At 37.1% G+C, this 144,179-nt stretch overlaps 2 protein-coding genes and 1 long non-coding RNA gene across 7 annotated transcripts; 2 read left to right on the top strand and 1 right to left on the bottom strand.

Annotated features, from left to right (window-relative positions):
* Nucleotides 1-514: 514 nt before the first annotated feature.
* Nucleotides 515-23,482, bottom strand: GEMIN2 (gem nuclear organelle associated protein 2). Of its 5 annotated transcripts, none has more exons than XM_067737201.1 (10): nucleotides 23,305-23,482; nucleotides 22,807-22,891; nucleotides 21,335-21,424; nucleotides 21,006-21,065; nucleotides 18,256-18,369; nucleotides 16,531-16,575; nucleotides 15,307-15,375; nucleotides 12,134-12,244; nucleotides 10,352-10,410; nucleotides 515-4,408 (listed from the first exon to the last, which is right to left on the bottom strand). In XM_067737201.1, exons 1-10 carry the CDS (start codon nucleotides 23,463-23,465, stop codon nucleotides 4,369-4,371), a joined length of 834 nt encoding a protein of 277 aa, XP_067593302.1. In that variant the 5' UTR covers nucleotides 23,466-23,482; the 3' UTR covers nucleotides 515-4,368. The 5 variants fall into 5 exon arrangements, with proteins under 5 accessions (XP_067593302.1, XP_067593297.1, XP_067593310.1 ...); XM_067737196.1 differs by having other exon boundaries at nucleotides 903-4,408; nucleotides 23,296-23,479; XM_067737213.1 differs by lacking the exon at nucleotides 515-4,408 and adding an exon at nucleotides 7,008-7,173 and having other exon boundaries at nucleotides 23,296-23,481.
* Nucleotides 23,483-23,546: 64 nt separating this feature from the next.
* LOC137224445 (uncharacterized) lies at nucleotides 23,547-33,182 on the top strand. Its single transcript, XR_010943342.1, has 2 exons — nucleotides 23,547-23,654; nucleotides 33,054-33,182. It is a non-coding gene; the product is annotated as an uncharacterized lncRNA (long non-coding RNA).
* A 525-nt stretch (nucleotides 33,183-33,707) lies between these two features.
* Nucleotides 33,708-99,099, top strand: SEC23A (SEC23 homolog A, COPII coat complex component). Its single transcript, XM_067737242.1, has 20 exons — nucleotides 33,708-33,888; nucleotides 38,760-39,001; nucleotides 40,644-40,701; nucleotides 40,905-40,991; nucleotides 42,222-42,458; nucleotides 46,037-46,116; nucleotides 46,892-47,036; nucleotides 51,246-51,404; nucleotides 52,505-52,620; nucleotides 56,323-56,446; nucleotides 61,030-61,110; nucleotides 62,129-62,218; nucleotides 63,873-63,979; nucleotides 73,755-73,908; nucleotides 80,426-80,503; nucleotides 82,946-83,107; nucleotides 85,513-85,599; nucleotides 86,758-86,913; nucleotides 88,594-88,659; nucleotides 97,684-99,099. Exons 2-20 carry the CDS (start codon nucleotides 38,781-38,783, stop codon nucleotides 97,771-97,773), a joined length of 2,298 nt encoding a protein of 765 aa, XP_067593343.1. The 5' UTR covers nucleotides 33,708-33,888; nucleotides 38,760-38,780; the 3' UTR covers nucleotides 97,774-99,099.
* The last annotated feature ends 45,080 nt before the right edge of the window (nucleotides 99,100-144,179 follow it).

Here is a 144,179-nt window from a genome sequence, read left to right on the forward strand (position 1 = left end):
GTTCTGGAGGCTGGGAAGTCCAAGATCAAGGCGCCTGTAGATTTGTTGTCTGGTGAGGGCCTGCTTCTTGGTTCACAGCCAGATGTCTTTTGACTGTGTCCTCACTTCGCAGAACTGAACTAGCTAACTCTCTGAGGTCTCTTTACAAAGGCAGGAGGGCTCTGCCCTCATGACCGAATAATCACTTCCCAAAGGCTCTGCCTCCTAATACTATCACCTCGAGGGTTAGGATATGAACATATGCATTTTGGGGGGACACAAATATTTAGTCCACAGCAGAACCCAACATACAGTGACTAAAGGGAAACAAAATCCTAGAGCCAAGGTTACATGGTGAATTGTTTTCCGAGTCCTACTAGAATATAGCTGTAGGATGGGAGTTCAACTCAGGCCTGGGTAAGCACCAAACTGATTACAGAAACTGGGATTGGCACAAATTTTGGGGTCAGCAAAGTTAAGAAAGAAACTGGATAGAACCTACTAAAGTTTTTCAAAGTGCTCTTTGAAAAATGAGTACTGTGATCAGATACATTTCATTCATCCTCTTTTGTCAACTTTATTTAATGCACATGAATGGCATGTTACAAGTTCTGAAAAATCAATCAGCTTAATTTTGTTTAGTATTTGATTAAAGCACCATTGGTTTCAAGAAACACTAAAGTTCACATAAATAAATATTCTAAGGCATATTATTTAGGAAACATTATTTTTAAAAATCTGGTGGGAATTTGGTAATATGTATAAGAAAATATCATCTTAAAATGGACACAGGTCAACTTGATCTTTCTCAATAATTTCTAACATGTTTTTATATCTTTGTCCCCAGGTGGCAAAACTGATAACCTGAACCACTTTTCATCTAATTTGGCCTCTAACTGGCTTATTCTGCTAAGAGACACAGATGAAATAATCTTATTTTAAAAAGGAGAAATGAATACAACTTTAATAAAAGTATTACTGCAAGTTAATATATGCGTAATGTCCTCTTGCCAAAAAGGAGTAATGAATCTTTTACATGAAAACAAATACAGGTGCAATCTAATTTACTTGGTCCACGCTCGCACAGACCTGATTAAACTACCATTTGGTAGCTATTACTTTCAAAATAACTACCTCTAAATTCTGTATTTAAAATGTGTAATTTCTCAATGAACTTAAAGTTTTCTACCTGTGATAAGAGCTGGAAAGATTTTCCTCTTCAATTTCTCATTAAAATCAGAAGATACTTTTAATTGTGAAAGGCTCGATAAACCCTAAAGCTACAGATAGCTACTGATATATTGGTAGTCTGCATATTTACGATTACATTAGTGGTTTCTAATATCTTTTATTTGTTTCTACATTCCTGAAAAATATCCTTATGCCAAGTTGAGTTACTAGAAAAATAAGTTATCAGTTAAATATTAGATTCTACAGCTTGCTGGAAAATAGAGATGTTTCTGCATTCAAATAATTTCTTATACCACTGGTCTTCTGTACATGCAAAATTGCCTTCTTTTTTATGTTTCTAGTCCTCAGGAATGTTAATTCTTCTGTGTGAGTAGTGAACATGCTCAGCCACTAGCTATGGAAGAGTTATACATAAGTTAAAACAAATTGACACTTAACCTTTATTAAATCAGTCCCTAGCCCCACCCCCTAAAGATCAAATCAGCAAAGAATATGAGGCTATAACAAGGCTACTTGTGGTATTGGTTGGAGATCTAAACTCTTTATGGTAGACACTGCTGGCTGCCTACCCAATAGCCCCTCTCCCCTGTTTTCTAACAGAACCATCTTTGGTAGGAGTGCTCACCTAAAAAATTACATTTTCCAGCTTTCTTTATAAGTAGAAAATGTCATAACTCTGGTAAATGAAATATAAGTTGAGGGTTTCTTGTAACACTTTTCTCCCCTGTTAGGACAACAAGAAGTGGTGGTACCTTTTTATCCTCCCTGGAACGTAGATTCGAAGTAAGAGATAAAGCAACCAGATCATGACTAAAAAGATGAAAGCTATACACTAACATTGATGAAGGAGAAATCTGGATGCAGCCTAGGATATTTAAGATATTGGACACCTGCTGCACGAGCCCTGAATTTCTCAAACCAGAATCAGTTTATGAGAAACAAAAATAAATCCCTAATTTTTAAAACCTCACTTCAGTCAAGTTTCAAATGCAATATTAACTGATAGACTCATGACTTGCAACCCAACTCCTGGGAACTTACGGTCAAAGTAAGGAAAGAGTTATGTACGTACAGGTATTCACGGTAGTGTTTTCTATATTGAATTAACACTGAAAACAGATTAGATATCCAACAATGAGAGAATGTTTAAATTATGGTAAAATACAGCTTAGACTACTAGGCTACCATTTAAAAATCAGCTTTTTGAAGACATAATAGTAGAAAAGATTCAAATATAAAATTACATCTGTTCCTTTCATAAATAGCAGAAAAACTATTGGTTGCCTGATCAAGTTATTCCCAACCCCCTTTTCCTTTTCCATCTCCCATTAGAAAGACTGGAAAAGCTTACAATTTCATTTCCCCACTTTTCTTGGGGCTAGAGGTAATAATTTTATACACTCATGGCCAACAGGTGAACACAGATCGACTGTGGATATCTGGAGAAGGTTTTGCTTTTATGAGAAAAGGAAAAGATGTGGAAGGCTCTGCCTCCTTCCCCCCTTTTCCTGTCTTGAATACAGACACATTGCTCTGCACTGCAGTGGCCATCTTACCATGAGGGAAAAGCTAAAAGACCTTCAGAGACCATGGTATCGTGGAGTCACTGAACCAACGCCAGCTCCTCTAGACTTCTTGTTATGAGAGAAAAATAAATCCCTATTTGAAAAATCATTGCTACTTGGATCTTCTGTTGCTTAAAGTAGGAAACATTCCTACCTGATATAGAAATAGGTAAATTGGGACCTCCCTGGTGGCGCAGTGGTTAGGAATCCACTTGTCAATGTAGGAGACACGGGCTTGATCCCTGAACCGGAAAGATCCCACATGCCACGGAGCAACTAAGCCCATGTGCCACAACTACTAAGCCTGTGCTCTAGAGCCTGCGGTCCACAACTACTGAAGCATGCTCACCCACAGCCCGTGCGCTGCAACTACTGAGCCCACATGCCGCAACTACTAAAGCCTGCGCACTCTAGGGCCCACATGCCTCAACTACTGAGCCTGTGTGCTGCAACTACTGAAGCCGTGCATCTAGAGCCCGTGCTCCGCAACAAGAGAAGCCATTGCAATGAGAAGCCTGGGCACCACAGCGAAGAGTAGCCCCTGCTCGCCGCAACTAGAGAAAGCCTGCACGCAACAATGAAAACCCAACGCAGCCAAAAAAAAAAAAAAAAAGAAAGGAATAGATAAATTGTAAGTGATATGAATAAAAGATGTGACAGGAAAATTAAAACAGTCAACCTTTTAGGGTACTACTGAAAATTACTTGTAAAGAAAAAGTTTTGTTTATACAAGAAAACATTTAGGGGCTTCCCTGGTGGTGCAGTGGTTAAGAATCCGCCTGCCTATGCAGGGGACACGGGTTCAAGCCCTGGTCCGGGAAGATCCCACATACAGTGGAGCAACTAAGCCCATGCGCCACAACTACTTAGCCCATGCTCTAGAGCCCGCGAGCCACAACTACTGAAGCCTGCGCGCCTAGAGCCTGTGCTCCACAACAGAAGAAGCCACTGCAATGAGAAGCCTGCGCACCACAATGAAGAGCAGCTCCCACTCGCCGCAACTAGAGAAAGCCCACGCGCAGCAATGAAGACCCAACGCAGCCAAAAATAAACAAAAAATTTATAAAAAAAAAAAAGAAAGCATTTAAAGATAAAAGTATAGAGCTTAAAGGGAAAATGTTAGACTAATTTTGTTGCTGACTATGAATACACGTGCCATATAATCTAGATTATCTTCATTCTAATACTAAGGACATTTATCCATTGTCTTTTGTTTTATTAAATAGTCAAACAAAATTTAGTAACCAAAACACATTTTCAATAAAATTTTATATGTGTATATGTGAATAAACAATGAAACAGCACCAACGACCTCTGTACAATTTCGTCATACAGTTTCTGTGCAGGATGCTTCACCAATAAATCATTCGATTTGTTTTAAAAGCATGTGATTACAGAAAACTATTTAAACTGTTCAGCAAAAACTGGGTAACATCTTTCAAAGATACCTCAGATATTCATACCAACACAATCTATCTTCTGAATATCAACTTGAGTTGCACAGGTTAAGATGAAGACACTTCACATAGTGCTGAAGATGTGATGCAATCTGTACTTGAACTGGCATTGCACTTCCTCAGACTTGGGCTGCCTTCATTACAAATATCTTCTATCCCTGAGAGATCAGCTATTATCAGGATGGCTCATCAGCTAAGTCACGTTGGTCAAAGTACCTGGTGAAAAAAAGAATTTACACAGCAAAGGAAACGATAAGCAAAACAAAAAACCTATGGACTGGGAGAAAATATTTGCAAATGATACGACCAACAAGAGTTTAATTTCCAAAACATATGAACAGCTCATACAAGTCAATAACAAAAAAACAAACAACCCAATCAAAAAATGAGCAGAAAACCTATATAGACATTTCTCCAAAGAATACATACTGATGGCCAAGACACATGAAGAGATGCTCAACATTGTTAATTATTAGAGAAATGCAAATCACAACTACAATGTGGTATCACCTCACACCGATCAGAATAACCATCATCAAAAAAGTCTACAAATAACAAATGCTGGAGAGGGTGTGGAGAAAAGGGAACCCTCCTTCAGTGTTGGTGGGAATGTAAATTGGAGCAGCCACTACGGAAAACAGTATGGAGGTTTCTTAAAAAACTAAAAATAGAATTACCATATGATCTAGCAATCCTGCTCCTGGGCACATATCCAGAGAAAACTCTAATTTGAAAAGATACACATACCCCAGTGTTCATAGCAGCACTATTTACAATAACCAACACATGGAAGCAAGCTAAATGTCCATCAACAGATGAATGGATAAAGAAGATGTCGTGTACACACACACACACACACACACACACACAAATGGAATATTAGCCATAAAAAAGAATGAAATATTGCCATTCGCAGCAACATGGATGTACCTAGAGATCATCATACTAGGTGAAGTCAGACAGAGAAAGACAAATACCATATTATATCACTTATATGTGGAATCTAAAAAATGATACAGGGCTTCCCTGGTGGCGCAGTGGTTAAGAATCCATCTGCCAATGCAGGGGACACGGGTTTGAGCCCTGGTCCGGGAAGATCCCACATGACGCAGAGCAACTAAGCCCATGCGCCACAGCTACTGAGCCTGTGCTCTAGAGCCCATGAGCCACAACTACTGAAGCCCATGCACCTACAGCCCGTGCTCTGCAACAAGAGAAGCCACTGCAATGAGAAGCCTGCGCACCGCAACGAAGAGTAGTCCCCGCTCGCCGCAACTAGAGAAAAGCCCGTGCACAGCAATGAAGACCCAACGCAGCCAAAAATAATTAATTAATTAATTAATTAATTATAAAAATAAAAAAATGATACAAATGAACTTATTTACGAAACAGAAACAGACTCACAAATATAGAAAACAAACATAGCTACCAAAGAGGAAAGGCGGGGGAGAATAAACTAGGAGTTTGGGATTAGCAGATACCAACTACTATATACAAAATAAACAAAGTCCTACTGTATAGCACTGTGAACTATATTCAATATCCTGTAATAAACTATAGGGGAAAAAATCTGAAGAAGAATATATATATGGATAACTGAATCATGCTGTTGTACACCAGAAACTAACACAACATTGTAAATCAACTATAGTCCAATTAAAAAAAATTTAATGTATACTTAAAAATATTAACTGCAGCACTACTTGTAATAGCAAAAGATCACAAACAACCCAAATATTCATCAATAAATGGACTGACTGAATGAACTACGATACATCTACACAGTGGAAGACTATGAGGCTTTTATAAAAAAAAAAAAATGAGGGAAATATCTGCACTGCTACCATGTGATTTCCAGGATCTATTAAGTGAAGAAACAAGGTACAGAATGGAATGCTTAGTATGTTATGTTTTGTAAGCATGTGCAGAAATGCAGATATATTTATATATATTTGCTTATATTTTTTCAAAGAACAGTGAATGGAAGGATAAATCAAAAATTAACAATAAAATGGATAACTACAAAAGGGAGAAAAGACGCTACAGAGGATAAAGGTGGATTCTAAAATGCTCCAAAATGTACCTTGAATTATAATTTTAACTTTGGAACAATGTAAATATTTTATGAAATTATAAAAGATTAAATAAAAACAGAAAATGACCAAATGAACCTTCTCCTATACTAGGTTGGTGGCATAACCACACAGAGGAGAATAATTTCAAGTGATCTTAAACATGATGTTCTGATATCCCTAGTGAGACATACCAGTGACAAAGAGAACTGCAAAGAATTTTTTAAATGTACAGAGTGAAGTCAGAAAAACAAATATCATATATTGATGCATATATGTGGAATCTGAAAAAATTGGTATAGATGATCTTATTTACAAAGCAGAAATAGAGACACAGACGTAGAGAACAAACGTATGGATACCAAGGGGGAAAGTGGGGTGGGATGAACTGGGAGATTGGGATTCATATATATACACTATTGATACTATGTATAAAATAGATAACTAATGAGAACCTACTGTATAGCACAGGGGACTCTACTCAGTGCTCTGTGGTGACCTAAATGGAAAGGAAATCCAAAAAAAGAGGGGAGATATATATATATATATATATATATATATATATATATATATATATATATATATATATATATAATATATATATATACATACATACATATAGCCGATTCACTTTGCTGTACAATAGAAACTAACACAACATTGTAAAGCAACCAAGAAAAAAAGAATTCTTAAACTGATTTCAATAGTTTTATTATCAGTAATATTGTTAGTATTATTCTGAAACTATTATGTGAATATTACAGGATAAAGCCAAAAATTATGTTAATATTATTAGAAACCAGAATTTTGAGCACAGAAGAACAGAAATAAAACATTAAATAAAAATCAAGTAGTCGGGCTTCCCTGGTGGTGCAGTGGTTCAGAGTCCGCCTGCCAACACTGAGAGGCCTGCGTACCGCAAAAAAAAAAAATCAAGTAGTCTTAACTTAGAACTGAAATATTAATTTGAACTCATGATTTTATTTTTCTCTTTCTAAAAACTACATAACTTCCTAGCTCTGTTCAGTGAAAAGGTCTAAATGCAATGACCAAACGAATAACAACTAGCTTCCCTAATGTCCAAATTGTGGACTCTAGACACCATTTTCTACTTTAAAACAGGAAACAGCACTCCCAGGAGAAAAGAAAAGACTGATTCCAGATCTGGAGCCAAGTGTCCAAGATACATCTGAGTCATTTTGGCATACTAGAAAGGAAGAAAGCCGTAAAATAAAAAAGACCACTAAGGTTATATAACAAAAAGCATAGGAATTGATCTGAGGGGCTCCCACTGTCCAAAGATGGAAAAATTTGAGCATCAAAAAGAATATTGACTGCAATATCCCTTTACCTGAATGCGATGGTCAACTTTATCACCACTAAAAGTGGGACAACTAGACATTATATGCTTCCTGATGTGACATGATAGCACACATACAGTCTTGTCAAACAAACAAACATACACATTACATATAATCAAGCCTCTAGACCTACCTACCAGTATGGAGGATAGATGAACCATTAAATACCATCATGAAGTTAGCTGTCAAAACGAAAATGTGGGAAATTTTACAAGTCAAAGGACCTGGTTTCTTCAACAAGAAAATGGCAAGAAAAACCCAAGAGGTTGATGGGGATACTTAAGAGACATATTAGACAAATGTAATGAGTGCATCGCACTTGGGTCCTGATTTGAACAATTCGAATGTAAAAAGACATTCCTGGGACAATTAGGGAACATGAAACATGAACTGGACATCAGACGATACTATGGAGTTATTCTGAAATTTATTAGTTATTCAATAAATTTGTGATACAAATACTACAGTCATGTGTTTTAAAAGCCCTTATCAGTTAGATACACTAAAACAGGAGAAATGACATGTCCGAGATTTGTTTAAAATACAATCACAAAACAGTTGAAGCTGGGTTATGGATTTATCTTGGGGGTTTATTCTACAACATTTTTATGGTTTAAACAACTCCATAATAAGAAGCTTTAAAAAATAATTACCATTGGTAAAACAATTAAGGCAGCTAACAGTTACTGGATCCTTTTTGAATGGGATCCCACTCATGTAACGAGGTATTTCTATGAATTAGCAGTTCTTGCCTTAAAGATACCCAAACAAACAAAACCAACAATAAAAAACCCTCTTGGGTTTTCTGTCATAACAATGACAGATACTTACATTGAAGCTGTTACTGCAAAGAGTCGAGGCCTATGTTATCTTTTTTCCAAGCTTGCTATAACCTTCTATAAGTTTTCCTAAGTGAAGTCTATAGAACTGTCCTAGAACTTTGTCCTAGAACTTTCCTGTCCTAGAACTTTTTTCCATTTTTACCTAACTTTCTGAGGGAAAAAAAAAAAAAATCATGACCCAATACACTTGGACATTTCTTCTCTCATAATTGCATATTATAAAATATCAGTCAGATGATATATTTAAGTTTCTGGTTCCATTAAGTACTAGCTTACTGAACCATCAATTATCAATACTTAATCTTTATGAACTGGTGTCCTCATCTGTAAAGGAAAAAAAACCCTGAGTTGTTTTAAGAATTAGAGATACAGTATATTTGCGCCTAGGGCAACACTGTATCCTCTCATTTAATCCTTACTAAATGAGAGTAAGTATTTACTAAGTATAATAAGTAAATTATACCTACCTCAGGTGAAGTAGGTATTAATTTTGTTTGTGATCAGCATAGTTAAGGGCTTAGTTCTGGAGTTTGGATCTTAGCTCTGCCATTTACTAGTTCTGTGATGGTAAGAAAGTAATTTAACCTCCCTCTGTCATGGTTTCCTCATCTGTAAACTGATAATAGTACCTACCTTCTAAGGATTAAATGAGTTCCTATTTTGAAGCACTAAGAAAAATGCCTGGCACAAATTGCCAAGTAAGTGTTATTTATCATCATTAGCATAATTACTGTAGATAAAGAAATTACATGCTGAATGTGTGTACACTCTAAAAAAAGTATCTTGTCTGGGGCAGGGAAAAATGAACACAGGATTACTTACCCTCCCAATATTAAAAATACTATAAAGCTTTGTAAAGTTATTGGCATTGGAATAAAAACACTGACCAATGAAGAAAAATATAAAGTCCAGAAAGAGACCTAAAATAAATATGTGTGTGTATATATACACACACACACACAAGAATTTAGAATATGAAGACATTTTCAAATAAATTCCAGGTGAAATTTTAATGTAAGCAATAAAATCAAATGTATACTAAATAAAAACATGCCCTGACTGAAAATGAACAAAGGACAGTAGCAATTAAAAAAACTGCAATCAAACATATTCTACCCTTACTGATAATCATACAAAAGCAAATAAAAATAATTTGTATCTTTTTATTATCAGAATGGAAATATTTATATCAACTGAAAACGCCCAGTGCTGAATAGGAAACGGGCACTCTCATTGACACCTAGTGGGAACAGAGTGGTATGATCTTTCTGGAAGGCAAACTGGCAATAAATATATCAGTTTTAGAAGTACATGCAAGCCCCTGGGACTTCCCTGGTGGCACAGTGGTTAAAAATCTGCCTGCCAATGCAGGGCACACGGGTTCGAGCTCTGGTCTTGGAGGATCCCACATGCGGTGGAGCAACTAGGCCCATGTGCCACAACTACTGAGCCTGCGCTCTAGAGCCCGCAAGCGACAACAACTGAGCCCGTGTGCCACAACTACTGAAGCCCGTGCGCCTAGAGCCCACGCTCCACAACAAAGAGTAGCCCCCCCTTGCCGCAACTAGAGAAAGCCCTTGTGCAGCAATGACGACCCAACACAGCCAAAAATAAATAAATAAATAAAAATTAAAAAAAAAAAAAAAGAAGTACATGCAAGCCCTTTAACTTATTTCTAGGAATTTATCCTTTGGAAAATATAGAGCTGTATGTACAAGGATCTTCAATGCAGCATTATTTATAGAAAAAAACTAGAAATAAAGGGAATTGTGATAACACAATACTGTTTCCTTATACCTCAACTTCCTCATTGTAAAATGGAAACAATACTCTCTACCACCATTAATAATGCTATCATAAAGCAAGAAGCCAAGGATTACTTACCTGCTAACCAAGCAGATTAACAAATTCAAAGCAGGAACCCTCTCATCATCTTTGCTGTCCTAAAAAAAAGAAAGAGAAAAAGTTTAAAATGTAGTCTGTTATCCCTTAATATTTTTGAAACAAGTTTCAAGATGGAAAACATGAGCATTTTATTACAGGATAGAAATAATCACAGGGAAATAGAAAATGTCAAAGAAAAAGGAGAAACTATAGAGTTAATGATTCCTTGGGAAACATCTAAGATCATCCTTTAAAGAAAGGTCCTGAATAGGTCCCGAAAAGAAATAAGAGTTGAGGTCTCTAAGGAGGATAACTTGGGAGAGATCTTCTTCCTGGTTCCAAGTAAAGGAGCAAAAAAACCCTGTGTCCTAACTGGGCACGAAGGGAAAAAAATTATATAAAAATACTTCAAAGAAAATATTCCAGATCAGAGTTCTCAATTACCATGGAAGTAGTTCGTGAACTATACATTTTATAAAGTTCACTTTAAATATCTGTTAAAATGACAGACCTAAGACACATGGAAGGTAGTCTTACAGAGTATGAAATTTATTTTTATACATTTCAAGGAATAGTCACAATAACTCACTGAGTAATGTTATAACAGAAATGTCATACATTATTCAAACTTGGGACACACTTCAATGATGTCAGCATATTCAATTCCTTTATGTGCCAAGAACTTAACAATATGAATAAGACATACTTCCTGCTGATAGCACAGAAGAGGAAATATCCATATCAGCTTTAATTAAAGGAAAAATGTGTTAAGTGTCATAAAAAAGATACAAAGCATACTGGAAAAACAGATCACTGAAGAGATTATTTTTAATTGTGAGGATTAGGGAAAGTATCACAGAAAGTGACAGGATATGAGCCAGACTGTGAAAAGTAAATGGTATATAGATGCAGATTAGAAGAGAGTGAAAAGGCACTTCTGGAGAGGGAATAAAGTCTAGGAACACAGCTTATGGAATATTTAATGAGTGACAAGTACATTTTGCTCAGAGTACAGGCTATATAAGTTAGTTTGTGCCATATCATGGATATTTAATGAAAATATTTTGGAGTAGTCAATGAAGAACAAGTATACATTTTGTGGAGGAGTAAAGAGGAATAAAAAAAATCAAAAGTGAACTTAGTCTGGCATCAAATTAGTTTATATTGTAATGCTGCAGGTATGAGTTAGAGGAAGGGTCTGATTGGAGAAATTCAAAACAATTATTATGCCAGACTGTTAGTTGACCACTCTGGCTTCTTGACTCCCCTTATTATTTAGCAAATGAATCTCATTTTTAGCTGGGCACACTGTCACCCAACTAAAGTAAACATTTCCCATAGTTCCTTATGGCCATGTGACTAAATTCTGGCCAATGAGCTATTTTGGCCAGATGTGTTTGTAGAACCTCTGGGAAGGCTCTTTGGAGGGGATGAACTTCTGCTCTTCTTTCCAGCTTCCTATAGTGAAATAAAATGGCTGAAGCTCCAGCAGCCATCCTGGATTATGAGGTGAGCTTGAGGATGGAAGCCACATGTGGCAGAACTCAAAGGCCTGGGTCGCTGCCACCTCAGATCTAACCTGCCTACCTTCAGACTCCCTTTGTCTGAGAAAAGCACTTACATTTTATTTAAGCTACTGTTATTTTGGACTCTTCTATTATGTAACTAAATCTAATCCTGACTAATCAAATATTCCATGTTTTCCTGTTTCATTGAAATCGTTCTTTACCACCACATAAATCGGTGAGTGCTTCTGATTTGAAATATTAAGTTTGAACTTACCACTAAAAGCCTCACTTCAGAGCACCTTCTTGCAAGCTGCCGAATCAGTGAATGAGCCTCCGGTAATAAAGGTTTTTCAAGACAAGCCAATAAAGCATAAAGCCATCTTCCCTATATAGAATTTTAAAAAGTAATAAGTAAGCAAACTGCACCATAAATTTAACTTATAATCACTGAATTGTACCTCAGAAAGGTCATATCAAATTATGTTTCCACCAGCAGTATATATGACTGAGTTTATTCTGAGCAACACATCACTTTAGGGGAAACCTGAAGAATATTAGAACAAAGTTTAAATAGCAATTTGTGTAACACCCTAAGTTAGCTCCTCAAGCAACCCTAAATCAGTAAGACTTTTTCTTAAACAAAAAGATTCACCTCTGGGGGTGGGTGGGATAAATTGGAAGATTGAGATTGATATATATATATATATATACTATTGATACTATGTATAAAACAGATAATGAGAACCTACTGTATAGCACAGGGAACTCTACTCAATGCTCTGTGGTGACGTAAATGGGAAGGAAATCCAAAAAACTAACACAATATTGTAAAGCAACGATACTCCAATAAAAATTAATAATAAAAAAAAAATAACATTAAAAAAAAAATTCACATCCAGGTTTCTTTTATAAAGAGTGAGTGGGACTCTCTTCTACACGAAAAAAGCTGGTATACATTTAAACTTGACTTAAACTTTCTGGGATAAATTTACAATATAAAGCTGGCATTCAGGTATTCAAATGGCCTCTACACTTAGAAGGTGCTTAAATCTCTACTGATTGTCTAAGATGTATCTATACTGAAAGATTCCTTTTCTCAAAGTCAGTGAGCACACTGTGACAATACTAAAAAATAAAAGCAAAACTAAATAGCTGAAAACCTTCTTTAATAACATCACACTTAGTTGGCAAAATAAGGTGGTATTTCTCAAAAAATATTAGACAAGTAATCCCAAGAAATAATTAAAAGGTCCCTTTTTCTTTTTGCTAGTTTATGATAAGCAAACTTCCTGTGACACAAGGTTTTTTTTTAAACATTGGTATTCTCAGTACTAGAGTTCTAATGGTATGGTTACTTAGAGGAATTGAACACTGTTGATTTAAAAGACAGGTTACTCAAAATAAAACTCAAAGGATTAATCAGGTTAAAATTTAGTATATCAGCTATCACTGGTTCAGAAACACTTTAATGGTTCCTTTGGCAAATATAGCCACACTGTTCGGTAATACATTTTCATTAAATCAACAGGAAAAGCCAAAATTATCACCTCTTGAGTGGGTAATCTTTAAAAGCTAAAAAAAAAGTTCCAAAAATCTTACAATAGAGTTAAAAAAATAAAGACTAAAGGAAGAGAAGGAAAATACGTCAGATAAATAATACTGCTAAAAGGTTGCCGCTATCAGACAGGAAGAACTGATATAGAATTTAAAGCTCAATATCTAGATTCCAATGAAAAAGTAGCCTAAGAATATGAACCAAGTTATCTATTGAAGATGTAGCTAATATATAAACCCATGGAAAAAGTTTTCCGTCACTGATAACGAAAGAAACATAAATTATATTTACTTTGAAGTACTACTATATATTTACTAAATTTGAAAAACCAAAACAAATTATAAAGTGATAGCTTGAACCATATGGAATTGTTGAAAATCAAATGTTTTTAACCTACAAAAAGGGCAATATCATAAGGTTCAACTTAAAGTAGGGTTGTAGGGAAGAGAAATTTAAGAATCCATTGCTGATGTCATTATATACGGGTTCAATTCTTCTGTAAAGCAAGCAGGATGTAACAAAAGCTTACAAAACCTTGATCCAATAATTCTATTCTAGAAATATCCTGAGAAATAATAAAAAAGAAAATCAGTACAAATGTTTATAATTTAGTCATGATTGTAAAATATAAGGAAGAATCCAAATGGTCAATAATGAGAATCAAAGTAAACCACGGACATTTAGACAACGGCAATTATGTGAATTACATTATCATATAGAAATATATATGTGAAATGTGAGCTAAAAAACCAGAATATATACATTAGTAACAACTATGTAAAAGACATGTCTGACCACTCAATCGAAACAGTGATTTAAGCATGGATTTTTTTCCCCTTCAAAATTACATGTTATATGGTAGAGATTTAAAAGAATGAAAATATAAAAATAAAAAATGAAAATCCAGTGATAAAGAATATAATCATTACACTTATGGAAGAGACTTATCTAAGCCACCTGGCTGAATAGCAGCCTGGGAAACTTATACACTGTACTGTAATGTTGCTTTATCTGTCTCTCCCAGCAGACTATAAGCTTCTAGAGGGCAAAGATTATATCATCTATTTTGACAGGAAGTTTTGGAGCCTCAGATACACTCTTTTGCAAATATCCTCAATTGTGAAAAATATTTGTTTTTTAAATTATAACTCCAAAGGATAATAAAATTTCTTATTAGAGGATTAAGTGGGTAATTCATTTATATAATGTCTACCAAATTTACCCAATTTTGAAGGTGAAAAGTAAGCTGTGAGTGTAAAGCAATAAAATAGAGGGGTAATACAGCACAGTTGTTGAGAGTATAGCCTGACTGCCAGGGCATGAGTCTCAGTTCTGCCAGTTATAATCGGTGTGACCTCAAGCAAGTTACTGAATTCCCATGTGCTCCAGTTTCCTCATCTGTAAAATGGAAATAACAGCTCATAGGTTATCAAAGGATTCAAGGAGTTATTATATATAAAATCCTTAGAACAATGCCTGGCACATATATTTGCCATTACTGGTATTTCTGATATGCTTTTGTGAACTGGATTTCAAAGCCATTTTAGAAAATGCATTTCAAAGTTCTTTAGGTCAGTGCTATTTGAAATGGGGTCTGCAGACTGGCCAGTCTGTTTGTTACTGATCTGTGACAAGATAAGCAGCTTCTCCCAGGATATAAATCAACTATTTAGTTGACTTTTTTTCCCCAATGCAAGACTATCTCAATGAATGAAGTAGTATGTTGATTTACATTCTAGTGTAATTTCCTTATTTTACTGCAAACAACCATTGCTTGCATTACACATATAGTTGTATATATATGACATATATATAAATAATGTAAAGCCATATCTTATATATAAGTATATAAATTTTGTCTGCATTATGAAAAGAAAAAGATGCAGTACTACCAATTCTGGAGTAAAGTCTCTTTCTCCAAACCAATTACTCAGATATTCCAAGACGCTAGTTACTGTTGCCTAAAAAGGAGGGCGGGGGGAAGAGATGAAAGAACAGCATTAGTAATACAACACTAACAAGTTCAACCTGAGTTTCATTAAGTTCAGTTAGAAAGCAACTCTTATGTTTAAAATGGCCTCATTCTTTAGGCTTCCAGAGAAACCTGTGACTCTATTTAGTAATTTGATTAGATGGCACACTCAGTGAGAAGAGGCTTTGTAGACAAATATTCTTATATACTTTCAATTATCAATACCTTGGTTTAAATCCTAGGATTTAGTTTGTAACTACTAATTTAGTTCGGAACTACTTAAAAAAAAAATTCCACATACTCTTAAAAAAAAAACCTTTGCATAAATACCTTCAGCTTATTTTCATTAAAGCAGAGTACAACTCTAAAGACAAAGTTAGCTAGAGAAAGATCAGTTTTAAGCTATATAGATAGAATTATCAAACTGTTGAAAATATTCATGGGCTTATGCAAATATAGATGGACACTTACAAAAATCACTCTCAACAAATTTAGTATAACTACTACAGTACCTTAGTGTAAATGATCAAGTAAGTAAAACTGTCAGCCAGTATATGATTTACAACAGAGTATGACTTATCTTCCAAGGGTACCCAATGCTATGTGAATGCAAAACAATCAAAGTTTTTATTTGCTCTTTAAATGGATAACAGAGTTCCTAGTTCTGAAAGACTGAAGAACCAAAATCCATATTTCTCCCCTTTTGATCCAAGAAATTCAAATTTCATTCTTAATGAAGTGTGTAGGACATCTGCAACTAGAAATAGCAATCTAACCTTAGTATTTATTTCAAATCCCAGAATCTAAGACTTATAACTGAAATGTATACATGTGAATAGTTTAGCACCATGATCAAGAGCATGAGTTCTGAAATTAGATCAACCTGGGATTGAATTCTATTGTTGCCATTAAAACTTGCTGAAAAACCAACTGCAAGTAACTTAATCTCCAATTTTGTTTCCTCCTCTATTTAAAAAAGGATATTAATAATAATTTCCCATATAGGGTTGTAGTGAGGATTAAATAAGAACTGTTAAAGAGTTTAGGACAGGGTCTTGCATACTGTATATATTCAGTAAATGTATTCAAATACCTTAACAAACATTGCAAACAAAAGAATGCATAAATTCTTATTAGATTTTACCTGATTCATTCTGCTAACAATACTAAGCAAGGGAGGAAAACCAATCTGAAAGAAAAATGAGACTGAAATTTACTAAATGGTATTATGGAGGCAGGGGGTACATTTTTTTCAAACTGGTGAATTTCTCAACACACTGTTTTTTAAAAACAAAAACTAGATAAAAGTAAATTCTTTCATTGTCCATTACAATAAAACATTCCATGAACTATTATGTTGGTAATGCCCAAGAAAATAATGTCTTGATATTTGAATACGTAAATTTTAAAATAATGATTTTAGTAATTAGGATGTTAAAGAATGAAATTGAAAAAATGATACTATGATATTAATATGTTGTACACACTTTTAAAATCTTTAGCTAAAGCTAACATTTTCAGGAATTAAGGGCACTTGAATGAGTTCTTTCAAACCTAATCTGCTTCAATTAAAAAGTACTTTGGAGTTTAATGTTGGGAGCCTTGATTATGAAAACAGTACTGACCTGTGAGAAACTTAAGAGGACATGCATTAAACTCTTGTGTCCTTAAATGGTTCTTTCATGTGGTATATATTTCACTTGTATGTATTTTGTAATAACAAACTAAAGAAATATATATTAATTCTTTGTAAAATTGAAACATTTTGAAATGTAACATATGTTAAGGATATTATACAAAAGAACATATGTTGTATAAGAAATAGTGTTAAATTAGCTCCCTCAGAGATCTGAATCTGTTTACACTCCCACTACCATGTGTAAGAGGGCTCGTTTTCCCAGCCCTTGTTAACACAGTGTGTCAAACTTTCTTTACCAGTATGTTATCTGAAAAATGCCAGCTCAGTGGAGTTACAAGCAATATTTTTATTATAAGTGAGTTTGGGAATCTTCTCATATAAGAACAATTTGTATTTCCTTCTTGTGAGATGTCTCTTTATATCCATTGCCTTTTTTTTTTTTTAACTGGGGTCTTGGTCTTTTTTAGTGATTTTTGGAGGTTTTACATTTGCAGGATAAACTAATTTTAAATGGGAAAAACACAATGTAGCACCACATAGAAAACAATAAATACCTACTCAACAGAACAGAACAACATAGTATAGGGAGTTACCAGTAATGCAGATGTGTGCAGTGGGTTTCATAAGAACATCTGCAAACTTGAGGGCAGGTGAATCCTGAAGGACAAGAAGCAGCTGGCCACATAATTTATGATTAAAATAAAGCCATGTGAAATTTAAATATACCCTCAGCATTTTACCTCCAGAATATGCAATTTACTAAGCATTTTAAAATACCTAATTGTGTCATATGTTTTCCTTTGTTTCCCTGACTACTCATAACTCATTGTTTGACCCACATCTAATCATTAAAAAAAAAGAATCCTAACTCACAAAATTATTAAACAGCTAAAACATGCATTGTTTTAGAAACTAGGCTGCCAATTTTTAAGTCAAAAATACAATAAACTGAGAGAAAATACTGGCAAATATTTTCTGCAGAGAGCCAGAAAGTAAGTATTTTAGGCTTTGTAGGGTACACACTGTCTCAGTCACATATTATTTATTTATTTATTTTTAACAACCTTTTAAAAACATAAAAACCATTATGTTTTTATGTTTAGCTCATGACTATACAAAAAAAATCTGCAGACTCGATTTGCCCCAGGTTGTAGTTTGCTGAGTCTTTATACTAAATCATGAACCAAAATTATGACCTTTTTCTGTTTGTTTAGCCACATTATCACCTACTTGTACATAATCGATTCCAGGACTTTCACTTGCAGCTGGTCCAACAGCCCCTTCAGCATATAACCTCTCACCCAGACAAAATTTTTTCCAGCCTTCTTCATCTTCAGATTTTGGCTAAAAGAAAAGAAAAAAGAACTTACTTACTCCTATGTATATATTTTTTATACTGAGTAGTGAAAAAAGAAGTGAGGATTCCTCCATATTCCCACCACCTCAACGCAAAGATATAGTGCCTGTTATGGAGTGAACCGTGTGCCCCCAAAATCTGTATGTTGAAGCCCTAACCTCCAGAATGGGATTATTAGGAGACTGGGCCTTTACAGCAGAGATTAAGTTAAAATGAGGTGGTTATGGTGGGTCCGAAGCCAATCTGGCCAGCATCCCTGTAAGAAGACGAAGTCTGGACACAGAGACATCAGGGATGGGCGTGCATACAGAAGACCACGTGAGGGCACAGCAAGGAGACGGCCACCTGCAAGCCAAAGAGAGAGGCCTTGAGAGAGACCCACTGACACCTTGATCTTAGACTTCTAGCCCACAAAGCAGTGAGAAAATAAATTACTGTTTGTTAAGCCACCCAGTCTGTGGTGTTTTGTTATGGCAGCCCTAGCAAACCAATACAGCACCCAAGTGGTCACACCATAGATGGGACATGTTTAGTTTGGATCATACTTTAATGAACACTGACAAGCAAGAATGTGTTCAAAGGAGGGTGATAAAGATGGAAATTGGTATGGAAAAAAAAATACACTAAGAATGCTTATAAGAATGAAGGATGTTCATCCCATGGAAGGAGACATGATTACATACCCCACATACTGAAAGGGCTGTCCAGTTAAAGAAGGAGTAGATTTATTCTACATTGTCAGATGAAAAAAAGTAGGACCATTCAGTTCAATATGGCTATCTTAACAGAACAATTAAAAATTCTTTTTCCTAAAAAAATTATTTATTTATTTATTTAAGTATAGTTAATTTACAATATTGTGTTAGTGTCAGGTGTACAGCAAAGTGATTCAGTTAACAGAACAATAGGTTTATCTGGGCACATCACCTTGCAAATTATTTTACACATATGTGCAGTTTTTCCCCCACCCCGAGGATAAACCGCTTTCATTAGATTCTCAGAATGAATATGAGACCCCTAAAACATAAAAACCCATTGTCCTGGAACAATTCATCTTTTCCCATTACTCCACTGGTCAGAGACTGTTTCTGCTTCAGGTAGCATTGAAAATCCTAATTATTAAATGTTGTGGGTGCTTAATAAATGATTGGATCAATTGATCAATCAATGTTCATATTTACATAGTTGCTATCAGAGCATGCTTTAAAAATTCATTTTATTATTTACATAATGTTTACATCTGCCATGATGAACATATGTTATTGCTGTGTAATAGTCTACTGTTTTGATGGATGATCTTCATTTATTGAATCAATTATGTTCAGTCATTTCTTTCTTGACAAATTTATTTTGTCATAATGTTACTAATGAGCTTCTTTTTGCATTAGTAAGTATGTACCCAAAAGTCCTTAGACTGAGCAAGAAAAAATATTATCTACCTACCTACTGCCTTCTCTCTCTTCTTACTAGGAGGCCTCACAGCACAGTGAAAGGCTTTAGAGTCAGACAAAGTTCAGTCTGAATCTCAGTTATACCTTTTATGAGTTAAATGATCTTGGGCAAGTGATGTTAGTGTCTACCACACTTTTCCTAGAGCAGAGCTTCCAACTGGTATACAGAAGCATATAGAGAGGTTACACTGAATCTCTTAGCTTTCAGCTGGTAGTTTAGGCTATGGGAGCAGCCTCCTCCATTTATCCCAATGTGTCATCGCGTAAAAGATGTCAGGAAGCACTGCCTAGAAGAAGCTTCTAAAATCTGAAATCTATGAACCACCTGAAACTGTGAGCAAAATTGTATGCATAGGTACATTTTTTCCCTCTGAAAATAAATACCTTTCATTTGATTCTCAGGAAAACTATAAGACTCCCTAAAAGGTTAAAAGGACTGTCCTGGGGCTTCCCTGGTGGTGCAGTGGTTCAGAGTCCACCTGCCGATGCAGGGGACACGGGTTCGTGCCCCGGTCCGGGAAGATCCCACATGCCGCAGAGCGGCTGGGCCCGTGAGCCATGGCCGCTGGGCCTGCGCGTCTGGAGCCTGTGCTCCGCAACGGGAGGGGCCACAACAGTGAGAGGCCCGCGTAACACACACACACACACACACAAAAGGATTGTCCTGGAACAATGTATCCACCTCTTCCCCAACACCCTTTTTTATCCAGTAGTCCACATATAGGATATTTACTAAAAAGCTTAAAATTATATCTAGGATGATAAAGTAAGAAATACTACTTTCCAGTAAGCATGACCAGCTTTACTAAAATGTCACTCACTGATACTGGCACCATTACCTCATGAGGAAAATCCAATAAGCCTTTATTCAATCTTTTTGTAAATACTGAAAATGCATTCAATTTCCTAAAAAGCAAATGTCTAGAAGAACCTTTAAAAACTTGTAAAGACCAATCCAAAGTCTCTCAAGATGCAGCTTAAAACTGTCATAAAAATAACTTGCATTACTGACTCTATCCTTTTCAGGCTATTAAGATAATGCAACTGTTACTATGATAGATGGGAGAGAATGAAAATAACATGGATTAAACAAGTGAATCTTTAAGAACTGGAAGTAAATATGGACTATATTAGTTATACACTGTACAATCTAAACAGAGAAACTTACATACCATGGTCACATTACTATCCAACTGCTGTGATTTCCAGTGACTTCTATGTCTGTTCACACTCTAAAGGAAGATAAGGTAGACAAATGATCTTCAAAGAATGGATAACTCAAAAGAAAGCAATTGCTGCACAACATTCTAACAATTCTAAAACTTGGAAAATATGTTCAACTGTATTATGTCTAATGATTATAATAATTTGGTAATTTATTCATGAATATTCTTATCTTTATACACTAGAAACCCCAATTTTTCCAACTACAGTCTAAGAACAGAAGTAAGTCCGAGGGAGGGAGGGGTTTAATTTGATTAAATGATTAAAGTACACCTACCTGCCGAACAGTTGAAAACTGTGCCACTTGCTGCTGTTGCCACTGAAGAGTGGGGGAATATCCTTCAGGAGCAGGTTGGCATCCTGAAAGCTAGAGATCAGTTCATAAATGTTAGAATCAATGTTAGTGTTATAACTAGAATCTCATACCTCTGCAAAGTAAAAGCAGAATCAAGATGAAAAGTGAATAATAAAGCAAATAAGACGATACAAGAAAGACAGTATTTTTTGCAGATGTAAAAAAGGAGGCAACTCACTTTACTATTTATGTCTGAGTTTAAAACATTAGGAAAAGACTCTTATATAGTCACTTTAGTAAAAGCAATCTGGAATGGTTTATAGTTGGAGTTTCTAAGAAATCCACATGACATGAGACTCGAAGATATAATCTAGTCCTACCTTTCTACTGAATATAATAGCAAAACAGTTTGAAACAAAGAGAGATATAAACCAAATAAAGAATTTTGGTATGAGCAGAAAGTACTCAAATAATTTCAGATGCTTGACTTTATAAGGGCTACTTCTACCTTCCAAAACAGCACAGAGGTCACAACTGATCACATACTGCCTTGAAATAAAACTTAATGTGGTCACTTTTTAAAAGCCAGGTATACAAGATATCATCTTCCATCAACTAAAAACTTCTGAAAAGGAATTATATGAAACGTTACAGTGTCTGAATTTAAATCTCCTGATTATAAACATCAGATAAAGGAATTACTTAGAACATAAAAGAAAAAGGAATTATCACAATTTAAAAACTGCTGCTCTCCTACCTTTGGTTAAATAGCACCTCCTAAAACAGACCTTCTGTGGCTACTCTATCTAAAGTAGTTCTCCCAGTTACTTATTGGTCATTATATGTTACTTTTTTTCACAACAATGGTCACAGTATGTAATTAATTTTTTTTTTTTTTTACTGTCTTCCTCAGGAGAATGTAAACTCTACAAGGGTAGGGACATTTTCTGTCTCATCCTCTGTTGTATTCCTAGTGCCTGGCACAATATTGTTGTTTAGTAAAATATGTGTTGGATAAATAAATGAATGAAAAGGTTCACAGTGGGCAAGTAGGTAGAAAAGTGTGATATTTGGGTTTCTGTTTTTAAAAAACAAAACCCAGTCCAATCCAAAACATGCAAACTACACTAAAGATCAGCCTGATAATAATTATGAACTGGAAAAAGGTACCTTAAAAATAAAGGATAGCATAAGTAACCTATTGAAAGACTCCTTTAGGATTGGATCATGTTCCTGAAGTATTATGAGCAAATCTCCACGAATGCCAGGGTTACTAAAAGCCTCTCTGGAGGCAGTAAATGCCAGCTGTCCGTTTGGGGGGAAAAGTACAACTTAGTACGGAGTAGTCAAATCTTACCTACATCATAACTGATACTGTCTGACACTGTAGGAGAGCCTTGGTCTTTTAATTTGTGGGAGGGAAAAAAAATCCTCTGACGGGTAATAAAACTCACAGAAACATTCACACTTTGCTTCCTTTTCAACTTCTTTGGGTCAATTTGAGCTACCACAACATCTGGACAGTGAGCTGCTTCGATCCTACAAATAAGAAATAAGTACAAAAACGTGATTACTATTGCTCATGTATAGTAAAGCAAGCGATCCACTTCTATGGTTCATTATAAAATCAGAAAAAAAGTTCAGAATTGCAATCGAGGTACTAAACAATGTATTTCTGAAATTATGTTGACTGAAAGCAAAATTTCTTATGTGGAAGAAATCTAAGAGCACCTATATTGTCACAAGTAATCAGGTTTAACAAAATTAAGCTCATAGAAACTCGCTCACGCAAAGATGTAATCAAGGAATGTTGTTCCGACAGTGGATGGGGGACGGGAACAGAGGTGGGACTTTATCACACTTAAGGGTCGAGCGGGGCACTGGGCGCTGTGCCCAAGGGCGGAAGGACAACCAGCCCACCCGCACAGGGTCAAATCACTCACTGGACCCGCCTTAGGTATTCTTGGGGAGTTCTCGGAGGTACGTTGGGATCAAAACTGTCTGTCAAGTCGCAGGGCTCCACTGGCAACAGCCGGGGCATCAACTCTTCCACTGCAGACTCCGCCGGTACCCACGCCATAGTTTTCAATGCGGACTGTCCCACCCAGCGCATGCGCCAGGTCTGGGTCACAGCGCAGGCGCACATGTTGTCACCTTTGGCGCGGAGTTGAGCAAGAGGCTGGGCTTGGGGGCGTAACTGCGCATGAGCGAACCTGCTGATTGTGGTAAGGTTAAGGCTCCGGTGGAGTAATGAAGACTGCGAGGCTGGTTCCTAGTAAAAGTAGTTCGGAAGTTTTTCTGGGTATTACGCTCTATACTCTTCTAAGACTGAGGGTTATTAACTTTTATGCATCCCTAGTAGTGAGGGAACTTTAAATGTTTTTTAAATTAACGACCAGGTTACTGTGATTATCATTTATTGAGCTCTAAATTCTTAAACCGCTGGTAGATGCATCACATGCATTTCCTCATTTAAGTTTTACAACCTTTTGACGTACGTGGTATTATCCAGGTTTTGTAGGGGAGGAAATCGGCCGAAAGAGGGGTTAAGTACTACAATCGTAACTTTCTCCGAAAAAGGAAAACCAATTCCAACCCAGATTTATCTGACGCCAAATGAATGTAAAATTAATTTCCCAGAGGAATTTCTTGTGCTTGGCTGCGCCAAAGATCACTTTATATTTATCTGAAGTGAATATTACTACTAGAGTAGCCATCACTTTTTCAGAAATATCTCTTTCTTTAGATAATGCAAAGAATAAAGTTAATGCCAACACCTAGAAGTTATCATTATTAATCTTAGGGCCAATCTTGTGAGGGGGTACTTTATTTCCATTTTGCAGGTGAGGAAACAAGGCAGAAATGGATTAAGTTAACTTGTGCTGGGTCACAAATTGCAAGAAACAATCAAAGTACTATATCTGTTTTTCTAAACAAGCTGTGAGTGAATACAATTGACTTGTTTTCTAAGGTTTGTTTGTTTTTCAGGCTTTTTTTCTTCTTTTTCTTAAAGCACTGTCTTTAGCTTGCAAGCAATTATTTCAAAACCAGAATGTAACTTTCTAAATTGGAGACAAACTAAGGACAGTCCTTAGGTTAAGAGCTAAAGAATTAGTGCTTATGAATGGTAACTAAACAATTGGGAGTCTTGGAAAGAAACTGTTTGGCTGCAGTCAAACTAGAAAATTATTTGGTTAAAAATTTTACTGATTTTGGGAGAAACAAACTTATAAGAAATATGGAGAAATGCTCCTGTCATCAAACGTTTTGGTAATGATCAAGAACAAATTAGAAAAATAAACAGTGTGTCATTTCTGGACTTTCCTACAAATATATATATATATATACAAATATACACATATATACAAATATATATATATATTTGAAACTAGCTTATTAGCAAGAAATATGGAGAAATACTGTCACCAAACGTTTTGGTAATGATTAAGAACAAATGGAACAAATTAGAAAAAGTAAACTGTGTCATTTCTGGATTTTCCTACAAATACATTTTTTTTTAAACTAGCTTATTAGCAATTTATCCCCACTTTTCTGGAGAAAAGAACCTAGTAGACCAACCACAAGGGAACAATTCTTAATACTGGACTCCATGTATAAGTGCGTGGCAGAACTACACAGGGATGAAGGGAACAAGGGGAGGAATAGCAGAATGGAACAAAGGTTGTCCTGGGAAATATTAAGAAAATTTTTTTTCAAAAGAAAATGTGAGTTATAAAGTACATCAGTGATTCTGAAATGGTGCTAAAAATTTAAATACACAGGAATAAATTCATTCAAGAGAGAGGAAAGTAAAAATTTATAAGGGTTACTTTCTACTCTTTAAAACTAATCTGACTTAAAAGAATTAAGGAATGAACATTGGAACACATTTTAAATATGGTTATAAATTGGAAATTGCACTAAGTATTTTTGAATGTTTCAGTGAGATATGGGACAGTTGAGAAGAAACTATTTGGTTGATGAAGTTATTCTGAAAAAAACTTAATTTTTAGAAAGCTGAACTTCTAAAACTATAATAACCATTTCATTTAGCCTCTTTCTAGGAAGAACTATTCCTAAGATACCAAACTACTTCCGGTGCCCTGTTTTCAAAGATTTCCAGTCACTTCTCAGTTTACAGTGGAAAGACTTTTCTGTTTCAGTGTTCCTCACATTGGTGGTTGGCTGTAGGAGTAGTATGAAGGTTATGAGAACAGAGCTCAATGGCTGTTTATTGACGATGATGGCATCTGCTAAGTCAAAATTACAGAGCTAAATGCAAAATTTGTCCCTGTATTTTATATCCCTTTAAGCAGCTCAGTTATTTTCAAATGTTAGTGTATATAAGAATTATCTGGAAGAAATTATTTAAAATACAGACTCCTGTGTCCTATAACTCTCTTTCTCCAGAGTTTGAGTCTGTTTATTGGTTGTAGGACTCTGAAACTGAGATTTTTAAGAAGAATTCCAAGTGAGAAACATAACTTAGCCCATCCATTTAATCTTTTCCCTCCCTATTCTTTAAGATTTACTACCCTAGAATTTCTCCTACATTACCATACTTTGTCAGTTCTTTTCTCCTTGGCTACAGTTTAAAATTTAACTTGCCTCTTTATGCCATTGAACTTTAATAAATTCAGTCATCCAATTAATGTTTATCAGTTTTCTATTATGTGTCAGGCACTGTGGTAAGCATTGGGCTTTATTAGGTGATCTGGGGACAGTGGAGCTTTGCTGTCAAGAAATGGGGATAATTCTGAGGAGTCCAGCTCCTGGTTAAAAACCTATGTGTGATTTTTTTTTTAGGCCTGACTATACGCCAGTTACAAAGCCTTTACCTGGCAGGCTCCACAGGGAAACCTGCCCTCTCCACACCAGACTTGATGCTCCCATTCAATGCATTGCAGTCTCTGAAGGGAATTGCAGTCAACAACAGCCCTCCCTAGCCAGGCATTCTAATGCACTGCTGCATTCCTAGCTCAGGTGTTTCCACTTGGCGGTCTCCTTCATGGGAAACTTCACCTCTCTGAGTAGGTACTCAGTAGTTTTCCACTCCTAAGGCTGCCCCCATCCCCACCCCCAGTTCCATAAATCTGCAGGAGTCTTTTGTTTGGGACCCCCTCAAGAGTGAGATGACCCTCAACCAGTCATGCCATTCCATGGGGGTAATGGAACTGGGGGAGTCTGTGCTTTCACCAGGTTTAGAGTCTTGCTTATGCAATCACAGTAAGTGATTACAGGCTTCACTTTTGCATTCATTTTGGCTCATTGTTGCTTTGATTGGCTTCTCTGACACCTGGGAGCTGAGTTCTCTCCTCAGCTCATCTGAACACTTGACAAATTCTGTGATTAGGTATTTTAATCACTCTTATCTAGAAAGTAGAAGAAAGAAGGGAAGCTAATGGTGTAATTGGTAAAGAAGCAGCAGTCACTCATATTAGCCAGGTTAGGGAGGTATTCGGTCATTTTGTGGTTTGGACAATCTTCTTGAATTTGTCAGACTTCAGAGACACGATTACAGAGTAGTCTTGTTTTGGTCATGATCCTTCAGGGTTCCTGAGTGTTCTTGTCTGATGTTGGTGTGCTGTGATATGGTTTAGATTCAACAAAAGAATAGTGTGGCCTGGCTGTGAGTGCCCGGGCAGCTCCTAACAACAGCTGGGGCCAACTGATAGAGGCAGGCCAATTTCAGGCTCTCAGAAGATGCTTTTTTCTTTCTTAGGGCTATATGGGGCCAAATGTTTTATATAGATTATCACATTCAATCCTCACAATGTGTTGTTATTCTAAGTGGTAAGTATGATTGTTATCTTTATTTTCAGATGAAGAAACTGGCTCAGAAAATGTTACATACCATGCCCAGGTCATACAAGTAGGAAGTAGATGGAGCTGAGATTCTATCTTGGGTGGTCAGACTTATGAACCATTGCTCTAAAACTTACTATGCTCCACAAGATACAGCTCAGCACAAATGAGAGGCTTTATGACCCACTGGTTGTAGATTAGAGAGAGGCAATTAAGTTAGACGCAAGGGGATCCTGGTCTTGGGTCACACCCTCTGGGCATGAGCAGAGTCAGTCTCTTTATCTCTGTCTGAGAATGCTGTTCTTAGGCTTTGGAGTCCAGATCCAACAAAGCTCACTGATGGCAGAAAATTAAGGTGAAGTCTAGTTTAGTTATGGAACACAAAACCCAAAACTTTACTCCTCTTTTAAAGTAAAAATACAAATCTAGCTTCTTTCTTTTATTTTTATTTATTTTTTAATAGAAATCCATTTTTAAATTTATTTATTTTATTTATTTATTTTTTTGGCTGTGTTGGGTCTTCGTTGCTGCGCGTGGGCTTCCTCTAGTTGTGTCGAGCGGGTACTACTCTTCGTTGCAGTGCGCGGGCACGGGCTCCAGGCACGTGGGCTCAGTAGTTGTGGCTCATGGGCTCTAGAGCGCAAGCTCAGTAGTTGTGGCACACGGACTTAGTTGCTCCACGGCATGTGGGATCTTCCCAGAGCAGGGCTTGAACCAGTGTCCCCTGCATTGGCAGGCGGATTCTTTTTTTAGGCTCAGCGGCCATGGTTCACGGGCCCAGCCGCTCCGCGGCATGTGGGATCTTCCCGGACCGGGGCACGAACCCGTGTCCCCTGCATTGGCAGGAGGACTCTCAACTACTGCGCCACAAGGGAAGCCCGGCAGGCGGATTCTTAACCACTGCACCACCAGGGAAGTCCCTTCTGCCCATTGTTTGATTGGGTTTTTTTTGTTGTTGTTGTTGTTGAATTTATGTGTAATTTATTAGTCTTATTTACTATTATTATACCTGATATGATTGTAGTCATTGTGTGTGCAGACTACACCACCAGACAGATATCATATATATGGACTTGACACTCTGCCGATGCTGAGTATTACTCTTTGTAGTGAGTAGTCCAAAAATAGTTGGCTAGTGTCTTATAATGTCACTATCTGAACAAATGGAAGAGAATCCATATTAGAAAAAACTGCAAATGCTTTATTTATTCCCTGGTGGTCTAGTGGTTAGGATTTGGCGCTTTCACTGTCATGGCAGGGGGTCAGTCCCTGGGTGGGGACAAAAACAAAAGCAAACAAACAAAAAATACCCAAACCAGACACTGGATTAAACCAAAAAGTAGAGGCAAAAGCTCCATCTGGTGTTGACCATATAAAATTCCAAGGAATTTGCATTATCATACTTCACCTGACTGTGTAATACTAGAACCTCCAGTTTAGAAACATCTGTGGATTGAAAAGTAGGAAGGAAAATACTGGCTGTTACACATTAACTAGTGATTAAGATGATTAATGACTGAAGAAAAAGTCATAGGTTGTTTAGAATACTTGCCCCCAGATAGTCCCTGAAAAAAAGTTCCAAGGTCAAATATCTTTGGGAAATGTACTCAAATGCCACTCTTAAATATTCACAATGAATATTAGCATATTAAAATTATTGACAAGTCAACAGTCCTATTTTACATAATTTAACTGGTATTTGAACACAGGACCTCTCCCTCTCTTTCTCTTTTTAATATTCTCTGGCATTTTCAAGAATACCAGTTTGAAAAAGTAATTATCTTAAGAGTATTTGCTTTAAAAAAAAAGACTTTTTCGGGGGGGAACTTTTGTCAGATTTTATAGTTTTACCATCCAAATACGTAAAAATGATGATGATAAAAACAATGTTTGGGGGCTTCCCTGGTGGCGCAGTGGTTGAGAGTCCGCCTGCCGATGCAGGGGACGTGGGTTTGTGCGCCGGTCCGGGAAGATCCCACATGCTGCAGAGCGGCTGGGCCCGTGAGCCATGGCCGCTGAGCCTGCGCGTCCGGAGCCTGTGCTCCGCAACGGGAGAGGCCACAACAGTGAGGCCCGCGTACCGCAAAAAACAAAACAAAACAAAACAAAAAAATACAAAAAACACACAATGTTTTATAATTGTTTAGGTTTTCATGCTCAATTCAAGAATACTTAGGGAACGATCATTTTGTGCCAGGACCTGCACAAGGTGGTGTAACTGACAGCAAACAATTATAATCAGTTGCATGTTGGCAAATGTTTAACAAGAATCCTTCAGGTTCACAGATTGATCTAAAATGCCTTGGTCCAGCGATGTCTATAATTTAGAAAGCCAGTAAAGGGACTTCCCTGGTGGTCCAACGGTTAAGACTCTGTGCTCCCAATTCAGGGGGCCTGGGTTTGATCCCTGGTCAAGGAACTAGATCCCACATGCTGCAACTAAAGATCCCACACAAGGCAACTAAGATCCTGTGTGCCTCAACTAAGACCAGGCACAGCCAAATAAATAAATAAATCAATATTTAAAAAATGAAAGCCAATAAATACTGTTTTTGGAGTTTCTTCCTTTTTCCAATTCATAGTCTGACTCCTTTCTCAGTAGCTCAATAAATTTTCCATTCTCTAAAATGGCCATACTACCTAAAGCAATCTACAGATTTAATGCAATACCTGTCAAATTACCAGTTACATTTTCCACAGAACTACAACAAATAATTCTAAAATTTATATGGAACCATAAAAGACCAGCAATCCTGGCAAAAGAACAAAGCTGCAGGCATAACCCTCTCAGACTTCAGACAATACTACAAAGCTATAGTAATCAAAACAGTGTGGTATTAGCACAAAAACAGACATGTGGATCAATGGTACAGAATAGAGAGCCCAGAAATAAACCCACACATCTATGGTTAATTGATCTTTGACAAAGGAGGCAAGACTATACAATGGGGAAAAGACAGTCTCTTAAGCAAGTGGTATTGGGAAGGCTGGACAGCAGCATGTAAATCAATGAAGTTAGAACACACCCTCACACCATACACAAAAATAAACTCAAAATGGCTTCAAGACTTAAATATAAGACAAGACACCATTAAAATCCTGGAAGAGAACATAAGCAAAATATTCTCTGACATAAATCTTACCAATTTTTTCTTAGGTCAGACTGACCTAATCAAAAGAATACATATACATATATATGGTATATATTGTATATATTATATATATATATGTGAATCACTTTGCTTGACAACAAACCAGAAACTAACATAACATTGTAAATCACCTATACTTCAGTTAAAAAAAAAAAGAAATTTTCCATTCTCTCTCTATTCTTCCTCAGATGAAACCTCTTAACTTTCAGTATATTTGAAAAACTAGTCTTTACCATTTACCATCTGGGTCCAATGGATCCTTTCTAATTTTTATATCTTTAAGTCATTTCATGAATAATTTATACACATTAGAGTAAAGGGATATTCAATAAAGCTGTTATAAAAAGAGAGTAAAGGGATAATGAAAAACAACTTTATTGGACATTTAAGTAAGTATCTAAACATAGAAAACCCTAGTTTTTATTCCATATTTTCCTGGTTTTGAAGATATATCCAAAATGGGCAATGTCCTCTAAATGCAACTACCTACACATTATCCATGATGCTGAGTCTGGAGCATACTCATCTTGTAAATAGTGACTGCAGATTCCAAATACATCACTACTGCATACTAGCTTATTGTTGCTTCTGATTCTTTTTGCAGTTGCATTATCAAAACACAAGACTTGTAGAATTTTTTGAAACATTTAAAGGCTCATCATTTTGTTGAAGAGAGGACAGCCATCTTCTTTGCTACTTAGCTGCAAAACATTTGTATTTTTAGTTTTATAAATGATCAACTCAAAGAATTTTTAATTTCTAGATTATCTATTTCCTTCTTATCATCTTTGTATACACAACTGCCACTAGCATTTGTGCACTTAAGAATCATATCAAGTAAATGTATCCATATAAACATCATAAAAGGTGAAAGAATACTATCATATGTACTCTTAGCAAAATGAGGTTATCCAGATGTTTGCTGCAAAATCTTGTGGAATGGAGTTATTCCTTTTGAATGAGTAAGTAGATGAGAATACCACGTTTTCTTTTTGTCCTTAGAAATATATTGTTTACTAATTAATTCTTGAGTTTGAAAAATTCAGTTAGGTGGTGGTCATCTAAAGATTCCTAGTTTAAGGTTATTAGGGTCTAGAGTGCTGTTCTCTATCTCTGCATTAATCTTCTGAATTCTGAATTCTCAACTATATTCAATGAGAGCTAAAGCATAGTACAAAGATCTAGAAAGATGATGCAGTACTTTGAGCATTGCAAAAGGAAAACTGAAGGATAATGCAATAGTGATGACTTACTTCACTATTCTATCATCTTAGGTAATTCTATCATTTTCCATTTTCTTATAATTTTAGTATATTTTGAAGCATGATTTGGAACAATTAATGATAATGATGAAATAGTTCCATGGATGATGAAGTAGGAGAATGTTGCAGGACATAGGAAAAATAAGATCAGTAAGATTCCATGATGTATCCTAGATTTACAAGAGTCCAAATGACCCATATGACCACTGCAAATAGAGAAAGTTTTATCCTATTTTTTTAAAAAATAAGTTTTCTCTTTGTTTTTTGGAAGACCTTTAAGAAAGAATAAAAGTCATGAAAAAAATCAATCCTTACAAATAGTACTCCCAAAAGAGGAAATCTCAGAAAACTAAAGTTTGGGTCTACTAGATCCTGATGATATGTACAAAGGTTAAATTCTTAAACTCATTCACCTTTAAGCACATAAAGGCAGATATGAATGAATTTGTTACCCATCATAACATTTATTTCATTGTAATAGGAAACAAAAGCCTTTTGTTCAGCTGAATACATAGGCATTATGACTTCTTAGACTTCATTGAGCTGGATGGCAAAGATCCCTTTCTGGGGACCATAAAATAATGAAATTACCGAAGGTGCTATACTTTGGTGTATTCCTCACTGAATTCCAGGATCCTGGTGGATCCTCTCATCTATGTGTTATTTACCCTACTCATTCCTAGATCTTGTTTCTTTTTGCGAATGTCCTTATTCCACCTTTATATCATTGTCTACAGCTATTTACTTGCTGTACTTTCAGCCAAGAATCCTTGTTAAGGTAGTATCCTGAGCCCACTTTATTTGCAGGCCTATACAGAATTTTGGCTTCTGATTCCCATTTCCTCTTCAGGATTGTATTAAAATTTGATAAGCAAACTAACACTCTTTTACCTTACAAAACAATCTTAGAGGAAGTAAAATATATGTTTGCTGCATATCTTATTTCTTGTGAATATAAGCTTGAAAGAACAAAAAATTGATCTTTTTCTCTATTCCATAAAATGCTTATAGGGCTAAGCTTTGCAGGATTTTAGGTGTTGACCTATCTGGAAATAATTCCGTGAGCAACCCCTCACTGAAGGTTGGGGTTGCCTGAGACCACCAAGCTCGAATGCCTTTCCAACCAGTTTCTGTCTGTCCCATTTTGCTGTTCTTTTCTTGGAAAGAGAAGCAGAAAATACATCAAGATAAATCAGCCAAAGATTGTAGTGTGTGTGTGTGTGTGTGTGTGTGTGTGTGTGTGTGTGTGTGTGTGTGTAGGGGGAGAGGTGGCAGAGGCAGTGTAGGAGGAAAGAGGTAAACTGACTAGGAATACATGAATAGTGTATAAATAGTATATAAATTCTTCCAGACCAGACATTTGGCTGTTTTGCCTACATCATATCACAGCATCGCTACTGTGCCTGGCACAAAGTAGGTAGATGTTCAGTAAATGTTTGTTGCACTAAGTGAAAGAACGAACTTCTCACTTTGCTTTTTCAGGGGCGATGCAGCCTGTGTTTCTTGGAATCAACCCGGGCCCTAGAGGAGAGGATTTCCTAGAGCAGGGGTCCCCAAGCCCCCACCCTCACCTGTCTGCGGCCCGTTAGGAACCCGGCTGCACAGCAGGAGGTGAGCAGCGCGGAGTAATGGACGCTTAATCTGCCGCTCCCCATCGCTCACATTACCGCCTGAACCATTCCCCCTCCACCCCTGAAAAATGATCTTCCACAAAACCGGTCCCTGTTGCCAGAAAGTTTGGGGACCACTCTCCTAGAGGACACCTCCATTTCTCTCAGCAAGCTGAGGAGTCTGGCGACAGAAGGTCACATATCATGAGACCCGCGGGGAGTGGGAGCCGCCATGGCTCCGGGGAGAGGGGACCGGAGGGCCATGGCGCACCCCACCCTCGCGCTCCAGTTCCACCAGGTTCCGTTCCCTTCCCCGCCCCTCCTGAGTACCCCTGTTAGGTTTGGCATTGTCACCCCGCCCCTCCAGCTCTGGTCCCCTCCTCTTCCCCTCCCTTTTCCTCTCCCTATCCCCTCCCCCCGCCCCGCCCTGGTCCCGCACCCTCCCCTTCAGTTCCCTGGCCCGGTCGCCCCGCCCCCAGAACCGTCTCCTCCCCCTCACGCCCCTTCACGCCCCGCCCCGCCTCCCCCTTTGACGTGGCAGAAGCGGCACCAGCCATGTTAGTCCCGCAGAGTTCTGCGCCGAGGCAGGGGGCGGGGCGGCGCCGTCCCTGATTGCGGTGCCACGGCTTCTCTGGCTCGGCGGAGAGGGCGGATTTTGTAAGGCCGAGGCTGCGACAGGCGCGGATCTCGTACGTGGTGGCACTGTGGTAAGGATCCATTTCAGGGCTGCCACTTCTCGGCTCCCTTGGGGGTCCGCGGGCGCTCAGTGGGAAGCGGGGGAGGGGCGGCTGTGCGGCGGCGGGTCCGCGGGCAGGGGTCTCAAGGGTGGTGCCTGCTCTGCCGTCTTGGTGCCCCGGGGCAGGCGGGGTGCGCCGGGGCTGCGAGCCGGCCCGGCGGGGCTGCCTGGAACCCTGAACTTGTCACCCTCTCACCCACCACCCTCTGCTTAGTTCTCTCTGGGCCTGGGAACCTGGCCCCCTCACCCACCTGCCCTGTATCAGGTGCGAAAGATGGGAGTCGGGTGAAAAACAGCAGTTTGGGCATCTCCCCCAGCACCCCACCCTCCGCTCCCGGCCGATCTGCCTTCCCCACCCCACCACCGCTTCTAGGTACTTTGACTTCTTGGTTCATTCCCTGCCTGAGCTGAAGAGCCCTAGACTTTGAACCGAGGTGACTTCGTCACCCGTAGTTCGGCCTTGGGAGTTAAAGGGGATAAGGAGAAAAGTGCCAGGTATAGCTAACACCTTGGGCCTTGATTACAAATAGACTTCAGTTATCAGATTAGACCAATTGTACCTACTTCATTTAGCCCTAAGTGTTTTCCCGTTCTGGTGGGAAGGGAAAAGTCATAGTTAAATCTGCATGTAATCACTGGATTGAATAAGTTGAATTCGTGTTTTCACGTGAACTTACTCAAGTTACACCACTCAAAGTCGTGGATAACTAGCCAAGTTAACTTGGTTAAAAGTTTTAGATTTAAATATAAATGCGTGTTAAGTCTTCCTTCTCTCCCTTCTCCAGTAGTCTAATGGACATCATTTTGGAATTCCAGTCATTTTTAATAGGCTCAGAATTTTAGATTTAGAAGGGGTCTTGTAGTTTTCTAACCCAAACCCCTGATCTTACAGATGAGAAATTGAGGATCAGAGGGGTTAAGCTATTTTTCCAATATGATAAATCTAGTCATGGGAAGTAGTTGAAGACACTTCATTGAAGATTTTAGGACAGAAAAGTGGGAGAGGCACATATAATTGTTAACAAATATATCTGATTGGAAGGAACTCAAATTTTACTTGCAATTTACAATGTTTTGCACTTAGTTATCTATAAATGGGCTAAAATCGGAATATTTAAAAACTTTTAATTATTATTGAATAGGTAAAGCCTTTTAAAATACTGTGGGCACATATCTGATGTTCTAGGTTAAAGTGACTTAATGCTTCTTTCCTTTTAGTTATACCATGAGTAAGTATTTAACTAAGGTAACTCCCAATGATTATAAGTTGTGCTGAAAAATGAGACATTTCTTTAGAATGGTCTTTTGTGTTTGTGCCACTTAAAAAAAATATAACACCTAGTATATTAAGTCTGCATCCTAATATAGTGTTTGAATCGTATTTATTTAGTTTTATGCTTTTAGACAAACATAATATCAGGGGAGAGAATGCTTATCAAATAATGCCATTTTATAAAAAGCTGGTTTGTAACAGGACTTTATTTCAGATATGCTATTGTTGACTATGGGACCAAACCTGGCAAAATTTGTACTAGAATGAGTGATTTTAAGATTGAGTAATTTCTCCCTTGGAAAGGTGAGGGAAGTTGGGGGGGTGTTTTGCATGCTTATGTAATTGGACCAGTTAAGAAGAAACAGGTGGGACTTTTTCAAACCACTGCTGGAAAGTGAGAAGGTAAGAAATAAGTGTGATTTAGTGAACAAATATAATCTTAGAGCAGAGAGACTGAGAGGAAAAAGAGTGAGGAAGAGGAGGGGAATTGTACTCAAATATCACTCAGGTGATATTTAGTATGTCTCAATAAAAAGTAAGGATGTGGAGTTACAATCCAGGTTTGTTACCTGTTGTAGAAACTTAAATCTGGCTATTGCCTGTGTGTCTTCATGCTAAGTCTTCATGCTAAGTTTCATAGAGCCTTTCTCTACTAGGCTCCCAGATTTTGAATTAAGCCCCAGAGTCCTAAGGAGGTGATTCTCAAGTCCTCATTATACTCTTTTTTTTTTTTTTAAAGAATGGATGCACTTATAAATTTATTTATTTATTTTTGGCTGTGTTGGGTCTTTGTTGCTGCGCGGGCTTTCTCTAGTTGCGGCGAGCGGGGGCTGCTCTTCGTTGCGGTGCACAGGCTTCTCATTGCAGTGGCTTCTCTTGTTGCGGAGCACGGGCTCTAAGCACATGGGCTTCAGTAGTTGCAGCACGCGGGCTCAGTAATTGTGGCTCACGGACATGGCCTGTGGGACCTTCCTGGACCAGGGCTTGAACCCGTGTCCCCTGCATTGGCAGGAGGATTCTTAACCACTGTACCACCAGGGAAGTCCCAAGACCTCTTTATACTCTTAAGCATTATAAAGCATATAATACTTAAGAGTATTATAGGATGCAGAAAAAAAAGGAAAACTTGGCTTAATAGAAGACAGGTAGATTTTTATATCTACTGCTTTGCAGTCTATTGTAATATGTTGTTTTGGTTGAATTGTGTGAAGGAAGTCTGGCTTCACATAGGTACGTAGTTGGAAAAAGGAGAGATAATATTAATAGCTTTTTCGTATTAAAAAATATGCATATTCTTTGATACTGTACCCAAACTCGACAGTTTTAATTAAGAAATCAAGGGTTAATTGCAGTGTGGAGTCTGAAACCTTAAAAATGAACTTTCTGTACTTATTGCGTTATAACCCATTGGTCTGTCCTACACTTTGAATGGATCATTTACCCATGCATGATTTTGTAACATCATGAAAAGATCATTTGGGAGCTCTTGCTTCACTGAATAATGTGTATATTCCAAATGTTGGCATGTTTCATTATATAATATATAAAAAATCATATTATTATCACTACTGGTCTCATCAGCAAAATCTTTACATATTAGGAAGTTGTGAAGCTCATGGTATTAGATACAAGTTTTAAAAAATCTTAATGTTTTAATTTAAATTTGAGAAAGCTCAGATTTTATCATTGGCAACAAATACTGTGAATGGTTTTGCAGGTGACAGGCTCACTTCATCCATTTTTAAGGAAATATATGACAAATACCTAAGTACTAGTTATATACTATTCTTGGAGAATTGAGAAAATAGTCACTTAAAACATTTTTTGTGTCTTGTCGTTCAAATGAACAATGCTGATTGGTTGAGTATATTTTAATAGTCTTTTGATGCTTTTTGGTGATGCATTTTAGATGTATCTCAGATTATAGATGCAATTAAGTAATAAACAGAAAACTTCATTTGCTTTATGTTCTGTAGAAATAATGGGAGGGATTGCATACTCCTAGAATTTATATTCACATCTGTAGCATGGAAGCTGTTGCTAAAAACCATTTCTCTCCCAGAGGAGGTTGTTTCTCCTCTTATTGTTGCCTGTGTTAAAACTGAGGTTGGCATCTTCTAACTCCTCTCTGATTATCCCAGACCTTTGTTTTATCATTATCTTTCAACAGCCACTTTTTCTTGAAAGCTCATATTATCTTTCTCAAAGCTGTCTCCTGTATTTAGCTTTAAGATAATCTTTTCTAAACAAATCTAGATATCTTAGGATTTCTCCCTACCCTTTATCAATCTTTGAAAAATACACGATTGCTTTTGAATAGCATAAAATTCCTTAGCTGTCTCTGAAATTCTGATGGGAGGAAATGCAGTGTTTAATTTTTATTTTATTATTATTTTAATTGAGATATATTTGGCATATAACATCTCTTTTAGAGAAGGGAAAGGTCTTAGCTGCTTAAGATACTTCAGATTTGTTAAGCTTCGCTTTCTGTAATTTGTATTACTAAAATATATTCGGACATTTTTCTAAAATTAAAATTGTTATTATATCTAATAGTACCTTTTCTTCCCTTACTTACATTTTAAAATCAGCTCCTCATCCCATTGTTGTTCTTAGCTACTTCAGCATCCATGTTGCCTCTGTTGGCACCCTACCTTCATAATTCTTCGGTTCTTGATGCCATTCATCTCTCCCACAAGTCTTTTAGCCAGCCACATAGTACTTGAAATTCTATCTTCTCAGACCTTTAAATTTTACAGTTTCCTTCCACCACTAACCACTGTTGCATTTTGAGAGCATGAGATAGATAGAACTGCTTCCCAGGTAGGAGAGCTGGCATCCTAGTCAGGAAGCTAAAGAATAACAAGATGGAGATGTCTCTTGATACTGGGCACTAACCAGAGTGGCATCTCCCTCTTCCAGTGGTAAAGTTAAATGATTATATTGAAATTATATATCTCAAATTAGAGTTTAAAATGCTCTCTTAAGTTGGAATGTTAAAAGTATTCTGAATTAAGTGTCTGCAAGAGAGGTTAAATGATGCATGATAAAAAATTACCTGTCTAAAATAGAAGTACCTAGTTTTAGAAAAATATTTTTGTTTTGCACCCTTAAATATTCTCTTCTAGCAAGTTTAGTGGAAACTTACTACTTTCTGGGTAGAAAAGCATGTGAGTTTTAGAATTTAATGTTTTTGACAATCTATGTATTAGAATAATGTAACTCACAAGGCTGATACGGAAAACTTAGGATCTAGATTTTCCCCCATTTTTGCCTTAAATCAATAGGACATCTATTTTATTATTTATTATTTTTTGCCATAGTTTTTTTTGGGAGTGAATAAAAAACGATAAAATACCTCTCATTGGGCCTAATATGCATTGGGTTCTGTAGAGCCATTCATTATTTTGTTATAATTGTGGTCATTGTTGTTTGCTAATTTTTTTTTGAGATAAATATTTTCATTTGGTTATGATTTCTAATGGATTAATATTGCTGGAAGTGGGAAAAACATACTTATTTTGAATTTTCTTAAGAGGATTTAAAAATATCCGTTAATTTTTTTACAGAAATTAGAATCAAGCTCTACGATGACAACCTATTTGGAATTCATCCAACAAAATGAAGAACGAGATGGAGTCCGATTTAGTTGGAATGTTTGGCCATCAAGTCGACTGGAAGCTACAAGAATGGTCGTTCCAGTAGCAGCCTTATTTACACCACTGAAGGAGAGACCAGATTTGCCACCCATTCAATATGAACCTGTTCTGTGTAGTAGGACCACTTGCCGTGCAGTTTTGAATCCTTTATGGTAATTAAAGTATATGGAAAAAACTAATGTCACTATGATTTTAAAAAAATGTAGTTTCTTTCTTGCTCATTTATATAAGAATATCTTTGTTTTTGATTATAGTTATTTTTTCAAATTAAGGTAGTCAGATCCAAAGAGCTATAAAATCTTAGGATCATTCTAGTTGTAGAGAGTTGATAAGAAACCAAATGCAAAGTTGTCACTGTGTAAACTGTTAGATTCTATCAGTATTCTCTAGATACTGATGCTGGCAATCAACCCATCTTGTGTCATTTGAAAGGTCATAATTGAGGGGTATGGTGTTTGAAAAATGTTATGATTTCTTGTTACATAAGCCAGACTCTCAAGAATTAACTTTTATTCCTCTTTCTGCTCCCTCTCTCTCCACTCAGTCCACTAGCAAATCTGGTCAATTCCATCTCCAGAACAATCAGGATTCTGTCTCTTACTCTTTGCTAGAACATGGTACTTCAAAATATACCATCTTTTTCCTGGATGGTTTCATTATCCTCCTAACTGGTCTTCCTGTTTCCGTTCTTGCTTTTCAGCAGTCTCTTCTCCACTCAGAAGCTAGAGTTTTACAAATGGATATCAGATTATTAAAATTGTTCAATAGATACTTATTACACTTGGAATGAAAAATCCATAGCCCTTATCAAGACCTATAAAACCCTATATGATCTATCCTTTGTGTATTTCTGCCTTCATCTTGTATCATCCATTTTCTTTATTTTCATCTGCATTATACCTTACCCTCTCTCTTATCCTTGGATATACCTAACTTACTTCTACCACAGACTTTGTGCAATAGCTATATGTGCTGCCTGGATTGCTTTGCCCCCAGATTTTCCTGTGACTGGTTTCTTTTCATTCTGATTACATGTCAGTTGTTTATTTTTTTTGGCTGCGTTTGGGTCTTTGTTGCTGCACGCGGACTTTCTCTAGTTGCGGCGAGAGGGCTTTTCGTTGTGTTGCGCGGGCTTCTCATTATTGTGGCTTCTCTTGTTGTGGCACGCGGGCCCTGGGGCGTGCGGGCTTTAGTAGTTGTGGCTCACGGGCTCTAGAGCACAGGCTCAGTAGCTGTGGTGCACAGGCTTAGTTGCTCCGCAGCATGTGGGATCTTCCTGGACCAGGGATCAAACCCGTGACCTCTGCATTGGCAGGCGGGTTCTTAACCACTGCGCCACCAGGGAAGTCCTTCAGTTGTTTATTAATGAAGGCTTTCCTTTAAAGTAGCCCTCCCAAATACATTCTCATGTCCTGCTTTGTTATCTTTAATCTTTATTATCACTATCTAAAAGTATCTTCTGTGTTTATGCGTTTACTTGTTTATTGTCTTTCTCTTCTACAATATAAACTCTGTGATAGCAGGGACCTATGATCTTGTTTACTTCTTTATCAGCACCTAGAATAATGGCATTCAGTAAATATATTTTTATTGAATAAATGCTTTCTAGATCTGAGTTTAGAAGTTACTGAGCCATTTGGAGAAAAAAAAACACCTAAAAATACATGGCTTTTAAAGATTGCTTTGATATCAGTTTGAATGTATTCATTTTCAGAAAGAAATTAATTTTATTGAAATTAGGATTATTGTACAATTTAACTGAACCATGAGCTATTGTATCTTTTCTTAAAACAGTCAAGTGGATTATCGAGCAAAACTCTGGGCTTGCAACTTTTGTTATCAAAGGAATCAGGTAAGAAAACCCCTGTTGCAGATGTTAATGCTATAATACTGCTCTAAATATGCAGAAAGATGCATATTTAAAAATAAAGATGAAATAACTTTATATATGATGAAACTATCTTTTTTAATAATTAAATAATCAGGAAATAATTATTTTCAGTTTAAAATTTCACACAAATAATTTATTAAAAAAATTTTTTTTTCTACCTGCAGTTTCCACCTACTTACGCTGGTATATCTGAACTGAATCAACCTGCTGAACTTTTACCTCAGTTTTCTAGCATTGAATATGTAGTTCTGGTAAGAACATAAGAGTAACTCTTTAAGAAATTTAAAATATCCAGTAATTTATACCAAAATAACTGTTCAATTGAGCTGACTTAAAAGGCATCATTTTTTTTTTTTTAAGAAGATTTTGGGGGTAGGAGTTTAGTAATTAATTAATTTATTTTTGCTGTGTTGGGTCTTTATTTCTGTGCGAGGGCTTTCTCTGGTTGTGGCAAGCGGGGGCCACTCTTCATCGCGGTGCATGGGCCTCTCACTATTGCGGCCTCTCTTGTTGCGGAGCACAGGCTCCAGACGCGCAGGCTCAATAGTTGTGGCTCACAGGCCTAGTTGCTCCGCGGCATGTGGGATCCTCCCAGACCAGGGCTCGAACCCGTGTCCCCTGCATTAGCAGGCAGATTCTCAACCACTGCGCCACCAGGGAAGCCCAAAAGGCATCATTCTTGATTCTCACATTGAATTGATTGAGAATTTCAAAGGTAAGAACTGTCAAGGTCAGTTTGAGTAAGGTAATTTCTGTTGTAGTTATTTGAAAGGTGGCCAAGGTATTGGGTGGGGTGGTGTGGTTTGCTATACCAAATAGATCAATAAACAGTAAAGTATCAATTTTGCTTTGTAGTTGGAAGGTCAATTACGAATACTTGGTCAGTATGATGCTCGAGTCTAATGATGAAATTACTCTTGCATTGGCCCTTGTTAGGAAAATCATTTTTCTTCCCTTTCTGAACAGCTTTACATAGTTATTTACATATTTAAGTATTAAGGTAATATTTTTTATGAATGTTGTAGAGAAACCAGAATATGGTTCACTGAGCCAGTCAGTAATTTGTCCACTCTGGCTAGTTTCCAGTTCTCTTATAATCCAATTCAGGGTTAGATAATTATTTTATAAAAATAACCTAATTTTGCTTTTAAGCTTTATAGTTACTATTTTCTTATTTTAAAAGAAATAAGTGCTTATTATAAGAAATGAAACCTCATGCAGTTAAGTAAAATTGAAAGTGAAAATCTCCTTCATGTAATTATAAATAATGTTTTTAAACTGAATTTTTCACTTGATGATGTCTTGGATATTTCTCCATGCATATATAACCTGTTTCATTTCTGAAATGGCTTTATTAGGATTCCATTGTGTAAATGTATTGTAAATTATTTAATTAGTCCTCTATTGATTATCCTGTGTATTGTGCTGAAGTGTTAATACTTTTAAAACATTTTTTTTTTAATCGCAACATTTTTTAAAAGCGTGGTCCTCAGATGCCTTTGATATTCCTCTATGTGGTTGATACTTGCATGGAAGATGAAGACTTACAAGCCCTGAAAGAATCTATGCAGATGTCATTAAGTCTTTTACCACCTACAGCTTTGGTTGGCCTAATTACTTTTGGGAGAATGGTGCAGGTTCATGAACTTGGATGTGAGGGCATTTCAAAAAGCTATGTCTTCAGAGGAACAAAAGATCTGTCTGCCAAACAACTGCAGGTAAACAACAAGAATGGTAGTTTTAGCCTGTTTGTGCACATCACTCTGTATGTCTATAAATGCCTTCTAGATATACGTTTCTAGAAAATATTATGAATGACTAATATAATTGTATTATAACAAAGCCTTTAAATTTAGTGTTGGCCTCAGCGTTCTTTCATTTGCCTTAAATTGTTATCGTAGAGATTGAAGACCCTTCACTTTTGAAGTATCTTTAAAATTTAGAGTGAAACTGAAGCTATTTTACTAGAGATTTGAAAGGTTTATAGAAGAGTCATGCTGAAGACTGAGAGAAGGTAACCACAGAATTTTAGCTTTTGTTTCTTTACATCTCACTTAGGAAAAAAACACTTTTGGCAAGGGTACATATTTTAAGGCTTGAGAGTTAATAGGTGAACCACGAGTATATATATTTTTTCACACACTAGGACATTTTTATCTTTGGGGCAAATTGAAGCTTTGTCTTCCAAGGCAGGGAGTTATGTGTAACATACTAGAATCATCTTGGTGTATTTTTCAAAATCTTTTTCTGTCCAGAGATTTTGATAGATCATAAGAGAGTGAGTGAATATGTGCTTCAACTGGAAGATAGTTGAGAGGGTAGAGATTGTTTATGTAAGTGTTTTGAAAAACTTTCTAAGTGATTCTTTTTTTAAAATTAATTAATTAATTAATTTTTGGCCGCATTGGGTCTTCGTTGCTGCGCACAGACTTTCTCTAGTTGCAGCAAGTGGGGGCTACTCTTTGCTGCGGTGCGTGGGCTTCTCATTCAGTGGCTTCTCTTGCTGCCGAGCACGGGCTCTAGGCTCACGGGCTTCAGTAGTTGTGGCACGTGGGCTCAGTAGTTGTGGCACGTGGGCTCAGTAGTTGTGGCTCGTGGGCTCTAGAGTGCAGGCTCAGTAGTTGTGGCGCACGGGCTTAGTTGTTCTGAGGCATGTGGGATCATCCCGGACCAGGGATCGAACCCATGTTCCCTGCATTGGCAGGCGGATTCTTTTTTTTAAATAAATTTATGTATTTATTTATGGCTGTGTTGAGTCTTCATTGCAGTGCGCAGGCTTCTCATTGCGTTGGCTTCTCTTGTTGTGGAGCATGGGCTCTAGGCCTGCGGGCTCAGCAGTTGTGGCTCGTGACTCTAGAGCACAGGCTCAGTAGTTGTGGCACACGGGTTTAGTTGCTCCATGGCATGTGGGATCTTCCCGGACCAGGGCTCAAACCTGTGTCCCCTGCATTGGCAGGTGGATTCTTAACCACTGTGCCACCAGGGAAGTCCCTCTAAGTGATTCTTATACAACCCCCAGTTGAGAAATTACCCTGATTGATAAGCCTGGTATAAAGTCGACAGATATGAAATCAGACTTTGGAGGCATCCAGGTAGCCCAAAATGAAAAAAAAAAAGATTTTAAGGATGACTAATTTGAAGCTTAGCAGACTAGGATAGTGGTGCTGCAGTTAACCGAGACAGAAAATACTGGAGGAATATGCAGGTTTGGAGGGGGAGGATGAATGAACAGTGAATATGGTAGTGAATCATAGTAGTGATTAAGATTTGAGGAAGTGGGGAAAATTAGAGTCTGTGTTCTTTCAAGAGGTTTGTTGTTGAAGGTAGGGAAGGAGATAGTGTGAAAGTTTGAGAGAGAGAGGACTGAGTTAAAGAGGTTTACTTTAGGAGGGACACTTGAATGTGTTTATACACAAAAAGAAAGAGACTAAAGATGGTGAGTGAAAGGAAGAGTGAGATGAGGAGAGTGAGGTTTCACAAAACATGACAGGGATTCCTTCAAGAGCATAAGAAGCAGAGTACCTTGAAGGGGAGGATCACTTGTTTACATGAGACAGAGAGTGGGCAAGTTTTAACCTCTATGTACCTTAGTTTTGTTTTTGTTTTTTTTTTACGGTACGTGGGCCTCTCACTGTTGTGGCCTCTCCCATTGCGGAGCACAGGCTCCAGACACGCAGGCTCAGCGGCCATGGCTCACGGGCCCAGCCACTCCGTGGCACGTGGGATCTTCCCGGACCGGGGCACGAACCCGTGTCCCCTGCATCGGCAGGCGGACTCAACCACTGTGCCACCAGGGAAGCCCATACCTTAGTTTTTTCATGTGTAAAGGGAGATAATAATAGTATGTATCTTACAGGGCAGTCATGAAAATTAATTGGATTGTGCTTTTAGATGTTTGCTATTACTGTTATTTTTAAACTGTAAATTTATTTAAGGTAGTTTATTTCTAGTTCTGATTGTAGAATGCATTTTACTTAAATTATGTAATATATATGTAATACATAAAACATCTGCCTTTTTGAAACAATGAATGCATGCAAACTAAATTTTTTTCTCCATCAAAATGTTTTTATCTTCCTTCTCTACCCATCTTGTTGAAGAGAGCCTGGTCTTTGTTCCCCAAATAGTTCTGGATTCAAATCTTAAACTCTTCTAGTTGTGTGATCTTGGGCTGATCTCTTTGCTTGTTTTCTCCTCTTCTATGGAAAGGAATAAACAATACCTATTTTACCAGATTATTTTATTTTAATACTAAATGAAATAATGTAAGTGAGAACACTCAGTATAGTGTAAACTCTTTCAGGGCTTCATAGCAAAATCTAGATTAATACCTTGCTTTGCTACTTACTAGTTTTGTAACCTTAGGCAAGTTACTTAGCCCTTCTGAGTGTCAGTTTTCATTTGCAAGGCAGGAATTTAAAAATCTACTTCATTATATTTTGTGAGGAAATAGTATATACAAAGAGTTTAGCACAGAATCTGGCACATAAGTCCTCAGTAAAAAGTTGCTGATCATTCTAGCAGTGTAGGAAATACTGCAGGATTGGTTCAATATTTTTTTTTTTTGCAAATCTTTAGACTTTCTGATTTTCTGTTATATACTTTATTACTTTATGATTAAGCATTTCTAGGTTCAAGAAAATTTTAGTAAAATAACATTATTTTCATGTGTCTAGAGAGGAATTCTGCATACATCTAAAATTCAGAACAAAACTGGCAGTTTGGTTAGGCATTAAGTCAGAAAATTAAGAAGAATAGACGTACAAGGTGTGTGTACCTTATAAACCCCATTAATACAATTCCTTGTATCTCTCCTTTATATTTATTATAGTTGCAATTTTACACTTATTTAGCTAATGATTTAACTCTTGTCTGTTTCACCAGATATAAATTTCCATACGGTCAGGGACTATATATTTTTTTCAACATTAGATACCTGGCACATTGAGATATAGTTGCTGAAAGGAATGAATGAAGATAAGTTAAGAAATATAGACATTCAAGTTACACAGTAACTTATTTTTACTTAATTAGAAATAAAGTATTTCTGAGCTAGTATCCCTCTTTTTTGCTCACATAGCACCTTGTACTTTGCTGTCGTATGATGATCATTTCATTGTATTACTGTTTACCTGACAGTCTCCCCAACTAGAACTTTTGCTTTCTGAGGGAAGAGACTTTGTGTTCTTTATTTTTGTGTTCCTGATGCCTACAGAAGCACCTTGCATATCATAAATATTTGATACATCTTTGTAGGAGTAATTAAATGAATATCACAAAAATAATCTCTTTACAGGAAATGCTGGGACTCTCTAAAGTACCAGTTACTCAAGCAACACGTGGTCCTCAGGTACAGCAGCCACCTCCTTCCAATAGGTAATAAATACGGCAAAGAGAATTTTACAATTCATGTGGCTATTTTAAGCATCCTATATCCTTAACTTGAATGTAGGGATTCAGTGATACTATATTGTTAAACATTTTTAGGAATATAAATATTGCATTAGTATACTTTTTAAAGAGTTGAGGTAGAATCACATCGCTGAAAAGGTTGGTTTTTCATTATTACAGTGTAAGGAGTTTCTTTAGTTTTGATATATTCTTGATTTTCTAAGTTCAGAAAAACTTAATTTTTGTAGTTGAAGGCAGCCAAGCAAAAATAGTGCCCCACAAACTTTTCATTTTGCCTCCTTACCCTTGTAGTAGCTTTTTCCACTAAACTTACTAATCAGAGGTGGTCTTACTAAAACTGAGTTAATGTATCTTCTCATAATTAATTCAGTAACCTTAAAACTTACTAGATTGGTAAAAGGAAGATGCAGTCTCAAAGTAATACTTGGTTTGAGTGTTTTATTTATAGTAGTTGTACTCAGTGTGATTCTTCACCAGTGGGCAGCATCACCTGGGAACTTATTTGAAAGGCAAATTTTTGGTCACCACCCCAGACTTACTGAAGCAAAACTTTGGAACCAGCAATCTATGTTAAAACAAACCCTCCCACCAATTTTGATGTACACAAAAGTTTGCGAACCATTGTTCTAATGTGTATTCAAATTATTTTTCTCTATTTTTAAGAAAGTGGACAATTTGTTTCTTAAACCCTCACCCACAAACATTTATAAATGGATTTTTATTTAATTTTGTTTTGCAGGTTCTTACAGCCAGTACAGAAAATAGACATGAATCTCACAGATCTTCTGGGAGAACTGCAGCGAGACCCGTGGCCTGTACCACAGGGAAAGAGACCTTTGCGTTCCTCTGGGGTGGCACTTTCCATAGCTGTAGGACTACTTGAGGTAGTGACAATAGCTTTGTTTTGGAATGTAAATGTGTATGTGTGTGTATGGAATGATATGTACAAGATAATGTTGGGTGGAAAAATCAGGTCATAGGACAGCGCATATGTGATTTTATTTAAAGTTTGATCTGTGGTATATCCTTTTGTGTATAGAGAGGCTTCTGGAGGGATATTTACCCAATTGTTAACAGTGGTGGGTTAAGGAGAGTTTTACTTTTAAGTAGAATTTGAAAATTTTACACTTGACATATATTAGCTTTGTAATTAGAAGAGTTTTTTAAAAAATGTTTTTTAAAATTTGAAATGTTATTAAATTTATAGAAAAGCTGCAAAGGACTTTTTTTCTGAACTATTTGAGATTAAGTTGCTGAAGTGATGTTACCAACCCCTTGAATACTTTAGTTGTATTTCCTATAAACCAGGATATTCTCCTACATAACCATAATACAACTTTCAAAGTCAGGTTTTGAAATATATGATACGTACACTGATGTATTATACAATACATAACACTGATACACTACTACCATCTAATTCTCAAAACTCATTCAAGTTTCAGTGGTTATCTCAATAATTTCTTTTACTGAAAGGATTTAATTCAGAGGCATGTATGTAGTGGTTATGTCTGTTTAGTCTCCTTTAGTCTGGTATAGATCCTCAGCCTTTCCTTGACTTTCATGACCTTGGCACTTTGGAAGATTCAGGCCAGTATATAGAATGTCTCTCAAATTAGGTTTGTCTTGATGTAGCGTCACAATTAGATTGAGGTATTGCATCATTGGAAGGAATATCACAGAAGTAATGGTCTATTCTTACTGTATCCTCTCAGGTGGCACATGATTTTCATTTGCCCATTATTGATGATTATGACTTTGATCACTCATTAAGGTGTGTCTGCCAGGTTTCTCCACTGTAAAATTACTCTTATTTCCCCTCCTTTTGTAATTAATAAACATTAGATGGTGAGGATCTTTGAAACCATGCAAATATCCTATTCCTCATCAAACTTTCAATTTATTCATTTATTAATATCACTGTGGATTCGTGGTTTCCTATTTTTTACGGTGAGTTATCTGTTACTTTCAGTTTTTATTCTTTTAACTTTCTACTTTGACATAATTCCAAACATATGGAAAAGTTACAAGAATGGTTCAAAGAATTCCTTTAAACCTTTCACCCAGATTCCTCAGATGTTAACATTTTATTACATTTGCTTTATCCTTCTCTCCAGATATTTATATAGTGTGCTCTCTCTATAAATATAGATGTAGCTATATATAGGTATCTATTTATATGTTACACACATATAAATATTAAAAAACCATTTGAAAGTCAGCTACAAATGTGATGTCCCTTTACTTCTAAGTTCTTTAGTGTGCATTTCTTAATTACATAAGAACATTCCTTTGTATAACCACAGTTCATTTAACAATCATGAAATTAACATTGATATAACACTATTTTCTAATCTTTAAACTTTATTCAGATTTCACCAGTTATCCTAATAATACTGTATATTGTATTCACTTGTCATGTCTCTTTGGTGTCCTTTATTCTGGAACAGTTCCACAGTTTTTCTTTGTGTTTCATGACGATACTTTTTAGGGGTATAGGCTAGTTATTTTGTAGAAGGACTCTCAATTTGGGTTTATCTGATCTTTAATCATGAGTAGATTGAACTTATGCAATTATGCCAGCCTAATTATCTTGCCCTTGTAAATTACTTGATCATTTGCTTGGAGTATTACTAGTATGTCCTGTGGGTTAATTTTCTCTAGTGCCTGGTGATCCTTTTCTATATGTGTATTCAAGTATTTTGTTTCTATAAAGTTTTCTTGTATTACAGTTTTAAGTGTTAGTTTTTTCATTGTTTTGTTTATCTTCTTTAAGAACTCCAATTATACATAAATTGGATCTTTGCTTGTTTTCTGTTTCAACCACTTTATCTCTGATTTTTTATTCTTATTTATTTCGTTTTCATGCTCTTGATTATTTTCTTGCTGTTCTTTAGTGCCCCTTAATAAGTTTTCATTTGAATCTGGCAGTTGTTCTATGCTGGCTGCTAGCTTCCTTCTTTCTTCCTTGTACTTTTCCCCAAACTGCCCTTGCTTGTGTGAAGGCTTGCATGGGAGATAGCTCACTGGGACTTAGTGTTTATTTATTTATTTTTTACTTATAAGTAACTTGAAGTTTGAATGCTTTTTGAGTTCTAGGTATGAAGGTGTGTGGTTTGTATACTTTAATTTGTTCTTGTTCTTTACTGATGTTTCAGCTTTACATGACTGCTGTTACCTCATCAGGATGATACCCAGTATGAAAACAGTATTTTTATTTGTTTATTAATCTAGTTTAAGAATGTTATAGAAGTAATAAGTATACCTAATAAAAACATTCAAATATGCAAGGATGTATAAAAATGAAAAGTAAAAGGCAGTTTTCCTTGCTCTTGCCTAGATTTGTTAATCATGAATTTTTAAAATTATCATCAAAATATATATCATTGACATTCTTTTCTGAAGCTATAATGTAGCTTGAAAATGCACTGTGTATTTTTGTTCAATAACTGCTTATAGAAATTAGAAATAAAAGCATTTCAAATATGATATATAAATATTGTTAATTGTGGAATAGAGTGGTTATACACATAGAGAAGGAGATGTAATTCTTTGTAATTGCAGTTTTGCTGCTTGCTGGGGAATCTTTCATGTATTAAAGTCTTAGGATACCTTTAAATTTTTTTTTTCTAGATTCCCTGTTTCTTTTGGATTGTACTCAGTTCTTTTGTTTATTATAAATTTTCTGAGTTCTTGCATGTCTAAAAATGTTTTTTAATTTTTCCCTCTCACTTCATTTGTACTTTGGGTCCCTGTCTTCAATAGGATCTTTGAGCCATTCCTCGCTAGTATTCTAACAGATAGTTTATTGGATAATTTGATGTAGTCTCATTCTTAGTCCTTTTCAGGAAACTTATTTTTCCCACTGAACATTTTTAGAATGTTCTCTTTAATTTTAGAGTTCTGAAATTTCATTAGGTTGTGTTTAGGTTTGATTATTTTTTCATTAATTATGTTTGGTTGTTGGTAGGTCCTTTCATTAAGACTTCTGTCATTCTTCAGCTTACTTTCTTTTTTTCTTTTTTATTCTATATTCATTAGATTGATGCTGGACTTCTGCATTTCTTCATATCTTTATTTTTTTTCCTCATGTTTTCCTTCTTTTCTCCTATTTCTTAGAGGTTTCTTCAAGTTTATTTTCCATATCTCTAACTTGGTCTTCAGACATGCTTTTTAGCCCATTCCTTGAGGTATTTTTACTTTTGCCATGATTTTAATTCTAGAATCTCTTGAGAGTTGTCATATTTGTTTTGATATTCATTGTAACATGTGTTCTGTATCTTTCAGCCCCCAATTTCTATGCTAAGAACCTTCTCTGGGAAGATTGCCTACTTTTCTCAGAGAGCTCTTCTTAGGAATTGCTAAAATCTGTTGTCATTAGCTGCTGTTTCTGGAGCTGACTGCACTTCTTTGGCCCATTGCTGCTTTTTGTGTTTTTTTGACTCTAAATGTAGAGTTTTTAAGATATTCCCTTGGGAAGATCTGGCTTACTTTTGGTATATATATATGTACATATATATATTTTAAATTATACATAATATATATAGTTAAAATTCTTTTGTCAATCCAGTACAATCTGTTGTTTGGATTCCTCAAAATTTCTAGTCTGCTGATAGTACTCTTTCTTATTTATTTTTTAAACAGTACCATTTATATCATTTCACTGGCATCTTGGGAAGAAGGGGGAGGTAGATTGAAGTACTCAATCCATCAGTTTGAATTAGAAATAAAAGTTGTGCATGTATTTTAAGCATAGAAAACAAAAATAACAACCAAACAGAAAAAGATACCCTCTTTTCTTCTTCTTTTCCTACTCTTCCCTATCTAGTACTAGTTAAGCAGGAGAAACATCCTTGCTTATAGGGATCAGGTTTATAGATTACTTTAAAATTAGGAAGGCATTGCTATTAGAATAGGATTTCAAAAGAAAGATATTCACACAAACATCTTGTTTTTAAATTTTGTTTTAAACATTTGATTATTCTTGGAAAATGTATGCTTTTCTAGAAAGAATATATAAAAATTCACTATCATAAATGTATATCCATATGTTTTCCTTTAAGCTCTTCTCATGAATTACTTTTTCCTGATAGTGTACTTTTCCCAACACTGGTGCTCGTATCATGATGTTCATTGGTGGTCCAGCCACTCAGGGGCCTGGAATGGTGGTTGGAGACGAATTGAAGACACCCATAAGATCATGGCATGACATTGAAAAAGACAATGCCAAATATGTTAAAAAGGGAACTAAGGTAATTTTGGTTTTTAAGTCTTTTTGCCTTATTAGAAAAATTCATTTGATGGAAGAGGAAGAATATAATTACTTTCTGATAAGTCTGATATTGTGATGATCCTGCAACTGCTCCTCAGAATTAGAGAAATAGTCTTTTTCTTCCTTGATAATTTGTTATATTTTTTCTGGTTTTAAATATTTAAAAACTTAATAAGGGGCACCAATAGGTGTCTCTTTAAAAACTACTCCTGAGAGAAAACCTGTGTGTCTTTTTTAATATTCATGTTAAAGAATGTCTTTCCCATCAGGAAGAATTTCTTGAATTTTCCAATTTTTCATTTCCAGGAGGCTGCCCTTTAGATATGTATATTGTTCATAGCTTGAATAGTCCATCATTTTCTCATAAGTTGTTCTCTGTTCATGTAACTTCAATTTTATCTGGGTTTGTGTCAGTACATTTTCACTACTGTTGATTCTTGATACCCTTGTATTGGTTCTGCTTGTTAATGTCCCATCCCTCCCCCCCTTTTTAAAAAAATTGTCTAGAGTTTACAATTTTAGTTTAGTTGTCCTGTATTATCTCATATTTCTTTTTGGTAGTCATTATTATATTTTTAGGGTGTAATTAATAACAGATAATTTTTGTCACTATTAATGGATGCTTTTTTTCCTGTCACCTAATTTCCCTTTTGAATTTGGAGTATTTCTTAGAGCTTCAAAAGAAGTTTTATATTTGTTTATCTTAATACTTTTGCTATTGTCTATTTTTCATGTTACTTGAGTATAGATTTATCCAGGAAAAAGAGTTCTGTGTTGTTCTTCCATCATGTATGTATGAAGAGCAACATGCCTTTCTTCAAGGTTAGCTTGAAATTTAGGAGTTCATTTAGAATGAATGGCATTTAAAGAAAAGAATGTGAGAGTGTCAGACTTATTAGAAGTTATCGTATCATTTTATGAGACGTTATAGAAAATTAAATTAGAACAAATCACACTTAAATTATTATGGATTATTCTTTTAGTATTTCTTAGATCATTTTGATTTATTAATGGCAAAAGATTTATAGGATGATTAAGTTTGTACATTACTTTGATTTGATCTTAAAAAATCTGTTGTAGCATTTTGAAGCATTGGCTAATCGCGCTGCTACGACTGGTCATGTTATTGATATCTATGCATGTGCATTAGATCAGACAGGTCTCCTGGAGATGAAATGCTGTCCTAACCTTACTGGGTATGTATATATGTTTTTACAAGTATTGCAGTTATAAACTAATAATGACACTTTACAAATATAAACCAATAATGGAAAAAAAAAATAGTCATGATCCTGCCACTCCAGGGCAACAGCTATTAACAGTTTTTGATACTCCTTTCAGTAAAGCTTACTTTAAATTTTTTCTAAAATACAGTTAAAAAGGCACAAGTTCTGTTTGAAAAGATCATCTTCATACCCTTCAGTCATTGTTTTATATTATTATTTTGGTAGCTTTTTTGAGATATAATTCACATACTATAAAATTTACTCATTTAAAGCATGTAATTTAATGGTTTTTTTTTTTCTTTTAGTATATTCTACCCATCACCATGATTTTATTTTAGGACATTTACATTATCCCAGCAAGAAACTCTGTACCTATTAGCAGTCACTTCCCAATTCTCCTTCCTCCCCCTCCCCCTTTCAGCCTAGACAACCACTAAACTACTTTCTGTCCCTATAGATTTGCCTGTTCTTGATATTAGGGGGACACCATTTTATCCTTCACCATTAAGTATAATGTTACCTGTGGATTTTTGTAGATGCCTTTATCAGGTTGAGTATGTTCCTATTCCTAGTTTGTTGGATTTTTCTTTGAGTGAGATGGGAAGTCATTAGAGAGTTTTCAGGAGAGGAGTGATATGATCTGACTTAATGCTTTAAAAGGATCATTTGACTTTAGTTGTCTTTAGTACGTAGAGGGACACAGGAATATCAAGTGGTGGCATCACAGCTGGTGAGAAGTGGTTGGATTTGGGGTATATTTAGAAGACAGAGAATTTGCTAGGAGGTTGGATCTGGGGTTTGAGAAAACCAAATAAGTCTAGAAGGATTGAGTTGTCCTTTATTGAAATGGGTAAGACTGGGAGGAAGAACATTTGGGGAGAAGATTAGGAGTTCAGTTTTGAACATGTTTGGTTTGAGATGCCAGTAGACATCCATGGGGAGAGGTTGAGTAGGCAGTTGGATATTAGAACCTACAAATGCAGAAGATAGGTCTGAATTTGTATCTAGAGATATAAATGCAGGAGTTGTCAGAATATTGCTGTGGTTTTTATTTTTTGGCTGCATTGGGTTGCTGTGCACAGGCTTTCTCTAGTTGCGGCAAGCAGGGGCTACTCTTCATTGCGGTGCGCGGGCTTCTCATTGCAGTGGCTTCTCTTGTTGCGAAGCATGGGCCCTAGAGTACATGGGCTTCAGTAGTTGTGGCACACGGGCTTAGTTGCTCCGCGGCATGTGGGATCTTCCCAGACCAGGGATTGAACGCGTGTCCCCTGCATTGGCAGGCGGATTCTTAAGCACTGCGCCTCCAGGGAAGTCCCTATTTTTGGTTTTTTAAAGCAATAAAAGTGGATGAGATTGTAAGATTGTGTAATTTAACACTACGAAGGTCATTGGTGACCTTCCTAAGAGCACTGAAAGTTGACTTAGAGTGAATAAGAAAAGGAACAGGAGGAGGGGATCGGAAGCAGCTGACATAGACCAGAGCTTCTCAGACTTTCATTTCACATGTACAAGTCAGTTGGGTAGCTTGTTAAAATATAGATTCTGGATTTAGTATGCATAGGATGGGACTTGAAATTCTGCTTTTCAAACAAGACCCTTGGTGATGCTAATGTTGTTGGACCAAGGGCAACACTGAGTAGTAAAGGTATAGACAGCTCTTTCATAGAGGTTTGCTGTAAAAGGGAGTGGATAAGTAGGGTATGGTATACGTTGCCATTATTTTAGGATGTTTTACTAGGTTTAGTGATAACATAGATCGTTCTAGATGACATGTTTGCAAAAGTGGAAAATCTGAAAAAATCTACATGCAAACTATTAGAATTAGTATGTTAAGTTGTCAAGACTTCTAAATCAAGGTCAGTGTACAAAATTCAACTATATTTTTGTATAACAGTAACAAATAGAGTAGACCCTGGGACACCATGGGTTTGAACTGCACAGGTCCACTTATATGTGGATTTTTTTCAATATATACATACTATAGTACTACATGATCCTTGGTTGGTTGACTCCAAGGATGTGGAACCATGGATATGGAGGGCTGACTATAAAGTTTTACATAGATTTTTGACTGCACATAAGGGTCTGTGCCCTAAACTCCACATTGTTCAAGGGTCAACTATAAAAAGCAAACAAAATTTAACAGCATACAATCTATAATAGCATCAGAGATAACATAAATTAGGACTTTAGCAGTATCAAAAATAAAATTTCCATTGATTAATTATACCACATCAGTTTTTTTTCTTTTGCCTAATGTAATTTTTGATTGTTTTATTGTTATTTTAAAAACTACTTAAAATATTTTAAAAATATGATGAACAAATACATGTAAATGTTTGGAATCAGGTTGTATATGGATATATGTATCCGCCTTTTAATTTAAACAGTAGAAAGTTTTACATAGCTTCCCCTACTTTGCATTTTTTTACTGATATCTTGGAAATGGGTTTATAGTAGTACAGTTGACCCTTGAGCAATTTGAGGATTGGGGGAACTGACCCTTTGCATAGTGGAAAGTCTGAGTATAATTTTTAGTTGGCCCTCCATATCTGTGGTTCCTCTATATTTGCAGTTCTGCATCCTCAGATTCAACCATCAGTGGATAGTGTAGTTCTGTAATATTTACTACTGAAAAAAATCCGCTCATAAGTGGACTCACGCAGTTCAAAACCTGTGGTTTTCAAGGGTCAACTGTATATCACTCCATTGTGTGGTTGTACCATATTTTATTCAGCTAGTCTAATACATGGTCATCTGGATTGTTTCCAATCTTTTATTATTATAAATAGTACTTCAGTGAATAGACTTGTGCCTGTATTTTGCTTTTTGGTTTTTGTTTGCCCGATTATCTTTGGGATAGATTCCTAATAGTGGGGTGGCTGGATTACAGAGAAAATACATATGTAATTTTGTTAGATACTGTCAAGTTCCCTTGCATTGGGTTTGCACCATTTTCCATTCCCATAAGCAATTATGAGCATGCCCGTTTTTCCACAGCCTCATCAACAGAATATGTTGTCAGACTGATTTGCTGATTTATTAGGGTGGAAATGGCATCTCAGAATAGTTTTTATTTGACAGTGTTTTTTAAAACTTAAAAAAATTTATAAAGGTACATGGTTACTGAAAAAAATTTAACAGTACTTAAGTGCATAAAGTGAAAATGCTCCCAAAATATGCCTGTATTCTCATTCACTGGGTATAACACTGTTAAGTTCAGTGTGACACACAGAGACAATATATGCATATACACACACTACACATGGAGATATTTATTTTTAAGAATGACAATGAATGCTGTGAACTCTCAGATGTCTTCACCAGTAGGGAGAACTGGGTAACTGGGATGGGAGAGACACATATATTACTATGTACCCTTTTGTACTTTTTGAATTTTGTAATGTATAGATGTATTACCTATTTAAAAAAGAATTTTTAAAAATTACTGAGGACAGATACAAGTGTTAGGGGCACTCAGGTACCCTCAGAATTGAGATTATTTGTGGCGTGGGGATATTTTCATATAATTGAGTTTTTTAAATTAATGTTAATATCACACATCTTGGGAAATATCTTTAAAATTTTGTTGGTAGTGTTGAAAAATAATTTACTTTTCTGGTTTTACACATGGACTCTTGTGTCACATTGTTTTTTCCTCTTTCCATGCAGAGGATACATGGTAATGGGTGACTCTTTCAACACTTCCTTATTCAAGCAAACTTTTCAAAGAGTTTTTACCAAAGATATGCATGGACAGTTTAAAATGGGCTTTGGTGGTACATTAGAAATAAAGGTAAGAACCAAAACTTGACATGTATGGTATGTTACCAAGAGAGAAATTTGTAGGCTTGATCATAATTTTAAAACATCATCAATCAAATTCAAGATATGCTTTAAAAATAGTGGTTATTTTGTATTGAAACCTGGAGTTAGAGATTTGTTCACCAGAAAAATGTTCATCGTTAAATGTACAATGAAATTTTACTTGAGCATCTCTAAATAATTGTTAAAACAAGAGGAAATTATATAAGTAAAATTTCCTTTAACTCTATTTTTTGTTTATATAGGGTTTAACTTTTTAAGTATAGGCATACCTCATTTTATTGTGCTTCGCAGATACTGCATTTTTTTACAAATTGAAGGTTTGTGGCAACCCTGTGTGGAGCAAGTCTGCTGGCACCATTTTTTCAACAGCATTTGCTCACTTCATGTCTCTGTGTCACATTTTGGTAATTCTCACAATATTTCAAACTTTTTCATTATTATTATATTTGTTATGGTGATCTGTGGTCTGTGATCTTTGATGTTACTATTGTAATTGTTTTGGGGCACCATGAACCGTACCCATTTAAGACAGTGAACTTAATCAGTAAATGTGTGTGTTCTGATTGCTCCAGCTGCTGGCCGTTCCCTTGTCTCTCTCCCTTTTCTCAGGCCTCTCTATTCCCTGAGACACAGCAATATTGAAATTAGGCCAATTAATAACCCTACAATGGTCTCTAAGTGTTCAAGTGAAAGGAAGAGTCCCACATCTCTCACTTTAAATCAAAAGCTTTGTGAGGAAGACATGTCAAAAACCAAGACAGGCCAAAGCTAAGTCTCTTGGTTCCAAACAGTTGGTCAAGTTGTGAATGCAAAGGAGGAGATCTTAAAAGAAATTAAAAGTGCTACTCCAGTGAACACACAAAGGATAAGAAAGAAAAACAGCCTGACTGCTGATATGGAGAAAGTTTTAGTGGTCTGGATAGAGGATCAAACCTGCTACAATGTTCCCTTAAGCCAAAGCCTAATCCAGAGCAAGTCCTGTCCTCCCTTCAATTCTAGGAAGGCTGAGAGAGGTGAGGAAGCTGCAGAAGAAAAGTTTGAAGCTAGCAGAGTTGGTTCATGTGGTTTAAAGAAAGAAGCCAGCTTTGTAACATAAAAGTGCAAGGGGAAGCATCGAGTGCTGATGTAGAAGCTGCAGCAAGTTATCCAGAAGATCTAACTAAGATAATGAATAAAGGTGGTGGCTACATAAAACAACAGATTTTCAATATAGATGAAACAACCTTCTACTGGAAGAAGATGCCATTGAGAACTTTCATAGCTAGAGAGAAGTCAGTGGTGGGCTTCAAAGGACAGGCTGACTCTCTTCGTTAGGGACTAATGCGGTCGGTGAGTTTAAGTTGACCTAATACTCATTTACCATTTCTCGAGATCCTTGGGCCCTTAAGAATCTACTCTGCCTATGCTCTATTAATGAAACAACATAGCCTGGATGACAGCATATCTGTTTACCACATGGTTTACTGAATATTTTAAACCCACTGTTGAGACCTACCACTCAGAAAAAAAAGAATCTTTTCTAAATATTACTGCTCATTGACAATGCACCTGGTCACCTAAGAGCTCTGTTGGAGATGGACAATGAGATTCAAGTTGTTTCCATGCCTGCTAACACAACATCCATCATGCAGTCCATGGATCAAGGAGTAATTTCAACTTTCAAGTCTTATTTTTTAAGAAATACATTTCATAAGGCTATAGCTACCATAGACAGTGGTTCCTCTGATGAATCTTGGCAAAGTAGATTGAAAACCTTCTGGAAAGAATTCACCATTCAGATGCCATTAAGAACATTTGTGATTCGTGGGAAGAGATCAAAATATCAGTCTTAACAAGAGCTTGAAAGAAGTTGATTCCAGCCCTCATGGATGAATGTGAGGGGTTCAAGACTTCAGTGGAAGAAGTAACTGCAGATGTAGTGGAAACAGCTAGAGAACTAGAATTGGAAGTAGAGCCTGAAGATGTGATTGAACTGCTGCAACCTCATGATAAAACTTGAATGGAGAGGAGTTGCTTCTTATGGATGAGCAAAGAAAGTGGTTTCTTGAAATGGAATCTACTGATGAAGATGCTGTACAGATTGTTGAAATGACAACAAAGGATTTAAAATATTACATAAACTTAGTTGATAAAGCAGTGACAGGGTTTGAGAGGACTGACTCCAATTTTGAAAGAAGTTCAACTGTGGGTAAAACGCTATCAAACAGCATTGCATGCTACAGAGAAACTGTGAAAGGAAGAGTCATTCAATGCAGCAAACTTCATTGTTGTCTTATTTTAAGAAATTGCCACATATATCCAGACAAAACTCTAATTCAAAAAGATACATACACCCCTATGTTCATAGCAGCACTATTCATGATAGCCAAGACATGGAAACAACCCAAATGTCCATCGACAGATGAATGGATAAAGAAGATGTGGTACATATACACAATGGAATACTACTCAACCATAAGAAAGAAAGAAAGAATGCCCTTTGCAGCAACATGGATGCAACTAGAGATTATCATACTAAGTGAAGTAAGTAAGAAAGAGAAAGACAAATACCATATGATATCACTTATATGTGGAATCTAAAATATGACACAAAGGAACCTATCTACAAAACAGAAACAGACTCACTGACATAGAGAACAGACTTGTGGTTGCCAAGGGGCAGGGGGCTGGGGGAGGAATGGAGTGGGAAGTTGGGATTAGGAGATGTAAGCTATTATATATGGAATGGGTAAACAACAAGGTCCTACTGTATAGCACAGAGAGCTGTATTCAATATCCTATGATAAACCATAATGGAAAAGAATATATAAAAAAGAATGTATATATTTGTGTAACTGAATCACTTTGCTGTACAGAAGAAATTAACACAACATTGTAAATCAACTATACTTCAAAAAAAAGAAACAGAAAAAAGAAATAGCCACAGTCACGCCAACCTTCAGCAACCACCATCACCCTGATCAGTCAGCAGCCATCAACATCGAGGCGAGACCCTCCACCAGCAAAAAGTTTATGACTCACTGAAGGCTCAGATGATAGCATTTCTTAGCAATAAAGCATTTAAAAATTAAGCTATGTATATTGTTTTTTAAGACATAATGCTATTGCACACTTAATAGACTACAGTGTAGTATAAATATAACTTTATGTAACATAAAGTTATATAACATAACTTTGTGAGAAATAAAAAAATTGGTTTGATTCTCTTTATTCTCAATAGTTGCTTTATTGTGGTGGTCTGGAACCAAAACCACAATATCTCCAAGGTATGCCTGTATGTTTTTTTTAGTGCTAAATTTGCTTATGTTAGTGCTAGATTCTTTAATTGCAGGAGTTGGTATCTAACTTAAGAGAAACATTTTCTGTTTTATTTGGATAATCAGTAATTGTTTTTGGTAAGTTGTTGATATTATTCAATTCTATCATTCATTTCAAATTTGGGATTCAAGAAACCCAAAGGCTTAGTGTTATTTTTAAGTGTCTTACAAGCACATTGATTTTGAGTTATTAAATATTTCTTGTTAATCTTCTTATTTCATTGAATGCTTGCTATATGTCCAGCATTAAGCTAGGAAATTGTAGAGATCTCAGGGAATATCTAAGACACAGGTATTCTTATAAAGAACTTATTCTTGATAGAAAGACAAGATTAACACATGTGATTGAATGAAACAATAGTAGATTATAAAAGAGCTGTAAAGGTTTAGGGAAGAAAAATGAATGTATGCAGGATACAATTTATCCTAGATGGTTTTACAGTGACTTAGAGTGGTTTTTGAAACATGGCAGAGTTTAACTTGGTTGAGGAGAATGATTTTAGTTGGGAGCCCAGTGTGAAGAGAGGCACAGAGGTGAGAATCAGCATGGTATGTTTGGGAAGACTGCCCAGTGAGAGTGGATGGTTTGTATTGGAATGTAAGTGAAATAGTTTTAATTGTGTGGTTTGGTTGTAGTTTGGAGATGCATGTGTAGGCAGAAGAAGCCCTTATAGGTTAATGAAGAACAGTGTTTGGGGTAAAATTTGTCTTGATAGTGGTATTCAGGATTTGTCAGGAAAAAGAATCTCATGTAAGAAAACTTGAGTTGGGCTTCCAAATTTTTAGATAGAAGATAACATTAGCTTAAATTTGGGGGTTAGTGGAGATTGGAAAGAAACCAGTCTTGGTGACAGATTTTCAATGGGAGTTAAAATAGAAGGTGGTACACCAAAGTGTACTAGAGTCATTCCTTGGTATCTGTAGGGGACTGGTTCCAGGACACCTCCCCCACACCACCACTGCAGATGCTCAAGTCCTCTATAAAATGGTGTAATATTCTTATGTAGCCTACACACATCCTCCCACATACTTTAAATAATCTCTAGATTAGTTATAATACCTAATAAAATGTAAATGCTATGTAAATAGTTGCCTGTGCACAGCAAATTCTAGTTTTGCTTTTTGGAGCTTTCTGAAAAACTTTTTTTCAAGTATTTTCAATCCGAGGTTGGTCGAACCTGCAGCTGTGGAACCCACTGATATGGAGGGCTGACAATATATTCTTATTTTGCAGACCTCAAGGGAAATAAAGATTTCAGGAGCTATTGGACCCTGTGTGTCTCTCAATTCTAAAGGACCCTGTGTGTCTGAAAATGTAAGTCATCTTTATTCTAAAAAGAAAATACAGTTAATTCTCAGGGCAGATCCAAGAGAGACCTGGGGTGGCAGTCTATAGCATTCCTTTCAAAATTATTGTGTGGGCTGTTTTACAGTAGAATGTGGCTCAGCTTCCATTGGTATACCTCTGTTTGTTGTTGTTCTTTCCACATACCCCTTTTCCCATTCACCCCTAAATTAAAACTTTTGTACTGTCACCAGTCTTCTATTTTTTATGCCTAAGTTATTCCTTGCCCAGCGTGCCTGAAAAAACAACAACTATGATTTGGAAATTTGGAGACTCCTGAAAGTCAAAATTAATTCTGAAATTTTTTTCGTTAGTAGAATTTCCGTCAAAGTAGCCAGCAGATTTAAGCTTTTAAGCTTCAATTCCTTTCTTTTCTTTTATCACATCTAGTGGACATATAAGGCACTTTGAAATAGTAGAATCATGTAGCTGTGGAGAGGATGATGGGACAAATAACAAAGTGTGCAATCATCTTTACAATGACAGAGTTTAAAAATTAATTTTAAGCAGTTTGCATGGAAAAATTTATATCTAAGAAGTTTTCTTGGGAATTAGACTGCTTAAATTACACAGTTCTGATCCAGAGAACCTATATTCATATATGCGTATGTTATATGTTAAATCACTCTCTCTTTACACAGATTAAATAGTTGGATAGAAGGATAATGTTAGTTGTAATTACTTCATTAAATGGTGTATATTTTTAAAGTCTACAATATGAAGAACTTGTATCAATACTTTTGTAATTTACTTAGCAAGAATTTGAATTAATTATAATTTTATTTGTGTAAAAATTGCTTAAGTTTATTTCATAGTATATTTATATGATCTTAAAAAAATCTTAAACCTCTAACATTTATTGAATTAGTTAGAAGCCTGAAATAGATTTTTTCTTACTGATATTTTTTTCCACTTTTTCACCTTAATATATATATAGTAATAAACTATATTCTCTGGTTTTCATACATACTATGTTTTATTTTTATAGGAGATAGGAACAGGTGGCACTTGTCAATGGAAGATATGTGGACTCAGTCCCACTACAACCTTAGCCATATATTTTGAAGTTGTCAATCAGGTATGACTTTTTATATTTGAATATTGAAATGTATATTTGAAAAAATACTTAATTTAGGCCATGAATATTTCCAGAGCTTATGACCCAAAGATTATTCTGTTTTGGAGTTTTTGTTTGTCATTTTCTGTTTCTCAAGGCTACACTCCTTGGTGAGAGGACATACTATAATAGAGATGTCAGGGAAACCTGCAAATGCCCAACCTTGGGCAACCCAACTTTTAGTATTAGTTTTCTTTTGTTTTTAATAAAAAATTGAAGCACAAATAAAATCTTAAATTCTGTTCTAGTTATGCATTTTTGTAATTAGGTATCTAGTGCCTCCTAGGTGTCTCAAGGTATATAATATTTGAGTCCTCCTACGAGAAAGTTTAATATATCAAAACTTATAGAAAAAGATTGGAAGGTAAAGATGCCAATATTTGGAAAGATTTTTTTCTGCTGCTGCAGGAAAAAGTTATCATATTAAAGAATGATATAATGGATAAATTATTGACTTATATACCAATAGTTATTAGGCATAAAATGAACCACAAAGTATTAGTGGTTCATTCCTAAGACAAGTGCAGGAATTTTTTTTTTACAGTTAAAATTTGTGAAAAATATAGTGGCTCTTATTGACAAACAGTTACAACAACAACAAAGCAATAATGTTGTCAAAGGGCATGAAGAAAGTTTCCCTATTGACCACCCTACTTTTTCTTTCTGAGGATCATTATCATATATTACTATTGGTCTCTTCTCATTAATGATTTTCTGTTAGTCATCTGTTCATCATGTGATTATCTTCCTCAAAGTTGTGTTTTCATCTTATGTACCTAGGGGAGGAGAACTTAGCTCAATTTCTTTTTCTTTTTTTTAATTGAATTGTAGTTTATTTACAATGTTGTGTTAGTTTCAGGTGTGCAACAAAGTGATTCAGTTATACATGTATATTTTTCTATTCTTTTTTCAGATTCTTTTCCCTTATAGGTTATTATAAAATATTGAGTATAGTTCCCTGTGCTATACAGTAGGTCCTTGTTGGTTATCTGTTTTATATATAGTAGTGTGTATCTGTTAATCCCAAAGTCCTAATTTATCCCCTGCCCTTTCCCCTTTGGTAACCATAAGTTTGTTTTCTATGTCTGTGGGTCTATTTCTGTTTTGTATATAAGTTCATTTGTATCATTGTTTTTTTAGATTCCACATATAAACCATGTCATATGATATATGTCTTTCTCTGTCTGGCTTACTTCACTTAGTGTGATTATCTAGGTCCATCCATGTTGCTGCAGAAGACATTATTTCATTATTTTTTATGTTAGCTCAATGTCTTTTTATCCAGTTACTATTAGGCAAAATTGCCTCACTTATGCCTTTTCTTATCTGTTAATTTCTTTACACTTCTCCCTTCATTTTGTTTTTTCATGTTTCTCTGAATTATATATTACTTGAAATTGATTTCCTAGCTTGACTCACTCCATAATTTTTCTCCTCTCCCAAATCCGTTTCTTTTTCACGTGGCAAATCACCACTGTTTTGTATGCACTGGAAATAAGCATCCTTCTGATAGATTTTAGAATGAATTTTGTTAGTGCTAGGATATGCAGTCCATGACTATATGACAACAATGTAATAGATCTTGCTTAGATTCTACTCTTTTATATTTATACAGCATAATGCTCCAATTCCTCAAGGAGGACGTGGTGCAATCCAGTTTGTGACTCAGTATCAGCATTCAAGTGGGCAGAGACGTATCCGAGTGACCACCATTGCTAGGAAGTAAGTTGTATTTGTTAGAGATTTGATTTACATATCAAAACTATTCTGGATCATGCTCCCAAACTGGCTTCCTATTTTGAGTGACGTTTTGGAATGAAGTTAGTCTGGAAAGGATTCTTAGATGAGGTGAGTCTAGAATTGAACAGGCTTTTGGTCTTTTTCTGTTTGTTTTGGATTTGATTGTCTGGGTAGGAAAAGTGTTGGTCAGTATAAACTTAACCTGATTTAGGCATAGCCTAGAAAATGGACACTGAAGGCATCGTAACTCTCATTTTATTGAACTGTATTTAAACTCTAGCTTCATTTCTGAAAACCATGAGACTATTCTGGTGAGTGACGGACATGGCCTAATGAAACAGTGTTGTGTTGGATGGTCTGTTACTTAGCAGAGGGTAGTATGTAGAGAGATTTATTGTCCTGCTGTAACTTTGCTTTGACTTAAAATCCTAGATGAATGTTAAGGGAATACATTATTCCTTTGAAGAAAAAGTGCCCCCTGAGCTTTTCTTTACATCTGTTCATTTGCACATCATGAACTTGGAAGTATTGATTCTTGGTAAACATGTCAATTTATTTATGGCCCCTCAGCACACACCCCCAACCCCATATGCACGTATAACTTAACTTGGAATTCAAAATATTTACTTAAGGAAACAACTGGACATAACAATTTGAGGGATATTTTATAGAGCCACTGGCTTAGACTCTTCAAAAATGTCTTAGAAGGCAAAGAAAGTGTTAGTAACCAGTTAAGATTAAAGGAGACTAAAGAGAATTACATCTAAAGCCAATATATGATCCTGGATAAAATCCCGTCAGGAAAATTTTTGCTATAGAGGACCTTGTTGAGACAACTGGGGAAATTTGAATATGGTCTACATATAGGATAATAGTATTTTATCAATGTTTAATTTCATTAATTTAGTAATTCATTGGGGCTATATAAGAGAACTTTTTTGTTCTTAGGATACACACTGAAGAATTTAGGGGAAAGGGTGATGTATCTGTAACTTACTCTCAAAAAGTTTGGCAAAAGAAACAGTGTGTGTGTATGAAGGAAAAGAGATCGATAAAGCAGAATGTTACAGTGCTGACAATTGATAAATCTAGGTGATGGATATATAGATTATTCTACTTATAGCTTTATGTTTGAAATATTCTTAAAATGAAAAGTTCTAAAAAGAGTTAAGTTAATCATTCAAGAGAAAGGGAACTTTTGTCATGAGAAATTTTTCATGGGTTTATATATTTTCAGTTTCTTACACAGAATTTATGAGGCTATTTGTAGAGAGATACTATGTGTGTTATGGTGCCATTTATATCATTGTGTCTCACCAAAGCACCCACTCTTTCAAATTAACTTATCCTGACCATTTTCAATAATCAAGGCTTATTTTTTTCTTTATTAATTAGAAATATGACTTTAGGGGCCTAGGCAAGTGCATTTGTTAAGTGAATAAGCCATATGAAAATAAAGGACTCAAGTTCCTGAGATACAGTCAAAAGTTATCCTAGGGCTTCCCTGGTGGCGCAGTGGTTGAGAGTCCGCCTGCCGATGCAGGGGACACGGGTTCGTGCCCCGGTCTGGGAAGATCCCACATGCTGTGGAGCGGCTGGGCCTGTGAGCCATGGCCGCTGAGCCTGTGCGTCCGGAGCCTGTGCTCTGCAACGGGAGAGGCCACAACAGTGAGAGGCCCGTATACCACAATAAATAAATAAATAAATAAATAAAAATAAAAAAAAGTTATCCTATATTTATAGAGAAAATAACTTTGATCTGGAAAGTTTGGTTTGAAACTAGTTGTAAGAATCACAGTGAAGAGGTACTGAAAATACAAAAGACAGATTTTACAATGTGAACAAACCCTTTAAACTTTAAGAGCAAAATTTTAAATTTATGGCTAAAGAACTTTTAAGTAGTAAATTTTTATGTGCTTATTTGCTAATTTATTTTCACTACTGAACCATTATATTGATATTTTCAGAAGAAAAATGTCACCTGTATGTTTCAGTTTGAAGCAAGTGAACACCATGGTCATACAAGTTGGGAAAATACCAATTTAAAACAATTTTGTTTTTGGGAATTCCCTGGTGGTCCAGTGGTTAGGCCTCAGCACTTTCACTGCCATGGGCCCGGGTTCAATCCCTGGTTGGGGAACTAAGATCCCAAAAGCCGTGCAGCGTGACCAAAATAAACAAACAAAACCCAGCTTTATTTTTAGCTCTGTGATATTTTTAAATTAAAAAATAGGGACTTCCCTGGTGGTCCAGTGATAAAGAATCTGCCTTCCAATGCAGGGGACGCAGGTTCAATCCCTGGTTAGGGAACTAAGGTCCCACATGCCTCTGGGCAACTAAGCCCACGTGCCACAACTACTGAGCTCGTGCGCCTCAATTAGAGAGCCCGTGTGCTGCAAACTACAGAGCCCACGTGCTCTGAAGCCTGCACGCCACAACTAGAGAGAGAAAACCCGTACGGCACAACTAGAGAGAAGCCCGTGCACCACAATGAACAGCCTGTGTGCGGCAACGGAAGATGCTGCATGCCTCAACGAAGAGCCCATGTGCCACACCTAAGACCCGATGCAGCCAAAAAAAATTGAAAAAAATAAAAAGATAAACTAAACTATTAGTATAATCACTAAGTGTTCAAATTGCACTAAAAATAACTTTTGAAACTACCAGCTTTTGGGACTTCCATGGTGGTCCAGTGGTTAAGAATCCACCTTCCAATGCAGGGGATGCTAGTTCAACCCCTGGTCGGGGAACCAAGATCCCACATGCTGTGGGGCAACTAAGCTCATGCACTGCAACTACTGAGCTCGCATGCCTCAACTAGAGAGCCCGCATGTGCAAACTACAGAGCCTATGTGTTCTGGAGCCCATGTGCCACAACTAGAGAAGCCTGCGTGCCGCAATGCAGACCCAGTGCAGCCAAAAAAAAAAAAAAATATATATATATAGTGCTTTGCATGGTGTATCTTTTAAAAAAATAATTAGCAGCTTTTATTCCTTTATTTATTCTCATTCTTTTCTGCCTCTTGGTATTTCGTTAGACTGAGATAATTCGTGGGTATCAGTCAGCTGGAAAATATTTTAAAATTTTTCGTCTATTTGAAAAAAATTAAAAATAGAGGAAGAAAGGAGAAGAATTTTGAACGTTGCTGCCAGGATTTTCTTGGGATCACGTCTTACATCTTTGAGTCATGTAAAAGGGGTTCAGCTTTTCACAAAGTCTGTAACTATTGCCAGAATTGCTTAAAGTGAGGTACTTCAGAACTAAGATCAGCTGAAGTATTACAAAACTCTGTGAAATGTTAAACAAACAAACAAAAGTTATTGCTGGGTCTACCCAGGATCAGTTTGGATTAGATTTATAGAACATGTAAATTTAATAAATTACTGTTATTTCGTACGTAATTTCAAATTTATCCCTTAGACTAAAATTTTTATTCATTAATTTTTGATTGGTTTTAGTGTGTTAATGTGGAGAGAAAAGAATACATAATAATTTTAATTATGGGCGGAAGAGTAAGACATGGAGATCACCTTCCTCCCCACAGATGCATCAGAAATACATCTACACGGGGAACAACTCCTACAGAACATGTACTGAACGCTGGCAGAAGACCTCTGATGTCCCAAAAGATGAAAGGCTCTTTGTGCTGCAGCCGGGAGTCAGTGCTGTGCCTCTGAGGTGGGAGAGCCAACTTCAGAACACTGGTCCACAAGAGACCTCCCAGCTCCACGTAATATCAAACGGCGAAAATCTCCCAGAGATCTCCATCTCAACACCAACACCCAGCTTCACTCAACGACCAGCAAGCTACGGTGGTGGACACCCTATGCCAAACAACTAGCAAGACAGGAACACAACCCCACCCATTAGCAGAGAGGCGGTCTAAAGTCACAGACACCCCAAAACACACCACCAGACGTGGACCTGCCCACCAAAAAGACAAGATCCAGCCTTATCCACCAGAACACAGGCACTAGTCCCCTCCACCAGGAAGCCTACACAACCCACTGAAACAACTTTAGCCACTGGGAACAGACACCAAAAACAATGGGAACTATGAACGTGCAGCTTGCAAAAAGGAGACCCCAAACACAGTAAGATAAGCAAAATGAGAAGACAGAAAAACACACAGCAGATGAAGGAGCAAGATAAAAACCCACCAGACCTAACAAATGAAGAGGAAATAGGCAGTCTACCTGAAAAAGAATTCAGAATAATGATAGTAAACATGATCCAAAATCTTGGAAATAGAATAGAGAAAATGCAAGAAACATTTAACAAGGACCTAGAAGAGCTAAAGATGAAACAAGCAATGATGAACAATACAATAAATGAAATTAAAAATACTCTAGAAGGGATCAATAGCAGAATAACTGAGGCAGAAGAACAGATAAGTGACCTGGAAGATAAAATAGTGGAAATAACTACTGCAGAGCAGAATAAAGAAAAAAGAATGAAAAGAACTGAGGACAGTCTCAGAGACCTCTGGGACAACATTAAATGCACCAACATTCGAATTATCAGGGTTCCAGAAGAAGAGAAAAAGAAAGGGACTGAGAAAATATTTGAAGAGATTATAGTTGAAAACTTCCCTAATATGGGAAACGAACTAGTTAATCAAGTCCAGGAAGCACAGAGAGTCCCATACAGGATAAATCCAAGGAGAAACACGCCAAGACACATATTAATCAAACGGTCAAAAATTGAATACAAAGAAAACATATTAAAAGCAGCAAGGGAAAAACAACAAATAACACACAAGGGAATCCCCATAAGGTTAAGAGCTGATCTTTCAGCAGAAACTCTGCAAGCCAGAAGGGACTCGCAGGACATATTGAAAGTGTTGAAGGAGAAAAACCTGCAACCAAGATTACTCTACCCAGCAAGGATCTCATTCAGATTTGATGGAGAAATTAAAACCTTTACAGACAAGCAAAAGCTGAGAGAGTTCAGCACCACCAAACCAGCTTTACAACAAATGCTAAAGGAACTTCTCTAGGCAAGAAACACAAGAGAAGGAAAAGACCTACAATAACGAATCCAAAACAATTAAGAAAATGGGAATAGGAACATACATATCGATAATTACCTTATATGTAAATGGACTAAATGCTCCCACCAAAAGACACAGATTGGCTGAATGGATACAAAAACAAGACCCATATATTTGCTGTCTAAAATAGACCCACTTCACACCTAGAGACACGTACAGACTGAAAGTGAGGGCATGGAAAAAGATATTTCATGCAAATGGAAACCAAAAGCAAGCTGGAGTAGCAATTCTCCTATCAGACAAAATAGACTTTAAAATAAAGACTATTAGAAGAGACAAAGAAGGACACTACATAATGATCAAGGGATCGATCCAAGAAGAAGATATAACAATTGTAAATATTTATGCACTCAACATAGGAGCACCTCAATACATAAGGCAAATACTAACAGCCATAAAAGGGGAAATCGACAGTAACACAGTCATAGTAGGGGACTTTAACACCCCACTTTCACCAATGGACAGATCATACAATATGAAAATAAATAAGGAAACACAAGCTTTAAATGATACATTAAACCAGATGGACTTAATTGATATTTATAGGACATTCCATCCAAAAACAACAGAATACACATTTTTCTCAAGTGCTCATGGAACATTCTCCAGGATAGATCATATCTTGGGTCACAAATCAAGCCTTGGTAAATTTAAGAAAATTGAGATTGTATCAAGTATCTTTTCCGACCACAACGCTATGAGACTAGATATTAATTACAGGAAAAGATCTGTAAAAAATACAAACACATGGAGGCTAAACAATACACTACTTAATAACGAAGTGATCACTGAAGAAATCAAAGAGGAAATCAAAAAATACCTAGAAACAAATGACAATGGAGACACGACGACCCAAAACCTATGGGATGCAGCAAAAGCAGTTCTAAGAGGGAACTTTATAGCAATACAATCCTACCTTAAGAAATAGGAAACATCTCAAATAAACAACCTAACCTTGCACCTAAAGCAATTAGAGAAAGAAGAACCAAAAAAACCCAAAGTTAGCAGAAGGAAAGAAATCATAAAAATCAGATCAGAAATAAATGAAAAAGAAATGAAGGAAACGATAGTAAAGATCAATAAAACTAAAAGCTGGTTCTTTGAGAAGATAAACAAAATTGATAAACCATTAGGCAGACTCATCAAGAAAAAAAGGGAGAAGACTCAAATCAATAGAATTAGAAATGAAAAAGGAAGAGTAACAACTGACACTGCCGAAATACAAAAGATCATGAGAGATTACTACAAGCAACTCTATGCCAATAATATGGACAATCTGGAAGAAATGGACAAATTCTAAGAAATGCACAACCTGCCAAGACTGAATCAGGAAGAAATAGAAAATATGAACAGACCAATCACAAGCACTGAAATTGAAACTGTGATTAAAACTCTTCCAACAAACAAAAGCCCAGGACCAGATGGCTTCACAGGGGAATTCTATCAAACATTTAGAGAAGAGCTAACACCTCTCCTTCTCAAACTCTTCCAAAATATAGCAGAGGGAGGAACACTCCCAAACTCATTCTACGAGGCCACCATCACCCTGATACCAAAACCAGACAAGGATGTCACAAAGAAAGAAAACTACAGGACAATATCACTGATGAACATAGATGCAAAAATCCTCAACAAAATACTAGCAAACAGAATCCAACAGCACATTAAAAGGATCATACACCATGATCAAGTGGGGTTTATTCCAGGAATGCAAGGATTCTTCAATATACGCAAATCAATCAACGTGATACACCATATTAATAAATTGAAGGAGAAAAACCATATGGTCATCTCAATAGATGGAGAGAAAGCTTTTGACAAAATTCAACACCCATTTATGATAAAAACCCTGCAGAAAGTAGGCATAGAGAGAACTTTCCTCAACATAATAAAGGCCATATATGACAAAGCCACAGCAAACATCATCCTCAATGGTGAAAAACTGAAAGCATTTCCACTATGATCAGGAACAAGACAAGGTTGCCCACTCTCACCACTCTTATTCAACATAGTTTTGGAAGTTTTAGCCACAGCAATCAGAGGAGAAAAGGAAATAAAAGGAATCCAAATTGGAAAAGAAGAAATAAAGCTGCCTCTGTTTGCAGATGACATGATACTATAGATAGAGAATCCTAAACATGCTACCAGAAAACTACTAGAGCTAATCAATGAATTTGGTAAAGTAGCAGGATACAAAATTAATGCACAGAAATCTCTGGCATTCCTATACACTAATGATGAAAAATCTGAAAGTGAAATCAAGAAAACACTCGCATTTACCATTGCAACAAAAAGAATAAAATATCTAGGAATAAACCTACCTAAGGAGACAAAAGACTTGTATGCAGAAAATTATAAGACACTGATGAAAGAAATTAAAGATGATACAAATAGATGGAGAGATATACCATGTTCTTGGATTGGAAGAAACAACATTGTGAAAATGACTCTACTACCCAAAGCAATCTACAGATTCAATGCAATCCCTATCAAACTACCACTGGCATTTTTCACAGAACTAGAACAAAAAATTTCACAATTTGTATGGAAACGCAAAAGATCCTGAATAGCCAAAGCAATCTTGAGAACGAAAAACGGAGCTGGAGGAATCAGGCTGCGTGACTTTAGACTATACTACAAAGGTACAGTAATCGAGACAGTGTGGTAATGGCACAAAAACAGAAAGATAGATCAATGGAACAGGATAGAAAGCCCAGAGATAAACCCACGCACATATGGTCACCTTATCTTTGATAAGGGAGGCAGGAATGTACAGTGGAGAAAAGACATCCTCTTCAATAAGTGGTGCTGGGAAAACTGGACAGCTACATGTAAAGGAATGAAATTAGAACACTCCCTAACACCATACACAAAAATAAGCTCAAAATGCATTAAAGACCTAAATGTAAGGCCAGAAACTATCAAACTCTTAGAGGAAAACATAGGCAGAACATCTATGACATAAATCACAGCAAGATCCTTTTCGACCCATCTCCTAGAGAAATGGAAATAAAAGCAAAAATAAACAAATGGGACCTAATGAAGCTTAAAAGCTTTTGCACACCAAAGGAAACCATAAACAAGACCAAAAGACAACCCTCAGAATGGGAGAAAATATTTGCAAATGAAGCAACTGACAAAGGAATAATCTCCAAAATTTACAAGCAGCTCATGCAGCTCAATAACAAAAAAACAAACAACCCAATCCAAAAATGGGCAGAAGACCTAAATAGACATTTCTCCAAAGAAGATATACAGACTGCCAACAAACACATGAAAGAATGCTCAACATCATTAATCATTAGAGAAATGCAAATCAAAACTACAATGAGCTATCATCTCATACTGGTCAGAATGGCCATCATCAAAAAATGTAGAAACAATAAATGCTGGAGAGGGTGTGGAGAAAAGCGAACACTCTTGCACTGCTGGTGGGAATGTGAATTGGTACAGCCACTATGGAGAACAGTATGGAGGTTCCTTCAAAAACTACAAATAGAACTACCATATGACCCAGCAATCCCACTACTGGGCATATAACCTGAGAAAACCATATTGCAAAAAGGGTCATGTACCAAAATGTTCATTGCAGCTCTATTTACAGTTGCCAGGAGATGGAAACAACCTAATTGTCCATCATCAGATGAATGGATAAAGAAGATGTGGCACATATATACAATGGAATATTACTCAGCCATAAAAAGAAACGAAATGGAGTTATTTGTAGTGAGGTGGATGGACCTAGAGTCTGTCATACACAGTGAAGTAAGTCAGAAAGAGAAAGAAAAATATCGTATGCTAACACATGTATGTGGAATCTAAAAAAAAAAATGTCATGAAGAACCTAGAGGTAAGACAGGAATAAAGACACAGACCTACTAGAGAATGGACTTGAGGATGTGGGGAGGGGGAAGGGTAAGCTGTGACAAAGTGAAAGAGTGGCATGGACATATATACACTACCAAACTTAAAATAGATAGCTAGTGGGAACCAGCTGCATAGCACAGGGAGATCAGCTCGGTGCTTTGTGACCACCTAGAGGGGTGGGATAGGGAGGGTGGGAGGTAGGGAGACACAAGAGGGAAGAGATATGGGGATATATGTATATGTATAACTGATTCACTTTGTTATAAAGCAGAAACTAACACACCATTGTAAAGCAATTATACTCCAATGAAGATGTAAAAATAATAATATTAATTATTTAATTTTTATCACTAATAATTGAACTAAAGACCAATGAGAAAATATTCTGATATTCATTTTCCAGTTTAGTAAATGACAATTACTTAGTCTGGGAGAAAACTTTATTTTTCTATTTCCATATTTTTGCTTTTATAAAATTGAAGAAGTGAATTTTTAAAGTCTGATATACCAACTTGTATATCTATGTGCATATGCACACACATTTTTACATGTAAAAATCTTAATGTTTTAATGAATATGTTTGGAAATCGACCTTTACAGTTATTTTAGAGAATTTTATTAGGTTTGGATATATTTTTCTGAAAAACAGTGAGTACTATACTGAAACTACTACTAGTGATTTTTTTTAAAGCTAATTTTTCTAGGTAATGTTGGAATTTTGAAATATTGAAGTAATTTTCTGTATGTTTTAAATTTAAATCTGTGTGACAGCCAACTATGATATCATGAATATAATAATTTAGCAGCACTTCTTGCTTTCTTCTTCTTGTCTTTAGCTGGGCAGATGCTCAAACTCAAATCCAAAACATTGCTGCATCTTTTGACCAGGAGGCAGCTGCCATTCTTATGGCTCGACTGGCAATATATAGAGCAGAAACAGAAGAAGGTCCAGATGTGCTTAGATGGCTAGACAGACAGCTCATTCGACTGGTAAGAAGTAAACATCATACTGTTCTAAATCTGTACGCATTTATTTGTAGTCAATTATTTTCTTTCATGGTACTTGACAGTGTAACTGAAAGTCTGTATGAGGGACTCCTAATAAAATTGCTGAGAAAGGCATATTAATGAATAGCAGAGTTAATTTATCTCTTCCAGTAAATGAAAATGCCTTTTTTCCTTAAAATAAAAGAGTGACAATTATGTAACCTATTATTGTTATTATTTTGGGGGGCTGATATGAAATTAATTCCCAATTTAATCCTAAATTACTATATCTGTTTTTACTCCTTTTTTGCATATTTTCCTTCATTGCTGTGGTTTAAATTTTCTAGTTTCATTTTAATGGAAATTTTAAGAGAAATTAATTAGGGTATAAAAATTATACACATTAACATTTAAAAATATAGGCAAGTCTTTTTTATCTAGATCTAGATTACCAAAGTGTATGATAATAAAGTTATTGATACTGATGATTTACTTGAGCTTTTAACATGTCAGGAGCCCATTACTTTCACTATGACCTAGAATGCTTAGTTCTGTTCTTTCTTTTTTTTTTTTTTAAATATTTATTTATTTGGTTGCACCAGGTCTTAGTTGCAGCACGCGGGCTTCTTAGTTGTGGCATGCATGTGGGATCTCATTTCCTGACCAGGGATTGAACCCAGGCCCCCTGCATTGGGAGCTCAGAGTCTTATGCACTGTGCCACCAGGGAAGTCCCAAGTTCTGTTCTTAATGCTTCATTTTCACTCAGCAAATTCTGGCCTATAATTTCCTTGAAAGTACCTCTTCAGTTCACCCTTCAGCTCAAACAGCCTGTTGAGAACTCTCTCTGTTAAGCTATCAAATTCCTGTTTGTAGCAGGAGGTTTTTGTGCCCTTTGTCTAGATTTTCACACAGTTTTTAAAACATTATCGAGGGAACTAGTCTTTGTTTAATAAAGTTAGTCATTTTTTGTAGCATCATCCAGAGCTTTTATTCTTTCATTTCTGAGGGTGTTTTTACACTAGCACCTCTTTGTGAATAAAGCAGTCTTATGACGACATCAGCCTGTCTTTTTTTAACAATAGGCATAAAATCTCTCTTGGAGTCAACCACTGAATGGACACCGTCAGTACAAATGTCAACATAGTTCCTCCAAGGTGGACTTTTGTTTCCATATAAGAGGATCAAAACATTAAATATATTTTTGACCTTTGCTTATTTAGGGCAGCAGAAAAGTTCTCTTGAATTTCACTATTATTTAGCAACTTGACATGACATTGGTGAAATCCGTTGACTCATCAACCTGAATAGAGAAGCTGTTATTTTTCAGCTAATTTACACAAAACTCTTCAGCATCATGTAACATGTCATGAATGCATCCACTTGTTATATTGTTTTAAGATGGAACCTTTTCAGTTTCTCAGACTTCATCTTGTCCTAGCATTTTACTTACTGTAATTTTACATGTCATTGTTAGCACTCATCAACTATATGACTTTTCCTTTTCTAGATAATAAATTTTGCTCTGAAGTATCTTGCTTCCTGAGCCTTTTCACTGATTGTGACTTTGTTTTAACAAACGCTTTATTGTTTTGAGAGTCTAAAAGCTGTTTGAAGTGATCAGCACCTTTATTTGTCAAATGGTTATGATTTGTAGTAAAGTACTTTTTCCATTTTGCTGGAGCTAGTACTACATTTGTAGGTTATGACATGACACAAAATTGGATAGTACAACTTGGCTTATCAGCCCCACATAAAACCCACTGGTAAGTAGCTTTCAGTGTGAAGATGGACTTTTTCTGTGTTCTGTTGTATGGGTTTAGTGAAATGACTCAGAAGATTGTAATTCTTCGGAATTCTCTGTAGGCTTCTGTCTAGAATCTTTCTCTTCTCACACCTCAGCTTCAAAAATTGCCATATTGTTTGACATGCCTGTAAAACACAAATGCTAATAAAATATAACATAGACTTGGTCTTGTAAATAACTGAATGAGACAGTTGCAAAAAGTACAAAATGATAAAAATCTCACAATATAATTCAATTCTAAGCTACATATCCTGCAGTTTGCACCGTTTACAACAGCAGCAAGTTGAGGGTAGAGGACAGGCGAGTCATGACATAATGAAAATTATACTCTGCTCGTCTGTCACAGCAGTATAGCTTGTCTGTTCCATGAGTCAGCTGGCAACTGTGTGTAAGAGGGGATTGGTGGAGGTAGTTTCAGAGGGAAAGGCTGATATCATCAGACTATTGCTGTGCTTTCTTTGCAAAACAGCTTTCATCAATTATCCATGACCCGCCCCTTGTCTTGTGTCAAAAACTGAGAATGGAGTTATCCAAATGAATATAGTCCTACTGCCACGTGAGACTAAAAGATCTCACGTGGCAGTTATCCTGTTAGCAATGAAACTGCTAACAGGATAACCTGGAAACTGCATCACTGTGGCTGGCATCATATGGTGTGCAAAGTTCAAAAAATAATTTTTAAAAAGATCACAGTTTCTTATAGAAACCCTAGTGACTAATATATGGTAAAAGTGGTGGGAATATGGTTTTTACATTCTTTTCTTTAATTGGTTGAATCAAATTAGTGTACAATTGAAGTGAAGTTTCAGGTGATGACAGATGAACCTTAGTTATAGAAGCTATTCTAAGTAGCTAACATAATGTAGCCTCATTTTTTAATTTTTTAAAATTTTATTTATTTTTGGCTGTGTTGGATCTTTGTTGCTGGGCGTGGGCTTTCTCTAGTTGCGGAGAGCAGGGGCTACTCTTCGTGGTGGGGCGCAAGCTTCTCATTGTGGTGGCTTCTCTCATTGCGTAGCATGGGCTCTAGAGTGCGTGGGCTTCAGTAGTTGCAGCTCGTGGGCTCAGTAGTTGTGGCCTCTCGGGCTCTAGAGCGCAGGCTCAGTAGTTGTGCACAGGCTTAGTTGCTCCGTGGCATGTGGGAACTTCCCAGACCAGAGATCGAACCCATGTCCCCTGCATTGGCAGGCAGATTCCTAACCACTGTGCCACTAGGGAAATCCCTAACCTCATTTTTTGTACTGATTCCCTATTGCTGAATTTTCAACTATAACAATGATAGCAACACGAACAGAGAAAGGATTAATAACTCTTAGGTACTACACTTTTCTAATTTTTTTCCTAATGAAAAACCTGTGAAATTATGCTAACAAACTTCTTGCCTCAATTTGGTATAGTGAATATAACTGTTTTCTTTTTTTCTTGATGACTAAGAGTCATTTTAATTAAAAATAAGCTAGTGGGAACCTGCTGTATAGCGCAGGGAGCTCAGCTCGGTGCTCTGTGGTGACCTAGATGGGTGGGATGGCAGCAGCGTGGGAGGGAGATCTAAGAGGGAGGGGATATATGTATACATATAGCTGATTCACTTTGTTGTACAGCAGAAACTAACACAACATTGTAAAGCTACTATACCTCAATTAAAATAGATAAAATAGAAGAAAAAAAAACAGAAATAAACATCTTTTTAAAAACTATTTTGTAGCTAATGAGCATCATATGGCCAGATTGGTGCTGGTACCACATTTGCTTCTGACAGCTTTAATATAAGCTTTCATTCTCCTTGGTCAGAATCACTTAAGATATCGGTATAACACATGATATATGCTGCTTCCATTCTCAGACTCTTGTTTGGGTCCATCTTGTGTCTGGCTTCATGGATCTGTTCCTTCCTTACCTTTTTGGCTTCTGACCTTTTCTACTGAATGACATCTTCGTATAACTTAAAATTACTATTTGATTTTTTTCATCTTTGACCTTTGGTTTACCCACTAACTACTCCCTTCAGCTGTGCTGCTAGCTACGATGGATAAACAGTTCATCTCTCAGGAAATCATTTCTCAGGAAATTTCATTCCTAGGAAATCTCTCTTGTTTAAGACTCTTGGGGCTTTCCTTGCAAATTTTATGACAGCTAGGTTTTCTTCTTGCTATACCAGTGGGACCAGGCACTTCAGTTGTGCTGTTTCTAAGGAGGACCACTTTTGTCATTACCATTTTCTTTTTTTTTTTTTTTGCGGTATGCGGGCCTCTCACTGTTGCGGCCTCTCCCATTGCGGAGCACAGGCTCCAGACGTGCAGGCTCAGTGGCCATGGCTCACGGGCCTAGCCACTCGCGGCATGTGGGGTCTTCCCGGACCGGGGCACGAACCCGTGTCCGCTGCATCAGCAGGCAGACTCTCAACCACTGCGCCACCAGGGAAGCCCTACCATTTTCTTATAGAGGTTATGCTGTGACCCTTTGGGCCCATTTATGTGGATGGCTTTATGCATAACTAATTGCTGAATTGAAGACATGACTAAACTTCTTGCAAGTGTTGTTATTTTCCTCAAGAAAATTGTATTACTGATGCTTTATCTGCCCAGTCTTATTACTTCTAAATAACTCAAACGGTGGATCTTTGATATACCTCCTTTATGCTTCAATCTTTTTGCTCATTTTTATTAGTGTTTTGTTTGGGTTGTAAATAAGGACTACTCCTCATGATTCCAGTAACTAATGCTGGGGCATTTGATAAGTGTTCAAAAAAATTTTAAGAAGTAACCCAAAGATTAGAAATTTATGTATGTGTATATTATACAAAATTTATATTGTTGTCTTTGGTAGAGTATAGATGATATTTATCAAAAAATAGGTTAATATGTGTTTAGCCTCTGGATGCAGAAGGATTTTATACATGAAAGGTAAAATCAGGAACCATTAAATAAAAATATTAAAAGATTTTATTGCATTAAAATGAGACAAAAGTCTGTGGTAAAAATACTATTAGCAGAATTTCATGCCAACATTTGTCATATGTATGACAGAATGTGAAAATTTTCATGTACAAGAGCTGTTACAAATCAGTAGTATTTGGGCAAAAGATGAGCAAAGGTGATGAGCAAGGAATTAGCAAAAGAAGGAATGCAAGTGACGAATAAACATGAAAAAGTTACCAATCTTATTTATAATCAAATCAGATAATGTGTGACATGTTGGCTTTTCCACAAAATCTTTTCAATGTGTTTGATATTCTAGATCTCAAGTGTATTTTTATATTCTAGATCAGCACTGTCCAAGAGAACTTTCTACAGTGGTGGAAATGTTCTGTGTTCGGCACTGTCCATTATGGAACTACTACCCACATGTGGCTCTTGAGCACTTGAAATATGGCTAGTGCAACTGAGGAACTGGATTTTAATACAATTTAATTAATTTAAATTGGATCATAGCTAGTGGCTTTCATACTGGACAGTGAAGATTATTATCCAACTCTGTAAGTTTCGTCAGTGAAGTGTTATTAGGGGGCTTTGAAGACAGAAACATTCTTATTCCCACATACCAAGATCTATTTTCTGAGGATTAGTGCTACAACTATAGCTTTTCTATCCTTTGGATAACTGTGGTTCTGAAATGATTTTTCCTGGAAGCCAAAAAATGTGATCAAACCAATTAGGCCTTCGTATGTGCTCTTTAAGGCACAGATAACTACATAAATTATTTAGTTGAACATTTTAGGCTGTAAAAGTCCTGTACTACTTGCAACAGTGAACCTTTTGTTATTTTTTGCTTATTGTTTTTGCCCTTGATCGTATTCAAGTACCAATAAACGTTGCCAGGAAGTAGACCAGTTACATAAGTACTATAAAAACTTTTCAGGTCAGAGACTTTGCTCAAGAACGAGAGGAAGCTAACATTTATTGAGTGCTTAGTGTCAGTCATTGTGCTAAGCACTTTCTCATGTGGATTATCTCAGTTATTTAGATGCCTTTTGTCACATTATCATAGAGGGTTTACTTCTCTGTTGCTAGAGTATGTGTCTCCTTGATTTCCTTCCACTTTCTGCCTTTGCATTTCTTCTTTACCGGTTTACCTGTTGATCTTGATTTTCTTCAACAGTTCTTTCTTTTTGGTCTTTTTTCTAGTGTACCCAATTTTATACCATCAATTTGCCTTTGGAGCCACTATCGTATTTTGATAGTGCATCTTTCTGTCAGTAGACTATTGTCTTTTTTAAGTAGAGTCTTAGGGGGTGCCTGTTGAGCTCTTCTGGCCATCATCCAAGAGCTCTTTATTTGCTATCAGAGACACTTAGTTAAAAAAATTCAAACATTTTAAGATGAGTTGTTTTGCATTGGAGCAATGTATTATTTGTTTCCAAAATTCAAGTTTATGTCTTTGGTTGTAATCATTCTCTTGGTAAGTCTATAAGTAAATATTCCAGTTTTATCCTATATCAAGTATCTTGCCTCCTAAAGAGTAATAACTTTAAAAATAGAGTATGCAGCTGATGGGACATATTTGCTCTCTTTAATTTGTGTCCCAAGCAATTTTGTGTGTTATCATACAGAACAGATTTGGAAATTCTTTTTTTAAACAGAATTGTTTATGTTTGTTCATAGTTCCTGAATTAAAAGTGACAAACACTCAAAAAAATAGAGTATGAAAAAAAAAAATAGACAAAGTTTTAGCTCTGTGCCAGGGAATATATTACTAACATGTTTTATTTTATTTAGTGTCAGAAATTTGGAGAGTATCACAAAGATGATCCAAGTTCCTTCAGATTTTCAGAAACTTTCTCCCTTTATCCACAGGTAAGTAGATAAAAGGTCCGTGTTCTTAGTGTTGACAGGAGCATTGGGTTTCACTTTTCCTGTTGTCTTTTATTACTCATTTTATAGGGTCATTCTTTTGGCTAGGTTTTAAGTTTTGAGATAGTTAAGAAATTAGTATTATGCTTGAATAGCTAGTGAAAAGTATGTAGTATTTTTGTGATGGCCTTGCAGATAGCATTTATTTGTGTTGAGTAGAAATTTACAGTGGAACCCTACTGTGGAGTAGAATTAGGTGTGAAGCAGATTAGCTTTCCATCTGATATAAGGGATCTAACTAATTACAGTAGTACCAAAAGGAAGTAATTTTACAAATCAGCTAGTCTTATAGCATGGTCTCATTGCCTGAGAACAACTTTATGGGGACATCCCAGATAAATAGAAAAGAAGCTAATTTGATTTATCTTACAGAACCTTTTCCACTTGGGTAGTGGAGTCTATGTGTTATTTCGATAGATATTTTTAAAAGTCTAGGTTGTTTATATGATGAGTAATAGAGATAATATTTATTCAACTGAGTATATACTATGTGCAAGGAATTTAGGAGAATAGAGATGGCTGACATGGATCCCACTTTCAAGGAGCTTTCATTCTGAAGGGTGAGATATGAAATATACATAAATAACACAGAAAAGAAAGTGAGAAATACTATGAGAGATATATAACATTTAAAGAAAACTTTAAAGAATCCTTCCAAATGGATGATTTGATATATCTTTGTTTTTTTTTTGGCGGTACGCGGGCTTCTCACTGTTGTGGCCTCTCCCGTTGCGGAGCACAGGCTCTGGACGCGCAGGCTCACGGGCCCAGCCGCTCCGCAGCATGTGGGATCTTCCCGGACCGGGGCATGAACCCGTGTCCACTGCATTGGCAGGCGGACTCTCAATCACTACTTCACCAGGGAAGCCCTGATATATCTTTATAGAAGAGGTAGTGTTTTGTTTTAGCTCAGTCTGGAAGGATGATTAATATTGAGATGTGGAAATTCAAATTTTTGCTCACAAAAAATTTGTTCAAAGCTTCAACTTTATTAAGTTGAAGTATAAGAGCTATACTTATTTTTTGAAAATCTTTTAGTAATCTGTAATCTAGAAGCTCCATGTTTATAGGGGGAGACTTTCCTAAATCTCTGGTTGAGGTTTTGGGGAGCTAGGAAAAGGCAGGGTCTATTTGTCTTAAGGGAGGCAACCCTTTGTGTTTTGGGAATTCTCAGGCCTCATCTTCATAGAGAAACTAATAGGAAAGGGAATTGAGGGCATTAGTCTAAGTATTTGACTAAATTCTCCACACTTTCCTTACTTTCTCTTCTCTCCCTCTCCAAGCCTTCTCTTTGGGCTTTTGGATCTTCCAAGAGATCTGGGCATCCCATCTTTTCCTCTCATTGAAAGTAGAGAGCCAGAGGACCCAGAAGTGCTTTTTTCTTTGGGTTTTCAAAGCCTTATGATCTTCTAAAAGGTGACATAAACTAAATCTAAGGGAGGTCTTCATTTATAAAATATTTACCCCCAGATTTACCAATTATACATTTTTGTAAGTAAACAAGAATGATTGAAGTGGTAAGGGATGAGAGAGCCTCTCCATGAATTATGGATCACTGAAAAAAGGAACAGGAATAAGAATTTCAATGAGTGGCATGTGTTGGGAGAGAGCTGTGGAATGAGTCCCAGGCAGGGCAGCATGTAGGCACTTGAGACCTGAGGGCTGAAGGAAGTTGAGAGAAGTAACTAAAAGACAAATGGGAGTATTTTGGAGCTGATCCTATTGATTATATCAAAGACCCCTGGTGTCAAAGGACAGTGTAGCTGTCCTTCATTCAGGCCTAATTCACCCCCTTTTTGATGTCTTTCACATGAGGAGTAGGTAGAAGGGGAGAAAATGAAAGGAGAAAGAAATTATGAAACAAAGTCTAGAGAATGTTTCTTAAGGATAAAGGAGACCTTAAATATTAAGAAATAAGTGGGTATATATGTCCTTTTTTTTTAAACTGGTGCAGTTTTGGGGATCTATCTGTTAATCTATTTTTATGTTCTCTTAGAGTCTTTTGGTGGTGGTAATGAATAGAAATAAAAAGACTCAGAGATGTGGACAGAGAGATGAAGAATAAAAACAAAGGTTGCTGCTAATGCATCACCTAGCATCAGTCTCTAATAACTTAGATCTGAGCGAGGGGTTTTTGTCCCTATTCTTGTTTTCCTTTTGAGTCATCTTTTTTTCTTTAATGTTTAAGTTGTTGTTGAATTATATTTTTAAGTAACTGATAAATATCATGAGTAAGATTCTTTCTGAGAAATACAATTTAGAATGTTCTTATTGTAAGGTGTTGTTTTATTGTGTTAATGGTTGTAATCAAATGCTTTTGTAGTAGTAAACTTCTGTTGTAATATTAAAATCAGTAAAAGCTATCTCACATGTTTTATCTTATAGTTTATGTTTCATTTAAGAAGATCTCCTTTCTTGCAAGTGTTTAACAATAGTCCTGACGAGAGTTCATATTATCGTCACCATTTTATGCGTCAAGATTTGACCCAGTCTCTAATCATGATTCAGCCTATTCTGTATGCATATTCTTTTAGTGGACCACCAGAGGTAAGAGGGACAGAAAAAGAAATTGGTTTTGTTACTGTGATGTGTGCTATTAAAAAAATAAAACAACTAGGTTTTTCTTTAAATATAGTTATTAAATACAAGAATTTAATTCAAGTGTAGTTATCTTAAGTTATTCATATATTCACTTAAAAATATTTATGAATGCTTACTATATGCTATATACAATGCTAGGCTATATTAGGAAATCATTAAAAAATAAAACAACAATGAGGTAGAAGAGACTTTTTAAAGATCATTTTGTCTAGTCGTTTAGTTGATTAAATCCTATAGGGCTCATGATTATTCTTATGTCTTTAACAATGTCTAGAGGTAGTGATGATTCTAGAAACTGTATTCCAGAGTTTAGTGTCTGACAATTAGTGCATTCTGTCTAAACAGAACTTCTTGTTTTAATATAGTCTCATTCTCCTATAGTCTTTTTGGAACAAAAGATACAGTTGATTATAAAGATATACTTAAAAAAGTGATAAAATCATACATTTTGCCTTCTTAGAAAACTGTCACACTTATTTTAACCTATTATTAAATAAAGAGTTTTTCCGTTCTAAGGTTAAAATTATCTGTTACACTACTTAAAAGTATGAAAATAATACTTTAGGAAAGGTTATTATAAAGAGAATATTTATAATATCTACTGATTAATGATCTCTAATGATGCCTTTATTCACTGTTTTGTAAAAAATAGTGGGTAAAATGTTGTATTTTTTTAAATTAATTAATTAATTTTTTATTTATTTGTTTTTGGCTGCGTTGGGTCTTTGTTGCTGCACCCAGGCTTTCTCTAGTTGTGGCGAGCGGGGGCTACTTTTCGTTGTGGTGCACGGGCTTCTCATTGCGGTGGCTTCTCTTGTTGCCGAGCACGGGCTCTAGGCGCCTGAGCTTCAATAGTTGTGGCACACAAACTTAGTAGTTGTGGCTCATGGGCTCTAGAGCACAGGCTCAGTAGTTGTGGCGCATGGGCTTAGTTGTTCCAGGGCATGTGGGATCTTCCCGGACCAGGGCTTGAGCCTATGTCCCCTGCATTGGCAGGTGGATTCTTAACCACTGCGCCACCAGGGAAGTCCCTTAAAATGTTGTATTTTGTTACTATAATTTTTAAAGTAATTTGTCATAGTTTCTACTTTTCTAGAAAATGCATTTTTAATATGTTGGTCTATGTTTGGTTTTGTAGTTCTTTGAATCAGGAAAAAAGTTTTAGAAGTAACTTGTTTTCTTATCATCATAGTAATATATGTAAGTTGTAGACATCTGGAAAATGTAGAAAACTGTTTAGAAGAAAGTTGGAATCCCACTGCCTACTCCTATCAAATTTCAAACTCTCTGTTTAATCCGTGAATCCCATTAGCTTCCTTTCTTAAGACTTTGCTTTTGAAGTTATCCTCTTTCTCTTCTGCATCATCACTTTCTCTCATCAGGATCATTCTCATTAACATAGAAACCTTAATAGCGCTTGTGTTAAACAAAAAGCCCCTGGACTTCACATTTTCTCTAATTGCCACCACATTTCTCTGGTCCCAGTCACAGCTAAATGCAGAAAGTTACTTGTCTATATGTTCCCATGTCACATTCTCTTCTCAACCTATATTAGTCAGAGTCTTGTCCCTAATTTTTTAATTTTTTTTATTTGGCCGCGCCGTGCAGCTTGCGGTATCTCAGTTTCCTGACCAGGGATTGAACCCAGGCCACAGCAGTGAAAGTTCAGGATGCTAACCACTAGGCCACCAGGGAACTCCTCTTGTCCCAAAATTATACTGAAACAACTCTTATGAAGGTCACCAAAGCCTTCATCTTGCCGGAACTCTCAACAATATTTACCTTGAGGATTTTCCTTGAAAACCTTTTGCTCTAGGCTTCTCTGACACCTACAACACCTACTGGTTTTCCTCCTCCTCACTGCCTGTTCCTTCTCAGTCTCTCCCTGCTGGTTTCTCCCTTTCCGACCTCTAAGTTTTGGCGTGCTCCGGGCTCAATCTCTGACTTCTTCTCTAGCTTCCCTTTCTCTAAGTGGTGCAGTCTCACCATATAGCTTTAATTACCATCTTTGTGCATGTGATACCCAAGTTCAGGCCACTTCCTTCTATTTCATATTCAGTACTATTTTTCCATCTCCAAATTTGTTCTTTCCCAAGCCTTTCCCCTCTCACTCAGTGGTGCCACCATCAGTTAGACTCTTTCCTCTTGACTGGACTCTATTTTTCAATTGTTACTTCAGTTTAGAGATTCCTCAGAAAGTTAAATTGAAATATACTTTGAGAATTCATAATACTAAGAGGTTTTATGTAATAAGGTAATAAATTAAAAAATTTAAAATATCCTAGAAAGATCAGTTTTATGTTTTTAATTATGTTTTCCTGTTTCCTCTTTCGTTGTTTTCTTTGTGTCAGCCGGTTCTTCTTGATAGCAGCAGCATTCTTGCAGATCGTATTCTCCTCATGGACACATTTTTCCAGATTTTGATTTATCATGGTGAGGTAAGAGTCCATAGCATTTAAAGCGAAGCACGTAGGTTCAATAAAGTCTTTTTATTCATGGAAGCTTTCCCCCTTTACTATATGATTAGTGTTTCCTCTATGATAAGCTTTATTTCCACTTTTATAAGATATGTGTAAATCTAGATTCTTTGAGAGATACAGATCTCTTTTTTTTCACAAACCTACACTCAAGCTTATAGTCTAGTATTCTAGTAACTTCAGCAGATATATTTTTCCAGTGTTTTAATTGTAAATGATTTTAGATTTGCACTGTAATGGTGAAGACCTTATTCAAAATATTACTTTAAGTGATATTATCCAGGACTTTTAAAGACCTATTGATTATTATTTTTAATTGATACCAGTTACTAGTGCTGTTTACCTTTTAAGAGTAATGTCTATGATATGACAGAGCTAGGTTTTTTGCTTATATCTTTTGTCTTTTTGTACTTTTGTTTCTTCAATAGCTCATTAATGTGCTTAAATGAGAAATCAGAAATGCAGATGACTGTTCCTCTGTTAAATATGGAGATATAAAGCAATATAGAGTATACATTGATTGATTCAGTTAATTGATTCAGTTAACTTAGAAATCAAGCCAGGTTTAAAGTTGTGGATGATTTAATTACATGGTTTTTGGAGTCATTTTCCTTAATAAAAGAATTGATTCAGATGCTCTTTTACAGGTGTATTATTTTTATAATATTATTGCTATTATTATTATTAAAGTTTTTATGTTTATGTATCTTGGGAGAATGTAACTTCATTGGTACAGACTTCATAATAGTAGGTCATTAATTTTGAAGTCTCTAGGAAATCTTCTGTAGTGAAAATCCCCCTTATTTATCATAAACTTAGGTAGATAGCTTTTAGCTAACATTAATATGATAAATATAGCGTTTTACAATTGTTCTGGCTGAATTATTATTTCTTTTTACTTTTAAAGGAGAAGAAATATCCTAATTTTGCATCTGTTTACTCAAGAATACTGAAATTAGGATTTGTAACTTAAAAAAATTTGTAACTCAAAAAAAATAAATAGGATAATGTTCTGTAATTTTCTTATTTTCTGAAGATTGCTTCATTTGAAAAAAATCTCTTAAAGTTTTTGGTTAGGCAAGAAAAAAAGTCATAATTTTTTAACTGTTGTAAAATTAGACCATAGCTCAGTGGCGTAAGTCGGGATACCAGGACATGCCAGAATATGAAAATTTCCGCCACCTTCTGCAAGCCCCAGTGGACGATGCACAGGAGATCCTTCACTCCAGATTTCCGATGCCGAGATACATTGACACTGAACATGGGGGCAGTCAGGTAAGTACTGTTAATTTGTTTGTGTGTTTGTTTGTTGCTGGTTTTACGAGTTGATCCTACTTGCCTTCTGACGTTAATTTGAATAGACTGCTTCACCAGGCACATAAAAAAGGAAGGAGATGGGCAGATGGTTTCCAGGGGAAGGTATGCTTGCTTTTTGCTTTAGCTTTGAGAGCAGAGCAGTGAGATTATTGACTAGCTGTCTAAAGCTGGTGGTTTATCCCATCTTCTTCCTCTAGCCCAGCTCTAGTAAGGAGCCAGGATGGCATTATGGTGGTATGCAAGCTTTAGTTGAGCAAGAAGATATAAACAACTTGGAAATAATTTAGTGTACTTTTCTTAAATCTGTTTACTTACTGGTAAAGTCTATGAATACGAGGTTTGTGGTAACATAATGTTCTTCTGTTTTCCTCATTCTATCATTTCAATTTTCTAGGAAATATAATAGGAAAGCATTATGGCATTGTAAAAAGGTGTGTAATTTTTAGAATTATGAGGATTAAATAAGATACATGTACATATACACATAGCCCTTTTGGGCCTTACAGAAGACTCAGGACCCCTTAACATACACTCTTAAAACACTTTTACTGCTCCCTTGTAATTCTTATTAGAGTTATATAAATTAATTATAGATTATTATAAGTTTGTTTCACTTGTTCCTTAAAAGCACAGATGTTGCTTTGTTTATTAATGTATCCTTAGTGCCTAGCACAGTATTACATACTAGGTAATAAATATCAGTAAATATTATTCAGAAATGATAGCAATTATTAGGGTTTTACTATAATAGAAGCTACCCTGTATTGAGAATTTGCAAAGATGATAGTTAGCACTTTACATACCTTCTCTCATTTGATTCTCATAGCAGTCCTATTGTTACCTCCATTTTACAGATAATAAAACTGAGACTTAGGATACTTGTGGCCAAGGAAACATAGTAAATGGAGGAACTGGGATTTGAATCCAGACGTTCTGACTCGTGAGCCAGTGCTCTTGTGTTTCTACTTTGAGAGTAGAAAAAGATTTTATATGGTACTAAATTTCAAAAGGCAGGACTGTCCTTGTTCTTCCAACATGTAATAATAATTTATGACTGGTTCTCTCATTGATGTTTCACCACATGTAGTGCTGTCTTCCTCTTTTATTCTGGTTATTATTTAATGATGATAAGGCATAGTGGATAGATGGGTAAAACGTTGGGTAAGTGCTCTCATGGAATAGCCTACAGTTTAAAAAAGTTTGAGAGTCATTGTTTAAAGTAAAAGAACATGTATAGGTTTTCATGGCTTTTATTTTTATCATTTTTGGGGACTTCCAACCTCTGATGACACTTCAGACTAGGTATTTGGTAAATGTCACAGTAACCTTATCATAATTGTTGCAGACATAATCTTTATATGCTGAGTTTTGGACTCAACAATTTGTATTTGTTACTATGAATGTTATTATGTATGTATGATTTGGCGAGAAGAGGTTACATTTATTATTTATGTGTAACATATAGTGGCCTATATATTTCAAACTTTAGTTCATTTTTTTAAAGTTGCATTTTAATAAAGTTAATTTGACCAAAACATATTAAATAAAATTGAGTTTAGATAGTATAATACATTTGTTTAGCCTATATTGACCAAATCTATTTTTGATGGATAATGTTATTTCTTCTTTGCTTTTAAGGCGCGTTTCCTGCTTTCGAAAGTCAACCCTTCACAGACTCATAATAATATGTATGCCTGGGGACAGGTAAGTGTAAATAGCAGATGTTGGAAATTATTTCTTTGTGTTATTATAGTTTGTTATTTTAGTGAATGCTACATTTTTTCCTATGTATTTGGTAATGTCTGTTGGAAAAGTAATAAAAAAATAAGAGTCGAAAATAGAATTAGCATTTGGTGGCACCACAGAAAATAAAAAAGTGATTATATCAAATAGATAGAACCCCTTCATATTTCAAGCTTAACAATTTACCCTTGAGACAAAAAGCAATAAAGTGTATAATATGAGATAGGAGGTGATGATTCAAGCTTAATGCTAGACTATGAACTATAAAAGGCCACAGTAAGCTGGGAGTGGTCAGGGATTGTGGTTGAGCAGGAGAGGCTGGAAGCCTGGAAATCATTATTAATATATTTTAATTTGGTGGAAGTCCTACCTCTTGATACAATATATCAACATTTATCAGTGTTCCAATCTTCATGACTCTGTATTGGTACTTTAAGATCCACAGTGATCACCCCTGCCTTTGAAGAGCTTGTAGTCTAATATTAGAAATAAAATACATACCTAAGTAGTTAAAGTACAAGGCCGAGTGGGCTATGTGCTTTTAGGAAGATTTAAAGTATTACAGGGCGATAGACGAGGAGGAGTGGAAGAGGTCACATGGTGGCAGCAGGAGAGGGTGTCAGAATAGAGCTCAGAAAAAGAGACATTTCCTTTTAGAGTGGTTATTAATCCAGTAAGTAGAAATTGTATGAGGAAGGGAATTCTAGGGAGAAGACAGTATGGAGTAAGGTAAAGGGTACACGTAGGGATGAATAGTAGAACTATAAATTGGCAATGTATTGTGCAGCCAAATTGTGGAGGCTCTTGAATGCCAGGCTGAGGACTGAGGAGCTGAGTCTTTATTTGGTAAGTAATGGAATGTTACTGAAGGTTTTTGGACAGAGGGGCAAATTTGAGTCTTAGATAATACAGTCGAATCTTAAGATTAGTTGGGAGCAGTGTGTAGGTTGAAACTGTATCTATCGAAGTAATCCAAGTGGAAGGGAAGGAAGACGAGATGGTGAAAAAGAGTAGATCTGAGCGATATTTCAAAAGTAGACTCGGTGAGATTTGATTAGAAGTTGCAGGAAAGGAAAACTTACTCCAGGGCAAGACAGCTGTATGCAAAATGTGAATTCTGACTGAATTCTGGATTAGAGAGAGAGAACAGCTTATAAAGAACATAATTGGGATGATTTGTGATATTTGAATGTGGACTATATGTCAGATACTAGTATAATATTATTAAATTTCTTGAGTGTGATAATGGTGTTGTGGTTATGTAGGAGATTGTCCTCGATCTTGAGAGATATATCCTGAAGTGTTTGGGGGTAAAATATCATGATGTCTTCAACTTGCAGAAGTTATTTAACAAGAAGAAAAAGAAAAGGAAAAATATATAGAAACATAAAGAAAATGTGGCAAATGTTAATCGGTGATTTTATGTTTAGAGTATGTGGGTGTTTGTTCATTGTACTTTTCTCTAGGTTTGAATTTCTGAAAAATAAATAGTTGAGGGAGAACAAGGTAATATGGGGTTTTGAGCCTGGGTAACTGGGGAGAACATGTGCCAGTAAGTGGGAGGGTGGAAAGAAAATGTTTGATTTTATTTATTTTTTATTTTTTGTTTTATTTTATTTTTTTGCCACATTGTTTGTGGGATCTTAGTTCCCTGACCAAGGATTGAATCCTGTCCCTTGGCAGTGAGAGCGCAGAGTGCTAACCACTGGACCACCAGGGAATTCCTGAAAATGTTTGGGTTTAGACTTTGAGTTTGAGATACCATCTAGATGCCCAAATTGAGCAGATTGTTGAGAATTTGGGTTTGGTGATCAGGGCAAGGATTCATAGACAAGTGATACTTAGAGTCATCACAGTGGATTCTTGTCCAAGGAGAGAATAGAGATGCAAAGCAAGGATGAGATAAAACCTTGAGGAAGTACAAGTGGTAGGAATATTTTATAAATAATCAGAGAAGTGGAAGGAAAATTAGAAGAATACCACATCCTAAATGATGAGGGAGGACGTTATAGAAGGAAGAAGAAGGGAGTAGCAAATATTGAGGTGCTGCAGACACTTGCTTTGATGATTAGGAGGTTATTTTTGGCCCTTGGTAAGCAGCTTTAATATAGTGGTTGAGTAGCAGATAGATTGTAAGGAATTAGTAGGTGGTAAAGAAGTGGAGGTCATAAGTGTAAATGATTCTGTGTGTGTGTGTGTGTGTGTGTGTGTGTGTGTGTGTGTGTGTGTAAATGATTCTTTTGCAAATTTAGCCTGAGTGAAGAGTAGGATGATTGTTACTACAGTAAGGGCACAGAATTTATTTGTGGACCAAGTGTAAGGAGCTAATGTAGGGGAGACACAAAAGAACAGTGTATAGATGTTTAAGATCCTCAAAAGGAGACAGTGTGATCACACGCATTGTGTGGTGGTTAAGCCTTGGTAAGGAGGCAGGACATTTCTTTCTGCAAAAGCAAAGGGTGAGAAGAAGGGTGAAGACAGAGAAAGATTTTGAGGTGGAGAGAAAACTCACATTGGATAAGCCTGTTTCTTTTCAGTAAAAGATTATTTGCTAAGAGAGAGAAATGCTGGGGTTAAGAACTAGAAAATAGAAAAGATTAAAAACAGCTATAGGGAATATAAGAAAGCAACAGAAGATGAATAAAAGACTTTTACAGCATGGTGAGGGTCCATTTTATTTTACTAACAGTTTCTTGAGCATGCTTCTGTAATGTTCTCTAGCCGTGCTTTGTAATTCAGACATTGCATTGGGGCTAATTTAGGACTGGAGGTAAGAAAGATGGACACAGCAAAGGGAGTAGAATAATTGAGAACGATGTTAGATAACTGACTGTGGGGTCCAGGCTGGTTAGAAGAGCAACAAAGCAGTAATTGGGATTAAGGTCCTTTTCCTTTGAATATAGAGGTGCCTCAAAAGTTTGCCTTGGGCTTCCCTCGTGGCGCAGTGGTTGAGAGTCGGCCTGCCGATGCAGGGGACACGGGTTCGTGCCCCGGTCTGGGAAGATCCCACATGCCGTGGAGCGGCTGGGCCCGTGAGCCATGGCTACTGAGCCTGCGCGTCCGGAGCCTGTGCTCCGCAATGGGAGAGGCCACAACAGTGAGAGAGGCCCGCGTACCGCAAAAAAAAAAAAAAAAGTTTGCCTTGAATTCTGTACATTCACTGTTTCTCTGGGTGATTGTATCCACTCCTATGGCTTCATCTTTCATCTGAGGCTAACTTGTAAATCTCCATCTTTGGTTTGGCTTCACAGTGACCTATAGACTGGAATTTCTATAACTGCCTGCTGCACAGCACTAGAGTTTTCTGTAGACGTTTCATAAGCAGCATGCCCCAACTTGAACTCTTTCACACTATCTTGTACTGACTGACTTTCCTATTTTTATAGAGGGCCCCACTGTTCTCTCAATTCCCAAGGCTTGGAACTTTAGTCATTTACATCTTCTCCTTTCTGCCCCTAATTACTGACTTATTTTCCCTGTCCATTCCCTCCTTTCCTTGTCACTAATCGAAGTCAGGCCCTTGTTACTATTCACATAGACTGTTGGAATTACCTGCTCTTGGGGCTTCAGCCTTTTCCTCCATTTTGGCACTGGCCAGAGTGGTCCCCCTAAAGCCGTTCTAAGTCGAAGCACTGCCTAGAAATCTTTAATAACCCTCTACTAAGTTACATAGAAGTTCTATATTGCTATTGAGGGTCCTTTGTGGTATGCTCCAAATAGCTTTGTCCACTTTTAGCTACTCTTTAGTCTTTTTAGCCAAACTGGACTTCTTACTCCACTCTGAATACACTGAGCATGTGACTTGTCCCTATCACCACTTGTAACACATCATAGCCATCCCTCAAGGCTCAGTGCAAAGTTTACTGACTCCATGAAACCTTTTCTGTGATTGCATGACTGGATATTGTGTAATATCCCTGGCGCTTCATCCCCATCCCCTTTTTTCATCTATTTCTGATGACACTTGTTTCTCCTGTTAGATTATAAATTACTTAAGGGTGATAACTGTGTCATTTTCATCTTTGACTTTCCACAGTACCTTAAACATAGCATATATTGACTATAATAGATCTGGACAGGAGAACAGAGAGATGCTTTAGGAGTTAAGAAGCTTTCGTGATATAGATAAATAAATTGAATTCACGATCTAAAAGTCCTGAAAGGTGAGGAGTTTTTTACAGCAAAGAAAGGAACTTACTCTTGGAAGGCGTTCAAAGGGTACACATAGCACATGTGAGAAAAATTTGTGCCCATATAATACATATACGTATAGACTCTCAATATCACCCCTCACCCTCTTCCAGTTGCTGGGGGAACAAAAAGCCAAATATTACTGTGCTGTGGAAGTTTGGAGTACAGGATGTACCATGAATCAGACTTTCCATTATACTTAACTCTAGTTAACTGAGTATTGGTTTTGGTTCTGGATCCCACAACTTAAGAAGAACTTATTTAAGAAAAAAAAATCACAAGAATATAGAAAAGTAGCACCAGTAAATAAAGTTAATAGAGTTAATGGAAATGGTGAATAATCAATATGAAGGGGAGGTTAAAGGATTGCAGGATACTTTAAAATAGTACTTGTCAGGGGTCACATATTCACATGCCCCTAGGGACCAGGTGAACAAATGAGTGAACCTGGCTGCATATAAGAAAACTTGACTCTCAGTGTCAAAAAGCAATACCTGGAGGCAGCGGGATATGGCAGACTAGGGTTTGTGGGGAGGGTACACAAATCCTTTTCTAAAGGGGGTAGTGTTCCTCCCCTCCAGATGATTGTTGTCATACACATAATTCAATTAGCAAAATGTTGTGAGCTCACATTATGAAGACCAAATAAAACCTATCTCTTTGTGGCTGAATTTCTGCATTAAAAAAACATGGTTTAGTTCATGGAAATAATGGCTTGTTCCTTGTTTGGGGAGGTTTAAATTACAGCATGGAGATGTAGATGGAAGGCATATAAAGTAAAGAACTTGTTGAGCTGTTAAACATGGAGAGGCATCATTCTGGGCTGGTAGTTGAAAACTCTGCAGGTTACTAAACTTCCTATGCCTTCTCTTCCTTGTCTGTTATAGAGTTTGATGACACATACTTGATATGCCCAGTAATACTCAGTAAATATTAGTTATTAGTTTTCCTTTTTATCACTGGAAAAAAAGTCTCTCTAAAGATATTTAAGATAGGAAAGAAAACCTATTTTTAAACTGAAGTTTAATTATTACTGCCTGGAAGTAGGGGCATTAGAGACATGAACAAGAGCCCTAACACTTAAGCCAGACCCTGAAAGATGGAGATTATTTCATTGGATGAATATGATGGAGAAGGAAATCCCAGGCAAAGGAATAAACATGCATCTTGTTTATCTGATTCACTCATTTGTTTATCCATCCACCCATTCATCTATTCAGTACTCAGTTTTGAAAGCCATCACCTTTGGAGAAACTTAAGTGTACTTGTTATTAAGTGAATTCTTTTTATTGATTTGATAAAAAGTTGTTTAAATATTTATAGTCATTAAGTTAAATTATGTCCTTATACTATATGGTGGTTTTAATTACATTGTTATCAGGTCTGTCTCTCCTTAGATTTTTTATAAAGTGTTTTCCTCAAAGAGGCAGTTGAAGACAGTTTGGGTTTCTTCTCATTATTGCATTTTAGAAAATATAATCATCTTTTCCAGGAATACACTTTAAAAATTTTTGTAATTTTTTGGCCACTCCACACCGCACATCATGTGGGGTCTTAGTTCCCCAAGCAGGGATTGAACCTGCCCCCCCTGCATTGGAAGTGCGAAGTCTTAACCATTGGACCGCCAGGGAAAGCCCCCAGAAATGCATTTGATTTAGCAAAATTTAGGAATTAGTTACAGTTACACCTTTGGGGGAAGCTGACATTTGATCCTATCTTTTATGAATAGATTCTTACAAAAACAAAACAAAAAAATTTCTATAGGATTTTACTTAGACCATTTCTTTTTTTAAGATTGGTTCCAAACTACTTGAAAAATCTTTCATTTGTATTAAACTTTTTCATGTGTCTAAACACAATGAAATTTTGGTCTGACATATTTAAATCAGTGTTTCTCAGTCTTTATATTTTGTTAAATTTGAAAACATCCCTTTCCTGTAATGCTGTTTGAAATGTCAAAATTAAATAAATATGTTAATTAGAAGTAAGAAAGAAACCAAGAGCCCTAAGGTCTTTTTTGACCTATGATTTTTGTAAGAGAAATTATGTTAATATTTTTATAGATAATAATAGCTAATAAGCTGAGTCTGTACTGTGTTTTAGTCATTATGCTAAGATTTTCATACACTTCTATTTGTTAAAACACTCCTGTGAGGTGAGTACTATTAATCCTATTTTTCAGAAGAGGAAATTGAGGCTTATATAGGTTAAGTTAACTTACCTCAAATCACACAGCTAAACTGTGACAGGGTCTGGATTTGAACCTAGGTCATTCTAACCCCAGAATCAGAATTTTTAACCATTAAGCTAAATTGATGATTGAAATTTAGGGCGTTAACATGGTAGCCAAGCATTTTACTAAAAATTATGGAATTTAATACCTTAGTTTTCTTTTCGTCAGAAATCAAGTACCCAGTGTAAGTATTATCCACGGATGGCCTGAAGAGGGCACCACTGCAACACTGCTTCTGTGACAGGGTGCTGGAGGTCTCTGTTGCTATAGTGCTTCATATACTAAATGATATAAAGCTTGGAACTTTTTGCTTAATCCTGAATATATTTTAAAGAGAAAAAGAGTGCAGTTGTAAAGTTGAGATCAATCAACTGCAAATTTTTGATAAGATTGAGTTGAGCATTCGTATTAATCACTTCAAATAAGATCACAGTATATGAATTAGAAAATCCATATATATTTTGTCTTGACTAGGAGAAATAGATCTGGGATTGGGTGAATTGAGGTGGAAAATGTGTAAAATGCAAAAAATTCAGGTATAATAATAATAATGTTATATGCCTACTGTGTGTGTCAGGTATTGTTGTGTTTGCTTTACAAAGTTTAACTCATTTAATCATTATAACAACCACGTGAACTAGGTTCTGTTATTATCTGTATTTTACAAATGAGGAAACTAAGATTCAGAGAGGTTAAGTAAGTGGCAGAGCCAGGATGTGAGCTCGGCAGTCAGGCTCCAAACTCGGAGCTCTTAATTCCAGTGCTGTTGTCTCTCTTCATTATCAAGTTTTTCAAGTTCTTATAAATTCACATATGAAAACACATAATAAAATTGATTTTCCAGTATTCAGGAGAGGTTATGACATATCTGTGGCTATGCCAGCCTAGAACCACAAGACCTATAAAGTCAGAGCTCATATTTGCCACTAACTTGCTGGTATCCTCTGAAAATTACTTAATTTCCTTGTTTTAGGTATTTTATATATACTGATAAATAAGAAACTGGATATCAGGTGAAAACTTTAAAAATCCAGATATAGAAGGCTTCCCTGGTGGCGCGGTGGTTGAGAGTCCGCCTGCCGATGCAGGGGACACGGGTTCGCGCCTCGGTCCGGGAAGATCCCACATGCCGTGGAGCGGCTAGGCCCGTGAGCCATGGCCGCTGAGCCTGCGAGTCCAGAGCCTGTGCTCCGCAACGGGAGAGGCCACAATAGTGAGAGGCCCGCATACCGCAAAAAAAAAAAAAAAAAAAAAAAAAAATCCAGATATAAAATATTCTAGAAAAACTTTCTTGCTACAATAAAATTTCATTATTAGTGGATTGGATTACTAAGGTAATCAACACAGTTTTTATTAAAATAGAAGTTAGGAATTTTCCCTAACCCTTGTTAATTACTTAGAACCCACAGAAATCAATTAAAATTACTTGAATGAAAATATATAAGTATAGTTTATTTTAAAAATGATATAAATTCTCTTCCTTCCATCTGGCGGTTCTGCTAAAATGTGTGAGTGGAATTTTATTTTAGTAAACAGGCAGCAATAAGGGAGACTTATTTCTTAGTAGTGATAAAAACACCAATACATTCAAGACAAATGAACACTTTACTACTTTAAAGATTAAGTTGGGTATGGAGCTAATGTAAGGCCAATTGGTAAACTGCGGTACAAATCTGACTCTGACCACATGGGGTTAGTGCAGACTCCAAAAGTTAAAGGACATGGTCCACGAGACTGCCCCGACTTCAGATGCCAGCCGAAAGTCGAATCCCAGGTTACCCACACTTCTGACCAACTGGCTACAAATCCGTGTGTGGGGGGGGGTGGTGAGAAAGGGAGGGTGCTGGGGTGGGCAGTGGGTGGGTAGAGTGGGTGGGGGGTGGGTTCCCATAACCCCCCTCCCCAGGTTTGGTAATTCCCTAGAACAACTCACAGAACTCAGGAAAGCACTATATTTATGATTACAGTTTTAGTATAAAAGTTACAAGTTAGGTCCAGCTAAAGGAAGAGACGGCAAGGTCTGGGAGGGTCCCAGATACAGAGTTTCTGTGCCCTTTTCCCATGGAATCAGGGTGCGTCACCCTTGCAGCACATTGATGTATTCCTCAAACAGGAAGCTCCGCTGGGCTTTGGTATCCAGTGGTTTTATTGTTTTTGCTTTTGTTTCTCTTAGGCATGATTGATTGAATCTCTAGCCCTGCATCTCTTCCTCCCTGGAGGTCAGGCTCTCTTAAAGCCCAGGCATCTAATTACATGGTTGATCTTTCTGGTGACTGGTCCCTATCCTGAGTCATCTCATCTCATAGCATAAACTCAGGTGTGATCTGAGGGGCTCATGAATAACAGATACTACTTTCAGGAAATTCTAAGGATGTAGTTCCCCTCTCAGGAGTCTGGGAACAGGAATCTGGGACAAAGGCCAGCAGATTCTTTATTATTACAACAGGGAGCATAGACATTCTGCTTAAAATGATTTCCTTGTCTGTTTTTTTACACATTTGTTTATATAAGGTATCATCTCCTGTGTTTTAATCATAGAAAATATCTTTCTTTTCCTCTAGGAGTCTGGAGCACCTATTCTCACAGATGATGTTAGTTTACAAGTGTTTATGGATCACTTAAAGAAACTTGCTGTGTCAAGTGCTGCTTGATGTGCTAAACATATTAAGAACACTTAAGAAGATGAAATAATATTTCAGTTTCTTTTTTTCCCCCTTTTTTCAGTTAATCTGTGGAAACTAACAGAGAGATCTCTCTAGACTCTTTTTGTATTAGTATGGTTTGAGACAACAAATGGAAAAATGTTCATGTTTATAGATTAAGCTAGAATATAAGAGCAATAAGAACAAATTTGTTTTGCTTGTCACAGTATTATAACTGGTTTTAGAAATTTGAGGTCTTTATAACTTATGTTAAAAAGTAAAAATAGAGTCTGCCTTGTACTACAGAGATATAACTCATTTGTATGTTGCAGACAAATTCAAAGTGGCACTGAATGTTTTGACATTTTGAAAACTTGTTTAATTTTAACCAAAAAGTAAAGCAAATCATCAATAGTAATGATAAATGTGAGAATTTTTGCCTATTCATTGAATATTTTTCTGTGATTTTCAGCACTTATGTATACACTATTTCTGTATTTACTCTATTAAGGCAGATTTATTTTTATGATGATTTGTTTAGGAATTATTTGACTTTATGTATGGTAATTTTTATGAAGATAATTTAATGTTTTGGTCATTTGAAAAAATAGTTTAGAGATGAAAGTTTTTGGGTAACAATTCCACAGTTGGCAACATAAGTGAAATTCCCACAAAGTATTCAACTATGTGATTAAAAGTGATAATTTTTTTATAAAGGGAGATAGAAAATAAACAGTTTGGCACAGTACATTTTAGAAAGGCTTTGCAGTAAAAGGACTTCTGTAACTTCTAAACCAAATTTGGTATTCACCGCATGGTTTTGTTGTTTCCCTTTGTTTTTCTGAGGTAAATTTTACATTATATCCTCCAGTATTTTAAACTATTTTGGGAGTTTACACACTACTTTTGGTTTTTGCTTCCATTTTGTGAACTTTATTAAGTTGTAGTTCTTATTGAAACAGTATTATCTAATATTCTGTTGAATTTTATCATGTGACGCTCAGTTCTATTTTGATTTATTCATTAGTATCATTCACTTTTACCTCTTAAAGTTTACTTGTAGCAAATGTTTACATTGCTAAAGCAAGATATGTTTGACAATGAAATTTATATCAAGTACTGCAAATAAAAGGTGGTGCTATGATATGGGCCCAGAAGGACAGTGTCATGATTGTACTTGCATGAACACTATCATCTGATGGTAAAATAGACAGAAACTTAAAAAAATTGTTTATATGTTATATTCAATTAGAGTAAATAAGTTGCTCTGTTCCATTTTATTTGATTTGAACTGTGCTAGGTCTAAATACCAATAAAATACACTTTTTCTCTGTTTTCCTGCTTATTTTGAAACCTAGTAAGCCTGAAAAGCCTAATGTAAAATTAAAGCATTTATAAAACCTGATATTAGTGGATTAAAAAGTTACTCATTTTAAAAAATAACAGCTTTATTGAGGTTTAATTCACATATTACACAATTCACCCATTTGAAGTGTAAAGCTCAATGGTTTTTAGAATATTCATGGAGTTGTGTAGCCATAACCACAATCAATTTTAGAGCATTTTCATCTCCCAAATAGTTATTTGTTTTTGCTGTAAGGAACTGAGGAAAATCCCTGTGATGATGATACATGTTTAGCTCGCCTGGCCCCTTAACTTATATCCTTTAAGAATGCATTGTTTTTTCTTCTCTTGAGTGATGAGCCGCTACTTACTCCTAAACTCTCCTCTACTTCTAAAGCAGTTACAGCCGAAGGTACTAAAGTATCTCTGTATTTAAGGGATAAGGATGAACAAATATATCATCATACCCTTTTAGCTTACCATTTGAAAGAAGTCACCCTGGATAATTTTTGTGTATAATTTAGCTATTACTAAATTGCTAGCTATTTAAATAGACTTGAAGGAAGAAATGTTTAACCCTTTTAATGAACTTAGAGTGGATAACGAATATTTGCTAAATCACTAGCAGCACTGAGAAGCTTTGGTGTGTCCAGAACTATTAGGGAATTCATTCTTGAACCTACTTACCCCTAGTGGCTTTATCTCTAAAAATGACTTTAGATCTCATCTATGCACACTTACATTTTGTTGTAACAGAATAAATTTATGCTTTCATTGGCTGATTCCAAAAATGATCTGATACTTCCTCTATCCAGTTCTCCACTTGGTAAACTTCCCTCTCATATTCCCTAGCCCAGACTGCATCTAAGGAATGTGCTTGTTTTCCAGTCCAGACCAGAAACTAAGGAATCATTTTCAACTCTTACTCTCCTCAACATCTTTAGTAACCAAATTATACCAATTCTATCTCTGTAATATCTCCCTAATCTGTTTACTGTTCTCCATCTTACTGCTATTCTACCTTCATCATATCTCACCTGGTTTGTTGAAATAGCCTTCTAACCAGTCTGCTTTCCCCAGTCTCTTTTTCTCCATCTTTCTCTTCAATTCACTGAAACGTGGATATGATTATGTCATTCCCTCTGCCCTCGTAATGAAATCCAAACACTTTGACCTGGTAACATTGTATACTACACATCAAATCCATAGCTCTCTCCTAGAAATAGTACAAAGGATGCAATTGGAAAGGTAGTGCTGGAGAGTGGTCTCTAGTTCTACCTAAGCATTAGTCTTAGGTGTGATGTTTGGGGTCAATATAGTGACAAGAGCAAATGCATTCTTTATTGGCTGTTACAAACTAAATGCTGTGGCTCATTGCACTTGGCTTTTAAAAAGATGAATATATTTTTTCAGTTATTTTTCAAACAATACTGACAAATTAGGATTATTTGTTTTCTAATGTCTAGCTTTACATTTTAATTTATATTTTTCCTGTTTCCGATGTACATGCATACATCTTGTACTTTGATGTGCTCAATTTGTATTCATTTTGAGCATTTTATCAAGTAATTCTAGAGATATTTTTGTTTCTTGTTTGCTTTTTAGCAGTTTACTTTATGAAATTAATACATTCTCCTTGTGTTCATTCTTTGTTTAATATATTGAAACAAAATCTGGTCTAAGTTTAATGTATTATCTGGTGACAATAGGTATGCAATACCAAGTATGTAATAGTGAAGTTACATTACTAAATCAGATTTTTTTTCTCTCCCATCCCTATCTATGGCTTATACTGAAATAAAGCCCAATTATTTGGGTTGCAGATGTGATCCTGGAATATTAAGGATTTTTTTAACTTAAATAAACATAGAAAAATATATATAGTAATGCATCTAAAGCATTTGGAAGGTGGATAGAAATATTAACTTTAGGCTTTTTTAGATCAACATAGAATTAGCTATGTATTTTTAAAAGTTAAGGGTAACAAAGATAAAACCAGGATACATACTTTTTACACCAGAATGTGTAACTTCCAAACAGTAGGGGAAAAGAAGCAATAAAAATAATTTGATCAATCAAGAGAAGGCAAGAAAGATTAAGAAGGCAGCATGACAGGGAGATCAGCTCGGTGCTTTGTGACCACCTAGAGGGGTGGGATAGGGAGGGTTGGAGGGAGGGAGATGCAAGAGGGAAGAGATATGGGGGTATATGTATATGTATAACTGATTCACTTTGTTACAAAGCAGAAACTAACACACCATTGTAAAGCAATTATACTCTAATAAAGATGTTTAAAAAAAAGGCAGCATGGCAAATGGGAAAGCATGGTAAATAAGAAACACAAAAAGGAAGAAATAATGGATTAATATTTTTTAGTGAATTTTGTGAAAATGGAAAAATACTTATTGGTCTTTCACTGTAATAAACAATATTACATGTACTATTTTTGAACCTTCTGCAAATGTGTCTTAAGACTTTATAAAAATTGTTCTTTTCATGTACCCATGCTCTACAGAGTATAGCCAGGTTGGTCATTCTTTGCTCATAGTTGATTGAAGAACACTTTTTATTAATTTCAAAAGTTTTTTTTTTCATGTAAAGCAACAGATACACAAATAGGAAAACAAAGATAAGTTTAATAGAGATTCATAAAAATTCCATTTCACAATAAATTCCTAAATTCTTAAAACTGTTTTTTTAGGATTTATTTTAGTGGCTTTCAAAAAGCTTCTTGGTCTAAAAAATTCCACTAAAATATATAAACCAGAAAATTCAAGATAAATTCCTATTACATTTGGTAAAACCCTCCAAAATTTTTCTTTTGCAAAAAGGAGAGCAAATGGCTCAGTGCTGGTGAACATTGACATTATTTGATCCATTGATTTAGAACAAATGTCCATTTATGGTGAAAATGATCAAGGCATTTGAACATTGCTCTTTTAGTTTCTTCTGACCATTTAAGACCAACATCTTTTTGTTGCTTTCCTGGCATTCTTTGAATTTGATTCTTCAGTGTAAATGCCTATCTTACATTTTGTCATTGCAAAGCTAATGACAAATAGTCTTCTAATACAATTAGAAGTCTTCTCTACAATTGCTGTGTGCTGCTCTTCGAGGAACAACTTAAAAACTTTTAATGTTTTACTGTACATTGTTCAATTCTGTTCAGGCTGCAACCGTTTTGATTTCTGATCAACCTCATCTAAAACTTCACACCAAGAAAAATTTCTAAATTATGCCACTAATGTACTGATTTATTTTCTTGGTTAGTACTTTAGTCACTGTTATGGCCTCTCCCATTGCGGAGCACAGGCTCCGGATGTGCAGGCTCAGCGGCCATGGCTCACGGGCCCAGCCGCTCCGCGGCATGTGGGATCTTCCCGGACCGGGGCACGAACCGGCGTCCCCTGCATCGGCAGGCGGACTCAACCACTGCGCCACCAGGGAAGCCCAGTACTTTAGTTTTAAAGCAATAGTTTAAAAAGACAATTTTAATTGTAAAGATACTAAGATTCAGTAAAAGTTTCCATATACACACTAAAATTTGCGCTTACGAAAAAGATTACACCTCAGAGTTCACAGTGTTTCACTGTTTCAGAATTTAATCACAAACAAAAACTCCAAGTGGTCATATATAGATTGAGAGAATTGTTTTTTCATCTTTGTAATTACTGTGCTGGTATTATTTGAACCTACTGTTTAAACACCAGGATATTTAGAACCATGGGTATTGAAGACACAAAATCTTCCCAAGGGAGCTGTAATGATTTTAAAAAATGTTACTAACTTAACCTTCCAAATGCAAGGGTGTCTGTGTATGTTGGGACTGGATTGTATGGGAGTTCTCTGAATCAAGTTCCATGTAGAACACAATGTTTATGAAAGGATAAGTAGTAACAATGTACTAATCAGAAGGTTACACACATATTATTAAAACTCAGCAGTAGCCATAGCAATTGTATAGATTGTAGACCAATAAAAATTGTTTCATGTTGGAGTATTTTATCACTGACATTATTTGGAATTGCTGGCACATGGTGATAAAACTCAAACCTAGTGTTCTGTCCTTGTTACACTATTGTCCTCAGACACTAAACAGTCAGGTTTGATTTACTCATAATTATATAAGAAATTTCAATGAAAATTACAACATATTTAGAATTGAACAATAAAAGTACTCTATCAAAACCTGTGGTATGAGAAAAAGGATTATATATCAAGGGATATATATTGTTTTAAATGCAACTGGAGAAGAAGGATTGAAAATAAATGAACTTTGTATTCAATTCAAGAAAATGAAAAGCAACAACAAATCTAAGGAAAGAAGGGCAAAGGAAATAATAATGATAAAATAAGAATTTTAATGGGATAGAAAACAAACAAAATAAATGGAGGAGATGTTTCATAAAACCAAAAAGATAATAGCTTTGAAAGTCTTAAACCCATTTCTAAAGCTAGGAAGAAAATTGGGTATCAGCTTATCTTCTGAATAATCTTTTACTGGAAATCTTAAATGAATAATTATTCAATTTTTTTTTTATCCAGGCCAATTAAGAAGCATCATTGTTTAGTTGTTTAATTATTTAGTTGTTTAATTAAAATTTATCCTTTAATGAATTTCAGGGAAAACTTGATGTTAAAATCATATTTACTACTTATGAATGTAGAAGTAGTTATGAAGTTGAGAAATTATGGAATTTTGTAGTTAAAAGAGTGCATTGAGGTCATTAAGTCCTATCTCCTTACCCAGTTCAAGAATTCCCTCACAGTGTCCCTGATGGTTGATCATCCGACCTCTGTAGGACACTTGCAGTGACAAGACAAGAGAGCTGTAAATTGCTGAGTGCTACAAGTGACTTACACTTTTAGAGAAAAGATAGTGAATTGGGAGGGATTAATATGTGACATACCAAAATAAGCCTGGACCAGAATTTGATGGTGAACATTTAAATCTGTTTTACACAACACATTCTGAGGACTGTAACCATTGATCCACAAAGCCATCTGGCACTCTGATACTGTCATTAAAAGAGAGCGGGGCAGCCCATAATGCAGGAAGTGTGTGCCAGTTTAGAAATATGCTTTCCAAGCAGGGCATCAGGCACCCACTTTCCAACAGAGCCCTATGTGTTTCCCAACTTCAGTAACCGGAGTACATATTTAGGTGAGAAAAGGGCATTAAGAGGCTGGTGGTGCGAATCTGTTTCCTAGGGGAAATGTGGCCTGATCTGCTGGGGAAAATTCTATTTTCTGATCTTGTCAAGATCTTGCTTAGCTGCCTTAATGGGGTGAAGCAGCCACAGAATGATCCTATGTATACATTTAACCTGTTCTAAGGACTGCACCGTTTGTTTACAAATAACTTAATCCTCAGAGGTTTAAAAATTAATCTTCATAAAATCCTTGTGAGATGCTGATAGGTCAAGTATTTTGCATGTTTGAAAACATTTGTGAAGAAAAATTCAACAGAGATGAGAGAATCATAGCACAGTGCTTCTCAAACTTGACCAGGTATAGGAATCACCTGGTAATGATAAAATGCAGATTTCGAAGCAGGTTTGAAATTGAGTCTGAGATTTTTGCATTTCTAACAAGCTCCCAGGTGACAGATACCATTGCTGCTTTCTGGACCACAATTTAAATAGCAAGTTCAGCTGGAAGCAACATTTTCACCATGGTTTGGAACTTCCATAAGGAGAAGTCCAGCAGTCAGTTGGAGATGTGCATTCTGGAGTCAGGAGACTCAGGTTTGGGAACTGTAAGCATAAAACTGATAACTGAAGCTGCGGGTTTGATGAGGTTTCTCTTATTTAATTTTTGACTAAGTGCTAACAAGGTAGGTAGGGAGAACAGAGTCAGACACAGTCCTCCTCCGTTGAGCACAGATTATTCCATCATGTATGGTCTCTTGAAATGTTTAATTCTAAAATTCTTCTTTTAATGAGAACATTAAGCCAACTGATTTATCAAATGCATCATTTTCAGCAAGGAAGTATTTCTATTAAAAAGGCTATCGGCACTTCCCTGGTGGCCCAGCGGTTAAGCATCCGCCTGCCAATGCAGGGGACCCGGGTTTGAGCCCTGGTCCGGGAAGATCCCACATGCCAAGGAGCAACTAAGCCCGTGTACCACAACTACCGAGCCTGTGCTCTAGAGCCCGTGAGCCACAACTGCTGAGCCCACGTGCCACAACTCCTGAAGCCTGCATGCCTAGAGCCCATGCTCTGCAACGAGAAGCCACCGCAATGAGAAGCCCGCGCACTGCAACGAAGAGTAGCCCCCACTCACCACAACTAGAGAAAGCCCGCGCGCAGCAATGAAGACACAACACAGCCAAAAATAAATTAAAATTAAATAAATTTATAAAAAAAGCTATCAAGTTACTGAAATATTAATGGGAGTACAATATCATATAACTGAAGAGAATGTTTTCATTGAATCCTGGGTTTTGATAATACCCAGAATGAGCTTCTATATTTTAATAGGGGTGTTGAGAAAATGAGATTCTGAGTAATAAACTGTGGAATGGCTTAGTTAATAACTGCCTTTAAGTATCTTAGGGAAGATGCATCCCATTTTTTAGGACTGTGAAAGCCAAGGCATGCTATGAAATGTTCTTAATTAGGTATGTTTATTAGTTACTTAGATAACCATTATGGGTTAGATAGACATGGATATTCCTGGAGTTAGAAAAATAAATTTGACAGTCTGAGCAGTCTTTAGACCAACAGACTACTGTTCTGTGTTTGTTGTGTCTTCTCATCTTCTTATATATTTATTTACAGTAGGCCTTTTCAATTATGTTCACTTATTGAGTATCATACACATTTTGACATGGCTTGTTGTTAATGACTCTATGATCAGTTTCCATTTGGAGTCTAAAGTCCAGCAGGGTTTCAGGGAGCTAATGTTTTATTATTGTAGGTTCTCTGGCAAGAACATTCACGGTGCCCGTTGTGCTTGCTCAGCCTTATGGGCGACAGCTGCATCTGCTTCTCCATCTGCACCTTTCAGTATTAAGTCGATATCTTTGGCTGTCCGACTATCTAATGAAGGAAACTAACTGGCTTGAAAACAACTCCACCTTTCTGCAAGACTTCCACAAAAAAATAGTTTTGTGAAATGATGTGAGGATTTCTCATGATTAAATAGATCATGAAACTGTGATGGTCGAAAAGATATGTTTAAACATGACCGGAACTTACTTTTATTATTAAAAATATGAACACAAAATGTGTTTAATAATGATGTAGCTATGCTATATGGTATATATAGCTCTGTTCCTGTTATTGATAAAACCCATTCATAAGTGAAATCTAAAGTTGCCACTACAGGGCAAGAAAACCAAATCTTTAACATAGTATACTAGAGACGTCAATCATCGCGCCCGTTGCACTCAGCAAGTCTCTGCTTGTAGCTCCTCTGCTGAGCTAAGCAGCCAGCACCAGTCTCTTCCTTAGACAAAGGCACAGGATCAAGTTTCCTAAAGGCACCTAATCCACAGACTGGCTGCTGAAATGACTTGGCATGAAAAAGTTTTCCCAGTAAGGGACTATTTATACTTCCCTCCTCTAAAAGTTGAATAGGAAAACCCAGAGAGCAGCAGCCATTCTGTAATGAGAGAAAAAAATGAGAAGAAACAAGGAGTGGAAGAGGCACGTTGATGGTGGAACAAGAGGGTTAAGGTTCATGAGCTCCAGCTGGAGGAGTGTTCCTAGATGGCTTTGAATTTTGAAGCATGGCTATTTATGGAATCCTTTCACCCTTACTGCCAAATGTGCCCTTACATCAAATCCCCATTATTGAAGAAGAGTTAAACTTATTGGTGAAACAAAGATCACAGTGACCATGATGATATTACCTTTTCACCTGGCTATTGCTAAGAATAGGGATTCGGTATTCAGAAAACTAATCAGAGAAAGTGAGATATGTGACACATTTGGAGAGTCCCAGAAGATACACTGTTTTGTCTTAACTTGTTCACTTGAAACAGATAAGTTTCACCTGGATTGGGTGTCTTTCTAACACTATCCAGGAGAATTCCTCACTTTCAGCTTTCTGAAGACAACAAAAAGCCTTAATATCAATGAGTAATAGGAGTTATATATAATTCGCTTCACATCTTTGTAATTAGTGCATTGAATGAGTAGGGATCATGAGCTGTAATTATGTATTTTTATCTCTGTCCCTTTAAACGTGTTCAGTGTGTGTAGTTTTCCACCTGTCAACTACTTGAGGAAGACCCTAGCAGGCTGATAATTTTGGGGTCACTTTTACCAAATAGATCCCTCTAAGTCATAGACATAGTCCCACTTAACAATAGCCATGTCCTGTGCTAGGTGGGATACATGCATCATCTCATTTACATTTCTGAATGGTGGTCTGTCTTATGGCTCACGTTGTAATCTGCTATCTGTGTTATCTTAGTCTAAGTCACTTGTTTCACATTCATCCACAAGAATAGTATAAATTACACATACGTGGAGCATCCCATTGTCAGTCTCTGGCTCTTCTCTCAGGGATACTTTTTTTTTTTTGCAGTACGCGGGCCTCTCACTGCTGTGGCTTCTCCCGCCACGAAGCCCAGGCTCCGGACGCGCACGCTCAGTGGCCATGGCCCACGGGCCCAGCCGCTCTGCGGCATGTGGGATCCTCCCGGACCGGGGCACGAACCCGTGTCCCTCGCATCGGCAGGCGGACTCTCAACCACTGCGCCACCAAGGAAGCCCTCAGGGATACTTCTTAATCAGCATGTCTTGGGAATAGTGCTGTTCTCCATATATGCTTTTCCCAGGACCTGGAGATTTTCTCCTGGGTCCCACCCATTCACCTCTTCCTCCACAGTATTTGCTCTGTGATATATAGTTCTTGCTTTAGGACCTTTACTCTGAGTCACAGGATTTGCTTATAAACAGCTCAGAGTAAACCTGAAGAGACAAATCTTCAACGACGAATTCTAATGAAAGGCTACGTGTGCCTCTCAAATGCTAGACAAGGCCATCTGTCTGCTTTTCTTTTTCTTGAAAACGGTGATCTGATGCAGCAGCTTTGTGCAGAATGTGGTTGTGTTCTCCTCTGCCTGCTGGGTCCGTTCTGCTGGTGGGGATTCTTTGTGGGCTGTAGCCATGGGAAGGGTGTTTTGGTGATGAGAGTCCCTCCCTGCTGGGAGTCTGGGCTGAAAATGGACACTACTTTGCATAAATCTACGATGCCTGTGTAACATCGGTGTTTCTTGGCAGTTGTTGATAAAAAATATCTCAGAGATACTATAATTCAATCACTTCATATGCAATAGTATGTAGGTTACATAAGTGCTGATACACTAGAGATAAAAATGATTTATAGGGAAGTGCCTTGTGCTAAAAATATCAGTTGCTGATAATTCTAGAAAGTTAGAAATAGAACTAACCTACCAGTCAGATATCTGCAGGGAGGGAGGCATGAGGTATTTAATCATTTACCCTCCCTGGAAAGAAAATTATAATTTCATTTCAAATAATCAATGAAAGATTCTCTATGTGTTAGGTGATTCATACATTAGAGTATATTTTTCCTTTATTTCTGACTCTGTGATTTAACAAAATTAATATTACAATATTATTTCTAGCCAAGTCTTCTTTACTATTAGATTTTAGAAGGATTGAAAAACAAAACTTGTCAAGAGACAAAAATTATTCTGTGCTCTTTTTCTCTGTTTATAGATGTGTCATTACATTTCTCTGTATTATTTTCACTTTCGGATTTTTTGTAAGAATTGCTGAACTAGCTCTTGAATTGAGTGAATATTTTAATTCACTCTGTTTTTTTTATATTATTAAGCCATCAATAAACAAAAGAGTGACTAAAGGAAGAAAATAACGATATAATAAAAATAACAAGGAAATCATTTCAGAGAAACATGTTAGAAAATGTTGAAGAAATTTCAATCAAGAGGTGAAAATAGCTTGAAGGCACTAACACTTTTTCACCTCAGGGTGGCAGCAGCTATTACAAAACTGGAAAGAAGTAATTTTGGTATCTTTCTCCTCCACTTTAAATTCTGAACTTCTCTATTTTTTGTGTGTGATTTTTTTATATCAATGCCCATTCCTTAGTGTTTGATTTTTGAAAGCTAATCTTTACTATCTAAAATAGTTGGACCCCCAAAGTGAAAAAATAGTTTGTTGAAAGTGTACAAAATTGGAAAGTATGACTTTAGCTCTACATCATGCATGGAAAGCTTTCAAAATCTGAGTTCCCAGTAGAAAATTACAAATACATGAAATTAAAAATTTTCTCTGTAAATTAATTCTTTTAAAAGTAGCAATTGTGGACTCTATAGCACAATTAAGAGAGGCTGGGTAGGGATTTTGAGGTCACATTTCATCCTAGAACCTCCAGATGTGACCACATTTTTGACTTATAATTTCTTGCAGAATATTTAATATTTTAGTCATATTTCCATTTGGTTACAATCTAAATATAGATTTAAAGTATGATGTTCTTTTTTTAAGCAAAAGCACAATAACCATTACCAGGGGAATTACACAAAGTTATATTTAGTGGTAGATTCTAAAATGTTACAAATTCTCTCACTCTTCAGTTTCCTTGCTTGAGTGAATTATCATATGAGTGGAGATCTGTGGAGATAAACAGCTTTGGTAAATGTGGGATATAGCAGGTGTTTCAGCTATTTTTAAGCATCAAGGTTTGAGTATTTGCTATTTCCAGTAGGGGTAATCCAACAGAGTTTAGATTCAGAGGTGTTTTCTTTTCTTTTCTTTTTTTTAGTATAATCAGATGTATTTTAATCTAGTAAATAGAGGAAAACAGATATAGTCCATATCTTTTAAGAAGAAGAATCCACCGGTGTTGATATTAAGAACAAATGCAGAGGCCAGAGGGTGGCAGAGTGAGTTGTTTAGGGGCACGACTGCATGGGTTCAAGTCCCAGCTTTGCCGCTCCCCAGCTGAATCACTTTGGGCACGTTTTCTAACCTCTCTGGACTTACTTCCTCAGCTATAAGATGGGGACAATCACAGTACCTACCTTATAGGGTTGTGTGAGGATTAAATGATTAAGTGCCTGTAGTATGCTTAGAACATTGCCTGGAGCTAACTAAATGCCCTGTAAGTGTTGGCTGTCATCATTGTCATGGGAGGCCTTACTTCTTTCTCTCTGATTCTTCCTTGTCTATTAGGCACCCCACGTTATTATCTGCCTTTTACAGATGAAGAAATGAAGACTTAAAGACCTTATAAAAGCTTGTACAACCAGTAAGTAGTAAAGTCCATGGATTATACTGTACCGATTGTATAAAAATGCATCATAAACTGCAAATGAATAATATACTTAGTAGTAATTAATAACATGAATCGAGCACTCACTTTGTGCCAGGCACTGTTATATGTACTAAGGATAACCTCTGAGATAAGCACTATTATTATTTCCATTTTGCCAATGAGGAAACCAAGGCGCAGAGTGGTTAAGTAACTCACTCAAGATCACATAACTACTTAGTGGTAGACTTGAGATATAAGTCCAGGTAGTTTGATCCAGACTACATGACCTATTTTTATTCTTTTCCCTGAGGGTGATTTAAATTCCTATGGAGCTTGTATGGGGTCCTGAGATCAGGGAAGGATGTTGGAGGAGGTCACTGAACAGCTGTGCCCACTGGTTGAGTGGAGAACTGGACCCGGGCAATTGGATGCTCCTCACCCCCAACCCCATCCTCAGAATGATGTTCTGCTTTTAAAGACACAGCCTTAAGAGGATAGGTATTGAGGGACTTCCCTGGTGGTGCAGTGGTTAAGAATCCACCTGCCAATGCAGGGGACAGGGGTTCGAGCCCTGGTCCGGGAAGATCCCACATGCCACAGAGCAACTAAGCCCGTGTGCCACAACTACTGAGCCTGTGCTCTAGAGCCTGCAAGCCACAACTACTGAGCCTGCGTGCCACAACTACTGAAGTCCACGTGCCTAGAGCCCATGCTCTACAACAAAAGAAGCCACTGCGATGCGAAGCCCGTGCACCACAACGAAGAGTAGCCCCCACTCGCTGCAACTAGAGAAAGCCCGCGCACAGCAACGAAGACCCAATGCAGCCAAGAATAAAATAAAATAAATTAAAAAAAAAAAAGAGAATAGGTATTGATGAGGCCATCTGAACTGAAAATGTGACAGAACCCAATTAAGGCCTCTCTATAAACTTTTAAAGTTCTGGCGGGTGAGTGCAGAGATCTACTTATCTAGTGGCCACCCAAGACGAGCCTTGCATGTAAGTTCCCTTGCTTATTAAAATTGTCACCCAGTAATCTGGAGTGGTCTGACTCTTTCCTCAGTTTTTGCTCTCAGTCTATGGGGGTCAGTTGAACCAACATGGGGTCATTTGGTCATTAGTGGCTTCTGGATGGAAGGCTATTCTATTTGATCTTCAGTCATCAGCCTTTCCCTCACTGCCTGTTGCTCCTGTAACTTGTGGGCTGTTTCTCTTGGTGATGCTTCAGGAGAGCCCAGCCACGAGGCCCTGCTGACAAGCTCCCACATCTGCTCACATGGGTCCTGCTGACATTCCCAAACTCAGCCTGTCCACACTTTGGCCACTGGCTGTGGGCTTTCATCACTGCCCCATGCTGGGGTGACCTCTTGCTTGGTGTACTGATTTGTGATTTTCAAGTAACTTCTGCATCCTTTGTTAAAGGTTTTGAAAACTTTTGTTGCTCTCTCTAGCTCCCTGCCTGCAGGTATACCTGAGTAGGGGTAAGGGCACTGTTCTCATAAGCCTTCTCCACACTGATATCTACTTTATTATAATTGCCTGTTAGAACAGAACTCCAGGCAGGAATAAAGACTCATACTCCTATTGATTGGGGATTTACACTTACCTGAAATCTCTACTACTATCTCCTCCACCACACATTTTGATGTTGAGTTGAGGTACACGGCCCTATACTCATGTCCTAAATATCCCTCCTTTACTACTACCCATTTCCTACATTCCTCTCCCTCTCTACCCAGACTCCTGATTTCTTTAGTTTTAATGGAGATATAATCTATTTCCAGCACTATCATTACCACCAGCATTGTCACCATCACTGAGAATATATAGCATATTCCCAGGCCCTGGTATTATATTAGGCGTGTGTTGCAAAGAGACAGCTGGTACCTGCAAGAAAATCTAACTTTACAAGAGTTTAGGGGGGTCATTTCAATTGGGTAATATCTGCTTCTCCCAATTAATACACTGGGAAAATAGAGTAGATGAAACTGGTGAGATAAACAAGAGTCATATCTTGAGGGGCCATGTAAGCCAGGTTAAAGAGTTTAGATTTTATCTTGAAGGCACTGAGGATCCCATGGCAGATTTTAAGCAGGACAATGTATGATCAGAGTGGAAAACCGGAAGGTTGGTAAGGCTGGATGGAATCAATAAAGAGGGCAGCTGGGAAGAGTACCTGTGGACATCTAGGCAAGAGGGATGATGCTGGGAGGAGGGTAGTGGGAGTGACAGGACCTGGAGATTGGTTGTAGGAGGGAGAAGAGACAGGCTCCCTCTGCTTGGAATTATCTCATTTCAGCTAGAAAATTCATACTTATTTTTTAACAACTTTATTGAGATATCTGTGACATATACAAATTGTATATATTTAAAGTGTGCAACTTGATGTTTTGATATATGTATATATTGTGAAAATATCACCACAATCAAGCTAAGTAACTTAACCATCACCCCTACTTGGTTATGATTTTGTGTATGTGTAGAGAAGTTTTAAATTAAGGTATATCTTCTTAGCAACTTACAGGTATACAATATAGTATTGTTGAAAATGTGAAATATACGTGTATATGTGTACACACACTCACAGAGGAATATTATTCAGCCTTAAAAAAAAAAAGGAAAATCCTGCCATTTGAAACCACATGGATGAACCTTGAGGGCATTATGCTAAGTGAAATATGCCGGAGAAAGACAAATACCACATATGTGTTCTTTTTTTAAAAAAATATATTTAATCAATTAATTTTCTTTCTTTCTTTCTTTCTTTCTTTCTTTCTTTCTTTCTTTCTTTCTTTCTTTCTTTCTTCTATTTTATTTTTTGGCTGTGTTGGGTCTTAGTTGTGGTACGCAGGATCTTTTGCTGCGGTGCATGGGCTTCTAATTGTGGTGTGCAGGTTTTCTCTTTCTAGTGTGGCATGTAGGCTCCAGGGCACATGGGCTCTGTAGTTTGTGGCAATCGGGCTCTCTCGTTGTGGTGCATGAGCTCAGTAGCTGTGGTGCGTGGGCTTAGTTGCCCCGCGCCATGTGGGATCTTAGTTCCCCGGCCAGGGATCGAACCAACGTCCCCTACATTGGAAGGCGCATTCTTTACCACTGGACCACCTGGGAAATCCCTGCATATTTGTTATTAAAGAGCTTACCAGTGAAGCCTTCCCTGACTTCCCATAGCTTGCTTCCATAGCAACCTGTACACATTTGATATGATAAATTTTTTTACTCTTTCTCACTAGAATGTGCTGTCCCTAATGAGGGCAGTTATTTTTCCCCAAAGTTTTTGTATCCTCAGGGTTTATTCCATTGCTTGGTACATAAAAGTCTGTTAAATATTTGTTTAATGAATGAATGGATGAATAAACAAATGAACAGACCTATCAGAGTAGGAGGTGTTACTCTGTGGAAAGTTATGGCCAAGCCTTGGCACACAAATCCCCTGACTGGACATCAGTGGGAAACACCTGGATCCTGCAGAGCAGACAAAGGTATTGGCCCAGAACTGGCAGAGCAGGAATGTCAAGGCGTGCGATCTGAACATTAGGCACAGGCGGGGCAACCTGACTTCTTATGCAGCAGAACTCATGTCTGGATTTTAATGTATCTGGGTATAAAAAATCAGGGATCCCTCCATTCTATACTTCTCTGAGCTGGTGGACTGAAATTCTAGTGTGCCACCATGAAAAGCAAGGGTAGTAAAAGGGAGCCACATCCACCTACCTGCATCTCAGATAGATATCCTTTGCACTATTTGCTGTGCAAAGCAGACCAAAGAGAAAGCAACTTTGAACTACTTTATGTCTCCAGTCTTGCCTGCCCTCCAAACCAAAGCAGCTCTCGGTGCATCTACCACACATGTGCAACACTTGTTATTGTTAGATTTTTATGATTTTTGTTAGACTAACTGGTGTGAAGCTGTATTCCATTGTTCCAGATTTTCCAAACTTTTAATCTTTTATTTTAAAAAAGTTATCATATCTGGATTCCTGATCCTCTACAAGTACTTTCTGTCTTTGCTTCCTGATGAGATTCAACAGAAATTTGTCCATTTTATTGGTTCTTTCAAAGAACCATCTTAGGGGTTATCATTCTAATATTTTTCTGTTTTCCTATTCATTATTTTCTTCTCCTATTAATTCCTTTGTGCTTATCCTTGACTTGCTTTATTGCTTTTTTATAAGTGCTCAGCTCATTAAAATTTTTATTTTATTTTTAAAAATATTTGTTTATTTATTTTCGCTGTGCTGGGTCTCAGCCGCAGCACGCAGGATACTCAGTTCTGGCATGCGGGATCTAGTTCCCCGACCAGGGATCGAACTTAGGGCCCCTGCACTGGGAGCATGGAGTCTTACCCACAGACCCAGGGAAGTCTCTCAGCTCATTTACTATGATGCTTTCTTACTTAATATTTAAAGTGTTTATGAATGTTTTCCTCTGAGTACCTTGTTGGTGATACTATAGTCTTTTATATGTAGTGTTCTCATTTTGGTTATTTCTAAATTGATCCTAATGATGGCTTTGAGGTTTTTCTTTTACTTAGGACATTTTTAGGAGGTGGTGTTTGGTTTGTGGTATACATAATTTTTATTTTTATTTTTTTGTGGTATACATAATTTGATCTACATATCCAGTAAGTTGATCTTATTATGTACTTCTTGAAACATCATCCTTTTTTTTTTTTGCCTACTTGATTTGCCAAGATGCAGATGGTGTCAAAGTTCCCTACTACTACTGTGTTGCTGAAAAAGTATCCTTGTATTTCTAAGGACATATTTCCTGTGTGTTTTCAATACAACCCTAGTCGGCATATGAAGATTTGACTGTTATACTGATACTAAGGACTGTATCACTTATTAATATAAAATGATCTTATTTGCTCTATGTAATGCTTTTGGCCTTATAGTCCTCTTAATTTATTAGTATTTTCATCACTGCTTCTATTTTGTTTGCCTTTGTTTTTCATACATTTTCCTTTCCTTTAACTTTTTTTCTTTTTATGTCACTTGATGTTAGATGGGGCTCGTAAACACAGCAGTTTGGGACTCAGTCTGCAACGCTTTGACTTCAATAGATTTGATGTTACTTGTCATCTTGTTTCATGTTTTGTTTGCCCATTTATGTGCGTTTCCATCGTTTTGAAATATGGATCTAATTTTCTTTGCTTTTATCTTCCTTTGGAGATAGTCACACACACATTTAAATTCTGCTAGTGGTAGTTAGCTTTCAAAGTTTTTCAAAAGCATTCTTAAATTTACATTTCTCTAACCCCCAGAGTAAAACCATATTTTTGATTACCATTCAGAGCAGTTTAACCTACCCTCCACCTTCTCCTTGCTCATTGCCCCTCACCCATCAAGTTCTTCTTAATGAAATCTGGGTTTTATTTTTATTTATTTTTAGAAATATTTATTTATTTACATGGCTGCACCAGGTCTTAGTTGCAGTACGTGGGATCTTCGCTGCGGCATGTGGGTACTTTACTTGCGGCATGCAGGCTCTTAGTTGGGGCATGCTGGATATAGCTCTCTGACCAGGGATCCACCCTGGGCCCCCTGCATTGGGAATGCAGAGCCTTTAAGGGAAGACTTAAAGACTTCCCGTAAAGGGAAGTCCCGAAATCTGGGTTTTAAAATTTAGATTATAAAAATTTTAAAAATACTGCATCTTTCAAAAATGTTTTGCTATTGCTTTAGTTTTTATTTTTAAACTATTCCTAGATGATTAAATCTATATTGGTTTCAGTCATTTTTGGAGCTCTGGAACATGCCTATGCTATTACTCCCTCATTTTTACCTCCTTCTAGGCTGCTTCTTTTGGTCAATTGAAATTTGTTTTCAAATGCATGTTTTTTAAAAGGCTTTAAAAATATGAGTGGGTATACTTTCTAAAATACCTGAATTTGTTTTATTGCTTTCACAAGTGTGAGACAACTTGGCTGTATGGTTGAGAAACGTTGCCTGCCATATCAGTAAACAAAGGATGCTGTGGCCATCAAGCCAGAGGCCACTGTAGCCACACCCAACTGTGCACCCCGAAGGGATTCAGGATGTAGAAAAGCAGGATACTGGCCCTAGATAGCTAAGGTGCATATCAAAGGAATAATTTCAATGAGCCCAGCCTCTTGCATCTTCCCATACACAGAAAAGCACTAAATTAATTAACTTGAGACGTCTGGTTTTCTTTAATTAACAGCAATCTTTCGATGTTCCAACTACCTGGTTTCTGTTGCAAAGCTTGTATAAACCCTGGCTCCTCTCTTACCTCTTCCGGAGCAGCCCCTCAGAGGTATCTGAGAGCCTTTCAGGCTTAAGTCCTCAGGAAGTCCACCGAATAAAACATAATTCTCAACTTTCAGGTTGTGCTTTTTTTTCCCCAGTCAACAGCTGTGTATAAAATTCTTGGGTCAAAATAAGTTTCCCCTCAGCTGTAGCAGAGTGGGGACAAGGTGCTTCTAAGAGCAGGCCCCAGACACCTCCACAGATTTGCACACTTGATGGTTGCTCCTCAGCGTGGCCTGGTCCTTGGCCAGGCCTCACAGGTGGCCAGGAGGCTGGTGGCCACCTGTTTTTGCTTTTTCCCTGGCAAACACCTCCCCACTGGGCCTTGTCCTTGAAGCTCGGGCACTGAAGGTGAGGAGTGAGCAGAGAGGGTTTGCAGAGGGCTGGGCCCCTGATTAAGGCTCGTCTGGGATGGGGGGTGGGGCGACCGGAGAGGGCGCGGCCCTGGTAGAGTCCCTGTGGCCCCGCGTCACGAGAGCCGGGTAGGCAGCCGACTCCTTAATGTCCTCCGTGTGCTTCACAAAGAAGCCGTGGACGACCTGTGTGTTGGTGACGGCCTGCAGCAGCGTCCTCTGCGGAAAGTTGAGGCCCTACACCCAGCCGGGCTCCACCACTGGGCGACCCCAGCGCCCCAGGCCGCAGCGCTGACCCCGGAACTCCTGCGGGCGGAAGCGGCAATGCGTGCTGCGGCACGCAGGTTATCCCGCCGCCGCACGCAGGTTATGCCGCCGCCGACGCTCTCCGATGTAGTCCGGGCCCACTTCCGCACCGGCCTCGCTGCTGCTGCGTCTCCGGGCCTGGCATCCTGCGCCGCCACACAAAGTCCCCAAGTGCAGCTGGTGCAGCAGGTGGGCCACGTGCGGCCCCGTGGCTCGCGAGCCCCTCGGGCCTGTGCCCGGTCGGCATGACGAACACGGGCAGCAGCGCCGGGGCCTCCAGGCCCGGCCCAAACGGTGAGCGTTTTGTACTAAATATGGGATGGTTTTGGTTGTGCATTATTTCATAACCTAGTTATATCACGTAGAGATAAATGATTTGCTTTGAAAAGTTTTTCACAAATGAGAGTTTAAAAAAAGTATGGTTTAAAAATACATAAAGGGGTCATACATTCTGAGCAAAATGACTAAAATAGCATAATATTTAAGGGTCATTGTCATTGGTTGTTTTGTAATTTATTCTGTAGAAAGAGGGCAGAGAACCTAGGAATTACTAGTGTTTCTCAGCAGAGCATATAAGTGCTACTCCCAGTTAGTACTGAGGTAAACTTGGCTTTCTTTAGAGAACGTTGTTTTTTTACCCCCTCAAGTATGACTTTTATTTAAAGTTTTTATCAATTTTGGACTCTGTAGTAAATATTGAATACATCTGGTTTTGTGGTAGATGACTCATAGTTGTTGTTTCAGGAAAATCTGTATTTTTAATTCTATTTGGTCTGAATAAATGAGTTTTGTAATAAGTGCTTATGGTTAGAAATGGATTAAATGAACTCTGGAAAAAACAAACAAAGAAACCAACCCAAAAAACCCCTCAGAACAAACAAAAAATGAGTTTCCCCTTAAATCTTTTAAAAGATTTTTTCCCCTGTCCTTTGGCCTTGAATGTTGCAGTACATTTTATTTTAATCCAGGGCAGGAAAAAATAGGGGCCTTATGGTATCGTGGTTCAGAGGACTCACTTTAGTACCTCACAGACAGGGGTTTCAGGCTTCTATTTGTCACTTACCTGCTTACCACTTACCAAAGTCATAAGATTTTGGGAAGGTTAAGCCTCAGTTTTCCCACTAGCATGAGGAGGGAACCCAATGATGGTATTTAACCTCACAGAGTTATTGTAAACATTCAGAGTTAATTTGTATACAGTATTTAGCCCAGTACCTGTTATGTTACTCAATTATTATTTATTTGATTTCCCCTTCTGTCTGTTAGGACTTTTTTCAGGAGATGTCAGTTGTCTGAATTTCAGTCTTTCCTTTTCTTTTTCCTTTGTGGTCATCATCTTACCTCTTATTGTTTTCTTACAAGTTTATTCTCATTTTTTCTTTTATCAAACCTCCCTTTTCTCTCAGCCTAGATTTTAACTCTGCTAATGTGTTTCCAAAACTTTTTAAAGTCGTGAAATATAATATACATACAGAAAAATGTATATATCCTAAATGTACACGTTGAGGAATTTCTAAGAGAATAAACCATGTGTACCAATTAAGGTTAAGAAACAGAACGTGGCAGCATCCCATAGGCTCCCCACATGCCTCATCCCACGGACAAACTCTTTGTTCCTCTCAAAGGTAACAGCCTTCTGACTTTGATGGTAATCACTGCCTCGTTTTTTCTTTTTTAATCATTCGACAACCTAAGTATGCATCCCTAAATATTGCAGTTTAGCTTTTAAACTTTATGTATAAGAAAACAGCCAATATGAATTTTTTGTCTGGCTTCTCCACAGGTCACTGTATTTATGACTCTTTTTTGTGTTGTGCTGAGTAGCTGTATGCTGCTCATTTTCATTTCTGTATGGTATCTCGTTGTGTACATCACCATACTACCCGTCTAGAGGTGGACAGTTGGGTTGTCTATGGTTTTTGGCTACTAAAAAATGCTGCTATAATATTCTTTAAAAATTTAAAAAATACAAATTATATGTATTTAAGATATACAACATGATGATTTGATGTACATATACATAGTGAACTGATTACCAGTCAAGCTAATTAACACACCTTCTCCTCATATAATTTAATTTTTTGTGATTAGAGCACCTGAAATCTGTTCTTAGCAAATTTCCAGTAGCCAACACAGTATGATTAATTTGAAATTTGTATGCTGGTGCACCCTGTGATATTTCTTAGGGTAAGTATCCACTGGAGGGTTTGTTGGCTAATAGAGCATACATATAATCAAGTCTACTACATATTGTGAGAACATTCACCAAGCAATGCTGTGTGCTATAGTGCTTTTAATTTCTTTAAAAACATTCATTTTACCCTCTCATTTCACCCTGCGCCTTCCTTGTCCAGCTTCTCTTTTTTAGATCCTGTGTCTTTTTAAAAAAAATTATTTATTTATTTATTTATTTATGGCTGTGTTGGGTCTTTGTTGCTACGTGTGGGCTTTCTCTAGTTGTGGCGAGCGGGGGCTACTCTTCATTGTGGTGCGCGGGCTTCTCATTGTGGTGGCTTCTCTTGTTGTGGAGCACAGGCTCTAGGTGCGCAGGCTTCAGTAGTTGTGGCTTGCCGGCTCGAGCAGCCTCAGTAGTTGTGGCACACGGGCTTAGTTGCTCCGCGGCATGTGGGATCTTCCTGGACCAGGAAGACACAGGTTTGAGGCCTGGTCTGGGAAGATCCCACATGCCGCGGAGCAACTAAGCCTGTGGGCCACAACTACTGAGCTCGTGTGCCTAGAGCCCGTGCTCCACAAGAAGTGAAGTGATAAGGAACTGTCTTTGAAGAAGGAGTTGCTGGAATTTTGTAAGCATTTTAGGAGTTGGGATGGATTTTAGGGAAGAAAGGGCAGTGTCAGCATAGTAGTATCATGCTTAGGAAGCTGAAACTTTAGTGTATAGAATATGGAAGAAGTATAGTGAATAGTGTATGGAAGAAGCTTAAAATCCCATGGAAAATCAGTGGTGAAGCTGGGGCATGGTTATACCCCACTGACTACAAGTGTCTGTGAGGACAGTATGATGGAGTGGAAACAGCACGAGCATTGTATGTAAGCTTAAAGATTTGTGCATTTGACCCTTGAACAACATGGGTTTGAACTGCGTGAGTCCATTTATATGTGGATTTTTTTTCTGTAGTAAATACTATGGTAATAGAGATGCAGAACCAGGCATATGGAAGAACCAGGAATACAGAGGAACCATATGTACAGAGGGCTAGCTATAAATTGTACACAGATTTTTCAGCTGCACAGAGGGTTGGTGACCCTAACCCCTGAGTTGTATTTGGGTCAGTTGCATTTGAATCCAGGTTTTTACTCTTTATAATTGCTTGACCTTGACCAAATTAATTTACTTGTCAGAGCATCAGTTTTCTCATCAATTAAAAAATGCAGGAAAATAATACTACCTCATTGGGTTGTTGCTGAGAGAATGAAATGTGAATGTGAAAACGACTTGGTATAGTGCCTGGGACATAGAAGGTTATCAGTAAATGTTATATTCTCTTTTTTCATGCATTCTCCTTTTTCTCAATCCACTCTTTATGAGTTTTTAAGAAATTTACTTTATTGAAGTATAGTTGATTTACAATGTTGTGTTAATTTCTGCTGTAAGCGAAGTGATTCAGTAATATATATATGTGTGTATACATATATGTGTATGTGTATACACACATATATATACATTCTTTTTCATATTATTTTCCACTATGGTTTATCACAGGATATTGAATAAAGTTCCCTGTGCTCTACAGTAGGACCTTGTTGTTTATCCATTCTATATATAATAGTTTGCATCTGCTAATCCCAAACTCCCAACCCATCCTCATTATAAATTTTTTTTTTTTTTTTTTTTTGCGGTACGCGGGCCTCTCACTGTTGTGGCCTCTCCCGTTGCGGAGCACAGGCTCCGAACGCGCAGGCTCAGCGGCCATGGCTCACGGGCCCAGTCGCTCCGTGGCATGTGGGATCTTCCTGGACAGGGGCACGAACCCGTGTCCCCGGCATCGGCAGGCGGACTGTCATCCACTGCGCCACCAGGGAAGCCCCTCTTTATGCATTTTTAATGTCACATTTGTTGCCATGGCAGTTTTGTAGCGAAAGCAATAAAAAAATCAAGAATTTCATTCATTCATTAATTTATTCAGTCAACATATTTTTTCCAAGTACCTTTCCCCAGTTATCTTTTATTGTATAATAAGTCCCCAAACTTAGTGGCTTAAAACAATAAAACTTTATTTTCATATAGTTCTGCAATATGGGCTCAGCTGGAGAGTTCTTCTGCTGATCTTGCTGATGGTCAGTCCGGTGGCTTATTCAACTTGTGGGTCAGGTCGCGGCTGGATTAAACTGGGACACTGGGTTGACGGGGCCTCTCTCCAGCAGAGTTGCCCAGTTTCCCACGGGCTCCCATGGGCTCAAAAGCAGAAGTTCGAGGTCTTTTCAAGGCTTAGACTGGGAACTGGCACAGGGTCATTGCTACTGCATTTTATGATTAAAGCTAGTCACACGGTGTACCCTAGTTATGCGGAGGGAAGCACATGAGTGTGGGTCACTGGGAGCCTCTGATATAATAGACTATAACAGTGACTACTGCTGCGGTAGATATTAACAAAGGGGTGGGGATATAAGGAAGTGAAACTGATGTTGAAAGGTTACATTCTAGTTGGAGATATGGTGAATATACAGGTATTGTTAAATAACACTGAATTAAAACTGTGATGCCTTATACATAGCATCTGGTGTCAGAATCCCTCTTTTCTTTTTGGGATCCTCCCTTACCCCTTCTCAGTGCATGAATTTTGGGTAGAACTGATCTTGATCCCTGTTCCAGAGGTGAGCATGTAACTCAGAGCTGGGCCTCCTACTAAGAGCCCTAGGACTTCTGCTATGATTTTGGAAAAGAGGGTCCTTTTCTTCTGGGATTTCCAACCGTTAGGATTATATAAGCCACCTTGTAGGGAAAGCTTGCTTTAGAGAGAAAATGCACAGAGGCAAAGCAGAGCCAAAGACATGGAGAAAGAGGCAGAGAGTCCAATGACATTGATTGAACTTCTGCACACAGCTAGCTGGGCCTTAATTCCTTTTATTTTCTGCCGTGGGAACCAGTGCAGTTCATTTATTAGATTTCTTGCCAGTGAAAGAGAAGACAATGTGGGCTTGAGTGCCAAGATGAGTTTTATAAACAGAGAGAGGCAGGAAATCAGAGATCAAGATCAGAGGGAGCTGACGCAACCGGGGAAGTTGCTGTTGAAGAGGTGGACTTCACTGGGCTGGGAAGAGGGGGGAAATAAGGGCAGAGGAGAAGTGTGTGGAAAGAAAAATTTCTATTATTGAAATGCAAACAATAAAATGTGATAAAGAGTAGGTGAAAGCAAACTCACCAAGTCAAGTCTGGCAAAAGTGGAAGTTAAGTAGACTTCTTATCGCAGATCTTCATGCCTTCAGACAGTTCTTTTTCTTAGTAAAGGCAGAGCACATTTCTCTTAGAACAGTATTTGGAAAGAAAAATGAAATGCAAAGGGAGAGAGACAGTAGTTATTAACTAATTCTTCCAAACAGTAGTTTGGATGATAACAACAACAACAACAGAAATGCTTTGCATTCATTTGGGTTGAACAGGGCACCTCTTCCATTTTTAGTCCAGTGAGTCTCACAGAGACAATAACATCAGATAAAATAATGTCAGAACTGGCCTTTAGCATTTGAAAGGGGAATGTGACCTTTAAGTTTTAAAGGAAATGAGAAAGGGATTACATAATTAAAAATCTGTTTCTGTCTCTTAAAAGCAATTCAATTTAGGTCAGGAGCCAACAGTCGCCCTTTCCTTCTAATTGTTTTGTCTTGGCTCCTGGTATCCTGTTCTTGTTTCTCCTGTGAATAGTTCGTTAGTGTTGGGCCGATGTCCCCACTGGGTGTACCATGTTAATGGGGGAACAATAGAAGCAGTATTGTCATCCAGGAGAAGTTAATACTGGATCCAAAATAGAATGATAAACGAGAACATGTGCCTCTTACACACCTTTTAGTAGCAAACCCTCAGCTGGGGTTTGTTTTTTATTTGACCTTTTTGATAAACCTGCTAGTAGGGAGCATGGATGAAAATATTCAGTCCCATTCAATTGCTAAGGTGCTGAGGCTGTCCCCTTCTACCCAGGCCATCTTACGTTTAACATTTAAAAAGAGATCAAGTAGAAATATTTTAAAAAATCATGCAGATGTATATTTGAATATAATTAATATTAAAATCAAGACTAAACCACTAAACCAATCACTTAGTTATAATTCTGAGGATACATGATAAAAAGATAAGTCATTGAAAAGTACAAAAGACTAATTAAAATTTTAATTTTTGACTAGGTAATGAATTCACAAGTTTCAAACATCAAAAAATATAAAGAGGTTTATCTCTGTCCCCCTTCTACTCAGTGGCTATTCCTCACAGGTAAACACTGTTAAAAGTTTCTTATTTAACCCTTCCAGATAATTTTTATGCACATAGAAGCCAATCTGATATATGTTCTTTATTTTCCTTTCTTTTGTGAACAATTGGCTGCATACTTTACACATTTCCTGCATCTTCATTTTGCTTTTTCACTTAATAATACATGTTGGAGATGAGAAGACTGATGATTTTAAAAGAGCACTAGATGTGGACTCTAGAGATTTGTGTACAAAGCTTATCACTATATCTGTAGCATAATGTTGCCTCCTTTTAAAAAGAGGTATAGTAGAAAAAAAGCAAATGCTGGGTAACTACTTGGATGATAATCTTCAGCCACAGCTACTCAGTTTTCTTTATGGCAGCCTTCTTTACTTTTTACATATGTAAGTCATATTTCTTGTAGAAAATAGGACATAGAAATAAGCAAAAGAAAGAAATCATTCATAATTTTTGCCTCTCAAAAATATCCGTTTTCATCTTGGTGTTTATTGAGAATCTTTCCTTCCTCCCTCTGTCTCCTTGTAGTTTTCTCCCTCTTTCTCTGTGTACACATATACACTTATTCACAGATACACGCAAACATACATATTTTAAAAAGATCCCATTATACATATAGTTCTGCAACATGATTTTCTCACTTAAATCAATGAAAATAGGTGTATACAATAGCTTTATTATTTTTTTAATTCACTCTTTTTAAAAAAATATTTTAGTTTTGGCTGTGTTGGGTCTATTTTTGGTTGCAGTGCGCAGGCTTCTCATTGCAGTGGCTTCTCTTGTGGAGCACGGGCTCTAGGCATGTGGGCTTCAGTAGTTGTGGCACGCAGGCTCAGTAGTTGTGACTTGCAGGCTAAGTAGTTGTGGCGCACGGGCTCCGCGGCATGTGGGATCTTCCTGGACCAGGGCTTGAACCCGCGTCCCCTGCATTGGCAGGCAGATGCTTAACCACTGCGCCACCAGGGAAGCCCTATACAATAGCTTTAAATCACAGCCAATTATTCTACTGCATGGATAATCCATAAATTATTTTACCAATCTCCTTTGGTTGAACATTTCAGCAACTTCAAGTATTTACTGTCATAAACAACTTCACATTCTGCTACATTCTTAAGTACTTAATGTCTTATTGACAGGAGATTTTCAGATACTTTGCCAAAAGGCATTTATTTCCCCTTTATTCTGATTTTTTCTCCCCTCCCCTCCCCTCCCTAGCTCCCCTGTGTCTTTCTTTTTTTAGAAACACTTTCATTAGTAATGTATTTCATTCTTTCCTGGTAAGATAAGGAGCCTGAATCAGGGTGGGCACCTGGCAAGGAGGCTAAGAGGAGGCTTAACAGCTGGTGGTGAAGAGGAAGAGAGGTTTCTGCCTCTGTAAACTCCCCATGGTCATTAAGGCAGCGTACAGCCCTGCCTTTACACATGCCTCCCAAGCTCATGTATGTCATCCTTCTCTGATGATGCTTCTTTTCTCTTTTTTGTTTGTTTTGACATAGTATTTTAATGAGAGCTCACTGGTATAAAAATGTAGCCCATGTGGCCTAAATGTATAGTGTCCCAAGTTGGTTACTTAGAAAGACAAGACTTATTTGGAGACATAAGTTCTGACATGTTTATTCGAAACAAGAAGCCTCACTATCTTGTGGTACTGTTAGGCATTTCACCGGAGTAGAGTCCGTAGGCTGCAAGGGTTGGGAGTTAAGAGTAGGATGCTGGAAATTAAAATAAGGGCCACTTACCTGAGCCTGTTGGAGAAGAAAAATACATTTGAATAGGGTGAGAGCATCCATAATTGTATTATGTCTTAATTTGCATCTCATCTTCCAGGCAGGTCATGCTGGGTAGCAGAAACAATTAGCATTTCATAATGTAGTAATCCTGTATTCTAGAAAAACAACCCATATGTGAAAGCCAAATTAATTCACAGAATGATGACACTGAACTCACCGGCGCCTTCTTTGGTTCAGTCCATGCGTGGTTTGTACTTTCTGAGGCAGGGGAAGCAGAGGAAATTTTGGAGATAAGGGCTTCTCTCCTTTGAGGAAGATACACGCTGTTGTAGTAATTTTCCTTCTGCTCTTTCAGTGTGGTGTTGTGTATTTGTGTGTGTTCTCATCTGAGCTTCTGGGCTCAATTCTCCATTCTTTCTCAATTAATTCACAGTTTCTGTGAGCACTACATCACAGAGGCATGAGCCTTTGTTACTGACAATGAGAGACTAGGGTGTGTTTATTTATCCCTTTGTGATAACTGACTCATCTTCATCTGCCAAATCGCCTGGCCTCAAGGTTGGAAAATTGGGATGTTATTTTCAAGCTGTAGGTTGTTAAAGTAAATAATCTTTCTCCCTTCAATTGCAACTAATCGATGTCTTTCTTGGTAAGTGGTTCAAATTCCTCCATATTTCTTTAAAAAAAAGAAGTACTAGGTGTATGAGTAAGAATCATTGACACTCAAGACCCCATCTTTCTAACCATTTTAATGTAGCATAACATTTCCTAAACTGCATCTGAGCACAAGAATTTTCTGGAGTCTAATTTTAAAGGTTTTCAGGTCTTCTGGCTAGATAGCCTGTGTTTGCCCCTCTGGACCTGCTTTCAACTCTTCTCCGTCTGCTCCACGTCCCAGCAGTGTGACCTCTAGAAGTACTTCAGTGTGCTCGTCTGACTTTTGACTTCTGGTTTGGTTCAGCCTTGGCAGGAGGTTGGAGGGAAAGAAGTTGGGGTGTTCACCTCCCCAGCTCTTTCCCTGCAGGCCACAGTGTTATAAATCATGATGAAACAACCAAATGCCTACTTTAGATTAGGACCTACTCACCCCTAGTTCCCAAAGATAAAGAAAAATCAGAGCCTTTTTGTTGTTTCTTTTAATGTTTTTGTTGTTAATTACTATGGAGAGTGACAAAAGTAAATGACATTATGAAAGTTTAAGAAATCTTATCTAGGTCTTATAATTATTGTCTCTGGGCTATAGTTCCTGACTCCTTTTTTAAGTCATAACAAAGTCTTTGTGTTTACTTCATATTGAAAAAAATTATGAAGAATAATAATTCATTTCAAAGGTGGCTTCTATATATTTAACCCCAGTAATGGTACCACTCAGAATGGCCCAGCCAACATGGAAAATATGAATGGACATACATGGCATGGTTGGAATATTCAGTCTGGCCTTTTAACCACTAGTTTGAGGCTCCATAAAATCGATTCAGTGGAGACAGATATTGATCATGAAGACAGCTAATGCAAAGAGATCAACTCTGCCCATTTCTCCTCATTTTCCCAGCAGCTGCTCAAGGTCAGGGAACATGTCTGCTTCATTCTGTAGACTTTTATTAGGCCTAGGACAGGACTGTCCACAAAGGGAGCCCTTCCAGTTGCCCTTGAAAGAAGAGAAGATATTCAAGGATTCAGTGAGTTATTTTGACTAAAAGTAAACACAGCATCTTGAAATAGTGAATAGATAAACCGGACAGAAAAACATGCATGTGAGAAAGTGGGAGAGATGAGATTGCAGTTGTGGGTTGGGAACAGCCTGAGGAAGGCCTGGAAAACCAGGTCAGAGAGCTGGAACTCTGTAGAAAATGAAAAGGCATTAAAGGGAATTTCTGATGCATTTCTCTTCCTTATGCTGGAAGGAAGCTACAGGGAGCTTGAGAGGGAAGAGAGACAATATAGGAAAACTATCTTTTCTCAGTTCTCATCTGTCTCATGTAAATTTTGTAAGGGCAGGGAAGGTATGTTTTGTTCCCTGCTGCATCCCCAGAGCCCATTGCAGTGCCTGCATAAGGTGGGTCTTCTGGAAATGCCTGTCTTCCCTTCTCCTTTTCAGTTGTTTTTAGAAAACTATAGTAGGAAGAGCTAAACTATGAATGTATTTTTGATTTTATCCGAAATCAGGTGGCATTCTTTATTTTTCCACAGGGGTGCTCATAATCTTGATAGCACCTTCATCTGGTTATTATATTTTTCTGTTTTATTTACTCTTAAGGGAATGTATTTGAGGTAGTTTTGAATTTTTTATATTTAAGTTTGATATTAAATATTGTACTCATAATGCTATTTTGTGGCATAATGTAAAAACTCATTTTAAAAAAGGAAATAAATTTACTTTGTTTAAAGCTTAAGATATCACATATTTGTATTAATACATTTTGTATATATAGATATATTAATGTCTTGAGGTAGACTCCCAGGGGATTATTTCTGAAGTAAAACCCTCAGGGACATTTTGTGTGTTAAAAAATATAATTATAGTGCTAAACTATAAGCAAATGTTTTCTTTTCCAGTCTAACCAAGTATGGACCTCAGCTTATATATATATATATATATATATATATATATATATATTTTTTTTTTTTTTTTTTTTTTGCGTTACACGGGCCTCTCACTGTTGTGGCCTCTCCCGTTGCAGAGCACAGGCTCCGGACGCGCAGGCTCAGCGGCTGTGGCTCATGGGCCTAGCCGCTCCACGGCATGTGGGATCTTCCTGGACCGGGGCACAAACCCGTGTCCCCTGCATTGGCAGGTGGACTCTCAACCACTGCGCCACCAGGGAAGCCCTATATTTTTCATTTTGTTTCAAGAAGTATTAGTTCAGTAAAAAACTCAAGGAATTAAGATACACAAAAACAGATTTTTTATTTTGTTACTAAAGCATCATTAAGACCAAAAATGACATGTATCTTAGTGATGATAATTTATCTATTCAAGCATTTTAGTCAGAGTATTAGTTTCTGAAGAACTTCAAAATTATATAAAGTATAATTCATCTTAAAAACCATATTGAGAGCACTGTTTTTACCTGTCGTTTGCACTTTACTTGCCTGTCACTTACACTATTAACCCCACTGAGGCATATATGCAAAAATGCATTTTCCGTATGACCATCTGGTACTATCACACTGACAATCACTTACCTGGTTACTACCATACTATGTGGTTGTCCCTTTTTTTCTTGAAAATTAGCTTGACGGGTTAATTTTCAAGGGTTAGCAATAACGGGCTGAATTACAAGTTACCACTAAAATAATAAGTCCTTATATGATGGAATCTCTTTTTCTTGCTGCAGAGTCTCTTTTTAATGGGTATCTTCTGCCTAGAATGCCTGTCCCCTTCTTTGTCTAGTTCAGTCCTGCTTTTCTATGTTGCCTGACACCCAGCAGGCATCAAAATATTTGTTCATCGAATGAGTACATTCAATAATTAGTGAGAGAGGAGGTTTTTAAGCCTGAGGATAGCAACAAAAAATAAGTTGGTATAAGTGTGTCCACTAATATTACACACCAGTTACATTCAGATAGGATAAAGTTGTCTGGAGGCTAAAGGGAGCTGGCATTGTTTATTTTCTCCAGGCTAAGGAAGATAGAATCCAGTAACTGCCAGGGACATGGTGGGGGGAAAAAAAAACATAGCGGAGTAGAAGAGATATTGTGAAAAGATCAAAAGGATGTTTCTTTTACCTCTTCTTCCTGCTCCTGCTTATTGTGTTGACCACTGAAACTGGGCCCATGCATGGGATCTTGATAGAGGTGTCTGAGATGTTGTCTCATAGCCTAGTGGGAGTTTGTTGTTATTGATTTTGTGAATTTGCCTAATCAGATATCATTTATTCTGTAGTATATTTGCATAGGTGGTTGTTGAGAAATAATAAATGATTTATCTTTTGTTTAAAAATGATCTGGATCTTTTAAATCTTATTTTTCTTATTTATATATCTTATTTATATATGAATTCTGATCGTATATTCTGGAGGTTATCAGGCTTGTCACTGCAAATAACAGCAGTAATCTGGGACTGCAGAAAATATTCTTCGTGAGGATCTTAGTATTAAACCCAAAAATCTTAAAAAGAAGATAAATGACCCCTAGGATATTAGAAGAGACCCTCAGGTCCCCAGTGGGTGAGACATAACATGGCATCTGCTGTTTGGCTCTACACATAGTAGTTGCTTAAGAAATGGCGCTGTTTTTGTATTTCCAAGGGCTGAATTTTGGGCTATATAATTACAGCCTCAAAAATAATGTGGTGAATATTTGTAGATTTTTAAAAGAATGTTAACATTTCTATTTTTTATTTAAGGGAAGGAAATAAAAACAAACCCTATTACTTAATGTTTATTCTCCCCCAAAGCTAGGTTACTCTTTGGTTACACTGGACACTTTGGGGCTCTTTGTTAAATTACTACTTGGGCTCTTGGTTGGCAGAACAGCAGAGGGCTGTAATGCATCATTTTGAAAGAAACCAGAGCAACTCTTGACCTTGGGTTGTCAACAATTGTTTACTCTGTTTTTACTTGGCCACTGATGTCATTAGAAGCACATACTATCTTTTGAGTAAAAAGACAGTAATATTCATCTTGTTATATATTAATTTGTCCAGAAGATGTTAATTTATATTATAACCCAGTTATTGAGAGAAGAGGATAAATCTGTGGAAATAAAAGTAGTATTTGAAATAAAATTTCTTAAATTCACTGACCCAGTTTGTCATTCTTATTTGAAATGATAAAAAGATACCTTAGGGAAGAATGCAGATTCTGACTAATGATTAAATCTGAAGGCATCATGGGACAAGGGAGTTTGAAACTCATATCATTTTATTATTGTCAATAGCAGTCACACAGACCGACAGGAACACCTAATAGATACCTCCTTCAATAAATTTATGAGCTAATCTGAATTAATCTTTATAAAATCCTGTGAGCCATTTATACCTGGACACTACACCAAGCAATCCATGAGAGGCCACATGGCTTTATCATAATTAGAAAAGAGAGTTGGAGCCTGATGTATTCTATGCAGTCATAAAAAAAGCCTCAATTGACTCTGCTGTGATTAAAACTCCGAGATATACAGAGAAAGAACAAAAAGCTCTATATTAGAATTCTCTGGCATGTTTAAGAATGAATTGAGTAGCTCAGACCTAAAGCTATCATACGGAACAGTGATTAGTCAAAACACAAATGTGAACAGGCCCCAGGCTGTTGTTAAAAAGAATAGGATAGTACCAACCCTGTGCTGAGGGGGTATGGGCACCTTGACTAAATTATGAGGCAGGCAAAATGTGAGACTCAGTTTCCTTGTCTCCAGAATAAGGCTTTTGGATTTAGATGATCTGATAAGTATCTTTTAGGTTTAAAATGTCATGAGGCTATAATTATGAAATTTAGGGATTCTCCGTTTTCTTGGGCTCTAAGCTGTCTTTGGGGCCCCCCTTCATCTATGAGAGGTCAGCCTTTTCTCCCCATCTCACACCTTACTAAGGGGCTTCACCCAGATCTGTCTCTCACCCAGTTCTGGATGTTTTCATCTCCTTTGTACTCTCTCCTCATGGATTCTTCTTCAGGACCTCCTAGGCCAGCAACCTGATTTGTTCAAAGGATGATTTTAATATGTTACCTCTTCCATAAGATATCTGCACTTACAGAGGGATATATGCATAGTTCCCTTTCTTATTTCCTTTAGCCCTTTCAGCATTAAAATTAGGCAGTGAGGTTGAATCCTATAGTCCCAGGGAAGGAAGGATACGAAAAAGCACAGAGAGAGGAAAGACTTCATTGAGTTTCTGTCAAGATTTTTTTTTTTTAACATCTTTATTGGAGTATAATTGCTTTACAATGGTGTGTTAGTTTCTGCTTTATAACAAAGTGAATCAGTTATACATATGTTCCCATATCTCTTCTCTCTTGCGTCTCCCTCCCTCCCACCCTCCCTATCCCACCCTTCTAGGTGGTCACAAAGCACCAAGCTGATCTCCCTGTGCTATGCGGCTGCTTCCCACTAGCTATCTATTTTAAGTTTGGTAGTGTATATATGTCCATGCCACTCTCTCATTTTGTCCCAGCTTACCCTTCCCCCTCCCCATATCCTCAAGTTCATTCTCTAGTAGGTCTGTGTCTTTATTCCCATCTTGCCCCTAGGTTCTTCATGACTCTGTCAAGATTTAAAACAACAACAATAACACCAGAGGCAATAGATACAAAATTCCTGGATTTTAATAGTAGGTGCTAGGTTCTGCTTCTGGTAATGGCTTAGAAGCTCCTGTCAGAATAACCCTTCCACAAATAACTATAAACACTGCATAAAATGGAAAACACAACCATCTGAAGGCATTAAAGAGCAAACCAAAGTAGGCATATTTGTATGTATTTTATATGGACATTTAGAGTAAGGGAGCAGCACTGGGTGGGTTTCCAGTTTCTTATAGATTTTAGCCTGGCGGTAAGTCCCAGCTGGCACACTAGGAAACCAAACCATAGAGAGTAAAACCTATACTGAGTATAGGATTTGAGGTGACCATAGCAGCTGAAAAGTAAGGGAGGAATGCAGGAAAAGAGAGAGCCACAGAGAGGGAGCCCCAAATTCTTTGTACAATTGCCCAAATATCTAGATGGGCCCTGAATGACACATATGCATGATGACTCTAAGCTTCCCAGCAAAGGCTAAATAAGAGAGCTGAGCTGAGATTTCAGAGTTTCGAGTTTGAGTTCAGCCTAGGTAACTTTTTGCCAAAACAAACAAAAATAAATCTCTCTGGAGAAACATAACAGAATCCAGAGTCTCTATAATTTATCATTTGTCATGTCCAGGTGAATTCAAAATTACTAGACATGAAGAAACAAGAAAATGTGACCCATACAGAACTGACCCCAAGGTAGCTAGATGTTGGATTTAGCAAACAAATATTTTAAAGTAGTGATTATAACCTTGAAAAGGATATAAAGGAAGATACTTCTATAGTAAATAAGGATAGCTCAGCAAATAAATTGAAATTACAAAAAAGAACAGGATATAAATTTTAGAACTCACAAATATAATACCTGAAATAAAAATTCACTGAATGGGCTTAATAGTTGATTAAAAATGACAGAAGTAAAAGTCAATGAACTTTAGGATAGAGCAATAGAAATGATCTAATCTGAAGGACAGAGAGAAAAAGATTAAAAAAAAAGGAGCAGAGACTCACAGATCTGTAGGGCAATATTAAATTAGGTTGAAAATAAATGAATGGAAAAAGATATACCATGTGAACTATAACCATAAGAAAGCTGAGTAAACTGTTTTAATATCAGATAAATTAGGCTTTGAGACAAAGGTTATTATAAGAGATAAAGGGGATTCCATAGTGTTAAAAAGGTTAATACATGAGAAAAATGTAACAGTCATAAATAAGTGTGTACCTAATAGCAGAACTTCAAAGTACATGAAGCAAAACTGGACAGAATTAAAGGTAATAGGAAACACCAGGGATTTGAGAGTTTTCTAGAAAATAGGGGGGATGCAAGATGTGGATATTTATAGGGAGATGCCCAGAACATGAAGATTTGTGCCTTATTTCTGAAAGCACGGTGCAGGAAGATGGAAAGCAAAGGATGAAGAAGTGGGTAAGCCTGGGGCAGCCTCACTTAGTCCTTATGTTCAGATTTTCTGAACCTGCAGGGCCATGCAAAAGTGCTGAGAGGACTGGTAGGCTAAAAGAGGGCCTGGGTCTGAATGAGGAAAATTCAGAATGTGCTGCCTTTGAGACTGGATTGGAGTTGAGGCAGGAATTGAACACATTATTTATCAGACGCCAGTGCGTGATGCCCTGTGACCAGGTGGGGTGAGCTGTACCATAGATGCTAGTGGACCAGATGTCTTTCTTCAGCTGCCAAGATTTCTTGTAACCCCCTTGGGAAATTATGTTGTCATCAGAGGAGAAGGAAGATGGAGGGGAGTGGGAGAATCTTGAATTGATGTAATATTTACCCAGTGAGACAGTTATAAATCAAAAGTGGCAAGACTAAGGGATTAAAAACGTTTTTTAATTTTGAAATTGAACAGTGTATAAAAGTGCATAAAATATATATGTACAGATTACCAAATCATCCAGATTAAGAAATAGGACATTGCTGGTACTTGAGAATCTTTTAGTATGTTCATTCATGGTCACAGCCCCTTCCTTCTTCTTAATGGTAACCACTACGTTGATGATTGGTTGTTGTTTCTTTTTTTTTTTTTGAATAATTTTACTACCTACCATAAGAGCAATCGTGCCATAATTATTCTTGTACAGGGGCCACGGTTACATATGCACACATTTCTTTAGGACAGATAACTAGGAATGGCATTGCTGGATCACAGGATATGAATACCTTTGCCTTTACTGAATATTATCACACTCTTTTCCAAATGGTTCTACCAGTTTTCATGCCCTGTAGTGTATGCAGATTTCTGTTGTTTCACATCATTGACAACTCCTTCTTTTTGGTATGTCAGACTTCAGTGTTTTTTTTGCCAACAATGCTTACAGTATTTTGCAGTCTTCATTCTCAGATGGTGACTTTCCTTTCCATTTCTCCGAGAAAATACAATAATCAGAATAGATATGCCACATTCCCATCACTACTTCTACCTGCCTACCTGCGTCAGTGCCCCTGTAGTCTGCCTTTCCTCCCATTATTATGGAGGAACTGTCTGTAATATTAGCTGTGGCAATCATCCCACTTGTGCCCTAGATCCCATCTTTTATATCTACTCAAGGACATTGCTCCACTGTTTCTGTCCTCTTTCTTCTGCATCATCATTTCCCTTTCCGCTACTGGATTGTTTGCATTAGTGTACAGACCAGCAACTGTTTCTCCCAACTTAAAACAACAACAACAATAAAATAATGGTAGTTAATACCACTGCCAGCAACTGCTCCATTATTTGTGCTTTCCTTTACAGAACTTCTAAAGAGTTGTTTCTTCTTTCTGTCTCCAATTCCTCACTTCCCATTCTCCCTTAAACTCAATCAGATCAAGCTTTCTCCCTTAATATTCCCCAGAACTGCTCTTGTCAGTCACCAGTGACTGCCATATTGCTAACTTCAGTGGTCACTTCTCAGTCCTTATCTTACTTGATCAGTCAGCAGTATTTGACATCACTCTTTCTTTAATTTTCCGGGATACTTCATTATTCTTTCTTGGTCATCTTTGCTGGTTCCTCTTCATCATTCTGATCTCTTAACACTGGATACTCTATACCTCAGTCCTTAGATCTCTCCTTTATGTTTTCCTGCTCCATTGATAAACTTATCCAGTCTCATGGTTTTAAGTAGTATAATTAAGCTTGCAGCTCCTAAATTATATTTCCTTTCTGGACCTGTGCGGGGAACTCCAGATTTGTGTATTCAATTGCTTACTTGACAGATTTACTTGGATGTCTAATAAATACCTTAACATGCCTGAAACCAAACTCTTGATTTTTCCTAGGGCTGCTATACATTTGTTTTATGCAGATTAGAAAAAAGACTTATCTTTCTCTAGACAGAAGCTCCCTGTGTAGGGTGCACAGCTTTGGCTTCCCTTTTTTTTTTTTTTGTTTCAACTTTCCTTAACTTCCTGTAGTCTTCTTTTCAGTTAATAGCAGCTCCATCTTTCTTGTTGTTTTAGTCAAATATTTTTGAGTTATCCTTGACTTTGTTCTTCTTTCCAACCATGCCCAATTAACCAGTAAGCCCTGGTGGATATACTAAGTTGGATAAGAGGGAAGAGAATCCTAGCTAAGGAATAGCAGAAAGACAGGGAGGCCAAAGAGCTTGAAACACATTTGAGGTAGCTCTCCAGCCTTGCTAACACTTCAGCTTTGCCACTGGAAATGTCTTCCTTTCTACCTTTCATAGCGCAGCTCATCTTTTGCAGCTCAGCTCAAATAGGATCTACTTTGCAGAAATTTCTTTAACACTGTTTTTAACACCAAACTATTCTTTTTACTACTTAGCATTGTTTGTGTCAGTTTTGTTTTGCCTTGGTTTCCTTATCTGTGTGTAGAATGCAGATATTAATATTACCCAACTCATAGAGTTTTATGAGATTAAATTAATAGTTGTAAAGTGCATTGAACAGTGCCTGGCACACAGTTAATACAAAAAAAAGTTAGCTCTTTTGATAAGGCTGATGATGTCACTGTCTTCCTAGTAGATTGTGTGTCTCTGAGGGGTCAGTGGAGTTATCTGAGTCATCTTTGTTTTTTTTTTTTTTTTAACATCCTTATCGGAGTATAATTGCTTTACAATGGTGTTTGCTTTATAACAAAGTGAATCCGTTATACATATACATATATCCCCATAAGTCTTCCCTCTTGCATCTCCCTCCCTCCCACCCTCCTATTCCACCCCTCTAGGTGGTCACAAAACACCTAGCTGATCTCCCTGTGCTATGTGGCTGCTTCCCACTAGCTATCTATTTTACATTTGGTAGTGTATATATGTCCATGCCACTCTCTCACTTTGTCCCAACTTACCCGTCCCCCTCCTTGTATCCTCAAGTACGTTCTCTAGTAGGTCTGCGTCTTTATTCCCATCTTGCCTCTAGGTTCTTCATGACCATTTCATTTTTGTTTTTTAGATTCCATATATATGTGTTACTGTACGGTATTTGTTTTTCTCTTTCTGACTTACTTCACTCTGTATGACAGATTCTAGGTCCATCCACCTCACTACAGATAACTCAATTTCATTTCTTTTTATGGCTGAGGAATATTCCATTGTATATAGGTGCCACATCTTCTTTATCCATTCATCTGTTGATGGACACCTAGGTTGCTTCCATGTTATTGTAAATAGAGCTGCAATGAACATTGTGGTGCATGACTCTTTTTGAATTATGGTTTTCTCAGGGTATATGCCCAGTAGTGGGATTGCTAGGTGGTATGGGAGTTTTATTTTTAGTTTTTCAAGGAACCTCCATACTGTTCTCCATAGTGGCTGTTATCAATTTACAGTCCCACCAACAGTGCAAGAGGGTTCCCTTTTCTCCACACCCTCTCCAGCATTTGTTGTTTGTAGATTTTCTGATGATGGCCATTTTGACTGGTGTGAGATGATATCTCATTGTAGTTTTGATTGGCATTTCTCTAATAATTAATGATGTTGAGCATCCTTTCATGTGTTTGTTGGCAGTCTGTATATCTTCTTTGGAGAAATGTCTGTTCAGGTCTTCTGCCAAGTTTTGGATTGGGTTGTTTGTGTTTTTGATATTGAGCTGCATGAGCTGCTTATATATTCTGGAGATTAATCCTTTGTCAGTTGCTTCATTTGCAAATATTTTCTCCCATTCTGAGGGTTGTCTTTTAGTCTTGTTTATGGTTTCCTTTACTGTGCAAAAGCGTTTAAGTTTCATTAGGTCCTGTTTGTTTATTTTTGTTTTTATTTCCATTTTTCTAAGAGGTGGGTCAAAAAGGATCTTGCTGTTGTTTATGTCATAGAGTGTTCTGCCTACGTTTTCCACTAACAGTTTGATAGTGTCTGGCCTTACATTTAGGTCTTTAATCCATTTTGAGTTTATTTCTGTGTATGGTGTTAGGGAGTGTTCTAATTTCATTCCTTTACATGTAGCTGTCCAGTTTTCCCAGCACCACTTATTGAAGAGGATGTCTTTTCTCCACTGTATATTCTTGCCTCCATTATCAAAGACAAGGTGACCGTATGTGCGTGGGTTTATCGCTGGGCTTTCTATCCTGTTCCATTGATCTATATTTCTGTTTTTGTGTCAGTACCATACTGTCTTGATTACTGTAGCTTTGTAGTATAGTCTGAAGTCAGGGAGCCTGATTCCTCCAGCTCCGTTTTTCTTTCACAAGATTGCTTTGCCTATTCGGGGTCTTTTGTGTTTCCATACAAATTGTGAAATTTTTTGTTCTAGTTCTGTAAAAAATGCCGTTGTTAGTTTGATAGGATTGTATTGAATCTGTAGGTTGCTTTGGGTAGTATAGTCATTTTCACAATGTAGATTCTTCCAATCGAAGAACATGGTATATCTCTCCATCCATTTGTATCATCTTTAATTTCTTTCATCAGTGTCTTATAGTTTTCTGCATACAGGTCTTTTGTCTCCTTAGGTAGGTTATTCCTAGGTATTTTATTCTTCTTGTTGCAGTGGTAAATATGAGTGTTTGCTTATTTTCACTCTCAGATTTTTCATCATTAGTGAATAGGAATGCAAGAGATTTCTGTGCATAAATTTTGTATCGTGCTACTTTACCAAATTCATTGATGAGCTCTAATAGTTTTCTGGTAGCATCTTTAGGATTCTGTAACTATAGTGTCATGTCATCTGCAAACAGTGACAGCTTTACTTCTTCTTTTTCGATTTGGATTCCTTTTATTTCTTTTTCTTCTCTGATTGCTGTGGCTAAAACTTCCAAAACTATGTTGAATAATAGTGGTGAGAGTGGGCAACCTTGTCTTGTTCCTGATCTTAGTGGAAATGGTTTCAGTTTTTCATCATTGAGGACGATGTTGGCTGTGGGTTTGTCATATATGGCCTTTATTATGTTGAGGAAAGTTCCCTCTATGCCTACTTTCTGGAGGGTTTTTATCATAAATGGGTGTTGAATTTTGTTGAAAGCTTTCTCTGCATCTATTGAGATGACCATATGGTTTTTCTCCAATTTGTTAATATGGTGTATCATATTGATTGATTTGCATATACTAAGAATCCTTGCATTCCTGGAATAAACCCCACTGGATCATGGTGTATGATACTTTTAATATGCTGTTGGATTCTGTTTGCTAGTATTTTGTTCAGGATTTTTGCATCTGTGTTCATCAGTGATATTGGCCTGTAGTTTTCTTTCTTTGTGAACATCTTTGGTTTTGGTATCAGGGTGATGGTGGCCTCATAGAATGAGTTTGGGAGTGTTCCTTCCTCTGCTGTAGTTTGGAAAAGTTTGAGAAGGATAGGTGTTAGCTCTTCTCTAAATGTTTGATAGAATTCGCCTTTGAAGCCATCAGGTCCTGGGCTTTTGTTTGTTGGAAGATTTTTAATCACAGTTTCAATTTCAGTACTTTTGATTGGTCTGTTCATATTTTCAATTTTTCCTGGTTCAGTCTTGGCAGGTTGTGCATTTCTAAGAATTTGTCCAGTCCTTCCAGGTTGTCCATTTTATTGGCATATAGCTGCTTGTAGTAATCTCTCATGATCCTTTGTATCTCGGCAGTTGTTACTTCTCCTTTTTCATTTCTAATTCTATTGATTTTAGTCTTCTCCCTTTTTTTCTTGATGAGTCTGCCTAGTGGTTTATCAATTTTGTTTGTCTTCTCAAAGAACCAGCTTTTAGTTTTATTCATCTTTGCTATCATTTCCTTCATTCCTTTTTCATTTATTTCTGATCTTTATGATTTCTTTCCTTCTGCTAACTTTGGTTTTTTTTTTTTTTTTCTCTAATTGCTTTAGATGTAAGGTTAGGTTGTTTATTTGAGATGTTTCTTGTTTCTTAAGGTAGGATTGTTTTGCTATAAACTTCCCTCTTAGAAGTGCTTTTGCTGCATCCCATAGGTTTTGGGTTGTTGTGTTTTCATTGTCATTTGTTTGTAGGTATTTTTTGATTTCCTCTTTGATTTCTTCAGTGATCTCTTGGTTATTAAGTAGTGTATTGTTTAGCCTCCATGTGTTTGTATTTTTTACAGATTTTTTCCTGTAATTGATATCGTGTCTTATAGCATTATGGTCAGAGAAGATACTTGATACGATTTCAATTTTCTTAAATTTACCAAGGGTTGACTTGTGACCCAAGATATGATGTATCCTGGAGAATGTTCCATGAGCACTTGAGAAGAGAGTGTATAATGTTGTTTTTGGATGGAATGTCCTATAAATATCAATTAAGTCCATCTTGTTTAATGTATCATTTAAAGCTTGTGTTTCCTTGTTTATTTTCATTTTGGATGATCTGTCCATTGGTGAAAGTGGGGTGTTAAAGTCCCCTACTATGATTGTGTTACTGTCGATTTCCCCTTTTATGGCTGTTAGCAGTTGCCTTATGTATTGAGGTGCTCCTATGTTGGGTGCATAAATATTTACAATTGTTGTATCTTCTTCTTGGATTGATCCCTTGATCATTATGTAGTGTCCTTCTTTGTCTCTTCTAATAGTCTTTATTTTAAAGTCTATTTTGTCTGATATGAGAATTGCTACTCCAGCTTTCTTTTGATTTCCATTTGCATGGAATATCTTTTTCCATCTGCTCACTTTCAGTCTCTATGTGTCCCTAGGTCTGAAGTGGGCCTCCTGTAGACAGCATATGTATGGGTCTTGTTTTTGTATCCATTCAGCCAGTCTGTGTCTTTTGGTTGCAGTATTTAATCCATTTACATTTAAGGTAATTATCAATTTGTATGTTCCCATTACCATTTTCTTAATTGTTTTGGGTTTGTTATTGTAGTACTTTTCCTTCTCTTGTGTTTCCTGCCTAGAGAAGTTCCTTTAGCATTTGTTGTACAGCTGGTTTGGTGGTCCTGAATTCTCTTAGCTTTTGCTTGTCTGTAAAGGTTTTACTTTCTCCGTCAAATCTGAATGAGTTCCTTGCTGGGTAGAGTAATCCTGGTTGTAAGTTTTTCCCCTTCATCACTTTAAATATGTCCTTCCACTCCCTTCTGGCTTGCAGAGTTTCTGCTGAAAGATCAGCTGTTAACCTTATGGGGATTCCCTTGTGTGTTATTTGTTGCTTTTCCCTTGCTGCCTTTAATATTTTTTCTTTGTATTTAATTTTTGATAGTTTTATTAATATGTGTCTTGGCGTGTTTCTCCTTGGATTTATCCTGTATGGGACTCTCTGTGGTTCCTGGACTTGATTAACTATTACCTTTCCTATGTTAGGGAAGTTTTCACCTATAATCTGTTCAAATATTTCCTCAGTCCCTTTCTTTTTCTCTTCTTCTTCTGGAACCCCTATAATTCAAATGTTGGTGCGTTTAATGTTGTCCCAGAGGTCTCTGAGACTGTCCTCAGTTCTTTTCATTCTTTTTTCTTTATTCTGCTCTGCAGTAGTTATTTCCACTATTTTATCTTCCAGGTCACTTATCTGTTCTTCTGCCTCAGTTATTCTGCTATTGATCCCTTGTAGAGAATTTTTAATTCAATTTATTGTGTTGTCCATCTCTGTTTTCTTGGTCTTTAGTGCTTCTAGGTCCTTGTTAAGCATTTCTTGTATTTTCTCCATCCTATTTCCAAGATTTTGGATCATCTTTACTATCATTATTCTGAATTCTTTTTTAGGTAGACTGCCTATTTCCTCTTCATTTGTTAGGTCTTGTGTGTTTTTACCTTGCTCCTTCATCTGCTGTGTGTTTCTCTGTCTTCTCATTTTGCTTAACTTACTGTGTTTGGGGTCTCCTTTTTGCAGGCTGCAGGTTCATAATTCCTGTTGTTTTTGGTGTCTGCCCCCAGTGGCTAAGGTTGGTTCAGTGGGTTGTGTAGGCTTCCTGGTGGAGGGGACTAGTGCCTGTGTTCTGGTGGATGAGGCCGGATCTTGTCTTTCTGGTGGGTAGGTCCACGTCTGGTGGTGTGTTTTGGGGTGTCTGTGGCCTTATTATGATTTTAGGCAGCCTCTCTGCTAATGGGTGGGGTTGTGTTTCTGTCTTGCTTGTTGTTTGGCATAGGGTAGGGTGTCCAGCACTGTAGCTTACTTGTCGTTGAGTGGAGGTGGGTCTTGGCGTTGAGATGGAGATCTCTGGTTGATTTTCACCGTTTGATATTACATAGAGCTGGGAGGTCTCCTGTGAACCAATGCCCTGATCTTGGCTCTCCCACCTTGGAGGCACAGCCCTGATGCCTGGCTGGAGCACCAAAAGCCTGTCATCCACATGGCTTGGAATAAAAGTGAGAAAAAAAGAAAAAGAAAGAAGGTAAAATATAATAAAATAAAATAAGATTATAATAAAAAATAAAAAAAATTATTAAAAATATTTTAAAAAGTAATTTAAAAAAAAGAAAGCAGAGAGCAACCAAACCAAAAACCAAATCCACCAATGATAACAAGCGCTAAAAACTATACTAAAAAAAAAACAGCAAGAAAAATGAACAAAAAAAAATGGACAGACAAATGGTAAAAAATGGACAGACAAATGGTAAAAGCAAAGCTATACAGACAGAATCACACACAGAAGCATACACATACACACTCACAAAAAGAGAAAAATGGAAAAAGAAATACATATCGTTTCTCCCAAAGTCTGCCTCCTCAATTTGGGATGATTCGTTGTCTTTTCAGGTGTTCCACAGATGCAGGGTACATCAAGTTGATTGTGGAGATTTAATCCACTGCTCCTGAGGCTGCTGGGAGGGATTTCCCTTCTGTTCTTGTTCACACAGCTCCTGGGGTTCACCTTTGAATTTGGCCCCCGCCTCTGTGTGGGCGTCTGTTCTTTGCTCAGACAGGACGGGGTTTAAGGAGCCGCTGCTTCAGGGACTCTGGCTCACTCAGACTGGAGGGGTACGGATGGGGGGCGAGCCTGCATCGGCAGAGGCCGGTGTGACGTTGCACCAGCCTGAGGTGTCGTGTGTTCTCCCGAGGAAGTTGTCCCTGGATCCCGGGACCCTGGCAGTGGCGGGCTGCACAGGCTCCCGGGAGGGGAGGTGTGGAGAGCGACCTGTGCTCGCACACAGGCTTCTTGGTGGCAGCAGCAGCAGCCTTAGCGTCTCATGCCTGTCTCTGGGGTCTGCGCTGATAGCCGCGGCTCGCGCCCGTCTCTGGAGCTCCTTTAAGCAGCGGTCTTAATCCCTTCTCCTCAGGCACCAGGAAACAAGAGAGGCAAGGAAAAGTCTCTTGTCTCTTCGGCAGCTCCAACCTTTTCCCGGACTCCCTCCCGGCTAGCCATGGCGCAGTAGCCCCCTTCAGGCTATGTTCACGCAGCCAACCCCAGTCCTCTCCCTGGGATCCGACCGAATCCCGAGCCTCAGCTCCCAGCCCTCGCCCTCCCCTGCGGGTGAGCAGACAAGCTTCTCGGGCTGGTGAGTGCCAGTTGGCACCGATCCTCTGTGCGGGAATCTCTCTGCTTTGCCCTCCGCACCCTGTTGCTGTGCTCTCCTCCTCGACTCCGAAGCTTCCACCCTCCGCCACCTGCAGTCTCCGCCCGCGAAGGATCTTCCTAGTGTGTGGAAACGTTTCCTCCTTCACGGCTCCCTCCCAGAGGAGCAGGTCCTGTCCCTATTCTTTGGTCTCTGTTTTTCCTTTTTTCTTTTGCCCTACCCAGGTACGTGGGGAGTTTCTTGACTTTTGGGAAGTCTGAGGTCTTATGCCTGCGTTCAGTAGGTCTTCTGTAGGAGTTGTTCCACATGTAGATGTATTTCTGATGTATTTGTGGGGAGGAAGGTGATCTCCACGTCTTACTCTTCCGCCATCTTGAAGCTCCCCTCTCTGAGTCATCTTTGGATGCCCAGAACTTTTCGGCTTGAATTTATTAATTTTATGTAAAAATCTTATAAATGCCCATGTTTATACATGTTGGGAAAAACCCTTTTTCAGACTACCCTAGACAGATTACATTCTGTAATACACTTTTTAGCATGAAGAAAAGTACCCAATATTTTGAGTCCAAGTGCCTAAAAAGTTACGTAATATTTTCTCTGATGAGGTAGTGCTTCGCAGTTAGCCTGGAGAACAGCTGTGGTCCTTGTTTATGGGACTCATCATTACAGTTTCCTAGTATCTGTGGGGAACTGGTTCCAAGCCCCCTGTGGATACTGAAATCTGAGGATGCTCCATTATGTGAAATGGCATACTACAGTCAGCCCTCCAGATCTGCGGATTCTGAACCTAGGGATTCAACCAACCAGAATTCCATCTGTGGTTGGTTGAATCTGCGGATGTGAATATCCAGCATTTAACATAGTGCTAAGCACAGAATAGATGATCGGTAAGTGTTTATTGAAGAGCTGGATTCATAGTATTGGGCATGCAGGTGTTGTTGGATAGACATATATATATATGGAGGCAGCAGTGGTGCATTGGAAAAAGGGCTGCAATTAGATTTTATGGCAAAGCTCTGGCCCAGACTACACCAACTGCATGACCTTGGGCAAGCGACTTAACCTTCTGAACTTTAGTTTCTTCAGCTGAAATTAGAGATAATATATCTCAGGGTAACGTTTTAAGGACCACTTGAGATAATGTATATGAAAGTACTTGGTAATCTATAGCTCATGATGCAAATTAAGTTTGTTTGGTATTGAGGTTTGTAATTCAAAGTATACCTAGTGTAATTACAAAGCAGTGAGAGTTACTGTAAATTGTATAAGAAAATCAGTCCTGTCATTTAAAACTTACCTTTGTTATATAATATATATGGATCTCTTTACTCTTTGTGTGGAAAGGTGACGCATGGCTTACAAGTACTTTTCACACATATAATGGAGGCTGTGAGAACGTTTCCACACTCTGCTCCCAGAAGGTTAGTTTCTGGCTTGCTTGAGTAGTCATAACTGAAGTCTGTTGTTCTTTGCAACATGGCTTCTTAGTTTTCTTCTACCTTAGAGAATCAATTTGTGAAAGATTATGTAGGCTGAGCACAATCAGACATTATTTTGAAAGTCATTTGTAGATTAAAATTTAAAAAATCCAATTATTAATCAGTGAGAATATAGATTTTTTTCAAAATAAATTGCTAGGTGAACAAATCCACACAAAATCCTTGACACTTGAAT

The sequence above is a fragment of the Pseudorca crassidens genome, chromosome 1 (genome assembly GCF_039906515.1).
Source record: "Pseudorca crassidens isolate mPseCra1 chromosome 1, mPseCra1.hap1, whole genome shotgun sequence".
NCBI lineage: Eukaryota > Metazoa > Chordata > Mammalia > Artiodactyla > Delphinidae > Pseudorca > Pseudorca crassidens.

Bases quoted from the DNA above. Each gene is read 5' to 3' on its own strand.
- GEMIN2 (XM_067737213.1), bottom strand. From the start codon at position 23,465: ATGCGCTGGGTGGGACAGTCCGCATTGAAAACTATGGCGTGGGTACCG. The intron at 16,576-18,255 runs GTAGGTGATAAT...TTTTTCTTTCAG, and splicing joins CTGGAATCGATTATGTACAA to ATTGGTTTTCCTCCCTTGCT. The intron at 10,411-12,133 runs GTAAGTTCAAAC...TCTTTTTTTTAG, and splicing joins CTGAAGTGAGGCTTTTAGTG to GACAGCAAAGATGATGAGAG.
- SEC23A (XM_067737242.1), top strand. From the start codon at position 38,781: ATGACAACCTATTTGGAATTCATCCAACAAAATGAAGAACGAGATGGA. The intron at 73,909-80,425 runs GTAAGAAGTAAA...TATTTTATTTAG, and splicing joins ACAGACAGCTCATTCGACTG to TGTCAGAAATTTGGAGAGTA. The intron at 85,600-86,757 runs GTAAGAGTCCAT...TTGTAAAATTAG, and splicing joins TTTTGATTTATCATGGTGAG to ACCATAGCTCAGTGGCGTAA.